The 144,179-nt window shown below is 37.5% G+C and overlaps 1 protein-coding gene across 3 annotated transcripts; it reads left to right on the top strand.

Annotated features, from left to right (window-relative positions):
* The first annotated feature begins 30,250 nt into the window (after positions 1 to 30,250).
* Positions 30,251 to 97,298, top strand: LOC131060224 (uncharacterized). Of its 3 annotated transcripts, none has more exons than XM_057993385.2 (4): positions 30,251 to 30,447; positions 79,349 to 79,509; positions 96,541 to 96,595; positions 96,827 to 97,298. In XM_057993385.2, the coding sequence occupies exons 1-4, from the start codon at positions 30,389 to 30,391 to the stop codon at positions 96,951 to 96,953; spliced, it is 402 nt and encodes a 133-aa protein (XP_057849368.2). In that variant the 5' UTR covers positions 30,251 to 30,388; the 3' UTR covers positions 96,954 to 97,298. The 3 variants fall into 3 exon arrangements, with proteins under 3 accessions (XP_057849368.2, XP_057849369.1, XP_057849370.1); XM_057993386.2 differs by having other exon boundaries at positions 30,257 to 30,447; positions 79,406 to 79,509; XM_057993387.2 differs by lacking the exon at positions 30,251 to 30,447 and adding an exon at positions 78,995 to 79,014 and having other exon boundaries at positions 79,406 to 79,509.
* Positions 97,299 to 144,179: the final 46,881 nt, after the last annotated feature.

The following is a 144,179-nucleotide window of genomic DNA, read 5'->3' as shown; positions in this document are numbered from 1 at the left end:
AATCTTCAATACCAAACAATTAAATTAATGCACTACGTACAATGTCAGGACTCGAAATTCATATAGTAGTTGCCCTCTGTATTTTGTCTTGCGACCTAAATTTATTCCATCCTTAATTGATCATCATGAAATTAATAAGTTTAACCTTGGTTAGCTATCATGGCTCTCAATGGATCATTCAATATCGGTCTGGTGTTAAGAAATGAGCAAAAGCAGAGAGAATAGATTTGCGGAGGAAAGTGCGTGGAAGAAAGGGGGGGAAATGTGAGAAGTGGAGGCACATAATTGTACAGGAAAGCGACGACGATGGAGACGAGAAATGACAAACAGAGAAAATCAGGTCTAGCCATTTCATACATTGCAGGTCGTACCAGCCAATGACAAACAGAGAAAATCTACGGTCAAGATGGCTTGCATCGTCTTGCATAGCCTCTTGAACAGTTTCCACCATGGATTTCAAAACTTAGCCGGTCCACTTCACATAAGGATACGCCGATAATATAATAAAAAATTTATAATGAAAATATATATTTTTCTTAAAAGCATAATCCTAATTTAATTTCAATTTTTTATATAATTCTAATTATAATAATTAAATTATATTTATGTAATATTAATTATAATTACTTTTAATAAAATTACTAATAATAATTATAAAAGTGAAAATAGACATTTTTAAACAACTTAATGAAAAATATTTAAATTTATAAGTAAAAGTTATTAAATTATTTTGTATATATTAAAATGATTAAAAAATGTATGATTTTCAAAAAGTATTAAAAAATAGAATGATTCCAAAAAATATATAAAATATAATTATAAAGAATACATATAATAATTAGGTTTATTTTTTAATAGAAATATTTGTATTTAATTTTTAATTTCATTTTGTTTAAAATAAATGAAATCCTTTTAATTGGTTTTATTATCTATATTTTGATATTAAAAATAATTATTAAAAATTATGTTTATTTAGAAAAAAAAATTATTTATAATATTATAAATGATAAAAAATGAAAAAAACTATTTAAAATAGACATTTCAGTTTTTAAAATACAAAGAAATCCAAAAAAAAACTAAAAAATCTATCATCCCTAAAAATTTGCTCTTATAACACCAATTTTTTAAAACCAATCATAGTGTACATAAATAATTTTTAAAATATCTTAAATTTAAAAATATAAATCTTAACTTTACAAAAACAAAGCTTTTTTTTAAGAAAAAATAATAATAGTCAGTTTTGATTAGTAAAAAACTAATTGAACAAGTACCACATAGTGGCGAGTACTTGCCATCATAGTATTGTAATAAAAATATTTGTTCTAATTTTTAATTATTATAATTTTAAATTGTAATTAAAATATTTGAATTTTTAATTATTATAATTTTTTTTCATTATTTTTGATTAGGGGTAAACAGGTTTTGAAGGGGCCCTAAAACCCTTTACATCAGAGAGCAGCTATCGAAAATGGACAATATAATTAGACTGCAAACAACAGGTTTTAGAAAGGACCTGAAACCTTCTGGACTTACGGGCATCCAATTCCCAAATATCAAAGGCTACAAAAAACATAGACATGAAAGTAGGACAACCACAACCGGCCAGACACCAACCATCACTAAAGATGCACATTACATAGCAGGCTAACACAAGCATGAGCTCAAAACCAACAAATAAGAGAGCTCAAAAAATAGAGAACGAGGGTTTTTCAGGCACCCTCAACCAATAAGAAGGGTTTTCCCAGGCTCCTTGAACCTGTAAAAGAAACTCAGGGCCATATAAAGCCACAAAACTCAATCCTAACCAAAAACCAACCTTGGCCAAACTGGGCCCTTGAAAATTGCTAGCATCCAGCCAGAGATTACTTTAGTGGCGAATATTCACCAATGGCGAATTTTTCACATCGACGACCTGGGAAATGGCGAATATTTTGTACCGACTGGGGGTGGCCATGTCGCCAGAACATTATCAATTTCCGTCAAATTCATGGCCTACTAGCCATATGTTTTATGCAATTAAATGTTTCTATGCGATGATTTCGCTAATACAATATACGGTGGACACACGGTAAATTTAATTTTTTCGCTTACACTCTCCAAGGTTGCCTTAATAAATGACCTTAATTCGCGTATAGGCATGTGAAGATTTGTTAGCCAAGAGGACCTAATTCGCCTGACATCTTGCCGACGTGTGTCTCCATTCACCCCAACTATCGCCAACTATATTGTATTCGCCAATTATTTGGACGACTTATAATCGCCTCAAAAATTACATAAGTTGTATTTGGATGACCTCTAATCGCCTCGAAAATTACATAAGTCGTGTTATATTTACGCGAGATTCGCCGAATACTTGTATACCATATAAAATTCCTGTGGAATTCGCCATATAAGGATTGGTATAAATACATGCAAAGATCAAATCTATCTCAACACAATCTGGTGGGTTCTAGGCTTTGAATTTTGATCAATAGCAAAGTTTCAAACCAAAGAAATTCATTGTTGTTGACTGCATTGGCGACTGCTAGTGACCTAAAGGTGAACGATCATATTTTTGAAGTGTTATAATATTATTCTAAATTTATCTATATTTGGTTGTATTGTTGAGTTCATTTTTATTCAGTGGCGACCTGTCAGTGCCAAGTAGTCAGGACTCAAGGGGGACATTCAAACCCCATACATCTAGATTGTAGGTCGTAGGGCCAATGAAACATATATTATACATTACAGTCTATTATTGCTTCTTCAACAAATTGATATTTATTTGGCAGCCTTTATTTCATTAGAGATGTCGAACAGGAAGAGGGGTAGGAAACCTGAATGTGGGGAAGGCCATGAGAGGCCAACAAAAAGCAGAACGTTGTCTTCGTACTTTGGCATTGGAAAAGATTATGGTGAAAATCAGGAAGGTACATCATCACAAGTACAAGTACAAAATTCGCCACCTACACCACATGTTGAAGATGACGACGAACCTGATATCTCAGATCAAGATGATCTTGAAGAAGATTATCTGGTAGATGCCCAAGTTAGCTAGAATGATATAATCGACTTGGGTGATAATGCCATTGATGATAACGCACAAAAGGGGAAAAGAAAGCCATATCAAAAAAGGATCGGGAGTGGGATATGCCAGTGAGGAATTTTTAAATTAATTGGGCATGAAAGTATTCATTCATTAAACCAGTGGAGAATCCAATTGAAGGCGAGCCTCCAATAGAATGCAGGTGTAAGATTTGCACTTGGAAACATAACAAGGAAATTAGGTTGCAGCTAAAATTTGACACCATAGAAAAGCATATGGGTAAAGTTTATGAAAAAAAAATGATAGATGGGGTTGAAAAATTAGTGATAAGATGGAAAACAAAGGAGGAATGTAAGCATGTGAGGAATGTCGAAGAGTATTATTTTCATGAGAAAATAGAGACAAAGCCTACTGAAGTTAAAGGTTCTATTGAAGCTAGTTTTGGAAAAGCAATGCAAATAGAACAATTGGGAAAAGTTGTTCAGTTAAGCGTTGTTTTTTATATTTTGAGCAGAGGGCGTGCTATGACATATTTCCCATCAATTAGTGGTTTATTACACTTTTTAAAAGTTTCTAACTATCCTAATAGACACTGGTCAGTAAATAGTGGATGGGAATGGGCAAGTTGTCTTGCTAAGGTTGAAAAAGAAGATGTAAAGGAAAAAATAAGAGAGTCAAACTTTATTGCATTTTCTTTAGACAAAGTTACGACAGTAGACAATATTTCATGGGTATGCATGCATGTTTATACTATAGAGAATCATACCCGCCAACCTCATCTACTATCTGTTGCTAAAATGAAGGAGAGTGTGACAATAAATTTTTTATTTCAACTAGTAAAGAGAAGTTTAATTGAATATGGAGGTATGGATGACATGACGGTAGCCAAAAAATTGGTTTGTGTTGGAGCAGATGGAGCTTCAGTAATGCAAGGTCACAGGAATGATCTTTGTACAAAGATTGAAACTTCATTTGCATCGTACATTACTGCAATTCACTGCATGGCTCACATAATGGATCTATCTTTCGGAATTGTGAGCAAGTTTGCTTCGGTTAAAAAAATTGAAATTTGGATCAGAGAGCTCTACTCACACTTCTATCAAAGTCCCAAGCGATTTATGGAATTTCAACACTTTGTTGATGGAATAACTGATGGGAACAATCTTCTCAAGGATAATGATACCAGATGGATCTCTTTGGATGGTCCAGCGCATCGAGTGTTTTCAGAATATCCATCCTTGAATGGACTATTTGACACAACTCGCGACGAATTAGATCAACCAAAATTTCTTGACATTTTTCGGAGGTTAAGTAATTTAGAGACACTCTTAACTTTAGCAACTCTTTTGCCCATGCTAGAGGAAATGAGGAATATTATGAAAGCTGCCCAAAAAAGAGCTCTGTATATTGCAAAATATGCTACGTTGCGTAAGATGACATGCATGACCCTCGACAATCTCTATCGAAATCAACCAACACTATCTGATGAGAAATTTGTTAAGTGGCAAACACTCACAGATTTGAACAATCCTAATAACTTTTTACAAATCAATGCAGATGGGGAGGTATGTGCCAATGTATGGGGAGTTGAGATACCAATGCACTTTTATGCCACGGTCGACCTCGAGGAACCAAGAAAGCGCCCCAGGAAGCAACTAGCAAGAGTTAGTGTCTGTCATACCATTGAAACTGTAACTACTTCTGTGAAGAAAATTGCGTATGATCTTTCCTCACAAATTAGAAGTAGATTCCCTCCTGACAACCTTCTCGAAGCCATGCCTATTGCGTTTCCTCATTATTGGAGCCTCAACATTGCATCTGATTTTCGAAGTAAGCTACTGATTTTGATAAAACAATTTTGCATATCCAGAGAATTGAATGGAGTAACTATAAATGGAATATTAAATGAAACTCATCTTCAAGAGAAATCATCTCATTTTGCATACACTATGAGAGAACAATATGGAAAAATGGAGAACCCCCGCGAAGAGGGATCAGTAACAAGGCTTTGGAAAATTATAGTTGAGAACACAGCTTTGCGTGATTTAATGCCAGAATATTTGAAGCTTATTGATTTATGTCTTACCATGATATTGGGTTCGGTGGAAGATGAGAGAGTTTTCATTGTTTTGAGGTTCCTAAAATCAAAGCTAAGAAATAAACTAGACAAAAATTTAGAAAATTGTTTGAGGCTCTATACGTCTAGGCATGATGTGCACACTTTTCCTTATGATAGGGCACTGCAAATCTAGAGGTCCAAATGTGAAAGAAGAGGTTTTGGAAACACTTCAAACCAAAGTGCCAGTGGGACTATTGACTCATGTACTGGACCTACTAGTAGCATTGAGATGCGATTCAGCAAAGGTATGCAGACTCAGAGTGAACCACAGACAAGAATCAAGAAAGCTCTGAATTTGATGAGGATGAATGACAACTGTAAGAGATTGGTATTTATTAATCTTATTACTGTATCTCATCATTCATATTATAAAAGCATAATACTTTTTGCAAGTAGAATTTAATATTGATTTGTAATTGTATTTTTCAACTTTCTATTTCCAGATTTAAAATAGCATAATAATAAAAAAGACCATAATAATAAAAAAAGACCATAATGTGTTTATTGATATAGAGATGTTTATTGTTTATTTAGACATGTTTGAGTCTCAAATCTGTGTGGTATGTTTCAAAACCATATGATATAATTCATTCAATAGTAATACACATGTCGAGAACTTAGATTTTCATTAATTCTTTCAAAATATAGCCATATGATACAATTCATTCAATAGCAATACACCAATCTGTACGATTCTCCATGCAAATTGCAAAAGTGAATACAACGTTTCAGAACCCTTTGCAAATGACCCTGAATTCTCTTTTATAGAAACAAGAGAGCAACACCAACTCCTGTGTGATTCTCCAATGTCCATGCAAAAGTGAATACAAAGTTTCAGAACCCTTTACAAATGACCCTAAATTCCCTTTTGTAGAAACAAGGGAGCAACAACAGCTTCAGGTCGAATTGCAAGTTTGCAACATGTGAAGACTCAACATCAAAATCACAAACTCAACACAGATTTATATAGCCATCATAGGCCGTATTAGCAATTTAATATCTACTACATGTCTGATCTCTCTTGTTCAAAAAACAGAGTTCAAAATTAAATATTAATTCACGCCATGACAAATTAAATAGAGATAATAGCAGTGCCTAAAACCTAGTAATTAGAAATAGAGAAATGCATAAATGTTAAAGCAAGGGAGAATTCGAGAATACAAATTTACTGGCTGAAGTTTTGCACTGTGCATCATAGATTCATAGGCTGGATTAGCAAAATAGCAATAGCGAGTGTTGGTTTTTTCCTATTCACAAAACAGAGTTATTTCAAGTGATGCCAAATTTCAAACAGAAAAAACATAAAACCTTGAAATTAAGAGTAAAAGAAGCAAATTGTGCAATACATACTACGATTCTTAAGATTTTTATGCCAGTTTTTGTAGGGTGCTCCACTCTTCGTCTGATGGAAGGTCAATATTCTGTAAACTATGGAAAGTCAACTGCAACTTCATCAACATTCCATATTTAGAAGATTTACTTGACATCACTGTTTCATCCAATACTGAATTTAGAGTTGTAAATGGTTGGATGAATTCCAGAAAGCTTTGGGGAGTTGTGTCCTTAGGAAGCAAGTCTAAATCAAACTTCATTTTTATCTCCATGCTTTTTTTGTAAGCTTCCTTTCTAATGAATTTATTTGATGGGTCAACGGTCTTAGGCAAACCAAGTTTAACCAAATTATTTTTCTTTTCTTGCAGCTTCAATATCTTTTTTCCACAATTTTCCATAACTTCTGATGTTTCCCTTAGTTTCTGGCATTTTTGAATGATAGATGATGTCTTAACTGTGGCATCAATGCTACTCTTAATTCCCTTGGATGCCAAGTAGCTGTCACTGGAATTGTAGACTACTTGCAGAATCTTTTTTTCCATATCCTCTTTTGAATAAACATGTATGCTCTTCTCAAAGTGCCCTTTGATTTTCTTCTAAATTACTCTCAGAATTTCATTCAATTCAAACCATTCTTGTCACTCTGCATTATTTGCCGCCAAATGTTTTCTTGTATATACTTCATTGTATTTTTCATATTATCTTTCAATCTATCCTCCAAAGTTTTTATTTTATCATTTACATTGTGCAGGTCTTCTTTCATTTGTGCACATTTTTTTCTTTCTTCCTCTACTTCCTCTTGCAAATGTTTTTCTTTTTCCTTCCCATGATCCAATAGGTCCTGTATTTTTCTTCTTTCGACAGCAATAGACTCATAACTTTTGTATAATTTTTGAAAACTGGCTCTTTCCTCATCAATTTTTTTACTGCTTTTAGCCAGTTTTTATGTCAGGTCCTTCAATTTTGCATCCATCTTCTCCTGCTCTGCAATTTCTACTGCAGAGCCCGAATTTTTTATCCTTTTCTGTAAATCATTGCACTTGTTATCTGTTGCTTTCCTCCTTGATTTTTTTGTTTGCTAGGTTTGCCTATAAATTTTCTATATATTTCTCCAGTTTATTTTTTTTCTCTCTCCACCTCTAGCAGTGAAGTGTAGACTACTTCATTAGTCCTTTTTGACACACTAATTTTGTCCACATTATGTACTTTGGAAAAATCCATTTGGAGGGTGCTAACTTGAAATTCAGAGGGATCTATCTGACTATGTGGTAGATTTTTATCTTTAGCTAGGGCTCAGGGCATAACGACCATGAACTCCATCATATCTTTCTGTCGGTCATATGTTGGAAATACCCTGTTCCTTGCAGGTTGTTCATCTAAAACTTCAGTCAGGGAAACCCTATGAAATGCTTTATTTTTTTTCTTTATTTGCTTTTGTTGTGTATTCATATTTTTTTATAGTAATCACGAAATTGAAAATATGGGCTTGTTGAAGCAATTGAATGTTTGAAAGGTAACATAGGAATACCAGAGGCTCTGGTTCCACTTATTCCTATGGTTTTAACTAATGCTTGACTAGGATTACCAACTACAATTCTTGATCCTGTCCCACTCCCACTGACACTTTCATGTGTAGTTTTCATAATCTTTTTAGGTGTGTGATATGAAGCTGCAAATGATTGTTTTGTAGTGTCAATGGCACTTGATATAGGATTCTGAATAGTATGAGTATCTACCACTAGTGGCCTCTTGCGAGAGATATTTTGTTGTAGCCCTTGTCCAACAAGAAGACAACTAGTATTAGTAGTAGTACCCATGCCAACCCCACCAATCACAACGTCACTTGACTGAACAATAATGGGAATACTATTTGCAGATTCCCCACCTGTGGTAGTGGCACTTGATTCACCACCAATGGGAATACCATGATGTGGTGGTGGTGGTTGTGGATTTGAACCTGAAACAAATTTAGGTGGACCCTGAGGGTAATGAGTAGTACCTATCCGTGAAGAATCTAAAGAATCAAGTCCAATGAATGGTTTAACAGGAGCTTTTGATTTTGACTCTGATGGAAGTTGTACCTGAAGTGGATACCAAATTCCCTCTCCTCTGGGACCTAGACCACCACCTTCAAAACCCATTTTTTCCACAATGCTTGCCCCTTTGCTATATTTTTCTTTCGTGGACTCATTGACTACACCTAATATTTTAGGGACTGTAGTAGTTGTTGGAGTGGGCTCAACCTCATACTCATCATCATCTTCACTCCTGTCATGTGCTGTTGTGGGATGCTCCATATTCCACAATTTGCTAAACTCTCCATCCTTGTCGATGGTCTCAAATTCTGCACTGGTCTTTGGTTCACCGAGATTCTTCCTCATAGTCCAAAAATCATTTATTTTGGTTTGAGTCCAAAAACTCTCTTTACATTCTTGTAGAATTGATTTGGGAATAGATTTCTTAGATGGATTAGTAGATTTTTGGTAGAAATTGTAGGACCTCCTATTTTGGATGCCCTGGCCCTCCTCTGTTGTCCTCTGTGTGTGCAATGCCATAATTTGTGATGAAATTTCTTGTGTTGAAATGTTCTTGGCAGCTACAATTTTCTCCATCTCTTTTTTAACCTCATCCCAGGAATCCATGTTTCTAAGCTTTTCTAGCAATGGTTTACTTTCATGTTGAAATAACGCTGAAGAGTTCCCATTTTTCTTAAGCCTTGCTTGAACTACACCGATTGGATCATACTGCAAGAGACCCTCATCACCAAAGTTAAAAACTGTCAAAAAATCATGTGCCACATTGAATGCTTTTCTCTCAAATGTGAACCCTCCACATGAGAAAGGCAAGGAAGGAAATATGCTCTTCTTTTGCTGACCATGGGAGTGCCTATCTGTGCTCTCTAATTGTCGTACATACTCCAATGCAAATACCCTCTCTGTCACATGTATTGGAAGTCTGTATGGTTTTACTGTCGATCCATAAAACCTTAACACAATGAATTCATCCATGAAGAACCAGTCAGCCAATTCTATTCGACTTCCGAGTTGAATGCAATCTCTATAAGACACAGGAAACCTAGGCATTGGAGTGCATGTAATTTCATTAAACATTGGTGCCAAAAAGAAGTCTACAAAATGGTTGTAGTTCTTTCTGTTATCATGCATCCTTATCTTTGGTGTCCATTCATATATTGGACACTCTGTTCTCTTCCCAGTCTTCTCATCAATCTTATAGTTCACAATTTGAAGCTTGTTGGGCTCGAATATTGCACGATACTTGGATAGAAGGAGATAGCACAAGTAGGATGAGAACCTAAATGTCTTACAAGAACCTTTTTTGATCATTAGTAATTTTTTTGCATGGATTGATCAATGTGCTCAATAAAATTATATCTTACTAGCTGACCTACACAATGGATATTATAAATCATTTCAAGAAGGCTTGTTACCACTTCCCTATCATTTGCCAATCCCAGGCAAAATGATAGCAAGGAAATAGTATCCCCAACCCATGGAACAAAAATGTTAGAATCATAAGGAGGCTTATGATTTTGATCCAACACAATACCAGTACCACTCTTTATTAGAGCTTTGATAAATGAATCTCTGCGATTTGGATCGAATCTCTCATAATTCTCTACCAGCTTTTTAAGGTCAATTTGGACGTTTGAGTTTTGGGCTTCAAATCCTAGGTTCAACAAACAAGCAAATTCTCCCTCGTTTATGGATATAATTTCCTCTTTTTGTATTTTTATTGACAATTGCTTTTTTATCTTCATCATAATTTTCGGTGCAAACCATGACAAAATCAGGGCAAGGGAATACTTCTAGTAACACCATGCTTCCCAATCTAGCATCCCACGATGCAATTTTATATGTTCTTTGTTTTAACATTGGGTTGAAAACAATAAATTTTGCCTTGCATGCATCTGCCGCCTTACTAGACAATGCATATCTAATATCTATGATACACTTTTCACCATGGATAGCAGGGTCATAAATATCGTGGTATTCATTAGTGAAACCTGGCGTTTTAACTAGTTCAGTTAGGTACATTTTGTTTTTCACTTGGCTTCCTGTTGAACTATTGCTTCCCATTTTCCCATCGTTGTTATTGTTAATAATTCAAAATAATGCTAGATAAAAACCTGAAAAAGCTAACCCTCAAATTGGACCATGAGATTAAAAAAAGCAAAAAAGGCGGGATGTAGGTGTTCTAGATTTTATGCAGAATTTCTATTTCACTAGTTTGGCGCAGACAGTCTTTGTTGCAACTTGCATTCCTCAATCTAGTAGCTATTTCTGAATCTTCCTCGATTTACAGGTTTGTCCATGAAATGAAATACGATTATGATTTATGAATCTCTTATTTTGAAAACTCTGAAAAGTACAAAAGTAATACCTAAAGGGCAAAATATCTAGAATCATGTTGTAATTTTATTAATTACTATTAATAACTATTCGATGTCGAAGGACAAAACATTCATTACTTTAGTATAAATTCCGAGGACATTAAGAATCATGTTGTAATTTTATTAATTATTCGATGCCAAAGGACAAAACATTCATTACTTCAGTATAAATTCTGAGGACATTAAATGTAAAACGTTCAATTCTGGGCGAAGTTCTCACAAATGTATTCACTTCCCACATTTTGGTCGAAATCCACCCTAAGTTGTTGATCTTTGCTCATCCAACGAACGAGGGTACGTGTTGTCAGATGTCATGGGTCCCATGACTTCTGTCATTTTTTGGGCATGTCACCATACTCGTGTGACTTTACGGGTCTGTTTTTTATGTCTGTTTAATAATTTTAAACTTATGCCCGAAAAAGAGCTTTATAGACTTAATTATATTTAATTAAATTTAAAACATTTCAATTCCAGGTGAAGTTCTCACAAATGTGTTCACTTCCCAAATTTGGGCCAAAATCCACCCTAAGCCATTGATCTTTTCTCATCCAACGGATGATGGTACCTGTTGTCAGTTGTCATGGGTCCCATGACTTCTGCTAGTTTTCGGGCACGTCACCATACTCGTGTCACTTTTTGGGTTTGTTTTTAAGTCTGTTTGATCATTTTAAATTTCCGCCTGAAAAAGAGCTTTATACTTATAGACTTAATTATATTTAATTAAATTTAAAATGTTCAATTCCGGGTGAAGTTCTCACAAATGTGTTCACTTCGCACATTCGAGCTGAAATCCACCCTAAGCTGTTGATCTTTGTTCATCCAACGGACGATGGTACCTGTTTTCAAATGTTGCGGGTCCCATGACTTGAGACTTCTGCCATTTTTCTGGCACGTCACCATACTCGTGTCACTTTTTAGGTTTGTTTTTAAAGTCTATTTAATCATTTTAAACTTCCGTCCGAAAAAGAGCTTTATAGACTTAATTATATTTAATTAAATTTAAAATATTCAATTACGGGCGAAGTTCTCACAAATGTGTTCACTTCCCACATTCGGGCCGAAATCCACCCTAAGTCATTGATCTTTGTTCATCCAACAGACGAGGGTACATGTTTTCAGATTTAGTGGGTCCCACGACTTCTGTCATTTTTCTGGCACGTCACCATACTTGTGTCACTTTTCGGGTCTTCTTTTTAAGTCCATTTAATCTTTTTAAACTTCTGCCCGAAAAAGAGATTTATAGACTTAATTATATTTAATTAAATTTAAAATGTTCAATTCCGGGCGAAGTTCTCACAAATGTGTTCACTTCCCACATTTGGGCCGAAATCCATCCTAAGTCGTTGATCTTTGCTCATTCAACGGACGATGATACCTATTGAGTGTTGTCAGATGTCGTCGGTCCCATAATAAGAGACATTTAAATTTTAAAGATGTGCAATAGTTTGAGATAATTATTAAATATAATGTTAATATTATTTGTAAAAAATTGAAATTCAAAAATAGTATAAAACATGAAACTTAGTTTCTAGAATTAAAAAAAATAACTAAATAAAAATATAAATTTTGATATACAATTTGAAAGGTAAAAGTTTAATATAAAAAAGAAAACATTCAATATTAAATCTAAAATATTAATTTAAAGTTTAACAAAATTCTTTAAAAACATGTTTACGATATATAATTTTAAAAAATAGTTTAAAATATATATATAAAAGTTCAACATAAATTTAGTGTATTAATTTAAAGCTTAACAAAATTCTTTAAAAATATGTTTACGATATATAATTTTAAAAAATAGTTTAAAAATATATATAAAAGTTCAACATAAATTTAGTGTAATATCAATTTTAATATAATAAATAAATAAAGACTAAAAATATATATAAAAGTTCAACATAAATTTAGTTTAATATAAATTTTAATTTAATATAAATAAAAAGTAAGTTTAATATTATTAAAATGAGTAAATTTAGTTTAATATAAGTAAGTTGGAGTTTTAGTTCAAATCTTAACTATATATTTATAAAATTATAATCAACCATAATCAATGTACAAATAATCAATGGAACGAACTGAATTTTTTTTTTTATATATTAAATATAGAGGAAGAAGCATTACATAAAAAAGATCACAATATTAAATTTATTTTCATTGTTTAACAAATAATTGAAATAACGTAGCTCATATACAAAAAACATTTGAAAAAAAAAATTAATAAATATGAAATAGAATTATAGAAAGCATTTTTATATCCATAAGACTCTAAGAGGCAAACTGAAACAAACTCGAATTTGAAAAATTATCATTAATATTTATGCTTTGGAAATTTATAATTTTTACGTCTAAAGTCTGAGACTTGAGTCCCTCAAAAACTTAAAAGCCAAAATGAGTAAGCCATTGAGCTTGTTAGGTTTCGAGGACATACGAAAAAAACTACTAGGGGCCCAGGGGCCGGGGCTAGGGCACAGGTAGTGGATGGTTTACAACTTTGCCTTAAGAATCTGGGCCACCTTGAATGTAGAATTCTTTAGACAACATAAGCTGAGAGAATTCTTCAAGCCAAGTGTAGTTTGGAAAGTCGCCTAGGAGCAACCATTTTCAGAGGAAGTCCCTGCCAATCCGCGCCCATTTCTTGTGACACATCAAGTGCTCCGCATTCAGGTTTAGGAGAAACGGTCGCCTGGCCACTGGCACTATTTGGTCAGGGAGGAGAAGCTTGGATAATTCACTCACCCAAGCGATCCCCACCTCTACTTCTGCAAGGACGACAATAGTAATGTCATCTCCAAAGAAGTCTTCCTTAAAAACCTTCAATAATTTTCAAGCGGTGGATAAAAATCGCCAATACATTTAAATAATTTTTCCTTCGGAGTAAAAGTTTTTGCCCATACAATTATATATTTGTTTCTTTTAACAAAAATTATTCGCCTCCTAAAATATATATTTTCCCCATAGAACAAGGTATAATTCGCCATAAATTTATGGAATTTTCGTACCCTAGAAAAAAATCGCCAATACAAAATAATTTTTTGCCCTATTTTGAAAAAAAAATTCGCCATCCATATGAAAATTTCCCCCCAAAAATAATGTCTGATTCACCAGGATTTTACATAGTTGTCCGGGGGGTGGTTTCTTAAAGTTATCCCTGCATCTAGCCTGTCCCTGCAAGAAACAAAAACATGGGGTTTTTCTGGGCTCCCCCAACCACCATGGGTTTTATCATGGCTCCCAAAACCATAAGAATGAGCAGAGAAGCAAACATAAAAACCTCCAAAATCCCCACCTCAATAGGGGATGGAGAAGGAGAACCAAATAGAAGACCATCCTCTACCATCCAGCAGTAAAAAAATAGGGCACCATCAGCCCCTCGTCGATCCTTGCCATCAACAACAACAACACCCAACTCCACCTCAATAAGAGAAGGGCAATCTCCAACACCATACCCAAACAAGATCTCCACCTCAAAAGGTAAATTTTCCTCAATTAACACAGCGGGAAAAGGCCTGGCAACAATAATCTTAATCAAGAGACTGAGCACTAGGTTACCACTCAGGATCTCCACCTCAATAGGAGAATAAAGAAAGAAATCAGCACAAAAGCTAGCAACAGCTCCCTTACATTCAAAAAATAGAGTTTCATTGGACTTCCAACAACACTTTCAGACAAATCTAAAAGCATCTAGCTCCACCTTAGAAGGAGAAAGGACAACTCTAGCCACATCCATCTCCCCCTCAATAGAAGACATGACCACCTTAATAGGAAAGACCAGGGAAGCCCACAGATGCATATCATGAATCATCAAAACCCATGAAGAAATTTGAAAGGGAACAACAAAACCCATATGATTTGGCCAGGAAGGGGACACAAGATAAAACAAGAAAAGAATAGACCCCATCCATCGGATCCAACCCAAAGATAGAGGGCACAAAATACTACTAGACAAAGCCCTACTAAAAAACCGGGGTACAAAAATAGCATATAGAAATGGAATTAACAGAGCCCCAAATGCTTCAGAAAAGGAGCTAGAAAAACCCTAGCACGAAGTCTCTAGGATGAGAGAAAGACCCAGCCAAAGGCATACCACCCATCTACCAAACTGAGAAGATGGGGACTTTCGCACCCGTCTGAGACAAAACCCAAAAGCCACAAAAATTAAGGGCAAGGACCATCGAACTAGTTAGCAGTAAAATCTCCACCAGGAATCGAAGAAAGACCTCCAACCCATCTACACACCCCACCACACTCTCCAAGATTCCCATGGCCAAGTGCCACATAGAAAGACAGCCGCAGGGGACATGATCACAACGCACAGACAGAGGGAAATAGATCCAAAAATGACCCCACCAACACCCACACAAGAAGATGCACATGGGAAAGAGCCACCGTCTGAGGAGAAGACTCCCGCACCCACACCATCTACATCACCAAATTCATCTCCCTCTCCAGAATCTTCGGCGGATGAAACCCTAGCTCGCTTGCTCCCACCTGTTCGCCCATTCCTGCTCATGATTTTTTTCATTGTTATTTTAAAATTAGATTAGAATAATTATATTTATGTAATATATCTACAACTCTTATTTTAATAAAATAATATAAACTAGTAATTGCACTTTGTTGTGCAATGGGTATGCCAAAGAGGTGTGGAAGGTCAATTGGGAAAAAATTGGTCAATTTTTTAGATAAATTTGTGTAGTGCATAAGGTCAATTTGTGGCCATGATGTTGTTTGTACAACAAAGGACTTAATTGAGAGGTGATAGCTTAAAATCAACTATGCATCCACTTCCAATGATTCAATCATAACTGAAATGAAACCTTTGAATTGGGAAGATAATCGAGTTTTATTAGCAATAGATTCATATTATCTTTGCGATAGGGTGAACGCAAGAGTGAGGTTGAGATATGGATAGAAAGAGGGATACATAGAGGGGTAGGAGTGAGGGAGAGATTAGTAAATAGATAGACATAGAGATAGAGAAGAAGATGAATATATATTTGGAGTCAAAGATAGAGATGGAGAATGGGGAGAGGAAGATGAAGAGAAGGAGAGAGATATGAGAGAGACAAAGAGAGAGAGGGGAGATGAATATATAGATATGGAAGAGAAAAATAAATAGGTGGAGAGAGATGAAGATATAGAAAGATAAAGATAGAGTTAGGAAGTGATATAGAGAGGGAGAGATATAGTGGTATAGAGAGATAGAGATAGAGTTATAGATGAAAGAAGTGATAGGGAGAGATAGATTAGAGAGGAAAAGAGATATGGGTATAGAGGTCCAAAAAGAGGGAGAATGAGAGAGAGATGGATGGATAGGAGGAGGCATGTCTAGAGATTAGGAGAGATGAAGATAGAGAAAAAGAGGAGGGAAAAAAAGATAGAGCAAGGGAGAGGGGAAGATAAAGATAGAAAGAGAGGACATAGAGAGGGAGAGACAAAGAGGATGAGATAAAGAAATATAACTAGAGAGTAAAATATATATAGAGAGGGAAAGATGGAGAGAGATAAATAAATGGACAAATCGAGCTAGAGAGACAGTGAGAGAGATAAGGGACATAGATATATATTGGAAGAGAAAGATAGATATATAGAGATATACAAGAAGAAAAAGGGAGAGAGGTAGAGATAAGGAGATAAATAGTGGGATAGGTAGGGAATGGGGGAGGGAATGATGGGGAGAAATAGAGAGTAGGGTAAGATAAAGAGAGGGATGGCCCAGAGAGAGAGAGAGTAGGGGGAAATTGATATAGATAGAGGAAAATATAGATAGATAGAGAGGGATAGAGAGAGATATAGAGATATATGTATAGAAAGTGATAGATATATGAGATGCAAAGAGATGGAGAGAAATATAGAAAAATGCATATTATGCAAGAGATATGGAGAAAATGAGAGAGAGGGGGGGCAAGAGTGAGAGAAAGGAGCTGGCAAAGACAAGTAATAGAGAGAGAACTTGGTGTATATATATATATATATATATATATATATAGAGAGAGAGAGAGAGAGAGAGAGAGAGAGAGAGAGAGAAAAGGGGGGAGAGGAAGAAATATAGATAGAAAAATGGTGAGAATTAGAGAGGGGGAGATAGAGATAGAGAAAGATAAAGATATAGGAAGTGATATATGGAGAGGTAGAGATGGATATGGAGAGAGTGAGAGAGATGAAGATGAGTGCATAATATCTAGAGATAGTGAGATATAATATAGATAGGGAGGGAGAAATAGGCTGGAGTGTGTGTTTGTATGAGAGAGAGATATAGATATAAAGATAAGGAGGGAGTAAGACAAAATGTGTGCGAGTAAAATATATATAGAGATATATATAAAGAGGAAGAAATATATACAAAAAATAGAGAAAGGGGGAGAGGGAGAGAGATGATATATAAGTAGAGAGATATAAAAAGAGGGAGTAAGAAGGAAAGAGAGAGATGGATAGAGAGAGGGAGAGATAGAGAGCAAGATAGAGTGGGAATGATAGACGGGGAAAAGAGAGAGATTGATCATAAATAAGTGAGAGTATTTAATATTTTAATCTTTAATTAATTTTTGTCCTTATATAAATGTAATAACTTTTCAATACTGGATTGTCTTTTCAACTTCCGATGATGACATAAATGTGGTGGTTGTTCAGCTTCTTTGAAAGCTTATAAATAAGCCCAATTCAAATTCAATTGCAAGGAGCTAGAGAGTTATGGAGTTATAGAGTTATAGGCATACACTCCTTCACAAGATTGCCTAAATTGTACAGGCTCAGGCATACAACTCTCTTTTACAGAGTTTGCCCAAATGAGATAAATTCAAGGGCACACAACTCTCTTTCACAGAGTTTGCCAAAAATTGTATGGTTCTTACATATTTTCAATGAAATGAAATTTTATATGATTTGTTATGTGTTTATAATACCACAAATTCTGCTTTGGGTATTGTCCTCTGAATTGACAAAATAATTCAGATCAGTGGTATCAAAGCCATTTTTCAATCGCTGTAGGTGCATCTACAACCAATGAGTCATTGCCCATACTACGCCAAACTCTTCCTTGTCTTCATCTTTAGCAGAAGGAAATGAGGAAGCTACTGCAGCATCTACCAAGGAACCAGTAGCTGCTATGCCTCAAGCTGCTGCTACAGTAGATCAAGAAGAAGCGATTATTCTCTCGAGAGTCTCACTAGCACTTTCAAGTTACATGGCAGAATTTTATTTGGAAGATGATCGAGCAATGGGGCCCATTGCCTTTCAAGAAGTGAGTAATGATCATAAATAAGTGAGAGTATTAAATATTTTAATCTTTAATTAATTTTTGTCTTGATATAAATGTAATAACCTTTCAATACTGGATTATATTTTTGACTTCCGATGAGGACATAAATGTGGTGGTTGTTTAGCTTCTTTGAAAGCTTATAAATAAGCTAAATTCGAATTCAATTGCAAGGAGTTGGAGAGTTGTGGAGTTATAGAGTTATAGGCATACACTCCTTCACAAGATTGCCTAAATTGTACAGGCTCAGGCATACAACTCTCTTTTACAGAGTTTGCCCAAATGAGATAAATTCAAGGGCACACAACTCTCTTTCACAGAGTTTGCCAAAAATTGTATGGTTCTTACATATTTTCAATGAAATGAAATTTTATATGATTTGTTATGTGTTTATAATACCACAAATTCTGCTTTGGGTATTGTCCTCTGAATTGACAAAATAATTCAGATCAGTGGTATCAAAGCCATTTTTCGATCGCTGTAGGTGCATCTACAACCAATGAGTCATTGCCCATACTACGCCAAACTCTTCCTTGTCTTCATATTTAGCAGAAGGAAATGAGGAAGCTACTGCAGCATCTACCAAGGAACCAGTAGCTGCTACGCCTCAAGCTGCTGCTACAGTAGATCAAGAAGAAGCGATTATTCTCTCGAGAGTCTCACTAGCACTTTCAAGTTACATGGCAGAATTTTATTTGGAAGATGATCGAGCAATGGGGCCCATTGCCTTTCAAGAAGTGAGTAATGATCATAAATAAGTGAGAGTATTAAATATTTTAATCTTTAATTAATTTTTGTCTTGATATAAATGTAATAACCTTTCAATACTGGATTATATTTTTGACTTCCGATGAGGACATAAATGTGGTGGTTGTTTAGCTTCTTTGAAAGCTTATAAATAAGCTAAATTCGAATTCAATTGCAAGGAGTTGGAGAGTTGTGGAGTTATAGAGTTATAGGCATACACTCCTTCACAAGATTGCCTAAATTGTACAGGCTCAGGCATACAACTCTCTTTTACAGATTTTGCCCAAATTGGTTACATTCCAGGCATACAACTCTCTTTTACAGAGTTTGCCCAAATGGGATAAATTCAAGGGCACACAACTCTCTTTCACAGAGTTGGCCAAAAATTGTATGGTTCTTACATATTTTCAATGAAATGAAATTTTATATGATTTGTTATGTGTTTACAATACCACAAATTCTGCTTTGGGTATTGTCCTCTGAATTGACAAAATAATTCAGATCAAAGATATATGGTGAGGTAAGGAGATATAGATAAAGAAGAGAAATGGAGATGGATTTAATAATCAAATGACATGCTACCATCAACATAACTCCCTAAAGACATATGATATCCTTAAATTATTGGCATGAAATGAGTAATCAAAAGTTAGTTACTCTTTCTTTCTCTTTTGCTCTAAATATTTAATTTAGGTGTTATGTTGAAATTTATTTTATTATATAAATTAGAGTAAAATTCAAATATAATTATTATATATTAAATAAAATTTAAATAAGGCAAAATGTATAAATTCTAACATCTTTTAATTATTATTTATAATTCTATTAAAAAACACAAATAAATAGAATACAATTTTAACTTAATTAAAAATTAACCCTTAAAAGAAGTGGAATAATTATAATAAATAAATAAATAATAGAATATCTAATAAAAAAAGATAATATTAAAATAAAATAGTAAGAAAAAAAAGATTTTAATTTAAAATATAATTATTCCATCATAGTTAAAATTTTAATAAGACAAATAATTGTAGATTAAATTATAATAATTTTTAATTATTATAAAAATGTCAGAGTATTCGGGTATTTACTTGATTAATTAAACAATATTTGTTTAATTATTTAAGTTCCCTTTATCTCTTTTACACTTAAGCGAACTTTAGGTGCATATAATTAATTATTTTAATTAATTATTATGTGCAAACCTAGGTTTTCCCTTTTAGAGTTTCTTGACCTATTAAAGGTTGAGTTCTTTCTTTTCATTAAAAGAATCATATTACATATTTTTGTGAATATTGAGCTCTCTCTTTTTGAGCATATTCTCTGTGTATTTGTTTTTCTGTATTTGCTTCCTTGCTTCTCCTTGTAACAGGTTTTTCAGCTTGCAGAGATCATTTGGGCTCCTGTGGTGTTGTATTTTCTCAACTCCTATATGGTATCAGAGCCGGATCTCATGGTGCTGGTAATTTTTTCCAATTTTGTTGTTTGACTGTGTTTTTTTCCAGTCAAAGTGAGGTCTAGTTTTTGCACTCCAGGAGACATAGAATGAGCACCCGACCTCCGTTTTTCGAAAACTTTATATTTTTGGAAAGCGTGTGCTGTGTACTTTCCAGCCATCTGAGTTTTATTTCCAGATTCTGCTCCATGCATATTTTATTCAGTTTTTTTGCTTTTCAGCACTCTGGTGGATATCGTGGTTGTTTCAGGTCCTGGGATCTCTTCTCTGAGTAGGATGTCTCTATTTTGATTCACGTTTCTATTTCCTGTCTTCTTATCATTGTAGCTTGTATTTCTGCAAATGCACTGAGATAAAGTGCCATCATGCATTATTTACTTGGAATTTTGCATATCTTGTGTCTTGTTGTACATGCACTATTGATCAAGTACCACGAGGGGGTTGATGTTTGCCTGTTGTTTGTCATCTTCCTTTGTCCAATGAGTGTTCCTTCTACGACATTCACCTCATGATGTGTGTCAAGTGAGTGTTCCTTCCACAACACCATGTACCTGTCTCTGTACCTTTGATGTTCCTGGTTCTTCGTCATGCAGTTCTTCTTGGCTGTCCTTTTCAGTGTTCCTGTCCCTCTCTCACTTCCACATTATGGGGAGGTTTATCCTATTGGTTCTAATGCTTCTGTGGTTCGATTGATTAGCTCTTTAGGTTTTGGTTTCTCATGCCATCTGCATCTTCGAGTGCAGTGTTTGCCTTGTTTGCCATCTGATTCGAGTAGTGTCATTTGAGGGCACTCATGCAGATTATAGTCTTCTCTACCTGGTCATGTTCTATTTCAGTGGAGGTTCTCCAGATCAGCAGTTATTCTTTGACAGAGTTTGCAGGTTCTTTATGCTTAAGTGATATTCTTTTCCATCTCTTTTTGGAGTAGAGTTTTGTTCTCACGTGGTTTTCTCTATTTCTCCAGTTCATAGAGATTTCATTGTATTTGGGTACCTGATCAGGCCTTGTTGCCGGGACCCATCTTTATTGCTTTCATTAGTTGTTATAGGTTTTAGCTTCTCCCTATGTCTAGCTTAAGGGGGGTGTTAGAGTATTCGGGTATTTACTTGATTAATTAAATAATATATGTTTAATTATTTAAGTTCCCTTTATCTCTTTTACACTTAAGCTAGCTTTAGGTGCATATAATTAATTATTATGTGCAAACCTAGGTTTTACCTTTTAGGGTTTCTTGACCTAATAAAGGTTGAGTTATTTCTTTTCATTAAAAGAATCACATTACATATTTTTGTGAATATTGAGCTCTCTCTTTTTGAGCATATTCTCTGTGTATTTGTTTTTCTGTATTTGCTTCCTTGCTTCTCCTTGTAACAGGTTTTTCAGCTTGCAGAGATCATTTGGGCTCCTGTGGTGTTGTATTTTCTCAACTCCTATAAAAAAGACATAAATAATTAAAAAAAAAAAACTTAATGAAAATTAACTCCTAATAAATAATATTAAAATGTATATTTTTTTATTTTTTATTATAAAAGATCTCTTTTTTAAAATTAATATAATTTAAGTGATTAATTCTATAGTCTTCACTCTTCTCCCCAATTTTAAACCATTGATTTCAATAAGTAGGTGGTTCACTTCATATAGGGAATGCTTCGACATAATAATTATAATATTGTTAGCGTAGGTTTTTTATTTTCCTTATGTTAGGGGGTATTTATTTTTCCTACACATATATTATTTAAGCTTGCTTAGGTTAATAGGAGTGGTTTATATGAGGACACATGGCGAAATACTTCAGCTACATGTGTAACTCTCCACCTCACATGGGTAGTTGGGTTTCACACCCTCTTTTGGCTTGTTGTGCCACCTCTCATAACCACTATTTTGTCATTTCCTATGTGGGTTATGGGGTAGTTGGGTTTCACACCCTCTTTTGGCCTTATGTGCCAACTTTCTCAACTCCTTTTTTGTCTTCATGTAAGGAGGTTATGCCACATGTTTTGACATTTACCAAGAAGGTAAAACCTCCCACTTTTTATGGGGAGTAGGAGTTAATGCACCCCTTGAATGTATATGTTATATTTTTCTATATAATAAGCACTATACTCTCACCTTCACAAGTCAAGTAAGTGGAGTGATAGCTCGGTGAGAGTCTTCTCCAAATTCTCCTCTTTGTCTCTATTTCTCTCTCATATTGAAATTATCTTCATTCAGCTATTTTGATCTTCGATCATCCGTTGTGTGAGGAGTTACATGTGATCTACGACCGACATCAGATCTTGGCTCGATTCTCACTTCTCGCAGAATCTCACATGGTATCAGAGCTTATTGTCTGGTATAGCTCATTGCTTTTTTTTAATTTATTTGAGGGATTTGAGACTTTTATATAGCTAATATTTTCCTTAAAAACTAAGTATGCTCTTCTCTTGCATTCTTGTGTGATCTAGAGAATCACAACAGTTTAAAGGAAAATAGCTTCTAGTTAAATCTGGTTTACATGTATGTGTTCTTGTAAGATCTGGGTGATTGCAGCTTTGTGGTAATATTGGAAGCTTAATAAGAATTTCTAGAGTGTCCATAAGACTTGACAAAGTCAAAAGTGACTTTTACTTCACCAAAATCAGAGTAAATGTTTTTTTACTGGAGTTGTTTTCATTTCAATTTTAGTGTTCCAACTTCTGTTCACTTTCACAAAAAATGATTTCTGGGTTTTCTTCCCAGCATTGAAAAACTTCTGGGTTTTAGATGATATTTCCAGAAAATTAATAAATTTTGCAGAAATAGATCTTGAATAGGGTCTAAGCCGTTTTTCTATCAGGGAAATTCAGCAACCTTTCTTAAAAGTTGCACAACTTTTGCCTCGGGTGTTAGATTTTTGCAAACAAATACTTGACGGAAAGCTAGAAATGAGCACTCTCCATTATTGTAGGTCTAATTGAAATTTTTTGCCTTTTTCTATCAGATATTAAAGGTTGTATCAGCTGCTTTGTTTTCTCTTCAACTGGTCATATCTTTCTCCTCACAACTCTGTTTTTCAAAAACTAATAGTTGTTGGAAAGGTATTGAGATAAATTAAGAAGTTATAAGGCTAATTTGTTTCAGATGTTGTCTCAAATTATTTGTATTTAAAATCTCTATTGGTTTCTTAAAATAATTGTAATCTGATAAAAAGCCTTGTAAATGCACTAATTATAAAGTGTCAACCTTGTAATGTTTTGGGGGGGGGTGGGATTTATGAGACTAGTGAAAAGGGGGGGTGTCTCTTGTGCCTTCTTTCTTGCAATTTTCCTGATTCTTTGCAATCTTATTTTCTACTATCATGGATGCATCTATAGTTCCACTTTTAACACCATATAATTATTTTGAATGGAAATCTAAGATGATAATATATATGAAAAGACATGGATATCATCGTGTTATTATAGGAATTGAAATTGAACCTCAAGATGCTGCAAAAAAGATTAAATGGTTTAATAAATGTGATGAATCTTTTGGTACTCTATGTATGTCAGTCTCTTTAGACCTTCTTTTTCACATTGAATCTGCCACTACACCAAATGCAGTGTGGACCACTTTGGAAAACCTCTTTGGTAAGCAGGATGAGCTAAGAGGTCATCAGTTAGAGAATGAACTCATAGGGTTGAATCCAACCAATTTGATACTATACAAGACTTCTTCACTAAACTCAAGTCTATAAGATTGCAGTTGGAATGGTGTGGAACTAAGAAAGATGATAAGCAACTGATCTTGAGTATTCTTTTTAAGCTTGGTCCTAACTATTTAGTGTTTGTTTCTACATTCTATGCTACAAAATGTGCCCTAGGTACCACATTCAAAATACCTTCTCTGGATGAATTTGCTGCATAACTCACTAGGGAGCAAGACAAATTGGTTCAAATGGGTACAATAAAACCCTCTAAGTCACATGCCTTAGTTGTAAATCAAGGCACAAAAGAACAAAAAGGGTCTAGTAAGCAAGATAAGAAACAAAAGAACCAAGGAGAGAAGAAAAAAGATTAGAAATCTGCTACTTCAAAAGCAGATAATCAGACCTCTTCATCAAGAGGTGAACAACCTAAGAAGGAGAAGGTCAAGTGTTCTTATTGTAAGATGCCTGGTCATGATGAACATAAGTGTTTAAAGAAAAAAATTGATCACCTTTCAAATCTTCTTGAAAAGAATAATATCAAGGTGCCTGATTCAGTCAAACAGAGTTCATCAGAAGGATCTTGTAAGGATACAGATAAGAGTAAAGGGAAAGGAAAGGGTAAGGCCCTAGTTGCTATTGCTTCACAACCCAATTCTTGGATAATTGACTCGGGTGCTTCGCACCACATGGCTTCTTCAAAAGATGATTTCACCTTTTTAGAGCCATGTTCTATGCCTTCATACTAATGGGTGATGACACTCCTGTTGAAGTGCATGGGAGAGGGTCTGTTGATGTGGGCGAAGGAACATTTAAGGATGTCCTTTGTGTTCCATCTTTATCAACTTATCTCCTTTCTGTTTATCAGATCACTCACACTGGTTCTAGCAAGCGAGTTGAGTTCACACCAGATACAGTGGTAATTAGTGAAATGCATAATGGGTCTACTATTGCTGTGGGAAAAGAAGATCATCAATCCAAATTATATCAGTTTTCTCACTTTGTTCCTGACTCTCCTTCGATAGTTTTACTCACTCATGCAGATGAGATTAGTTGTTTGTGGCATCAACGATTTGGCCACTTGAACTATTGTTACTTGCAACAACTCAGTAAACAGGACATGGTTTCAGGGTTGCCTTCTATTCGATTTTCTGATGGAGTTTGTCAATGATGTATTCTTGGTAAGCATCCTGAGGAGAAGTATGATAAAGGTAAAGCATGGAGAGCTCCACAGCTATTGGAGTTGGTACATAGTGACTTGGTAGGACCATTTCCACAACCATCTTTCAGTAGGGCTAGATATGTCTTAACATTTATTGATGACTTTTCCAAATTTACATGGGTTTACTTTCTCAAACAAAAGGCTGAGGTATTTGAGAATTTTCTATATTTCAAAGTTTTTTGCAGAGAAACAATCTGGGAAGTTCATCAAGATTCTGCGTACAGATAATGGGGGTGAATATGTTAATAATCAGTTTGAACAATTTTGCGCTTCAGAAGGTATCAACATGCAGCACACAGTTCCATACGACCCTCAGTAGAATGGTGTCGCAGAACGGAAGAATAGGTCCTTGAAGGAGATGGCAAATTGTATGATTCACTCCAAGTCTTTGGCACCTCAGTATTGGGCATAGGCCATCAATTGTGCATGTTACATCCAGAACCGAGTTCCTCATAAAGCTGTGAAGGGGGTAACTCCTTTTCAAGCTTGGACCGGTCGGAAACCTACAGTTAAGCATTTCAGAGTGTTTGGTTCTCTTGCATGGGCCCACATTCCAGCAAAGAAACGCAAGGCTATGGATCCGCAGAGCAAGCCTTGCATATTTGTTGGGTATCAAGATGATGTCAAAGGGTATAGACTTCTCCATCCCTCTACACATGAGTTGTTCATTGAGAGGAGTGTTCGTTTTGAGGATAGTTCTTCTATTTCTTCTCATACCACTTCTCCATCCACTATCACATTGGAGACATTGCATGATGATGACAGTTCTTCTGAGGATCTTAATCCTCCTAATCCTATTAAGGAGTCTTCTTCCTCCACTTTAGATGGTGACAGTGATGGTGAGGATTCACATTCTTCTCATAGTCATCCTTCAGAGGTTGATGATTCTCCCCCAGACTCTCCAGCTTCAGTGCCTCTTTGGGCTCGACAAAATTTTGAGTCAGCAGGAGATTGGCTTGGTGATCCATCAGATTCTAGAAGAACTAGGTCACAATTTCAGCAAGCTCCACATCTCTTCATTGCTTTAGCTTCTGATCCACAGTCTTTTCGAGAAGCTACAGGTGTTCCCGAATGGGATGCTGCAATGCAAGAAGAGTTTAATTCCTTGGAAAGGAATCACACATGGGATTTAGTTCCTCTTCCTAAGGGAAGGAAACTTGTTCGATGCAAGTGAATCTATCGAACAAAATTTGCAGCAGATGGGTCGGTTGATAAGTATAAGGCTCGCTTGGTAGCAAAAGGCTTTTCCCAAGTTCCAGGGGTTGATTACTCTGAGACTTTTGCTCCAGTTGCTAAGATGAATTCCATCCAGCTTGTCCTTGCTATTGCTGCAACCCATCGTTGGGATGTTCATCAGATGGATGTCAAGAGTGCATTTCTTCATGGCAACCTTCAGGAGGAAATCTACATGGAGTAGCCACAAGGGTTTGTTCAAGATCCTTCACTTGTGTGTCGACTTCGAAAGTCTCTCTATGGCCTCAAACAAGCTCCTCGAGCTTGGTATTCCAAGATGGACTCCTTCCTTCTGACAGTTGGTTTTACTCGATGCCATTCTGATCCAAACGTCTACATTCTACACCAGGATGATACTCTCACATTTCTAGTTCTCTATGTTGATGACTTGTTGATCACAGGGAGTCACTCATCCACCATCAAGGTAGTGAAAACTGCTCTACATGATAGATTTATGATGTCAGACTTGGGTCTTCTACATTACTTCTTGGGAATTGAGATTACTCAATCTTCTTCGGGCATCTTCCTTGGACAACCCAAGTATGCACTCGATATGCTCTCTAGATTTCGTATGGCTGACTATAAGCCTGCACCTACTCCTTTTTTATCTGAGGTCAAACTTGAGGCTAAGTGCTCTTCACCCTTGGTTGATAGCACTTTATATCGACAAATTGTTGGGAGCCTCGTCTACTTGACTCATACGAGACCTGACATTTCATATGCGGTGGGCATGGTCTCTAGATTCATGCAGGAGCCACATGAGTTGCGTTGGAAAGTAGCTAAATGGATTCTCCACTACATTCAGGGTATTCACAATTATGGAATTCAGTATGCAGCAGGCATGGATATTGACTTGGTGGGATATACGGATTCAGATTGGGCGGGTGATTCTCAAGATCGCAAATCCACTTCAGGGTATTGCTTCTCACTTGGTTCTGGTCCAGTTTGTTGGTCGAGTAAGAAGCAGTCTGCAATTGCTCTTTCATCAACAGAGGCTGAGTATCGAGGGGCAGTTAATGCCACCACTGAGGCTATTTGGCTTCAGAATATTCTCACTAAGTTTGGTATTCCAGTTAGGAAGCCTACTATCATCTTTTGTGATAATCAAAGTGCTATACAGATCTCAAGAAATCCAGTTCATCACCAGAGGACGAAACACATTGAGATACATATGCACTATATTTGGGAGCTCATTCAGGAAGGCATCATTGATCTTAAGTATTGTTCTACAACGGAGCAAACTGCGGACATCTTCACCAAACCCTTCATCGAAAGCAAGTTCCTTCATTTGCGATCACTGCTTGGGATACGACAGGTGTCTACTTCAGGAGGGACTTCTTAGTCCTCCTTTCTTTCTCTCCTTATTTAGGGGGGGGGTATTCCTCTTATGGGGGGCTTCTTCTTTTCGGGGGGCTATCTATGTACATGGGTACCTAACATGGTTGCATTTGCTGGGACCCATATTTTCACCCACCTAAGCTACGCTTAAGGGGGGGTGTTAGTGTAGGTTTTTTATTTTCCTTATGTTAGGGGGTATTTATTTTTCCTACACATATATTATTTAAGCTTTCTTAGGTTAATAGGAGTGGTTTATATGAGGACACATGGCGAAATACTTCAGCTACATGTGTAACTCTCCACCTCACATGGGTAGTTGGGTTTCACACCCTCTTTTGGCTTGTTGTGCCACCTCTCATAACCACTATTTTGTCATTTCCTAAGTGGGTTATGGGGTAGTTGGGTTTCACACCCTCTTTTGGCCTTATGTGCCAACTTTCTCAACTCCTTTTTTGTCTTCATGTAAGGAGGTTATGCCACATGTTTTGGCATTTACCAAGAAGGTAAAACCTCCCACTTTTTATGGGGAATATGAGTTAATGCACCCCTTGGATGTATATGCTTATATTTTTCTATATAATAAGCACCATACTCTCACCTTCACAAGTCAAGTAAGTGGAGTGATAGCTCGGTGAGAGTCTTCTCCAAATTCTCCTCTTTGTCTCTATTTCTCTCTCATATTGAAATTATCTTCATTCAGCTATTTTGATCTTCGATCATCTGTTGTGTGAGGAGTTGCATGTGATCTACGACCGACATCAGATCTTGGCTCGATTCTCATTTCTTGCAGAATCTCACAAATATAATAAAAATTTAACAGTGAAAATATATAATTTTCTTAAAAGCATAATCCTAATTTAATTTAAATTTTTTATAGGGGATGATCTTGTGGTGCAACGGTGTTGCACACTCCGTGTTAATACAAAGGTCTTGTGGTCGAGTCTTTGGACTTGCTTGCTGTTCGAACCCCTGCAGGTATTGACCATGGCATGGAGACTCTTATGGACGGTGTGGATGTAGTTGGTTGACTAGGGCAATTGGCGATTATGCGAGGTGTTAATGCCCCATTGTTTGTAGTCTCAGGTGTGCGGACGAGGCTTCTCGTTAGACGGTTAGACCAGTACGGTGATGGCAACAACTGGAGAGATAAGGTGGTATCAACATGGAGAGATAAGGAGATCTGACTTGAAGAGATAAGGTGGTGGCCCGAGCTTTGCAGGTGGAGAGATAAGGTTTATCGTGATCGATGGAGTGATAAGGGGTCTTGGCTCGTGGGCAACAATTTGAAGATGGCCGTTGTTGGAGAGATAAGGAGGATATGGCTGCTGATAATAGAACTAATGCTTAGAGGTGTTAATACCTTAGATATGTAATGCAAGATTGAGGCCCCCGTTTTGTGGCCTCACCTGGCGATTGGACCAGGCTAAAAATCCATGTCACCAATCAATTTTTTTTTTTTTATAATTATAATTATAAAAATTAATTTAATCTCAAATATAATTACTATTTTGTAGTATAATATTATATTAATTTTTTATAACTATTATAAAAGTGAAAATAGATATATTTTAAATAAGTTAATGAAAAATATTAAATTTATGACTAAAAGTTATTAAATTATTTATTATATATTAAAATGTTTAAAACATATATGATTTTCAAAAAGTATTAAAAAATAGAATGATTTCAAAAAAAATCTAAAATATAACTATAAAGAATACATATAATAATCAGGTTTATTTTTAAAAAGAAATATTTGTATTTAATTTCATTTAAACTAAATGAAATCCTTATAATTGTTTTATTATCTATATTTTGATATTAAAATAATTATTAAAATTTATATCTTTATTTAGAAAAAATATTTTATTTACAATATTATAAATGATAAAAAATGAAAAAAATATTTAAAATAAACATTTTAGTTTTTAAAATACAAAGAAATCCAAAAAAAACCTAAAAAATCTACCATCCCTAAAAATTATAGTGTAGATAAATAATTTTTTTAATATCTTAAATTTAAAAATATATATCTTAACTTTACAAAAACCAAAGAAAAATTAATAATCAGTTTTGATTGGTGCAAACTAATTGAATCAAGCAGCTTACCACAAGTACTAATAAAATGATTTCACTAAATTGCATAAAACAAATACTACTATTAAATATATTTTAAGCCTCTAATTCTTTTAAAAAAAGAATTGCATAACATATTATTATTTTTATTAAGACAATATTTTACTTTATTATGCTTGAAATGATAAAAAAATGAGACAATAATAAATGAAGAAATTTCAAAATATTGATTTGAAAAATCTTCAACAATATTTATAGGAAAAGGAAAAACATATCTCTTATCGTAATCGCATAGACATTTCAAATTATATTTATTATTATTAATTATTAATTTTTGTATTCCAGAGTAAAAAATCATTCCTTTAAATAAAATTTAATACGAACAACTCTTTTAAGTCTACAAATAGAAAGCAAATCAGTTGCCAGCCATAAACGACTCTCTTGCAATCGAACGAACGTTCGGGAAGTTGGGAAGAAATTTAACTATCCATCAGGCAATCGGGTGCAGCCTTCCAAAACAATTTAGCTAGTATGGGTACAGATGCTGCAAATGCTTCTCACCACTCCAAAAAGTATTCCAGACCCCACGAGTAAGCGGTTTCATCTTTACCATCTTTTTCTTGTTTACTTCATTAAATTGAACCATCTCATTTGCAATCAACTGTAGAAAAGAAAAAACCCGAGAAAATTTTGGTTTATATCGAGCACACTACTTTTACGTAATCGAACTGATTGATTCTTTTGTTTTGTTGAGCGTGTTTCCTTTTGACTCCTTTCCATCCAAACAGTTGTTTCACATTGTTCAGATAATGTATGGTTAGATTGTCTAGATTATAGCCTTGTTCAAAAGTCTTAATTATAACGTGCATTTGGCATGAATCAAATTTAGAGCGCCATCAGTGTTAGATATAATTTTTGTTCCATGCCCTTTTCCTCCAGATTTTGGTTATTCGAATCGGTAAACTCTCCCTTTTTTAGGGTAACCTTTAGCATAGCGTATCTCTTCCCCTAAAGTATCACAGAGCTTGTATCTGGTGTGGTCCGTTGCCGTGTGTCATATCCAGCATGTGTATTTTTTCCAGTTTCAACACTCCATTGAGTTATCTACACCCAGCATATTGTATGCTATATTTTATCCAATTTTAACACTCAGCATGTTGTTAGCACTATTTCTGTTTCACTTTATTTTTTGATATTTTATCATGCTTCCTTGGTATGATCCTGGTCCTTCGCTTTGAAACTCCATCTTATTTTTACAGCTCGAGTGTCCCATTTGACTAAAATGTTAGGCTAAACATTAGTGCAGAGCCTATGAAAACCACGGGTTTGTACTTGGATTCTTAATAGAATTACATTCCAGTATGCCTCTAGGTGTCCCCCCACGATGACCCATAGAAGTGGACTCTGGTCCATGCGTTGTCATCAGATCAACCCCTACCTTGAGGTGTTTCCATTGTGCTTCTGTGTTGTGAAAGTTACCATTGCCTATTATATTGCGCAAACCCTTGGACTTTTTTAATGAATATTTGTTTGTAGTTGTTTCTTAGAGTTTTGCAGTGTGTGTGAACATTTTGTTTATAGAAAATCTTGAGTATAACAGTGATGAACAAATCCAAGAGAAAACCAGAGCATTTTCGAGCTTGGTGTCCAGAAAATTTTGCAGGATGAAGTTCCCAAGCTTTGTAGTTGAAACCAATTGTCTCAACTTTGCATGTTCAGTAAGAGGGGTTTCCCATCCCAATTGTATTGTCGGCTTCGAAATTATATCTAGTGGAAATAACGTAGCAACAGGTAACCGTGGATAAATCTAATTGCATGTAGAATCTCCTCAGGTAAGCAGATGGTAAACATTCAATAGTCACTCACACCTTTGCATGCTTGGCATGAGGGTTTGCAGTAAGTGAGTGAGTTGTCGGCATAGAAAATATATCTTTAAGTAATAATATAATTTTGGGTAGAGAGATTGAGTTATATTTTATTTAATGGCGATTATAGTCATACTTAGGAAATAGGATATCATACTTAGGAAATAGGACCTTATATTATGCACATGGTTCCGTTGTCAGTTGGCTTTATCCACCTCTGCTCTATATATATTCATCTGTTCTATAGCCATTTTGATTTAATTGATAAGTCCTGTGTGAATATGTTGCACCTTAGTTGATGTCATTGTAGATCCTATGGTGGTGATGTGCTGGTCAGTCCTGCGGATAAGAAATTTGGTCTGTCCCAATTCTCATCTTCCACTATAAGGGCTATTTCCTATTTTAAATCTCAAAATTGTGACCTTGTACTATTAGATGCCTTGTTCCATTCATGATCTCTGCCTCACTGATGTTGCTCATCCCAGTACTTCTGTGGGTAGTAGTTTGAAAGCATTTCTGAATTTTACACATGCCAATGTGACACATGGATATTTTATCAGCCTAACCATGACTAGTATTTATGTGTTTGAGAAGCTAATTTTTTTCCTTTGTTAGGAAACCCCCTGAAAAACACTGATGCACTGGACTTACCTTTTTGCAATGGAACTTGCACAATTTCACCCTTCTTATTCATATGTCATTCAAGCGGTACAGACCATCATTAGAGGGGAACACTGGCAGGCAGTACGAAACTCTTTCCAACTCAGAAGTCATCAGCGTGCTGCAGCCCTATTAACAAAATACCATTTTTTAATAATTATTTTATGATTATGTTAATTTCCTATCCCAAATTTCCTTTTTATATTTCTTTATGCCAGGTTTTGCAATGCATGTCAATATTAATATCATCTTTTGGGTCTACCCACATTTTTTCAAAGGAGTTCATATATAGTAAATTAGGCTATTCTACATGTACTTTTCAGCACAATTTAGGGTGAGTATAATCTGATGTGGATCATCAGTGTCAATCAAGAACCCATTATATCTGTAGGTGCCATATTTTAGTGATAATTATCTTCTTGAAGTGGATACTTGGAGGAGACCACATAAAAACAAAAAATGGTTGCCACTGTAATAAAATGATTGTTTGGACATATTCAAGCTAATGAGCGTCCTCCATTCTCATTATTTAGATGTCATGCAAGTTTAAACATATCCTTCATTTGATTTGAACTTTTCCAAACATAGTGAAAGGGAGTATATATCACCTGGAATGTACCTTTGATTTTATGATAGGTTTTGGTATCAAAATTCTAACAGTAGCTCTAAGATCACTGTATACAAATTTTCTGAAGAAAAATTAGATGTATAGACACTGAATGATTTAGGAAAAATGCTTTAGCAATGAAGAACCCCAGTGAACATGCTCTAAACCAAGCAGTAAGTAGCCATCCAAGCTAGCGGAAGTCTTTCAAGAGCTTTAGATGATGATATTGTTTACTGACTGTTTGAACCTTCTTCCTAGCTCCGCAACCCTGGATTTTTTAAATTTTTTGCATTTGTCAGTCGCTTTCTAAGTGTACATTGTTCTTGCAATTTTGTACCTTATTACATCATTTGAATAGTGTTAATTGCCGAGATTAATAGTGCTCTGAAGAGTTTTGTGAAGATCAATGTGACAACCATGGCTCATCGTGTTATCACCATATCTTTACTTAAAGGAAAGAAGTAGATAATACATACAGTAGACACCATGGTGGAGAAATGAGAAAGTTACTCTCTGCACAGTCAATTGGGCTAAACATATTCTAAACTCAGAAAGTATGTGTTATTAATGCATGTGAGGAATAGGTCCCTTCACCATCCAAGAATCTAAAAGCCAGATATCACAAAAAGCCAAGTACAAGTGGCAGGACATTGGGCAAATGGTCTGTTTGGTCCATGCAAGATAGAGTCCAATAGGCTACCGCTAAACCAATCTAGAAAGAAGCCTTTCCAATAGCATGGGTAAGTTAGGAACTTCAAATATGTAATCAGCAACAAAGCTCAGCTGTTTCAACTACTGAAAAGTACTGACCATTAACTAAAAAAAGAATATTGGCAAATTCATGACATTTTTTGCAGGACAGTTGTGGCACGTTTGGACTTTTCAAATTAGAAGAGAAAATATCCTTTTGTTAAGTTATGGATATAATGAATCAAGATTCCGCTCACTTCCAAACCTCCTTAACCTAGGATTGAATGACAATGTTGGGGAAGAAGAGGAGATTCTCCTAACAAAGTAAGCAAGAATAAAGTCTTCTGTAAGCTTATGGCAAGTGGAGGGATGCAATTATGAAGCCTTTAAGAACATGAGGGACATACCTGGTAAAAATATTTTAGGATAATTTCTTAGATTTCATGGCTACCATTAGATTACAGATCTGACCTGGAAGGTCACATAATGGGTGAATCACCAATTTTTTCGGCAAAAGACCAGTCTTATGAGACATCAGTATCATAAGCAGATTTTAACTAAATTGCAATAGAAATAAAATATATCTATAGTGTAAAAGAGATCATCACCAGCTAGGAAAAGAAATATTTATCTGTCAATATGAAAATAAATTTCTGGGGAGGAAATATATTCTACAAGCAGGAAATAAAATTTAAAAACTTAAGAGGGTGGCTTATTCACGAGCATTCCCTTTAGAATGGTTTTGTTTTGCATGCTAGAGAATATTTTGTGGTTTGGTGCATGTGACAATTTTGGGAGCAATTGTATAGGATGAAAAAAAGAACTATGTTGGAGATTTCTTCTCTCATGGCGGCAGCACCATATCAAAGACCTAAGACCTGCTATTGTCATAACTGTCTCATACAAACTCAAAATTGGGTGCTGTTTATGTGATATTACATTATTTTTCAAGTGAAATAAAATGGTGTGATCCGAACTCCAAATTTTTAGGGTCTTGAGCTTGCAACACCACTTTGAAGCTGATCTTGTTGCCTTGGTACAACAATACCTTGCATTGACCATAGCTGTCATACATACTCGTTTGAATGCTGATTTTATTGAAATCACAACAGTGCCATCAAAATATGTAGCTTGTGCACTCTTGCCTATGACACGATGTGGAAATGATTTTGTGATCTCTTGCTCATGACATCATGTTGAAGCTGATTTTGTATACATTTACCTAAGAATCCATCTTGGGTGCCTATGTGGGACAAGATTTACATTCAACATGTATCTTTCCATGTTGGTGATTCTCAATTGATTTTTTATGCACACCTTGATGAGTTAATTTTGAATTGTTGGGAATTTAATCCTTGTTATAGTTGTCCAAGAAATTGGAAAAGAAAATAACAAAATCATACATTTATCTTCCTCCATCTTCACTCCAATGGATTGTAATTAGGTCATGATCATATTGAAAGCTTTTAGATGTTTGGCCATAGAACCGCCATTCTCCATCTTAAGGGTATACAAGTTTTTTCTCAGAAAAAAATGTTTACTTGGGATTTATCTTGATGAATCTCACCTAACTTCTTCCGAAGGTTCATTGTGGTAGTCTATTCATGCACATTCAACAATATTGAATCAACCAAATAGAGCCTAATGAGACCCTTAGCTTTTCGGTCTAACATGTTCCAGTCTTCTTGTCTCACTGTGGTAGGTTTGGATCTTGATATTGCAGCCCATACATCTCTATCTACAAGCATATCCAGTATCTTGAGCTTCCAAAGCTCAAAGTAATTGCACGATAACTTCTCCATCTTTATGCTTGAACTACTAAGCACAATGTCAAAATCATCAAGAAAAAGACATCTTCATCTTCATCTACTTCATTCGCATATTGTGAATTCAAATCATTTTGGGGTTTGCACTTTTTGGTTGATTTCTACACCTTTTTTTCAACCATTTTAGAGCTTATGGGTGAGGATGTTAATAGAATTTAAGACCAAGTCTCTTAACCATTTCATTGTGAACTAGTACCTACTAATGCATTAACCTTTGTCTTCTTTACTTGTACGTTCAAGTCTTCAAGATAAAAGTTTGTTTGTCTCTTCAATTTATTCTTAGTGTTGGTGGTATGTGTTGATGTGTTTTTTAGGCACATGCGAACACAGAATAAAATACCATAAGTATCTTATCCTCTCCTGAACAAAATCTCTCGGATGCTGAAGATTAGCTTAAGGATCATTCTAGAAGACTCCAAGGTTCATGAATGTAGGGTCACTACGTGTGGATAAGCTCATTGGTTTGATGTGATTATGCTGGAATCACAAGGGGACTTACATTCGAATGCCTGAATGCTTGATTCGCTGGAACTTAGATCATCTGATGTTACAACATGGTGATGCTCTTTGATCCTAATAATACAGATGCAAAAGCATATGGATTTCAAAGAATCGATTGATTAATCAGAATGAGCAAAACGCTCATAAATAATACAAGCTATTTACAAGAATAGCAAGTTTCTAAAAAGAAACTGCTGAGAAGATCGAAGACGATCTTTCTAAAATAGAATATACACTGAATGAGCATTAATACTAAAATTAACATATTTTAATATTCTATACAAGCTATTTACAAGAATAGCAAGTTTCTAAAAAGAAACTGCTGAGAAGATCGAAGACGATCTTTCTAAAATAGAATATACACTGAATGAGCATTAATACTAAAATTAACATATTTTAATATTCTATTACCCTCCCTTAATGCTCAATCTATTAACTACACCTATAGACCCCCTGAATTTTACAAATTTATCAGGACCAAGGGGCTTGGTGAATATGTCTGCTGGCTGCTCCGAGGTAGGAACATACAGCAACTGGATGGATCCGTCTTCAACCAGCTGTCGAATATAGTGACAATGCGTTTCCACATGCTTGGTTCTTTCATGGAAGACTGGATTCTTGGCGAGTTTGAGCACTCCCTGATTATCACAGAACAAGGGAGTAGGACCTGCCTGGGAGACATGCATATCCGCAAGCATTCGTCGAAGCCAAACCGCCTCACAAGATGCCTTAACTGCTCCCCGATACTCTGCTTCTGTCGAGGAGAGAGCCACTGCCTGCTGCTTCTTACTAGTCCATGTGACAGCACCAGATCCCAAACTAAACACATACCCTGCTGTAGACTTACGGTCATCAACCGAACCTGCCCAGTCAGAATCTGTGTAACCACTGAGTATAGGATCAGAACTCCGAGTGTACAGAAGTCCATAATCAGAAGTGCCACTCACATAACGCAGCACACGCTTCGCTGCTAACCAATGATCAGCCTTGGGAGTTGTCATGAAGCGTGAAATGTAGCTCACTGCAAAACTGATGTCAGGTCTAGTAGCAGTGAGATAGATGAGGCTGCCCACTAGTTGCCTGAACAGAGATTCATCCACAACTGGTGAGGATGACTGAGCTGAAAGTTTGAGCCCGGGTTCCATAGGAGTAGAGGCAGGTTTGCAATCCTGCATTCTGAACCTGTCCACAAGACTTCTGGCATACTTGGACTGAGAGAGAAAGATACTGGTCTCAGTCTGCCAGACTTCAACTCCTAAGCAGTAATGTAGAAGTCCCAAATCTGTCATATCAAAAGTGCGGCACAAATCCTGTTTGATCCCAGTGATCAAATGTGCTGAACTGCCAGTAATGATTAAGTCATCCACATAGACAACCACAAACAGAATATCATTACTAGTATGCTTGATATACAGGTTTGCATCAGATGGACTCCGCTGAAAGCCATGATCTGTCAGATACTTATCAATTTTCATGTACAAGCCCGAGGAGCTTGTTTCAGACCATAGAGTGCTTTGACTAGTCTACAGACCTTCTGTTCTTGACCAGCAACCTTGAATCCTGGGGGTTGCGTCATGTAGACTTCTTTCTGTAAGTCACCATTCAAAAAGGCACTCTTGACGTCCATCTGATGGACTTTCCAACTGAACTGGGCTGCCAAGGCAAGAACGAGCCGTATGGTACTCATTTTGGCTGTAGGAGCAAAAGTCTCCTCGTAGTCAATGCCTTCTTTCTGTGAGAACCACGAGCAACAAGACGAGCCTTATACTTGTCTAGGGTTCCATCAGCTTTGTATTTTACTTTGTACACCCATTTGCAGCTAATGGGCTTCTTCCCTGAAGGAAGATCAGAAAGGGCCCAAGTGTGATTCTTCTGAAGACTCTGGAACTCAGCTTCCATAGCCTGTTCCCACTCAGGTATACCTTTAGCCTCTGAATATGTCTGAGGTTCAAAAACACTGTGTATGTTAGCCATGAGAGCAAAATTGACTGTATGCTGCTGTTTGCTCTTATTACGGGAGGTTCTACCCTCAATGAGCTCAGTATCCCTGAGATCACCAATGGTCTTGGCCCACCATTTAGGCCGGAGAGTAGAAGTGCTAACATCTGGAGGAGCTGGAAGAGGCTCAGGATCAGGAACAGGAGCAGCAAGAGGAGGATTATTCTCCGGAGGGAACTCAGGTAGTGCATCATCGAAAATAGATTCTGCATCATCCCTCCCATCAGGCGAACCTAATGGAATAAGAACACTGTGAGGCTGATCCTCAGAGTTCTGCTCAGAAGAAGGGGACTGAAAGAATCCTCTGTCTTCATCAAATACAACATCACGACTGAAGATAAGACGTTCAGTGTCTATATCGATCAGTCTGTAGGCCTTATGGTGATCACTGTATCCTATCATCATGAGTTTTTGACTTTTGGAATCCAACTTGGAGCGCTTAGCATCTGGAATCCAAACATAGGCAACAGAGCCAAAAACCTTCAGGTGGCTGATCTGAGGCTTCCGACCAGACCAAACCTCTTCTGGAGTCTTCCCCTTAACAGCCTGAGTAGGAGAGCGGTTAAGAAGGTAGACAACAGTAAATACTGCTTCAGCCCAATACTTGTTCGGAACACTCCTGTGTTGTAACATAGAACGAGCCATCTCAACAACCGTACGATTGTGACGCTCGACAACACTGTTTTGCTGAGGAGTGTAGGGTGTAGTTGACTGGCGTTTGATGCCATGGGTATCACAGAAGTTGGAGAATGCAGAAGAACAAAATTCCCCCCCGTTATCTGTCCTAAGAGTAATGATACTATGTCCAGACTCTTTTTCAACAAAGGACTTAAACTTCTGAAAGATACTAAATACATCTGATTTATGTTTAAGAAAGTACACCCACATCTTTCTACTAAAATCATCTACAATAAGCAAAAAATATTTGCATCCAGTAACAGAAGATGTATTCATAGGACCACAAATATCAGCATGAAGTACTTGAAGTACCTTAGATGCGCGCCAAGACTTTCCATGTGGGAATGAAGTCCGATGCTGTTTGCCAGCTTGACAGGCGCCACATACTCCAAGATGCTGAGTCTGAATATCAGGTAACCCTGAAACAAGTCCCTCCCGAGACAGCTGAGAGAGATACTGAATGTTGAGATGTCCATATCTCTGATGCCACAAAGTGCTAAGAGGAGAAACACGAGCTGCCAGAGCCACTTCAGGAGAATCACCAGTGTCAAGGAGCCTATATAGACCATGATCCTCTAGACCAACAGCAACAGTAAGACGAGTCTCCCGATCAATGATGGAGCACTTGTGAGCACTGAACACCACATCTAGTTGAGGAGAATTCCTCATAATCTGGCTGACAAAGAGCAGATTAAGTTCCATTCCAGGAACATAATACACATTCAGAAAAAGGAGAGTCCTGCCACCAGACTGTATCTGAACAGTGCCTCTGCCAACAACTGTATACTCCTCACCTCCGCCATATACAACGGAATCACTGAAAGGTGAGAAGTCTGTAAACCAGTCACGCCGATGAGAAAAGTGACGTGATGCACCAGAGTCGATGTACCAAGCAGAAGACCTGGCATGATCTGAAGACCTCTTAGCCATAAAAGCATAAAAGGCGGACTCCTTCTGCTCGGAATGTTCCGCAACATGTGCCTTCTGGTGTGACCCTCCCTGCTTCTTTTGTTCAGAAGCTAGCCTCTGACGGCAATCTTTCTTCATATGGCCGTACTTGTGACAGTAATTGCACTGCACATTTTTCTTCTTAGCTCCATCCTGTGTCTGAGAAGAGCCTTTCTGCTGAGAAGACTGAGAGGATTGAAATTTGCCTTTATCCTTCTGAAAGGATTGAGCTGTGAAGGCATTTTCCGAGGAGGCTGATGTAGTACCACTACCAAATTGCTGTTTCCAGTGATCCTGCTGGAGAAGTTTGGTGCATAGTTCTGAAAACTTCAGATCAACATTAGTGGAAGTAATATTGAGGGTTTCAATGAAGTGTTCATACGATTTCGGAAGACTTTTTAAAGTGATTACAACCATGTCTTCTTCCTCCATAGTCCGACCAATAGCTTCGAGTTGATCTCGAATGTCCTTAATCCTCGTGAGGTGCTCCTATAAGGACATACGTTCGTCCATCATAATGGAGAACAACTGATTCTTCAGAAAGAATGCTCGGCTCTTGTCGGATGTCTCATGCAATTCCTTCAGATGCTTCCAGATGTCAGAAGTTGTCTTGCCGGAAGGAATCTGCGGTAACTGATCATCAGTTACTGAGAGTTTGAGAAGCATGACTGCCTCCCGATTTCGTTCATCAAACTTATCTTGAGCTGCACCAGGTGTACCAGGACTGAGTTCTTTGCCCAAAACAAGCTGGTCAAGACGCCTATATTAAAAAATGGTCAACATACGCTGTTTCCAGATGTTGTAGTTGTGACCATTAAAGCGTTGACTGCCTTCTAAAATTCCTGGCTGACCCAGAAAAATCCAATAACAACCCAGAAAAGTGTGCAAAAAACCCAGAAGGATTCTTCTGTCAGAATTTGGATTCGCGGGCTCGAAAATCGAGGCACGAAAATCGAGGCACCCAGAAAAAATGGACAACCCAGATTAGGGTTTGAAAAACCCACCACGAATCTGCAGGAAAAACTGAACTTCGATAAAAACTGGAGGTAAGAACTTCAATCGAAGATTGCAGAGGTCGGCGCCATTGTTTGCAGACAGAAAATGACGAGTTGTAGACAGAAAATGACGAGAGGCACCGGGTTCGTTTCCCCGCGATAGTGCAGAAAATGATGGGTTGCAGGTGGCGCCGCTGGAGGTGACGACGCCGAAGCCTGCAGACATGCACAGAGCCGAACAGGTCGCGACGCAAACAGATCGCGCGGGTTGCAGGTCACCGAACAGGTCACGGGGACAGGTCGCGGGTGGCGTTTGCAGGCGGAGGTCGCGACGCCGAGGTCAGAAACTAGCCCACGGTTTGCACAGAGCCGCGGACACCACCAGGGACAGACTGAACGCCGAAAAACGACGACCCTGCGCGAACACAAGTCGCGGTAAAACACGACGCCAAAAAAAAAACGACGATTCCGCCCAGAAGCCAGAAAAAAAACTTTGAAATTTTTTTTCCAAAAGAATAATTTCGAAAATTTCCACTAATTGGAAATTAGGATTAAAAAATTTCCGAAAAAATTCCTCCTGTAGCTCTGATACCATAATACAGATGCAAAAGCATATGGATTTCAAAGAATCGATTGATTAATCAGAATGAGCAAAACGCTCATAAATAATACAAGCTATTTACAAGAATAGCAAGTTTCTAAAAAGAAACTGTTGAGAAGATCGAAGACGATCTTTCTAAAATAGAATATACACTGAATGAGCATTAATACTAAAATTAACATATTTTAATATTCTATTACCTAAACTAGCTAGAGTTTGAAAAAATGGCAAAAGATGAAGGGTTAAGAGAGTCTATTCTAAAGCCTAGATTGTGAGAAGATGGATGAATGATTAGATGGAATCCTACCGAGCGAGGTCTCACCATCAACTTGAACAATTTGACACAAGCTTAGTGCAATCTTCTAAGGATGTTTCAAAGATGTTCGGATCATACCATCAAACATTGATCACCATTCAAGTTAATGCATAAGCAATGAGTGTAGAATGATTTGAAGTTAAGCTCATATCATTCCAGTTGACCATGCAAGACACACTTACAATCAGTAAGAGGCTAGTGGTATGGACTAGGCGGATTCCTCATGAATACATTCAACAAATTCCTCTATTCAATCTAATTTTTTTATCATTTAACATGAAGATCCAACAAGAAACCATGCACGTTGTAAAGAAACAATACACTTCACCATAATTGTAATGTCCTTGCTAGTTAGAGTTCACTTTCCTGCAAAACAGACTGTTAGAATGCAACAGAATATATATTACTAATCTAAATTGCAATTAAACTTCAATTTCTTATTTAAAACTAATCTCAATTCTTAGGTAATAAAAAGGATACGAATGAAGTATTGGGATATGTCCTTAGGCAGTTGTAATGCCCGCCTTCTTGGAACCCATCATGGTTCCAAGCCTTACCAGGGAAATCGATGGATAATTCGATTCCCGTCTTGGATGTAGCATCTTACCTCCAAGCCTACCAAGGAAGATCATCATATATGATCAATTCCTTGCTTTGTATGATACATCTTATCATCCAAGTCTACTAGAGAGGACCGGCAAGATCCGTCTCTTCTTGGGTGAGCTTTCGACACCCAAGCATTTAACATATATGCACATGAGTACTCGGTATATACTGCTTACCAAGGATTATCAAAATCCCGAATTAGGCTAAGGGGATTTTCTCCCAATAGCCTCCATCACATAGCCAAATCATTATTATTCATATAACATTTTATATTTCATTATCATTTTTAATCTATAATTTATGCCTGCCTCTACATATTTTTTAATTACTATTATTGATCCTACATACACACATATATCCTGCATACATACATATATATATACTGGTACGTATACATGAGACAATATTATTAAAAGACTACAACCCTGTCAAAGATATTCGTGATCTATCATATATGACAGATCTATTATCAACATATATGTGTGTGTGTGGCACACACGTCCACACACATATCAACTGTAGCTTACACTGACCGCTTACCTTTCCACAGTCTATTGGCGCAACTTTTTTTCCTTCCGTTTCCCCTCCTTCCGTGCCGTTAATATTTCATTTGGTTAGAGTTTAGCATAACTTACCTGGGCATTTTGTTTCAGAATCCGACTTACCTAGGCGTTCTATTTCAGAATCCGAATTACTTTTCACTCATATCTGTGATGACTGGAGTGTTGTTGTGCTTACAGGTGGATTGAGCCGATATATCATTGTAAATGCTGTGGATACTTATGAAATCAATTGAATTCCTATATAAATGTATTTGCACACGGTTCTGCTCCTAGTACTCATGTCTAATCGCTTTTCTGGAATACTGTGCTTATGACCATGCATTTGAGCAGTCATGTATTTGATTATAATGTCTGATCATTCTTCCAGTCTTATTTCCATATAACCATACGATGATTGAAGGAGAGGATATGCCTCAATATGCTTATGTGTCTGATCTTGATCTTTGTGCCCATGCGATATGGGTGGATGTTATTCATGCTTGCTTAATCGTTCTTAAAAGGCCTTGGAGAATGGTGGATACACCACCTTCGTTCCCTGTCTTAGCACCCCGCTGTGTATCAAATATATTAATCCCCATTCCCTTACATACCCATCGATGGGGGTGTGATACAAAGAGTTATGCCTTTATCATCGCATCTTTTGCAAATAATTAACCAAGCAATCTTAGCCTTAACTAATTACTAATGATCGGATTGCCTCCATAATCTTTAATCGCACCTTTTTTCCTCATTCCTTAGTCCAAGAATCGTATTCAACATGATATTGTGATAACATATCTTGCTTTAAGTATATATTTATATATTTATATTTAGTTTCTATGATTATATTATTAATTTATTTTTATTTGAATATTTTGGGAATATTATTAGTAATAATATTAATAGATGTTAATTAAATAATACATTCAATAAATAAATAAAATTCAAATAGTAATTCGTTGTTATTATTATATTAATTAATAATAATAATTACTTCATTTAGGATATATATAACGATCAAGGAGGGGACATGACAATAACTTCAATGAAAATGGAGTTAATTTACAACTTAGGCAACAATTTCTGCTTTCTCCTCCCAATCTAACTTCTATTCTAATTGCTATTCTATTCTCTCCTATTGCTAACTATTCGCTATTAGCTAACTATTTGCTGATTATTAACCTTTACAAATGAAGAGTTTGAGCTTTATATAGAGAGCTCATTTACAATGAACGGTCAGGATTGAATCTCCATCAATGGCCAAGATTTTACAATGAAACCCTAATTAGGGTTTGTTATAACAAACCCTCCTTAGCTAATGAGAAAATTACATTAAGAGAATGTGGACCAATAGATATTGAGAGTAGTTACATTGGAGTTTGTGCCTTCGTGTATAAGCTTGATTCGTTGAACTTGGACGTGTTGATGTGGACTTCATTGACTGGAGGAATGGTGATTGGGACGCCATCAGGGATGCCACTTCAACTTGCACTTTGTAGACTTGATTTGATTCATCATCATGAAGGGATGTTGAGAGATATCTCTTGATACTCAACATTATTCAGTTGCTCAATGTGACGATTGATGAGAAGCGGACTTTGATTAACTCTTTTGAAACTACCGGCTTCTTCAATCATGTTCAATGTAGGTCTTGTGATGACTTTGGTTGACTTTCTCTTGCTCGTGATGTACTTTGAGTGGATGATGCACTTGGTTGAATGTAACTCTTCAATGTACTGAATTTGATTCTTGGATTCCCAAAGGGAATTCAAGATTGTAAAACTTTCTTCCATCATATAGGTTATCCTTCCTTTATGCTCTCATGCCTTGAAGTAGCTGGATGATCTCTTTGCAACTTTTGATCTCCTCATGTCGTCAGGATGTAATGAGAGTCTTGAGATTCTTCCTTTCTAAATACCCTTGTGTTTGATGAAGCTTCTTCTTGAACTTCCATAGTGGTGATAGGAAGTATTTGTCATGGTCAAGTCGTTCCCTCGTCTTTTGATTGCTCATCTTGCCTCGAGGTAGTATCATCTTCCTTACATATCTGCAAAACAAAGCAAGTATAGTATCGAATACATAACATATGGTCTTCACACACATCCTATTTTAAATTGATCTCTCACTCTGATTTTATGTGATAGAAGGCTAATAATAATCAATGAATTCACTGTGTGGAAGACAGATTTAATGTCTAAGGGTAAATCTGGGCTGTCTTAATGATGAAATCTGCTGGTTGATATGTCTCCCAGCTGAGTACATTCGCTCCCTCTTGCTGTATGATGAATTCGCCTTCCTAAAACATCAGATCTGTATCTTTAATGTCTTATTTCGCCCCTGTGCTGCAGCAGCTCAGCTATGTTTTTGATGAAATTTGCTGCCTTGCTGAAGAAATTCGCTAAGTCTGCTCTCAAATTCACACTTAGAGAGAAGAATATGTTTGAGTCGGTGGCTAAAATGAATGTTTTGACCATTCCTTTATAGGCGTTTTAGGGTAAAAGAGGCGTCTCTTCCCATAAGGCCAACTTGATTTAAAATAACAAATCACCTTTCCCATGCTGGCCGACTTCACCTCTTGCCAAAATGCTTGAATTTGAGGAATTTGCTCAAAACAGGGGACAAGGTACATGATTTCAAGATTTCACTCCATGTCCTCTCCAAGGACAGGGTCAAGGTAAAAAGTTCGCTCTATGTCCTTTGGAAGGACAAGGTTGAGGTAAAAAGTTCGCTCTATGTCCTTAGCAAGGACAAGGTCAGGGTGAAAAAGTTTGCTCTATGTCCTTTGGAAGGGCAGGGTCAAGGTGAAAAAGTTCGCTCTATGACCTTAGCAAGGACATTCACTCTAGGACCTCTCCAAGGACATGACTTGATAAGAAATTTCGTTCTATGTCCTTTGGAAGGTACGCACATGATTCTAGACAAAACTCATTCTAAGACTTCTCCAAGGTGCACATATTCAAATTCGCTCTGGACCCTTAACAAGGACATGAAAATTTCACTCTAGATCCTTTGGAAGGACATGACTCAAAATTCACTCCAGAACCTTTCCAAGGACAAGACTTGAAAATCGCTCTTGGACCTCTAGAAGGACATGACCTTGATGAAAGAATTTCGCTCTAGGACCTCTCCAAGGACATCAATTCAACATTCGCCTTAGGACCTTTCCAAACAATTTCGCTCAATGTCCTTTGGAAGGACACGATCTTGATAAAAATTTCGCTCTATGTCCTTAGGAAGGGCATGCAACTTACTAGGAAAGTTTGATCTTAAATCTTAACAAGGCACATGCATAAATAAATTTGTTCTAAAACCTCTCCAAGACTACAAAATTCACTCTCGATCTTCGCTCGGGTACGCATCTTGGCTAAAATTCGCTTTGGACCCTTTGGAAGTACACATCCTTGTGAAGAAATTCACTCTTGTCCCTTTGGAAGGTACATCACTTGGTAAAGAATTTTGCTCTGGGACCTTAGCAAGGACATTACTTGGAAATTTTGCTCTAGGACCTTAGGAAGGACATGAAACAAGTTCGCTCTAGGACCTCAGCAAGATACGGGGTCAAGGTACTTAGGCAAATCTCGCTCTAGTGAGGGGGCAAGGTACATGATCTCTCCAAATTCATTCTAATCTTGAGGCAAAGGGCGGGGTCTAAGGCAAGTTTGCTCCAACAAGGTACATGACCCTATGTAAACACTTCGTTCAATCTCTTCTCTTGCCTATACTTTATTCATTCAAACTTCCAATTCTTAAGTGTAATGTTCCCAGTTGGGGATTGGATTATTTGGCGTTCAAGTCCTGCAAACAAATGTTAGTATACAAACAATATGAAAGATAATTAAACATATATATTTGTTTGGGCAATTATACAAGAAAGAATGTTATACGTTATTCTACATATTTAACAAATAATGTTAAGCTAATTTATTGTTATCTATAAAAAAGGATACAATACTCAGTTGGACCTTACCTGGATTGACCCAACCCTCTATTGAGAAATATTTCTCAGTTAGGGGCAACCCAGGATGTCGTCCTCCTAAGGTCTCTATTTGGGATCTCTATTAATGAGTGAAATCATTAATGCTCTCAAAGCTTGGCAGAGATCCCACCCCTGCTCAAGCCTCTCTAGCTCTAACATATGCATATGGTTAATCTCTACAATATATATATTGTCTCTAAGGGTTTCGTTATGAATCCCCCTCTGGATCACGCTCGTTATATTTGTCGGGTATACTAAACCCAATATAACACTAACTTTTGATCCCTCATATTGAATTTATCTTAAAATTAGGACTATAATCTCGCACTAGCCATTATTATAATAGTGCTAAGGGTTTTGTAAAAATTAATATTAAAAAATGTAGTGATAGATGTATTTAATTTGTTTTAACTTATCTATATATATATATATGTGTGTGTAGAACCAAGGCGTTAAAATTAAAAACATCTCAAAATATAATAATTTATTAATATTAAATTACCTGTGGATCCCGTAGACTGCGTATACCCTCTGCTCTGAGCGTCCGCACTGGGGTCTCTTTCTCTGCCGTTTATCGTGCAGGGGCAATGCGGGGCGATGGCGATCCTCTTCCTATTTGCCTGTGCGCGGGGTTACACAGGCATACGAACCCGAGGGCGGCAGCGTTGTTGATCTCTGCGTTCGTGCCTCTCTATACTCCTCTGCCCTTTTTCCTTTTCTTTCTTCCTCCCCCCCCGTGTTTTCCAGACGAACCATAGATATGCTTCGTGGGGTGCTTCAGCGTCGGCCATGACTCCTGGGCGTGTCTCTTGGTTTTACGTGCATGTTCCTTCTATACGCCTTTCGATTTTATTAATGTTTTATTTACCATTTGCTACTTTTTATTATTATTATTATTATTATTATTTTTCCCTATTTAACTTAATTTACATGTTAGTATTTAATTTTCTCTATTTATCCATTAGTTACTCTTATTTTAAGAGAAACTTTGATTAATCATTTATTTATTTTTTCCTTGATTTATACAATTATTATTTTATCATTTATTGGTACAAATAACGATTTATGATCAATGCTTTATTATTTATTTACTTAATAATTTATCATTTATCACTTATTATTATTTATAAATAACAATTTTATAATTAATGATTTATTATTTTTAATTGGTCAATTGATCCATGTGTTTTGACAATTTAAGTACCAGGGTCTATATATTCATTATTCGGGGGTTATTGCATTAAGTCACTTCAATGTCCATGCCAAATTAATCTTTAAAAGTGACCCTAGGGAAGACTCCTCATTCAATCCCTTTTCATCCGACTTGATGAACTCTCGCTAGTCAAGAAATTCTATCCCTTTAATGTAAGGATTAATAGCAAAGACTCTAAGACTGACCAACAAGTAAGCTAAGAGGACTAATCCTAGAAAGCGAAAAGTGGGGGTCCCCATTTGCAATGGGGCGATGTGTGAATACCTCACAATAGTATGTGTAATGTCCCTACTAGTTAGAGATCATTAACCTGCAAAATAGATTGTTAGAATACAACAAACATATATATATATATATATATATATATATATATATATATATAGAAGTAATCTAAATTGCAATCTAACTTTAAAATACTTACTTAACATAATCACAACTTTTATCTAATAAAAAGGATACGATTGCCATATGAAAGTATGTCCTTAGGTGGCCATGAAGCTCGCCTTCTTGGAAGCCATCTTGGTTCCAAGCCCTCCAGGAAGTCGAAGGTGAATTCGACTCCTATCTTGAATGTAATTTCTTACATCCAAGCCCTCCAAGAAATCAAAGGTTAATTCGACTCCTGTCTTGAATGTAATTTCTTACATCCAAGCCCTCCAGGAAATCGAAGGTTAATTCGACTCCCGTCTTGAATGTAATTTCTTACATCCAAGCCCTCTAGGAAATTGAAGGTTAATTCGATTCCTGTCTCTTACACCCAAGCCATCCAAGGAAGACCCTATGTCAATTCCTTGCCTTGAATGATGCATCCCATCATCCAAGTCCTCAGAGGGGACCGGCCAGATCCGTCTCTTCTTGGATGAACTAAGTCAACCAAGCCATATATATGCATATAGATATTCAGTATATACTGCCCTCCAGGGATTATCATAATCCCTCCATTAGGCTAAGGGAATTTCTTCCCGATAACCTTCATCATATAATCACATTAATATTACATTTTATAATTCATTACTGTTTTCCATTCCATAATTTACGTCTTCATTTACATATTCTTTAATCTTTCTAATGATCCTAAATATACATACATATTCTATGTAGATTCCTATCTTTATTGCTACATACATATAAGTAATCATTAGAGATATATGTATTCATAAAAATGCATATGTGTGTGTGTGGCACACACATCCACACACATACATACCTTAAGACTTCTTAACCCCTCTTACCTGTACGCAGATTGTAGCCTGCGGTTGGAGTTCGCACTGTAGATGTCGCCTGCAGATTGGGAGGCATACCATAAAGAACACAAATGTTACTTCCTGTAACTTGATAACAATTCTGATCTGATCTTATCAATGGTGATGTCAATAGATGCTTTTGATTCCTTCCCTTTATATCTCTCAATTTGAGGGAGAGGTCACACCTCTTCATCATGTATGCCCTTTGGCAAGAGACATACCCTTTCACCATTAGCACCCTTTGAAAGAGTGTAACTCTTCATTATGTCTACCCTTTGAAAGGGACACAACCTTTCATAATCAGATCTGCACTGATTATTTAAATCAAATCTGCACTTCTCATCACCAAATTATCCCCCCTCTCAAGTGAGGTTTTCTTCTCCCTTTTATATATCATTGTTGAGGGAGTCACAACTTTTCCTTTCATGTCTTTTGACTTTTCATTAACTTAATTAATTTTTATTAATCATATTTAATTATATCATTTTATATTTTAATTTTATTATTATCATTTATTATTAAATTCTATTTCAAAGTGGGGATATTATTATCATTTATTATTAAATTCTATTTCAAAGTGGGGATATTATTATCATTTATTATTAAATTCTATTTCAAAGTGGGGATATTACAGTATGCATCCCAACTTATCCTCTATATGAATTTCTTCTTGTATTGTTACCATGTTTTTAGTCTTCTTTAGAGACAACTTTAAGAAACCACCCCTGAAAAAAAGATATAAATTCTTCGTGAATCTTTCATCTTTATGGAAAAAAATACTAATTTCTATTGGCAAATCTGTTTTCTTTTTCGAAAAAAATATAAATTTTAATGGCAATTTGTTTTATACGACTAAAATATTTATAGAATTTTGGTGAATATTGGTAAATGATAGGAAAATACATTAATTAACCATGGAAATACTTTCATTTAAAAAAACTAAAATTCTTTGGAAGTAGGGGCCCAAGAGTGGAAATCATCGATGGGTTAAAGGGGCAAACTCTATAATATTGAGTTGCCACCATTGATTTAAAATGTAATCTAACAATCCTCATTGTATTTTGCGAGGTAAAATGCACCCATAGTTTTGAAATCTCCATCGAGATCAACAGTCCAAAAGCAATTTGGAGCCCAATGAGCATTTCAAATTGTGGGCACATTTTACCTCGCGGAATACGACAAAAGCCATTAGATTACGTTTTAAATCAATGGTGGCTACTAAAGATTGGCGATATGACCCTAAAGTAACTAATAATTATAATATATTATTGACGAATTAATTTAGATTTCTACAATAACTTATAAAATTTAGCTGAATCTGATCTAATCATGTATTACTATTAAATATCATGGCAAATTTTTAAGTTGAAAATCTAATAAAATAAATACTTTGGTAATTTAAATAAGACTAAAGTAAAATTTAATAAAAATGTGGCGATTCAGGTCACCTTACAGCTGGCACTATTAGCCAAATATTGATTCCCAAATTTCACTATTAGCTAATTGGCAAATATTCGTCACCAAAAGAAATCATTGTTCGCCTTTATCCTTATCCTTATTGTGATTGGATATAGTCTAGAATACAATTTTTGACACTTAGCATTTACATGACCATCTATTTTTTTTTTTTCGATTGGTAATTGATGATTTCTGTTAATTTCCAAAAAGATTACATAGAACAAAATATATCAGCAGTTCGAATAATGTATATATCCACCATATTTCCCCCAATACAAAAACCACCTATGTATACGAAAACTTCCTGTAACCCCCAAGACACAATAACATAGAATTACAAAAAAACTAACTAAAACCAGATTATGGACCGCTCGCTACGACTAACTCCTTGCCTTTACTGCCCCGTCTTTGGAGCTCGCTTGCATATCCTCCTCGTCCTCATGATCATCATGAGCTTCCGGTGGGAAACCAATCCATAGAGACCGACCACTCGGTTGTTTCTTTGACCCTCTGGGATGTCCACGCTTCCTTCTCATGGAAGAGCCTGAGCCAGAGTCATCCGCCGTCGCCTTTGCACTTGATGAGTCCCATTTTACAATTCCTTGCATATCTCCTTCCTCTCCCATGAGCGGATTTATTCTTGCACTCCATACATGCCAATTTGAGCCGAGGCCCTCCGAACTTCCTTACTACAGTCGGCACTCCATAAAAGGAATGGTCGCAATGGTGGACGAAATTTTTTGGAGTGAAGCCAAACACCATTCGGGCACACAAATCCTTCGCCATCCCTCGCCATTCTGATAAAATTCTCTAGACCACCCCTCTAATCTTCTCGCACACTATTGGTAACTACGCAATGAACTCTATCCACCCCCACAAGCTTGAAACACCACGCAGTAAACATTGAAGCAATCTCCACATTCTTACGGTATTTATACTTCGCTGGCATATATTCTTCTCCCAACACGATCTTCACCCAGGTTAGAAAATCTTGATCTTCAAAACGAAAAACATTTGACAAGCGTTCATCCGAAATGGCACCCCAAAAGGCCACCATAGGGCGCGACGCCCGCAACGAGAAGTTTGGTTCCATGGTTCCATAGAACTCTCTGCCACTTTCACCACAAAAACACCACCTCACAGATAAAGCAAATAAGAGTTTGCTCGATATTAGTCCCAGTCGGAAATCTTAACTAGGAAGCCAAGACGACCAAAGCATTAATATGATGATGCACGCCAGGGTGTAATTGTGCATAGAGAGCCGTGGAAATAAATGCCGGTACCATCCTCATCGACCATCACCAGTAAGAGCCAAACATTCTTGCCACCCTGCCCAAGAAAACATGTTGTGATAACCAAGGATATGGTAAGATATCCTCCCTGCCACCCTATACTGCTGCCAAAACCAAACCAACCACCTTCATTAGATCTCACCTTCCATCAACGCCAACGGGTAAAAGCAACAGTTGTTTTGATTTGAATCACAAGTTTCATTAATGCACCAATATCCTCATATCTCCAATACTTGAATCCAAAGCTTCATTTGCACACTTGTACGCTTCCATGTTGCCGCTTTGATAGACATGGGAGATCTTAAAGTCTATGAAGGAAGATATTTTCAACTTGATGTCCTCTATATCTGGATTAACCTTCCAGCATTGGGAGACACCATGAATAATTGCATTAATGATCTTTTGGGAATCCCCTTCCAAGTGTAATTTCTCAACACCAATGCTCTTCGCCAATTGTATTGCCAATAAGGCTGCCTTCACTTCAGCCTCATTGTTCGTCTTGGAAGGAAGGCATTGCCACCCTGCCGCCACTCGCTGCCCTTGGCTATTCTTAGCCACACATCCTGCACTCGAGGGTCCCAGGTTACCTTTAGATGCCCCATCAAAGTTAACTTTGATCCAACCAAGTTCGGGGGGCAACCACTCAACAACATGCGAACCTTCGTTACTCAGATCAACCCGAACAAGCCCCTTAACGAGTGGGAACTTTAAGAGAGGTCATTGAGATTGCATTCTACTGTCCCACGCAGTGTAAGGATACTTACTAGTGTTAACTCGACAAGCAACCGAATTAACTAACTTTGCAATCGACCGCTCTATGCGATGCCATAATCGTAGATAACATTCTTCAACTCCCTGAAAGATGCGTCCATTGCGCTCCTTCCAAACTTCCCATAGAACTGTAGATGGGATTATGTCCCAAATGCAAGAGTAAATCGATTTTGTCGTGCCTCTACTCCAACTTTGAAGCCAGAACTTGATATTGTATTGCAAAGGGGTATACCATTCCATTCTACTCAGAATTTTCTCCTAGTAGCCTCTCGCACCCACACAATGGAGAAAGAGGCGATCCACTGTCTCCTCCACCCTTTTACACACGACACACCTATGCGGACCCATAAAACCTAGTTTATTTAGTTTGTCTCTTGTTAAGATCCTTCCCCTCATAGCCAGCCACGTAAAGGATCCTGCCTTAGGCAAACACTTACTGTTCCAACAAAGTTTCGTTGGCCATTCTTCTCTAACCATATCATACTCCAATAGTTGATAACCCACTTTAATTGAATACTTCCCACTCTTAGCTCCACACCATATTATTGAGTCTTCCTTCCTTGAAGTATTAATTGGTCTACCTTCCAACATAGCTCTTAGTTTATCTTCTTGATCTCTATGGAGATTCAATTCCCCTATGTTACGCCATCTCCAACATTCAACTCCCCGTATGATCACTTTCTCCACATAATCAAACACTCTATTGCCCCATTTTAATTATGATATTCTCTTGATCTCCCGCCAATGCTCCTCATCTCCCAAAGCCGGGTGTCCATCCCATGAATTAGACCAAAATTGAGCTTTCTAACCATTCCTTATCTTCCATGAAATGTGCCCCTCTATGATTTTCTTGCATTTCAGTAGAAACTGCCAAATTGCCAAACCCTTGCATGGATTTTTGATTGTAATTTTCTATCCGGATACTTATCTGCTAATATTTTCACCCATTCCTAATTTGATTTGGAGAACATTTGCCATTCCAGCTTTGCCCCCATGGCTATATTCAAGTTGTTCCATTTTCTAAGACCTACACCACTATCCTTTTTCGCTTTACTAACCTTATCCCAAGCTAGAAGTGGAATTTTATCTTTCTCGCTTGTTCCATTCCAAAAAAATTTCCTCATTAATCTCTCTATACTTTTCACCACTTTGAGGGGGATTTTAAAGAACTACATTGCATATAATGGTATAGCCGAAATCACTGATTTCAACATAGTGATTCTCGCTGTTGAAGATAACCATTTCCCTCTCCAGCTCTCCAATTTGCTCATACATTTCGAAACCAGATTTTCCCATAAAGAGGCTTTATTGGCCCCCCAAACAAGGGTATGCCAAGAAATTTATTTGGCAAATTGCCCACATCGATGCCCAGAATCTTAGCAATATCCCTTCGTGTCCTCAAAGGAGTATTAAAACAATAAAGCTCAGATTTATGCCAATTAACTGCTTGCCCCGAAACCTTACGATATTTATCCAAGATTGATCTGATGGTTCTAGCTTCCCTCAATGATGCCTCCCGAAACAGTAATGTATCATCTGCAAATTGAGTATGTGTCACGGCCTCCACTCCATTTGCAATCTTGATTCCTTTCCAGCGTCCATCATCCCTGCATTTGTTGATCATACAACCCAGCGCCTTAGCCATGATAATAAAGAGGAACGAAGACAGAGGATCTCCCTGATGAATTCCTCTTGAGGTGGTTAAAAAATCTTTTGGCGAACCATTGACTAGAACCGAGCATCTCGGAGTTGAAATACAACTATGGACCCATTCAATCCATTGTGGTTGGAAACCAAACTTCTTCAACACTTGAATAAGAAACAATCTGTTTACATGGTCGTAGGCCTTCCTTACATCAATCTTAATCATCATTCCCTCCACCTTAGCTAGCCTTACAAAGTATATAGCTTTGTGTGCAATAATGATTCCATCGACAATACAACGATTAGGGGTAAAACCACTTTGCTCCTTAGAGATAATCACTGGTAAAATCTTTTTCAGCCTGTTAGCCATCACTTTTGTAATAATCTTATACACAGTATTGCAAAGTGATATCGGCCTAACATCGTCAAAAGAAAGGATCTCAGCCTTTTTTGGAATCATAGCAATGAAAGTGTTGTTCAACTCTTTGGACATGTATCTTTTCACTCTCGATTCTTGCACCATTGCCAGTAAATCTTCCTTGACAATCTCCCAAAATTTTTGAAAGAAGGGAGGGAAGCCATCCAGACCGGGTGCCTTGTCCACTCCCAAGGAGAAAACAACAATCTTGACCTCCTCCATAGAAATATTTTGCATCAACAAGGAGTTATGCTCTTCCGTTATGGATTTGGGGATGCATTCCACACCCCAGTCAACTGCCCTATGAAAATTCTGATTGGTATCTTTCAATAGCTTAGTAAAGAATGCAACCACCTCTATGTTGATCTGCTCAGGGGAATCTAGGATCCAACCATGTTTATCCGATATCCGATTAATACAATTATAGCTTCTCCTAACTTTGACCGATTTATGGAAGAAACTTGTATTATAGTCACCATCTTTAAGCCAGTTTTCTCTGGACTTCTGTCTCCAATAAATTTCTTCCCTAGCTAAGATCTCAGAAAGTTTCAAGTGAAGTTCCTTCTCATACTTATATTCAATGTCCGTCATACCATTGCACACTATCTTATTGTTCAACACCTCCAGAGCCGCCTCGATATTAACTTTTTTAGAGAAAATATTGCCAAAGTTTCTCCTATTCCATACTTTTAGTCTTTCTTTGATATATCGTAGCTTACGAACTCCAATGCAAGCCATAGAAGAGCCCAATAGATTTGGTTCCTTCCACCATCGGTCAATGATCTCATACAAAATTTCATCTCTGAGCCACATTTTCTGAAATTTGAACAGGCATCTTAGAGGGATCGAGTCACGCTGAAAAATCACTGAAATAGGAAAATGATCGGATCCAGTGATAGGGCATATAAAGGATTCCCATGTAACTGATGAGTTGCTCTAATTTTTCGATAGTAGGAATCTGTCTAATTTCTGAGCAATACCTTTGACCCCTCCCTAATGGTTTGACCATGTGAAGGATCCATTTTTGAACTCAATATCCATCAAACTATTATTAGAGATAAAATCATCAAAAGATTTTTGAACTTTGTTTGATCCATCGATCCCCCCAGTTTTCTCTGAAAGCCTTCTTATAGCATTAAAATCTCCCCCAACTACAACATAGCATTTATCGTGTTGAGATAAGAAAGAGGACATTTGAAACCACACCTCAAACTTTTTGTTGACATCTCAAGGCCCATATATTTTGATCAAAATGAATTCAATCCCGATCAGCAGAGAAGTAAACTTGGTTGCAGTCCACCATTTGCCTTCCACAAGCGGCACACCCTTAACAACACTGGGTCTCCATAGGGTGCAAAGGCCCCCTAACGCACCATCAACTGCCCTGTATACGCCCTCCCAATCTTTCCAAGTCAACTTAAACCTCTCCAAATCCACCTCTTTAATTTTAGTCTCTTGTAGCTTCAAAATTTCAGGTTTCGTTTGCCAAACTCCACATTTGATCAGACGTATTTTGTCAGGGGCGTTGCATCCCCGGACATTCCAAGAGATGATCTTCATTGTTTCCCAGGAAGGGTGATCCCCTTCCTGGTACTTAGCTTGCTCTGTTCCTTTGCACTTCCCACCTTAATGATAAGCTCCTTGTTAGATTTTTTCCCCCTCTTTTTCTTCTCTCCTTTCAGAGGTTTCAAAATCCGAGAGTCAGACTGAGATATGGTCCTCATCTCCAAGATGTCTTCTTCATCCTCTTCGCCAAAAGGGTCCTCTTCTTCTGAGTCTGAGTCTGTGTGACCAACAAAGAAGGAACGTTTAGGAGTTTCCCTTTTGTCCACCTCCTCGGATTTCCCATTCCTTGGGGAGGCCAGGTTTCCCTCCACATTATTCTTCCCATCCAATTCACCTCTGAGCCTCTTCGTCGGTGTCCTTCTCTCATAGAGCTTATGCGGGGATTCACTTACCAACTTACCTTCTGTGAGCCTGGAAGCCCCTACAACAATGTCAGGAGTAGCACCCACTCTCGAGCTATCCAGATGTAAGGCCATGTTATTGGTATCTTCAAGGTAGAGGATATCCTCCTCTATCATTGTAGTGATAAGCTCATGTTGTTTATACACTATCCCGGGGGTCCCTTCTTTTCTATTTTCCATCCTAGCTGTATGATCATCCTCCAATCTCCCTTTATCTATGTCACTAGAGGCAGGGAGCTCATTTACCCTGTTATAAAACTTTTGACTCTCCTGAAAGAACTGAGGTACATTCTTTGGAAAATCATTGGTGCCTTGAGCCAAGCATTGGTTCTCCCTTTCCGGATCTTCAATGGATGGTTTTGGTTCTGAGATACCAACTTTCTGTTTGCCTTTACCCATCTTAGTGCAGTCCTCCTGTAAGTGTCCATTACAATTACAGATTCTACACTTGCCAATGGTGTTATCCACCTCTATCTTTTGAATCCAGATTCCTTCACTAGAGATGAGTTCTATCTCTTTTGGGAGTGGAGGGACTGGTCTCCACGTAATGCAGATTCTCCTATAAATGCTGGAGTCTATTGCATCTCTAACTTCATCTGATTTGATATATCGCCCAAGCTTATTGCCCATCACTTGGAGAGTGTCTTCCTCCCAATATTCCCTTGGAAGATTATACAACTTAATCCATAAGGAACTTCTTCGATCTTGGCTGATAACGGATCAAAGCTGGGTCCCCAGTTTTTGATATATGCTCCCCTTCCTCCCAATTAAATAAGGCCCTCCATTCAGGATCCTTTCTTTGGCTACCAAATCTTTGCATATGATCAAGAAAAAAGCTTTCCGCAATGATTTCACAGTGCAACCTCCGCCCCAAACCTCCTCGCACCACCTTATAACCTTTGGAAGGGCTGGCCAGTCGTCCACCCACCTTACAAAAAATCCTCTTTCTCTGAGTGTATTGACTGCTAGTTTCCACTCCTTATCTTCAATATGCAACGATACATGTCTCCCTTGAATAGGAATGATTTCTCGCTCCTTATCCAAAGGTCGCCAGACTTTCTTCGTTGATGGGTTTGTCTGGCTTGCTTGTTTCTGACCAAAGTCCAGGGATTTCCTTCTTGTTGCCGGACTTTTCCGGTCGCCTCCATCTATGCTCATTGAAGACTAAGCGTGGAGGATGATCCTCCCAAATCCTCTGGGGTGGGCGCTGTTGTCATTTTATGACACCTTTGGTCCATCAGTAAGAACCGATTAGAGATATGTTCCATGAACTAGCGCTGCCCCAGTTGATCAAGTATAAAAGCAGTGGAATCATAGTTTGAAGTGTTGCCTTGTCGGAAGTTCCTAGGCCCTCTTTTTCTCTTCCCCCGGAACTCCGGAGCCCCGAGGTTCCGAAGTTCTTTGCCTTAGCCTCTTTCTTTCCTGCTCAGGAACTTCGGAACCTCCAGATTCCGAAGTTCCCTTCCTTCCCGTTGACGTGTATTTTGTACACTATCAAACACAGAATAAAATACCCAAGGGTACCTTATCCTCTCTTGAATAAAGCCTCTAATTGCTGAAGATGTCGCGAAAAAGGATCAATCAGGATGACTCCAAGGTTCTTCGATGTAGGGTCTCTACGTGTGGATAAGCACCAGTGGTCGTTGTGAATGCTGTTTCATCAAGGGGCCTTACGTATCCGAATTGTAGGAACATAAATTTCCTAAAACTAACAAGTTCTCAAAAAAGATCAAAAGATAGGGTTTGCAAGAGATGAATTCTAATCTAATCCTAAGAATGACTCAATGTAGGCTAGACTTGGTAAGATTCTACCAATTTCAGTATTGCCAAGGGATTACAACTTTACTGGAATTGATGCGATCTTCTAAGGTGATTAATGATTTTCAAATCATCAAGAATTATAGACACTACCATGAAGGTACATATAAATAGTTCAATAATGATTGAAGGTTTAAGCAATCCAAATATTTCCAGTTGACCACACAAGGCGTTCTTACAATCAGTAAGAAGCTAGTGGTTTGGAATGTGAATCTCACCAAAGATCAAGCTCAACACTTAGTCCTTCAAACTTAAATACTATTTCGATTGAGAGTGATTCAAGAAAGTAAACAACCTTGAAGATAGCCACAAGAATTGCAATAAAACACCATAACTTCAATATTTTATTGATCTCAAAGCCAAAATAGGCAACAATTGCTTGAAATTCCTTCTTCAATGCTCAATCTTGCTACAAAATAACTTTCTTCTCTCTAAAATCTGATTTCTAATCTCTCATCTAATATCTAATATCTCATTTCTAATGACAAAATGAAAATGAGTGAGGGTATATATAGCATCCTCAATTACAATGAACGGCCCAGATCAAAAGAAGATCAACGGCTGAGATTTTGACACCTAAACCCTAATTAGGGTTTATTACAAAAAGTTCCCCTTTTATTGAACAATATTAAATGCATAGCCAAATATTTAATTGGCACAAAAATCTAGGAAACATAGACCAATGATAATTAAGGTGCCACATCATCTACAACAACCTCTCTTCTAGAACCTTATTTCCTTTCCAATGCTCTTTCTTAGCATATGCAATGAATCTGGACACAATTCCTTCAATCTCAGCAATAGGAATTTTGGGAAGATTCCTCATTCGTTCCTCCAAGTGGATAACTTGATCAAAGGCCTTGAGAAGAGCCGCATCCCATCCAGGTTCGAGTTCTTTGATCTTCTCAATCAGGAGCATAATAGCGAACATTTGATCCCGTTGCCCATCTGTGATGACATTCTCATCCTTGCAAAAGATGACCTTGACCCTTTCTTCCAACTCTTGAAGGTCCACATCTGTCTCAACTTCGATCCTTCTGCCCAGAATGGTACATAACACCTCAAACACCTTGTCCTGAATTGGATGGATGATGCCTTCAACTTGATTGCATTTGGTGCTGATGTCCTCGAAAAGAACCTCCTTCATCTGGAGTAGAGTTGACCACTGAAGTAAACTATGAGCTCCTCCATCCATTATCTTTTCTTGTGCTAGGATCTTCCTTGGTGTTTGCCTGATTACTTGTAGAACAGGAATGATAACATCTCTAGTGTGAGCGAAAGCGGCTACTGTTATCATCAGGTTGTGGACGATCTCAAGGACCTGGATAGCTCGATGGATTGTCTGCATCATTCTTGTTGCAAATTCAACGGCAACTGTGTGGGATTTGTCAATCCAAGAGCTCATAAGCTGAACCAAGCTCTTGACTCTCTCTGCCTCGCCAACTGATTCAAGGGGAAGTGCTTTCACAGGAGACACTGCTGGATCTTGACGTCCCAAGGGCTGATTGAGATGGCTAAAGTAGCCTCTCCAAGCACCGACCTCTCGCTCAAGCTTTCTATTCTTTTCCATTTCTTCCTTAAGCTTGTCTTTAAGTGCCTCAAATGAATCGGTTGCCTCATCCAGTGCCTGCTCAGCAGTGTCTGCTCAGCAGTGAGTGGACCAAGCTCAAATGTTTCTACATCGTACTCTTCTGCAAGGATTTCTCCTTCATACTTGTCCACTGCCGGTGTAGCTACCTGCAACTTCCTGGATCCTGTCTCATCTCTGATCATCTTGGACATCTTGGTGGCCTTCTTCTTCTCTGTTACTTCCCGAGAATTTCCTACAAGACTCTCTAAGTCAATTACATTATCTTCATCCTCAATCACAATCACCCTTGTCAATCTCTCCTTCAACCAATCTGGAATGGCGGATCTTGTCTCTCTGACTTGTATTTCTTTAGGCAAAGGTTCTTCTTCTCGGAGGGGAGATGTCACTTCATCATCATTCTTGTCTTCATGTAGCTCATTGACTTGGGGAGATCGACTTGATGAATGCTGAGATGCCTTCCCCTTTTCAGGTCTATCATTCTGTACTATTGACTCCATAGATTCATCCACCTCAGGCATCGCCATCTCTTGTCGTTCAACTTGACTTGTCCTTTTCTCATGTCGAGATGATGTACCTGATGAGCGATCTCGATTAGCTTCTTGCTTCTTCTTGGAGGGTTCCCTTTTCTCCGGTCTTTCTTTCCTTTTCGCGCCTCTAGGATGAGAATTGTCCTCACTTGCACTTGCTCCTCCTTCTTCTGGTCTTTCCTCCAAAGTATAAGTCATTGGTACGTTCTGTTCTCTTAACTTTTGATGTTGTACATCCACCCATCTGCGAGTACATGACAAAACTGGAGCCATCAAAGCTCTCAAGTCTGTAATCTCAGGCTCGTTCCAATCTATCTTCACTACTTTGTCTTCTTTATCATAGGATGACTGGAGATGTCTGCCACTGTCCTGAGCTTGATCGGCCACTCTGTAAACTTTGCATTTCCTGATGAAATCTAAAGGTAACCTGGAATGCATCTTTCTTTTCACTTCTAAATCACTTGAGAGATTCATCCAAAAGTCTTCTACCTGAAATTCGTGCTTGTACTTTCTACCATATGTCTCCTCTATATACCCATAAGGGTCAAAATTCTCCCTCAAGGCAAAGAACGTGAATGAATATGAGGCCAACTCCCTCTCTGCATCATCTAAGGCTAGAGCATTAGGACATACCTCAACTGAATTCCCCAATATGATGGGCACGGGAGCTCCATTTCTATGCCTGTGTCTGAATGTCTTCGCATAGTCTGCCAACTGCCTAGCCACCTCAAGTAGCACTATCTTGTCTGTTGGATACCTCGGCAACATGTAGGGGGGTGAAGGACATCCATGGACTCTGATATATGTAAACTTTTGAAACTGGATGAACCAAGCACCGTACCTCTTTATAAGTTCTTGTGCATCTTGAGATAGTCGATTGTGAATCCCGCCCTGCAATATCCTAGTGATGTTCATCGTGAAGGTATCATTGACTAACTTGTAGTCACTTCCTGGTGGATGATGCAAATGAACATAAGACTCACAAACTCTGACTTCTCCGGGTCCTCTTCCGATGACTCCTCTGTGAGGTAGTCCTGCATATTCGAAACTCCTGATCAAGGCATATATGACGTATGAGCTCATGTGGAATGACTTGGTAGCCTTTAGTCTTCTCAACTGCACGTCCAAGCAATGGCTAATAATTCTAGCCCAATGAATCGTTCCTTTTCCTTGAACTATCACTTGGATGAAGTAGAACATCCACTTCTCAAAATAGAAGGCTTGAGGAGCCCCTATAACTCGATTAAGCAAAGTTATCAAATCTCTGTACGCCTCCTGGAAGTCGATCCTATGTGGTGTGTTGGGAATCTTGCTCAGGCGAGGACGACTTTTGAGTAACCAACTCTTATTGATGACGCTCAAGCAAGAGTCGGGATCATCTTCATACATGGACCTGGCTCCTTCTAAGCTTTTGTAAATCATATCTTTATGCTCTAGAAGATGGAGAGCCTCACTTATAGCCTCCTTTGAAAGGTAAGCCAAAGTGTTCCCTTCCTTGGACACGATTGATCTTGATTGTGGGTCATAATGGCGAGCACACTCGATCATTAGCTCATGGTTGGCATTGGACTGCTGGAGGGAAACCGGCCGCCTTGATGATGCCACTTTCAATTATTCTCTTTGCGATAGGTGATGGCTTGCCAATGTAAGGGACCTCCCGAAACTTCTTGACACTGAAGTTTCCCAAGTTGGTATCTCCAATGTTGCTCCACTTGGACACGATCTTAGTCTCCAATTCTTCATTCCTCTGATCTTCCTTCATGAGGGTTGGACGACTAGTGGATGCTCCTGCCTTTGGGGTCGCCATCTTGACACCTACACAACATTTCATAATGAGTAATATATTTTGCAACGTAGAAATATAGAGTAGAAAGGAAGATTTAAGATTTTAATTAGGAAACTTCATGATAAATCTTTGAGTTATCATTTCCTAATTAACTACGCAATTTTCAAAAACTTGAAGTTCAAAATTCAAAATCTCAACATTGGGACTAGGATGATCTCGCCATACCTCCACTTGAGAATTAATTCTAAAAAATGATGCAAAAATAGGGTGAATTTTGGCTAGGCGAAATATAGATCAAAGTCCTTCCCTTAGCAAAATGCGCCTCCTTTAATCTTCTCAAGCATCAATTCCACCACCTTTAGTCTTCAACACTTAAGATAATTCGCTCCAACTAAACCAGATTTCGCACCTCCTTCCTTGCTCCTCAAATCGCACTTGAAGTAATGAATGAATGATGATTAAAATTGTTTAAAACACCCCTATTATATAGGGTGCTCACCATTTCACCTCCCCATAGGCCAACTTGGCAAAATAGGCCAAAAAATAAATAAATTTGCAAAAACAAGAGGCCGACCTAATAAAATGGATAAAAATAATACTTCAAGCGCTCCTTTTTCAATTTTAATTTAATAAAAATTAATTTTAAATGCCTTTCTAATAAAAAATCGATTTTCTGAGGCTAAGAATTAATTTATTAAATGCCATGCGCCTTTATTAAATGCCAATTTAATTTACTTTTTTCCAAATATTTCGAAGTTGATGATTTTGGCGTTTCATGCGATTTGGAGGATGTCAACGTTGGGGTATGGCAAAAATAAAGAATGCACATGTTAATCGCTCTGGTCCCTTGGAGAGGGACGAGCACTTTTTCATTTTTAGGCTAGGATTCTCAATTTTTGAAGTCAAACCTTCGTTCACCATGCTTTAGAAGTTCTTTCCTATCTCACACAACTTTGCCTTAGCATAATCTCGGAGGGAATTAGTTGTTTTCATAAAAAGTGCTCTGGTCCTTCAGTGAGGGACGGGAGCACTTTTGAGTCCATTGCATGAATTCTTGATCATATTAATCTTCAATTTACCCTCAAGGCGTAGAATATCATATTTCACTCCATCTTGAGCCTTGGTAATAAAAATATCCTTTCAAAATGCAAGGTAAATGGTCATGTTTGAAAAAAGCGCTTTGGTCCCTTGGTGAGGGATGGGAGCACTTTTGCCAGTTGTCGTCAAAATTTGCAACTCTCGCATCTCAATTCCACTTCAAGGTATTTTAAACACTTTTTCAAACTTGCGCCTTGGCCTCAATTTGTCCAAAATTGGCGAGAAAGGCGAGATAACATGTTAAGTGCTCTGGTCCTTCAGTGAGGGACGGGAGCACTTCGCCTTGGTCCCTTGGTGAGGGACGGGAGCACTTTTTCAATTTCAAGCTTATCCGTCCTTTGCTAGCTTCCCAAATTATCTTCAATGGGCTAATCATGTCCTCTTCCATTCATTTCAATCACAAACTTGCCTTGGCCTTGCAGGAAATTCACACCTTTTGGAAAATTGCTCTGGTCCCTTGGAGAGGGACGGGAGCACTTTTTGTAAAATCGCTTTGGTCCCTTGGAGAGGGACGGGAGCACTTTTTGCATCTTGGTGTATTTCTTTGTTCTTTTAAAAGTTCAATCGCATCCAAGGCATAAAACATCCTTCGTCCTTCCCATCCAAGTCAAGTTTTGCCATAAAATATCAAACAAAGAAGAGAAACTTGAAAAAGTGGCATGGTCCTTCAGTGAGGGACGGGAGCACTTTTTGTCATTTTGGCATACTTCTTTGTCCTTTAAACCTCTCGATTGCGTCCAAGGCATAAAACATCATTCGTCCTTCCCATCCAAATCAAGTTTTGCCATAAAATACCAAACAAAGAAGAGAAACTTGAAAAAGTGGCATGGTCCTTCAGTGAGGGACGGGAGCACTTTTTGTCATTTAGGTTGATTTACTCCTTTGTAGATCGCTTAAATTATATTCAATGGACAAAACATGCTTCCCTTAACCTCTTCAAATCATAAAATCACTTTGACCTTGCAAAGATAGTGCAAATTTGAAATTCAGTGCTCCGGTCCTTCAGTGAGGGACGGGAGCACTTTTTGCTCTCTAAGCCAAATTGTCTCACTTTTCATCTCGAAATTACTTTGCTAGGGAAGATTTTATCTTACTTCATGCTATGAATAGAAGTTAATGTCCAATAAAGGTCTAAAATTGTGCATATAAAGAAAAGTGCTCTGGTCCTTCAGTGAGGGACGGGAGCACTTTTTACCTTCTAGGCAAAAACTTCATCATTTCATTGTTTTCAATCAAGTCTGGATGTTTTATCATGTTCATTTCGCCCTTCACTATGCCTTTGATGTTTCAATTTGACCAAACAAGGCCAGGAATGGCTCCAATAAGTCTTTTCGCCTTTGTCCTTCAGTGAGGGACGGGAGCACTTTGCCTTGGTCCCTTGGAGAGGGACGGGGCCACTTTTTCCTTTAACCTTCAAAATTCACCATTTTTGTGCCTTCAAAATCTTCAAAAGTATCAAGTCATTTCCAATTATCATTCCGGAAGACCCTGCACAAAACAAAATAGAAAAGTCAGTGACAAATATGCATAAAATAACATTTGTGCTCTGGTCCCTTGGAGAGGGACGGGAGCACAAATGTCCTTTCTGGCTAAAATATTCAAATTTTAGGTCTCCAATCATTTCACAAGGCAGAGTTAGGTCATCTTCAAGGCCCGGAATCAGTTAGCAGGCTCTCGCAAAATCAGAAATTGCACTTAGAATGAAATTCGCCTTGGGCCTCCAGTAAGGACAGGAGCACTTTCTCTGTTTTAGGCATCATCTTGCCTCCGAAATTTGATCAAAATTTACCTAGGCAAGAATATACAATTTCATCTTCAAAATACCAACACTTAAACAAAATTTGAATTTTCCCTCAAAAAAACCCTAACTAGACCTAACCTGAGACATATCTGACCTTCCTGACAGACCTACCTTATTTCAAAAAATCTCAATCCTCGGGAGGATACGCTTAATAACTTTCAAAATTTGACTGGACTCAGCCTGAAAAACATTCGGAAGAAACCCTTAAGGTTTAGCCCTAGCCCAGACAACTCACTCACTCACTCAAAACCCTAAAAACAGAGAGAAGAACAGGCAAAACAAAAGCAAAACAGAGGGGGTCCCCATTTTAATGGGGCAATGTGTGAAATGGTCACAACACTTCCCTTAGCTTTTCTCCAAGTTTCTCCAGAACTCCGAAACCCTGAGGTTCTGAAGTTCTTCTCCCTTCCCCTTCCCTTCTCCGGAACTCCAAAAACCCCGAGGTTCCAGAGTTCCTTCCCTAGCTTGGCCCTTCCTCTCCTTAGCCCTTCTCCCTCCTCCGGAACTTCGGAACCCCGAGGTTTCGAAGTTCTTTTGCGCAATTCCCTGGAACTCCGAAACCCTGAGGTTTCGAAGTTCTCTTCCTCGCTTCCCCTTCTCCTCTCCGGAACTCCGGAACCCCGAGGTTCCGAAGTTCCTTTCCCCTTTGCCTTCTCTCTCTAGTTCCTTTTCTTCTCTTTCTCTCTCTATCCTGAAACTCCGGAACCCCGAGGTTTCGAAGTTCTTTCCTTAGCCCTTTGAAGTTCTCCAGAACTCCAGAACCCTGAGGTTTCGAAGTTCCCTGCTCCTTCCCTTGTCTTCCTCTCTTCGGGAGTCTGAGCTTCCGAAGTCTCCGGGCTTCCTTCTGACTGGTGACACTTCTGGATGGCGTGATTGACACTCAAGGCTTTAAATGCTTGGACAGTTCTGGTGACTTGTGCATTTTCTTTGTGGAGCCACAAGGGTGCGTTAAATGTTTTTGGCAGGATTTCCATCAAGGGAGGTACGGGGCCATGCTTGGTGACTTATGTCATGTCTGCCTTGGGAAGGTTGTCTTCCTCTCTTCGGGAGTCCAAGCTTCCGAAGTCTCCGGGCTTCCTTCTGACTGGTGACACTTCTGGATGGCGTGATTGACACTCAAGGCTTTAAATGCTTGGACAGTTTTGGTGACTTGTGCATTTTCTTTGTGGAGCCACAAGGGTGTGTTAAATGTTTTTGGTAGGATTTCCATCGAGGGAGGTACGGGGCCATGCTTGGTGACTTATGTCATGTCTGCCTTGGGAAGGTTAGTCAATCCACCTTCTCAGGATTGCCCTTTGTGGGTATGGCTAGGTTGCTTGCATGTACAAGTCAAGTGCATGCACTTCCAGACTAACATGCAGGGGTTATGATCACCCTTGTAACCATTTTTTCTATATAAAGGCTGTTAAGCCTCATTGTAAAGGGTTCCCTCTCTGTTGGCTTGAGCTATTCCATGCTCTCCCACTTCTCTTGTATTTATCTTGCATTTATGCAACTGTAAGTTTGGCCATTGGCTTTATAATTAATTGAAAATCACCATTCTTGCCTTCTTTCAACCTATGTATGCTATGTATGTTTTCTTACCTTCATTATAGATGTATGTTTTGTGGCTTTTCTCTCCATATATGCTGTGTTAACTTGTTTTCTAAGTGTGACTTGTGGGAATCCTTCTCCCCTCTTGACACTTAGCGAATTCTAACCTTCATACATGCATTGGAGTCATTCATGCAACTGAATTTTGTGCATCTCCTGGGTGTTTCAGTTAATTCCTTGTGTCATCTCGGTGGGGAGAGGAACAATCTCTTCTTGGTGCATCACCTCCTTCTATTTCCAACATTCTCTCTTCCCTTTACCTCTGCAAGTTGTTTAGGTAGGCTTAGGAATTAGTTTTAAAGTGTTGATTGGTTCAACACCTGCACCTAATTGAAGAAGGAAGCCGGCCTTCTCCGGAGATTCAACCCCTTGTGCAAGGTCCCACACTTCGGGGTTGTTTCCATGTTTCACAAGGTTGTTGAGTTGATAGCTTAGCAAGGGTGCAAGCTTTTGTGATAACAGGCGCCATGGGAGGAATCAGCCCCTCTGACGACCTCAACCACGCGCCTAGAAATGTATCCGTTGCAGAGCTCGGCTCTCCATTTGTTGGGTAGATAGTTTACATGACCATCTATTTTGCAATGATTACAACGTGTCCTATTTTTCTGCACAATATGATTAGCCTTTTTTATCTTCCAATTACCTGTGAAATATTTGTTCTTTTGCTTGGGAGACTCTCCTTCAACTTTCTCTTCCTCCTCCACATAATATGCTTTGACACATGTCAAGTCCTTTGGATTGATTGTAAATATTCTACTTCAAGTGTGGGTGTGGAGCCCTTCAAGATACTTTGTGAGAATTTCCTCATCCAAATCCAGGCCATGCAACACGTCTTGCCTCTTAAACTCTGTGGTGTAATTTTGCACTCTCTGCCCGTGTGTTTTTCTATAATACATCTTTTTAATCTTTTGGTCAGTTTTGTGTGCAATGGAATAGAATTTCTTTGAATTAAAATATTAAATTCTTCCCAATTACTTATAGTAGGCTTATTCCTCTTTTAACAATTCACCATATAATTTTTCTACCATACAAGAGCATGACCTTCTGTTTTGAGGAATGCAAAAGAGATACTTTGTGCCTCATAAGTTTATGTACACAAAAATTCAAAATACACCTCCAATTGTTTAATCTATGGATCCAACATTTCCACATTAATTGCCCATAATTTTTTTTTAATCTCTATTTTAGTTTCTGGTTTAAATGAGGTTTGTTCTTTTCCTTTCTATCTTCGAATGGCTCTTTCATGAAATCTTCCACTTTTATTCCTTCTTCTTCCCCTTTGACAAATTTATTGGCAAGAGCTGTTTTACCAAGTTATCCATGGAAGATTGTTCTTATGCCATCTACTTTGCTGTCTTGACACATGATCTTGGCTCTTTGTCACACCTTTCATGTGTCTTTCTAATGCAGTAACTTATGCTTTCAATTCCTCCACTTGGGCTTTATGTGCTTTAGTAACTGTTATAAAAAATATAATTCCACAATCTACAAAGATCAAAATGCTCAGATAGCAAAATGATTCATAAATTCTTAAATAATAGAATTTAAGAATCACAAATATTAAGTTTACTGCTTTACTTGCTCCAACAAATGATGATATTAAAGATGCATGAACATTGGAGAAAAATCAGAAATAAACATCCTGGAAGATAAATGTATCAACACAAATAACTCAAAAATTTATCTTGGAAATCCCATGAGGGGAAAAATCAGCTCGGTAGTGGCACATGGTTGTGTTGTGACGTTTTCACACATTGTCCCATTGCAAACGGGGACCCCCACTTTTTGCTCGTAGGTTAGTTGTCTTAGTTTAGTCGTCTAGCTTGGCAGTAGTTTCTTTAGCTATCAACCTCTTGCTTGAGTAGGGATGCAGTGCAACTTCTAGGACAAATCAAGGTATGAGTCTTAAGTGTGATGAGTAGTCAAGCAGACAAGTGGGCATCTTTAGGTTGGAGCATGGAGGTGAGGAGCGATCAAGAAGTAATGAGCAATTGACTTTGAAGAAGTGTTTTATGAGTAGCAACCAAGGTCTTGATGGTGATGTTGAATGGAGGTGGCAATGAGTGAGTTACCCCTTGACTTCCACTTCCTTCCACTTCCCCTACCTTGCTGATTTCCATTTGCACTCTAAATCCACGGACTTACTTGGCTACATTTCCACTTGCTACCAAAATCCACAGTGGATCTCTAAGGCAATTCCACTTCATGCTCAAGACCTCAGCTAAGATGCACATACCTCTCTACTTGCTGAGATCCACGCTTGGTAGAGGTTGAATACTTGAAGATTTTTGAAAGACAATGCTGAGTGATGCTGAGGAAGTCTACTTAGCAAGGGAAGATAAAGATGCCTTGAAAAGATTAATTGAACAAAAAATATTAATGTGGAAGGAGAAGTCACTACTTCCACTCGGGGACAAAAAGCCTGACCAGCTTGAGTCACTTCTAGTGACCCTCCAAAAGCCCAGCCAGCTTGCTTGACTTCCAGTGACCCTCCAAATCCACGGACTTCTAGTCCCCCCCACAAAAGCCCAGCCTACCTTATCAACTGCCACTTACCCCTCAAGAGCCTGGACTCCTTTTGCTCACTTCTAGTTTGCATCAAAAAGTCTGGCGAGCTCTAAGGCACTTCCAGTGAGTGGTCAAAAGACCGACCACCTTGAGCATCATTTCCAATGAGTGGTCAAAAGCCCAACCTTCCTTAGCACATTTCTAGTGGCCTCCCAAATCCACGGCCTAGGTGGGTAATGAACTTCAGCAATTTGTCCACCACTTGGTGAAATCCACGAATCAGACCTCAAAGAGTGAAGTCTCAGACTGAAAGCATGAGCAATCAGACTTCAAAATATCAGTGGATCAGACCTTGAAATGTGAAAATCAGAACTCAAACAAAGGGAATTCATTTCCAGATTTAAAGAATGACATTGTTCTCTTCTATAACTTGATCAAGGTGTGTTTTCTTTTCAAGTTATGGAAGTGAGGGTGGAAGGCCTCACCAGCGGGTAGAAGTATACAAGGAAGCTGCTCAAAGGAAAATATTTCACAAGATTAGACAAGGTGGTGGATTGAAAATTCATCAACCTTACAAAAAGGAAGAATAAGACAAAACCAGACCTAAAGGCTTCATTCTCCAACTCTGATGTAGAGGTAATGCATGGAATGGTGGTGGATGCAAGAGAAGGATTTCAGCATCTTCAAGGCAAGAGGGAGGGTGAAATGATCTAGCAATGAGAAGAATTCCAAGGATGAAGGTCATTGTAAACTTGTAAGAGAGAGGCATCATGACCTTAAGAAGTGCATATGCAATGATCAACACCTTCAAGGATGTCGTTGAACGAAAGATGAAGAAGACGACAAAGAGCAAGCATGAGAGCGAAGGTGCTATAGGATGGAATTTTACAAATATCTTGAATTTCCTTTGGAAATCCAAGAATCATTGCTAGTATAGCAAGAGAGTAATCCAAGATGGAGGCTTCAAATGAAGGTAACCAGGTCAGAGAGGATGATGCAATTTGGGAATATCTCTCTCCATCATCACTGCAAGCACTTTGAAATGTTGAGTATCAAGAGATATTGCCTGTCACAAACACTTGTGATGAGTTACAAGGTGTGAGTAAGCTGAGGTGGCGCCTAGTCATCACCAACCCAATCACATCATTCCAAGTCAGGCCAGGTTCAATGCACTTGACTCATCCATCAAGGAGGATAACTACCACATGTGGAGGCACAAAGTTCGATGTACCTAACCTCATCATTCATTGGTCAAACATTCAAGGAAGGACATGTGTCCTTAAAAATGTAATTTTATCATTGGTCAAGCATTAAATGTTATGTAATGTGTGTAACAAACCCTAATTAGGGATTCTATCTTTCAATCTTGGCCATTGATTTGAACTTGATCTTGGCCACCCATATGTATTGAGAGCACTATATAAGGCTCCATTCTCTCATTTGTAAAGGTTAATAACAGGTTAATAAACAATAGATTAACATCTAGCAGTTAGAAGTAGAATAGGAGAAGGGAGAAATTGTTGTCAAGCTATGTAAATGAACATGCTTTTTCATTGAAGTTATGGTGGAATGTCTTTTTTGTTCTACATAATTGCATGGTTTCTTGTTGGATTCTCATGTTAGATGAAATTCTTTGATTGTGATGGAGTCATGTGTGGATGTTGATAATTTCTTAGTTCATACTATTTGCAGTTGGATGATTTTCAGTTACAGTGTGTAGTTAGCCTAAACATTATAATGCGCTAAGTTCAATTGTGGATAAGTTTATTCAAGTTGTGCCAGTGTATTGGGTATTTGGGTGAATGATTCATGATATGAAAACCTTTTGTTTCCCTTGGAAGATCACATCGGTTTTGTGTAGCTATTGGTAGCATGGTGAAGCAAAGCTCAATTGAAGGAATGTGTCCATTCAAGCATTATCCATTAGTGCCATTGATCTTAGGAGTAGATTAGACCTCTCTAAACCCTCAATTCTTTTTATCCTTTTTCTTTCGAATCAAGTAATTCCCACATTCCAGCCATATTTGAGCAAGAGTTCATGCAATGCGTAAGTCCCCCTTGGATTACCAGCAATCTCATCAACCATTGAGCTTATCCACACGTCAAGACTTGACTATTTGGAGTCACTTCGTATGATCACGAAGTTTAGCATATGAGGAGATTTTATTCAAGAGAGAATAAGATACCTTGGTATTTTATTTTGTGTATGAAGTGCATAAAAAATACATCAACAGGTTGACTATGTTTGGTGGAATTGAAAGATCAAGTATAACAAGTGGGTATAACAATAGTTAGTCATCTAATTTCCATAGTCCATAAAGTTAGTTTTTTTTCCACTTCTGGTTTAAACTGTGTGTGATACTTTTCTCCACACACAGTTTAAACCAGAAGTGGAAAAAAATATAACAATAGTTGTTCCTCTACTACTATTGTCAAGCCTTTACAAAATATGAACAGTTGAATTTCTCTAATTCTCCTCAGTACATTACTCAATTGATTCTCCCATGCTAAAACACATACTTGGGCTTCTATTTGTAATTGTTGGTGATGTTGGAGCATTCCCGCTGTTTTATTTCAGTTGAATTTTCAGTATTTGAGGGTCATTTCTGAGGCGGCGGTTTGACCCTGTTGGCATGGATCCATGCCAGCCATTGTTGCAGGCACTGATTTGACCCAAAAAATGTTGAATGTACCTATTCATTCAACAAGTTTCTTTTTGGTGTCATTTTGTTCCCTTGTTTATTTCCTAGATTCAAATTACTGTTCAAGTTTAATTATTATAATCCTTATGGATTAGTTGATTAAGAAAGTATGTACATTCCTTTTCCAGAGTTGACAACCTTGGTAATTTGTTTCCATGGACTTCTTATTTGGTTATCCCACCATTAAAAGGGCTAATGGCTATGGATACATTATGGTGGTTACATTCTCTAAGATAGCGATTCTCATGCCTCGTAAGAAGTCAATTTCATCTTTGGAAACAGTTCAGTCGTACTTTCACAACGTAGGGATGCACCTTGGATTATCATCCAATATCACCTTTGATTGGGACAAAAAGTACCTGATGGAAAACACCACAAAAGTTGGAAATGTCTACTTCCATTTGTAGAGTGATGGATAGGCAGAAGTACTCAACAAGAAGATAGTGCATCTCCTTCAGATGTACAATTCCAATAAGCAATGTACATGAGATGAAAACCCTTCCATTCAACCCAACTACAATAGAGATTTTCATGACTTTATAGCACACCAATAACCCTTTCTGTATTGCATGGGTTTCCAGCCATTGGCATCCATTGACATATTGTTCCCATGCCACCATACTTTGTGGCAGCTCCTACCTATGTTACTGGATTTGTAGCCTGTAGCCTTGGATCCAGGCACAGTTTGAAACGGGTTCATGATTTGGGTTGATCCAATCGTGGAACTTGTCAGAAGTGAATAGTCTACTGATGAACCCGGGTGAACACAATATGGAATTTTTCAAGTTCTGACAATTTTTAAGAAAATTTAAATGTTTTTATGTTTGTTTTTGGCAAATCTAGTTTTCTTCAGGCTCAAATCTGAAAGTTTAATGCCATCCAATAATGTGTACGTTGGGTTAATCTTCACGTGGAAAGTTAAAAACTCTGCATGGATGTTTGTGAAAATGAGTATTTACATGAAAATGAGAACCAATGAATCTGTTCTATGATGAGTCTGTGCATAAAAATGAGAGAGTTTTGGAGGCTCTTATCATCTGAATAAAGTGCCACCATTTCAATCTCTAAATCTTCTCTTAATATTCACAATAAAATCAAACTCCTTCATTTTATTGGATGCTGCCCTCCATGACTTGTAGACAGAGCACGGAAAAAAAGACAAAAAGAGGAGCCAAATGTGTACTGCTCTTCCCATGTGCACATGTATTTGCTTTTGTTATGAAAATAGAAATTAGGTATCTTCTCTTCATTCATATATTGTTGCTGGTTTAAATTTGTTGTCTTGTTTATGAAATATTAATAGCATAGATTTATGAAATTTTAATAGGTGTTTTGTTTATTAAATATCAGCCACATGAATTGATGAAATTGTTATAGTTTTATTTATTAAATGTATATTATGTGGTTGACCCTTTTTTTAGGCTAAATATTTATGATTTTTATGGGTTTTTGGTATGGATGAACCCAAAACAAACCCAACCTCAAAAAAGAATTTGCTGGATCCATGAAATGATTTATTGTATGCAAGCCAGAATTGGCAACATAAACTCCTATATAGCAAAGGGAAGTTGACAAAGTCATCTAATTTATAAGAGTACATTAATAACTACAATAAGTGCGGAACATCCTTCAAAGAACAAATGCTAGTAAAAGCAACACCATGAAAAGCACTACACACCTTATACATTTCAAGTTGGTGATTGGGTCTAGTTATATTGCAGAATGAATGAATCACGATACCTTATTGCAAGCTTTGTCCAATTTGTTATGGGGCCTACAACATCACCAAGCAAGTAGAAGTTAATGTCTCTGAGCGCAATCTTCCTCCCTGCCTTGGTTTGCATGCTGTTTTCAACAGAAAGCTTGTGCACCATGACTATCCATTTTTGTTGGACTATCTTGACAACTGTCAGACACTAAGTGAACTAAACTAAATACTAATTGTGCCACACTAGTAGAGATTGATCCGATCATTGATGCGAAAGTCAAACAGGCACATCAACAGAGATTTCTAGATTGTGAATGTAGGTCAAGTTTTGTCCAAATGACAATGGTATACCAAAGTGCAAGTTGCTCATATTTTTCCACATCTTATTTGGCAATTGCATGCATTGGGGCCCATTGCTTGTCAAGGAGGGGTGACTGGTCTTGGAGGATCAAAGATACTCAAGAACACATGACTCTGTTGCACACACTTTAGGACTGAGAGGGGGGGGGGGGGGGTGGTGAATCAGTCTGGATCTTAAAACACTTTACTTAAAACTTTTAACCTCCAAAATACAATCAACTTATCTTTAACTTTATCATTAGCAATGGAATCACAAAACACAATACACAAGAGCACCAGATTTATGTGGAAAACCCTAAACAAGGAAAAACCACGGTGAGATTCAACTCACAATATATATGAAATCATTGCAAATTTGTTTTAGGCAACCACCACCAAGGACCTAGAAGACTTGCAAGCTGAGATGCACCATCCCAGGGCAAGATACAAAAGGACTTACAGGCTGAAGCTCACTGCTCAAGAGCAAGATACAGAGGAATTGCAAGTTGAAGCTCACTGCTCCAGGGCAAGATACGAAGGACTTGCAGGCTGATGCTCACTGCTCCAGGACAAGACGCATAATCAACAAATCTCCGAATCAGTAAAACAAAGTCTTTCTCCAACTGTGAAGCTGTCTTTGAACCTCTGTTACAAGCAACAAACTCCAACAACAATCACCATCACATTCACTGTCTTTGGATCACAACACCAGGCAAATGATATGATCACGAAAGCATTTGCACATGAAACACTTCACTCATCACTTCATTATCTTCGCCACTTCTCAATACTCCTATGAAGGCGAACCATTACATTGATTTGATCTTCTATATGTACCATATTCTTCATTACAAACATCAATTAGGTTGGCCAGAACAAGGGACAAGTATAGGTCCTATGAAGTTGGCCACCAAGCACAATTGTGGAGAATGCGGTCCAATCCAGGAGATAGAGAGGACCTAAATACATCATATTACACTTCTTTAAGCAGCTCCAAACCATATACACGCTGGTACACATCATCAAAGGCTGGCAATAAGGTAACGTGTCGATAAGCAATGCAGCACACAAGTAGTTGGCCAAAAATACATCATCCAAATGAAATAACTCAATGTGGATCCCCACACACCATAGGTAGGACCCAAACACAACTCAACAAACTCTCCAACGTCGACAGATATCATTAGGACTTAGCACTAGCCAAAAAACAAACTTTTGTTAGCTAGATAACCTTAGTCACTCAAACACAACATCAGACACAATGCGGCACCAAACTGAATATCCAACACCATGCGGAGCACATACGGACATTCATAGAACATCCAACAATACTTTCAAACACTTCTTTCTCACTGTCACACCGATACATGCTGGCGCAATACAAACAGATACAAAATACCCCATTACCAGACTGCTAGGAAACACATTCCCAAACAGATCATCAACTACTTGCAGAACACATCAATACTTGACAACACTTGAGCTTTAGAAACATGTCCTCCAAGTCGCAGCACCTGAAACATTAATGCGGAGCATTTCCTGAACCAGTCAAACCCTATCTAATAGGTACCCAAACTGTTAGCAAACAACCATCACAAACCACTTAAGTTGCAACACCAGAAACTCGAAAAGATAGTAGTGCAATGTTTACAAAACACAAACAGCGGAGGGTAGACATTAAATACTCTTTCCTGTGTTTCGTAACTCATCATACTACAAAACCTTTTGGAAACATCATTGGCTAGACAAAGAATGTCAAGACCAATGAGAACACATTCTCAACCATCATCACCAGTCTTCATCCAAAAGATATCTTCATTATACCAACACAATAACTTTATCAACAGCAGTACAATATCTCAGATAGAGTGTAGACATTGGACACCAAAGAAGGTGGACATCCACAACCCAAAGCAACTACAACCATCAATCTTCAGTACTGCGTACAAACTCTACATATACCCACCTATCAACAACGCCAACAAAATCAGTGACCATACAATCAAGTGCCCAGACATTATCAGGGACAACACATATTGTCAGACATCAGGTTGACAACAATGACAACACATATTGCAAATAGACTCCATGTGTGCCAACATGTGGCATAAGTGGCTTTGTTAGCAGCTATATTATCACCTGCAGAACACATGGCAGTTGCCATACACATTTGATGGTTTCCATTCTGATCACTCGTTCTGAACTATTAGTGGCAGCACCATTCTGGGTAATGATGATACAAGGGAATCTCATCATTGGTACCAGCATTCATTAGAGCAGGTGTCGTGTAACTACCAAATTACTCTGTCACTCTTATGTACATTATTGTAAACTACCCTTCTTTGTACAATTAGCAAGTGAAAAGTTAGTGATAAGACAAGAGGATAGCTTAGGAATTTAATATGTCTCATCTCTCAGATCAAGTATAGGACATTACATGATAAAAATTTGCCTTACGGTATTCGTTGAAGTGCCTAGCTTGTTATGTTAATCCTTCTTCCCCTCATTTGCACCCTGATGTAGTTCTCAGCTACTGTCATTCATATTTACTCTTCCACCCTAGCACATTTCATCCATTGAATTTGTCTATCCACTAAGCACCGTCTTGTGCTCCATATCAATATAGGATTGGATATGCAGTCCAATTCATCCATCTGCAGTTGGATAGCTTGGATTACAGCTCAACAATAAGGGTCTTGTAATAGTTGGAAGGTGAATTGTTATATGATTTATCTTTGTCTGTTAGTTATTCACATATCTAATCTCATCTATCTGCAGTTGTATAGCTTGGATGACATCTCAACACTAGGGGTCTTGTAATAGTTGGAAGGTGAATTGTTTTATCTTTGTCTGTTAGTTATTCACATATCCAATCTCATCCATCTGCAGTTGTATAGCTTGGATTACAGCTCAACACTAGGGGTCTTGTAATAGTTGGAAGGTGAATTGTTTCATGATCATCTTTGTTCGTTAGTTATTCTATGATTTGTCTTTGTCTGTTAGTTATTCACATATCTAATCTCATCTATCTGCAGTTGTATAGCTTGGATGACATCTCAACACTAGGGGACTTGAATTAGTTGGAAGGTGAATTGTTTTATCTTTGTCCGTTAGTTATTCACATATCCAATCTCATCCATCTGCAGTTGTATAGCTTGGATTACAGCTCAACACTAGGGGTCTTGTAATAGTTGGAAGGTGAATTGTTTCATGATCATCTTCGTCCGTTAGTTATTCTTCCTTCTAGCAAAGTATAAGAAAGGTGAAGACAAATATTCAATCTGAATTTAAGATAGATTCTTTTGGAATTAAGAAGAGTAATGGTGTCAAAGTGAGGTAAGAATGTGAGGAAGTGAATGAGCACACCTTGCAAGAGAGATCGCCGGAAATTCTAAAAGCCAAGATTGGTGCATAAACTACAATTGAGTTGAAAGTAGAAAGTGTGGTTTCTTGATGTATTTTTTCCACATTGTTAATACAGTGAAAATTTGAGTAGTAATCAAATTATAAAATGTGTTTTTGTTAAAATTCGTGGCAAATCAATAAAGATGAAAAACCTATCAATTTAAATTTTTACTTCTGTATCGTGTTTTTTCCCTCTACTGAGTGTTCAATGGTTGTTCATTTGACCCTTGATCTCAGCTCATTGATGGCAGAATTCTCTTTGTGCTGGCAAGGGCTGCTCTAAGAAAACCAATTGGATGTCTTCCCTCTGACTTATATTAGGAAGAAGACGTGCTTCTTCCATTGATTGAATCCATAGAGTTGTACAATTGTAAATCTGATGCCTCTGGCCAGTGAGCCAACCCCCATCCTCCCTATATTGAGATGTTTATATCATGAGAGAAGGCAACGGTAGTTAGGTGATCTAATATTTCATTAACCAGATTCTTCATGACCATTTGTGACATTCTGTACAGCATCTTATTGAGCACATTATATTTGCTGGATATCCTAAGTGTGGAATTTAAACTTCACATTATGGATATAGGATGCATACAACATAAGAGCAAAAGCCTTTCTTGTTAACAGCCCAACAAATCAAAAGATAGGGATTTTTCAAATAATCAGGAAAAAGTTAGGGTTATTGCGTACAATTTTTAATTTTTTTTAAAAATTTTTTTTAACGAAAACTTCTGTTGAAAAGTAAAGGTCTAAAAATGAGAAGGAAATGCAGATTTTGTAGACAAAGCTAAAAATGAGCAGGAAATGCAGATTTTGTAGACAAAGTTAAAAATATATATTTTTTCGAAAATTGTAAAAAAATGGCAATTTTTTGGTTAAATCATGCTTCTTGTTTTTAAAAAAAGTGACAATCTGAACCAACTTGGATCACTACCCAGTCCAATCCATGATTAGTTTGTGATTTCTGCTACAATGGCATACAACATCATGCTAGACTGGAGGAGGTTGATTACATTAGATTCAAGCACATAAAGATTCACTCCATCAGATTCATTGTGTTAGCATAAATACATGAAAATAAAATATAATCAAAATCATAGAAAGAGAGAATATCTGAGTATGCAATATATTGTATAAGGAGTTCATAAATATTTTTGAAAATATGCTTTAGAAGGGATTTTAGTCTTTACAACATGAAGAAACCAAAGTTCCTAGCAAAACAAGAGTATCTGGTTACCTAATAAAGTTAACCACCAGAGAGTCAGTAATTCACTGTATGTAGCGAAATATATAACTTTGATGTCAGTATAAGTGGAAACAAGTATAAGAAATGATGGATATATGGTCTCCAAAATTGATTTATCACATGCTATTGTATGGGACTCTGAAGGGTGGGTAGATTGGTTAAAGACTGAAGTATGTATGATTGCTGCATAATGCATATACAATGGGAGCTAATAATGAGGTATGATTTTACTCGTAAATTTAATTTCTATTCTTCATCTCTATTTTGTTTATTGTTATGCAATCAAAATACACAAAAGGTTAAAATATTTTTAAGCCTATGCATTTTTTCTTTTCTTGTTTTTTTTCTCAATTCGGTCATAAAAGATGCAGTTTAAATTAAAAATTCAGATCACAAAAATGTTTTTTTTTTCAAAGTGTTGCCATGATTATTTGACCTCTAATTGATCAGTAGACCAAGGCTACTATGGCTCCAAATACTTTCTTGCATAGAAACAATACATGTCTGAGTCACTTGGAATATTATTTTAATTCACTCTTTTTTCGCTTTACAGTGATGGAAATTCTCGACTTGGAATATTATTTTATTTCACACACTTTGTGCTTTGCAGTGATACAGATGCTGCTGAATATAAAGAAAAGTACAATAGATATGAGGCTGATTATGTGCGTCGAGTGAATGCCAAATACTTCTCAAAAAATACTCTAAATGGGGGTAATAATCAAACATTCTATATTATGATTGTGGCTAAGGCCTACTATTGTTTTTTGTATTTGAGGTTATTATTTGCATCTGGCAGAGCTGTTCCTACAAGAGGGTGGTTACTTGGGTGGTTGAAATATGGTTGCACTACCTCTTTGGATTTATATATGCTATTGTACGTTGATTCGGTATCTTGGAGAACCATAATGTTTGCTGCAAATCTATTTTTATTCTTCTTCTTTTCTCAAGTGTAAATCTTATAATATAATTCTCTTTCAAATCAGAAGATCAGAGCCCTTGATTTAGATGAATGCTGACAATGATCTTATAATTTATTATGCTCTCTTTCCAAATTAAATTGTTTATATGATTCCAAACTATCTCAGCTTTAATCCTTGGATAAGATTCTTAGTCACGTTTTGCTCTCATAAAGTGAAAAAATTTATTGTTCCGTGGGTGTGCATCCCCTGTATGGGGATGTTTCCGAGACTTGGGGACTTGGGGGAAACGCCCCCCCCAGCACCAGCACCTCCACCGGGTATGCTGCCAGGTCACTTGCTATATGGCACATGCTGTTACATGCTGATTACAACCTTTAACTTTGTGAAAACTAGTTTGCCTTTCATGGGGCAGTTGCAGAGATGTTATATTGCAGATTTTGCCTTGAAGATTTCGATTCACCTCAATATCTATATAAGCTCTATGCTCCCACTGCTGTGGCCTCCACCACCGTCTCTCCTCCGTCTCCTCGTTGTCTCCAAAACCTGTCCCTGCATCCCTGTGTCCCCTCATCAGGAATCTCCGTGGAACTATGGGAAAAAAACATTGTTGAGAATAACAGTTTGTCAAAGTCTTGTCTCCAGCCTTTGAGATAAAAAATTGGTAGGTCATTTTTGCTTATTTATATTAATAATCTTGCAAAACCCCAAAGAATAAATTGTACAATTTTCATATTAGCAGTTCTGTTTTTGTTTGGATTTTATAATAGATTAAATCAGGGAGCTTCTCCTATGCATTTCAGAAAGGATTTCCTCATTCACTGTTCTGTTTTGTGATGTCACAAAAGTGACAAATTTAAACATCAATAATATGGAGGGTTTCTCGCTAAAACTATAGTCTTACATTATCAAAACAATTAGTCTTGGTTATTTGAGTTTGTGTTTTTATTTCTTTGTTTTTTGTTGTCTGAAGTGTGGCTTAAATCCTTCCTGCTAGAAAACAAAACAATTTATGTATTCTTTTGTTTTCAGTTCACCTGTTTTAAGCATTGTTTGACATCAGTTTGGATTAGGATAATACAAAAATTAAAAAACGTTTATTGACTTGTGAGGGAGCGAGCATGTGCTTCTGTCTGTTCCAACAGTATTTTGTGTTTAGTGTGGAATGAGGCAAGTCTTAGAGGTTGTGATTCATGAACAGCGCAGGTTTGAGTGATAGTCAGGAAGAATTGAATAGAACCCTTCTCTAAGGAGTGGGATGCAGCATATGTTGCAGTAAACTCCTAGAGGGGGAACCATGTATACCATTTCAAATTCAGAAACGAACCACTAGAAACTGAAACTCCTTGAAAATGCCTGATAACTTTCATCCGTAGTTACTGTGTTTATGTTTGCTTTTAGCATTTGTCCATTTTTAGGTCGAAATAAGTCCTGATTTGGGTTTTTTTGGAAGCTGTGCCCAAAATATCAATTTATGTATGGAAAGAGGCTCTAAGAAGTGACCAAAAAAAAAGAAAAAGAAAAGAAAAAGAACAAGAACAAGAAAAAGAAAAAAAAGAAATAATAAAAATGATAGTTTGGAATCAAAGAACATGGATCTTAAATAATAAAAATGATAGTTTGGAATCAAAGAACATGGATCTTTTTTTGTTTGGAAGAAGAATATATTAATAATATTGTAATATTGCTATAATGGCCATCTTAGTTGTTTAGTTAGTATTTAGAAACTTCCTTGTTTGTCTTTTGTCTTTAGTTAGATTTAGGAAGTTTCCTTTTTGTCTTTTGTGTTTCTATTTTCGATCATTTCCATTATGGAAAGTTCATGTTGTATGCTGTATATAAAGAGCGTTTGTCTCCTTTGTAATTGATATATAATGAATTATCATTTCATGGTATTAGCGCCGAATCAAGTTTTTGGTAATTTAAAAAAATAAAAATTCGTAGGCTATCCTAAATTTTTTTTTTCAGAATTTTTTTTTTAGTTTTATTTTTTTTCAAAATAAAATCGAAGGAAAAATTATTGAAGTTTTTTGCAAATTTTCGAAGGGTTTTTGATTGCTTTTTTCTGGAAAAATCAAGGGTTCCTTTTTGAGGTGCTTTTTCATGGAAAATTGTGGGCTGGAGTCGATCTGAAAATCGCAGTTTCTTTCATCAAGAAAAATCGCGATTTATTTTCACTCACAACTGCTCTTCTTTTGCGACATTGGCTTCTGATAATCGCAAGTGTCGTGGGCTTGATCACGCAAGGGTTTTGAGTCATGCAAAAATTGTGCCGTTTTTTGCAAAACCCTGACCTCCAAGCATTCTTTTTTTGATGTTTTGTTGTATTAGAGCTTATGTTCTCTTCTTGCAAATTTCTTGCGTTTTGCTTGATTTTTTCCACAAAAATCGGGAGTTTTTATTTCTGTTTAGTACTCGTAATGGCCACGAGTAAAGTTTTTGAACAGATTGGGGGGTTTTGTACGATTTTCTCCTCAAAAGTCATGGATGGGTTTTTTGATTTTTGTACACAAAAAATCATGGAGGGTCTTGCACGACTTTCTCTTCAAAAATCGTGGTTTCTCTGTTTGTTTTTTGCACGAATTTTTTACACAATTCATGGGTTCTTTCTCTGCTAGAGGGTTTTCTGATTTTTTCCACAAAAAATCATGAAGGGTGTCGCTGTTTTTTGGGTTTTCTGATTTTTTTTCCAAACAAAGTGATGATGGTTTTTTTGCGTGAGTTTTGAGAAGCTGGTCTCGATGTCTTTGGATGAAGGGAGGGATGGCTTTGTTACCCAACATTATGTTGGAAGGATAGTGGTAGAAGGAATATGGTAAGCTTGGTCAAATCCAAAAGTTATGTAGAACCAGGGAGAGTCTCAGCAACAGGTTCATGTCGCAGAGCGTTTTGAGGAGAAGGGGGCAGCCTTCTATGCATTTGTGGCCAAATGACTTGTAGATTATGTCAAGTTTTTTGTAGGGTAGTTAGTAGAATGGCCATTAAGGGAGGGTATTAAAGGAATACTGTAATATTGCTATAAAGGTCACCTTAGTCATTTAGTTAGTATTTAGAAACTCCCTTTTATGTCTTTCATCTTCAGTTAGTTTCCTTTTTGTCTTTTGTGTTTCTATTCTCAATTGTTTTTGTTATGGAAATATCCTATTGTATTCTCTATATAAGGAGCCTTTGTCTCCTTTGTAATTAATATGTAATGAATTATCATTTTAGAATACCTAAAAACACAAATTAAAAATGTGGAACCTAAAAATCTGTGCTTGGACATTCTGTTGGCTGCTCTTCGTCTTGGGTTGATGGACACCCTCATGCACCCCTCGGTTGGAGCTACTAGGATTTGTCCTCTTCTAGTTGTGTTTGGTGCTTTGACTATAGTTATGTGAATGATATATTCTATGTTAATGATGTAGAAAGAAAGAAAGAAATTATTTTAATGTCCACGAGGCTAAATATAGCCTATGGGACAGACCCCTTCACAAACCAATTTCTGCATTTCAACTCTTTTCTTGTGTAGCGCGATGATGAGTGCTCCTAACTTCTCCACAAACCTCTTGCTGAATAAATTATCCCATGAGCTGGCTGCCAAGAAGTTTTCATAGCTGTCCTGCTGGCTTTGAAAGTGCTAGACTCAAGAATGAAGTGTTTTTCAGTTTCAACTTTACTTGAAGTGCAAAACATGCACACCCTTTCCTCCCAAGCTTCTTTTGGTCTTTTCCAATGCTCGGTTTCGCAGTGGAGTTGATGGGAATTAGTTCTTAATTGAGCAATGAGGATTTTGACTTTCCACGGTGTATTGGCATATTGGCCTCTATTTACGCTTTTTGATGATGGTTGCAAGAGGGGTTAAACTCTTCAATATAGTATTTCTTTTTTCTCCCTAGCTCTTTATCCCAAGTACGCTTGTGGAATTTATCCATAACATATGCTTCGATCCCCTTATTATCCATGGGGCACATGTTCAAGTATATATCTCATTTTCTAAACAATTTGCTATTTTGTTGCATCCAAGACTTCTTTCTTATGCATAATGTGTCATTGAAGACGACCTTAGGCCATCAACCCTCTACCATTTACCTAATTATTTTCAAATAACTTATGAGTCTTGCCAAAGCAATTGCTTCTATAGGCGCAATCCCCACTTCACTCAACATGATATCATAGGGGTTTGAACTTGCTTGAAATCAAGCGTTTTTGAATTTGCTCGATTTGTTTCCATTGCACGTCAGAGGTGCTGCTAGCCCACACTTCGCAACCATAAAGAACAACTGGAAGCACTTAAAGCCCAAAGAGAGTTTGGGTAGTCTTCCAGTCCCATAATTCTGCCTCTCTACACCTATTTTGAAAAGCATAAAATGCTTTCCAACCTCGCAGCATTCTCTTCTTTCTGCAGCCTTCCCAACTTAGTTTTTTGTTGAAGTCAATACCGAGGTACTTGTAATCGGGCACTTCTTCAAGAACACTACCTTCAAAAAAGAACTTATGCTGGTTATGCTTTCTTTTGAGGGAGAAAACCATCACTTTCGTCTTGCTAATGTTGACTTGCATCCCCATTGTTCTACAAAACTGCTCAAGATATTGTAAGCCAAGAGAAGACCTAGCAATCAAAATAAGGTCATCCGCATACAAAAGGGGCCTTATAACAAACTCACCCAAACGAACACCATCACCTTCTTGCAGATTTAACCATTCTTCAAATTTGTCAATATATAAACCAAAAAGTGTAGGGGACAAAGGGCACCCTTGCTTGACCCCAATATCACTCCTAAAACTTTCGAAGATGCCAGCCGAAGTTCTGATTTTGACTTTAACCTCACACATCCTATGAACAATTGCTCTAAGATGTATAGGAACTTGTTGAAATGTGGCGACTGATCAGCAAAGTACTGTACACTCAGCACGTATGCTGCCGCCCCCGAGAAATTTTTTTTTGCCGTTTTTCGTTGATGAAAACCGACATTATAATAAAACCCTAAAAAGGCCGACTTTGTTTGTTGCCCTAAAAATGCATGTTATAAGCGGCTGGGATGCTTAAGGCATTGTAAGGGTGATGTACTGTTTTTGCTGGATAATAAGAAAGATTGGACGGCTGTGTATGGTGGACGTAACCCATTCTGGGTGAACCACGTTAAATCTCTGTGTTATCCGTGTCCTGTTTTATTTCTTTATCTTTCGTATTTAAATCTGCATATAATTGTTAGTTCATATTTGCTTCAGATCTGCTTGAAACCCTAACAGAACTCCTATTTCCTCCATTCTTTGCCAAAGCTTATCTCTAGGGACTGTGTCAAAAGCCTTTTTGAAATCCACAAAGCAACAAAAAACTTCCTCTTTTTGTTCCTAAACTTTTTCAATAATGTGCCTTAGAGTGATGCCATGATCAACCGTGGAATGCTTCGGTCTGAAACCTGCCTGTCCTTTAGCTAGTTGTCCAATCAGTAGGGAACGCTTGTTGAATAATGTTATTGAAAATTCTTGTGATGTGTGGTGCAAGAATTTCCATGCCCCACTTTAAATACTCTACCTAAAGTTCAACTAAGTCTTTTGCTTTACTAGCAGCCATCTTCTTAATACCATTTTGACTTCTTGAATGGTGAAAAGCTTAGTGGTAGTATTGACCAAAGGGGGGGAGGCAACTTGAGAATCCTGCTCATAAAGTTGCTTTGCATAATCGAACCAATGAGATGCTGTAATAGTGTTTTCAGTTTGCTTCTTTCTTGACTGAAGTTCCCTCCAAAATAGCTTGGGGTTCTTTTTTCCAGTGAGGATTAACTCTTCCCTCCTTATGACCATGAATTCAACTTTTTTCTTTCTTAAAATCTGTTTGTAAACTTTGAGATTGATTTGTTTATTATTTGTCTCTTTCAAAGTTCTCCTTGCCTTCTTGCATTCTTCGTCAGACCAAGCATTGACTGGAAAAGAATTTGTTTCAGCTTTTATGTTTTTGGCTCTTTTACATTTAGTAAGTGCCTTGTGAATTATATTAATAAGCTCAAGACGACAAGGCCCATGGATAGGAATTCTCTCCTTAAAGAGCCTTTCAAGTGCTATTTGTAAAATTGCTAGACTTTGGCCATCTAGCCAAACCATTGCAGATGACTAAGTTTAAAGACCCACATAAAGTAAGCATATGCTCCCCAAAAGCACTCCAACCTTTGTCTTCAGAGACCCTAGCCCACTGATGAATACTTTCCTCTGTAAGCCAAATAGGATTGCAATCTTCTTTACAACACAAAATGCTGGCTTGTTCACTTGCTATCCTAGCTTTAAAATCCCCCACCAAAAATACTTCACTGAGCTGAGAATACATTGCAATATCCTTTTTTAAAGCTACAAAAGGATCTTTGTGTTTACCCTCTCGGGTGAATAACTTAAAGTACACAAATAAAACACGTAATGCAGAATAATAATGCCATAGATATCAGATAATGTAATGGACACCCCGAAATGCCCAAAAAACCATACCAATTGCTGCTAGGAATTTTATCAAACAGTTTGCATCCAACTCCTTATTTCTCCGTTTAATGTTTTAAATTCCCTTATGGCTCCGGAAATGAAATGTTGGTTTGTTTTACATGGAATTGAAATCATAGAATATGGACAAGAATGAAACTACAATAATATGCAAACTGAAAATTGAACTACTATTGATAAGATGTTATTTTCAGATTTTAAATAAAATCAAATACATGGCAGATTATCAACTCACTAATTATTCCAGCATTATTGACATAATACTCCAGCAATCATTTTCAATCTTGCTGCTACAGTGACATGAATAGTACCCGCGTGAATAGTACCCGCGTGAATAGTAACCACGTGAATAGTACCCGCGTGAATAGTAACTGTGTGAATAGTACCCACGTGAATAGTGTTGCAGCAATATTAATTTGTCTTCAACAGGTCCAATATCTTCATAAAATCATCTCCTCAAAATGGCATAAGCATCGGACAAGTAGGGAAGAAGATATGAACAAACATTAAATCTGCCTGTAGCTGGAAATGCACCCAATCTGCCTGATAATGAAGCTGATAGCAATGGATTCCAAAGGCCAAACCCCAGGGGAATGACGTCTAGAATGTCACAAGAGAGGATAGACGTCCTCTAATGCCAAGAACGGATCTGCAACTCACACATACCAATTCTTCTCATATTCAACCTCTCTAATGAAGCCACAAACGTTTTCTTTTATTCTTTTTCCAAGGGTCCACTCAACTCTCATGGGCAATGTGGGATAAAAGATGAGCAATACAAAACATATATTAAAATATTCAGTTATGTCTCCCTTGGGTACAGATCCCCATAAAATAAATATTAGAGTAACACTTTAATATTTTACAATTAAATTAAATGTTACTTTAATAAAACTTCAGGCATTAAAATGTATTAGCAATCGGACTCCGAATAATGCGAGTGATAGCTCGTCGGAAATCTCTCACCAAGGAGTATCAAATCCAAACACCAAAACTGGCCTCCACTATGTCCTGCTGACTTACTAAAAATAGTAAGTATGCCTGAAACTGATTAAATCAACTTCGTTTTGGCCCAAACTAGAAATGACTAGGCCAAAACACTCCAGGATCCCCTTAAACCCTTCGTTAGCCCTCGAGACCATGTAGAACAAGGCTAACACACACACACTTGGTCAACTGCTAAAGTGGGAACATTACAGATAAGTATAAGTGATGTTATTCCATTCCTCATTGCCGTCTGTCACAAGTTACATTTGGAAGTATATAAAGATACTGAGGGGGTGTGAGCGCCAACCGTCACACTGCAACTGCCACCCCTCGGTTGCCAACTAACCAAGACAATTACAACTTAATTAACTAGTTTTATTTTCATGTACAATATTGCCGCCAACATCATCCTCCCCAAAAGAAAAGAAGTCGTCTCCAGACAACTTAATACAAAATAGAGATGACATTAAATAGAACTGCTGACGCCAGTCGAGCCCGAAACTTATACACCTGCTGCGTCCTCGCCTGAAAACCCTTTTCTGCTACCATCCGATGGTCAAGTGCGGATGTCACCATTATTGCTTCCGCAAGGAGTTTTTTTTTTCCTTGACATCACAATCCTTCGGTGCCTAAACCAAACTTGTCTGCAAAACATGCTTTTCAGTCTTAGCCTCCACCAACTGCTACTCAAATGATACTGTCTCCCTAGCCAATTTGTCCTCGATAGCCACCCGCGCTGCCCTCTCGGCATCCAACTCTTGGGTACGTTGAGCGAAGTTTCACGCTAGTACTGCCTCCAACCTGGTGGTTAGCTCCTCTCGAGCCCTCTGTGCATCCACCAAGGCAACCTCTCGTCCAACCGAGACATACTCCGAGTTCCTCAAAGCATACCATTCATGCCTGGAAGTGACCACAACCTTCTGGCACAAAGGCTAGGAGACATCTCAAATCCTCCATCACACTCCCCAAAGGCTGATAACTGAACTGAATAACTCCCTGGTGCCGTATGACTTTGCGTGCCTACAATGCCCTTCCCTCAGATTCTGTTTGAATGGCTTCTTTCTCACAGTTCGGGACAACCCAACACTTACTGTGCCTTCTTTGATGCCTTCGCCCAACTCAAAAAGTGTATTGTAGCTCAAAAATTAACTAGGGGTTTGGGGGTAGTACCCCCAGCAGGTTCGAGGGGCACCGCCCCTCGCGGGGTCACGACCACACGAACCTTCAGAACCACACGAAAGTCCATGGCGCGCATCATTTCTGTGATATTTTAAGATGTCAAAACCCTTCTTCTCCACTCTAATATTTTCAGCGTCCTAGCTCCAGATGTCATCGAATGATTTTTCAATCTGGTCGTCGTTGTTTTTTTTTAATCCACTGTAATGTCCCTGATGGCACCCCGGCCATACAACCTCCCCATATGGTCAACAACAACACTGACACCTCCAATCGTACGACCACCTTCCCGTGCGGTCAACACCCCTCCACCGTATGGCTATGTGTTTGTTTGTGCGGGGCTGCGTTTATGTTTGCGTTTTATGTCTCCACGCTCCGCGCTCCACGCCTTTATTCCTTGTGCCAGCGATGGTTTCCACTGCACGGTGGTCCACCATCGGTGTTGTCACCGTACGATGGTTCCACCGCCGGTGTTGCCACTGCACAGTGGTGCTACCGTATGGTGGTTCCACCGTCGGTGTTGCCACCGCTCGGTGCTCCCACCGCCGGTGTTGCCACCGCACGGTGGTTCCACTGTGGCTTTCTTTTTTTTTTTTAATTTTTTCTTCCTAGCCGTACGATCAACTGCCGTACAGACCCGTACGACCGTACGTTTTTAATTTTTTTTTTTTTTCCTAATGTAGTTGTCTAGAGAGTCTTCGGCTCGGGTCCCCTGTCTCTGGGATCGCCCTTCATCCATCTTGGTTTTCCTCGCCCAAGAGTCTCCCGCGTTGGTCCCGTGCCTCTCAAGTCACTTGCCCAGCCTCTCGAGTCCCCTTCCGGCATCTCGGGTCCCCCTCCGGCCTCTCGGGTGTCCTTCTGGCCTCTCAGGTTCCCTGCGCGCTTCGCGTGGTAGGGTTTCAATTTGGATCCGTTGGTGGCGAGTCTATTTTCAATGGCCATCCGAAGACCTGGAACCATAAATTCTACGGCAACCACGGTCTCCTTCCCGTAAATTAGAAGAAGAAGAATAATAAAGATTTTGAAGGCTGCGGCCTTCCACACAGGGTTCCAATCGTTGCTGACATGAATGATCTTCGGATTATCTATGTCACCAAGGTTTGGGGCGTCTCCCTTCCAATATTCTCTGCATTCCGGCAGGTACACCTCCTCTGTTGCTTGCTCTGGTTCCTCTACTTCGAGCGTGTAGCTCTGGAACATTTCGTAATCCTCCATCTGCCAGTGGAAGAGCCCGTTCAATGACCCTGTCTCATCCTCAGAGCACTCTCCTAGTTTGAGAATCCCTTCGTCGTTGGGCTCCCTGCAGCCCCGTCCTTCGTCCCTCAGGCCGCCTTTTCCTTCACCCTCCGATTCCGAAGATGATGCCAGTTCCTCGTCGACAACCTGGGTACTTAGATCAATGGTGTACTTTTGCCCCCCTTTCTCCATAGAAAGGGTGTTCTTTTTCCAGTCGTGGTTCACCTTTGCTGTAACCAGCCACCCTCTGCCCAAGATGGCGTCATACCCCTTCTTCTTGAGTGGGATTACCACAAAATCTAGTATGAAGGGTTACGTGCCAATGGTGACCGGTTGGGCCATTAGGGTGCCGAGTGGCTTGATGCCGTGCTGGTCTGCACCTACCAAGTTGAACTTGGGTGGCCATAGTGTTGGCTTCCCCAGCTTCTTCCACGTATCCTCTGGCAGTACATTCACCCCCGAACCTCCGTCCACGATGGTGTCCTTGAGGATAGCCCCGAGAATTCCCATCTCTACTATAGCAGGATGCTGACCACTATTTAAGGCCAACAACATTGGGTCAGCCGAGGGGCTGATCGAAACTTCCGCCTGTGTGGCACGCAAAGGTGCCTGCGCAGTGGTTTGTATAAAACTAAAAATGGCGGTTCTTAATTGTGGCATTGTTTCTAGAAGGTCCTTTACCCTTATAGGTACTTCCATCTGCAGTACTTGCCCAATGATGTTATTTTCAGCTTCCGTACGGGATGATGTACTCGCCACCTCGTTGTCCCATCGTTCGATCGTCATCTCACGTTCAATATTGGCCTTTGCGTCCCGTAATCTCTTGTTCTCCGTACGGGGGTCGGGATAAGTGGCCTTTTTCGTCTGGGCGCGGGTGATCGCTAGTACTTCTTTCTCACCAGTCTTCTCAGCCTTCTCAATGTTGAGGAGATTAACCCCTGCCTTTGGGCAATTTGCGTCCTCATGGTCGCCTGGCCCACACCATCGGCAGAGGTGCTGAGGGGTGGCTTCCTTCGTGCAATCACGTGCGAAGTCCCCCCATTGATTACAGGTCCTACATTGGATCATTGGCCGACCCTTGGCGTCATACTGGATACGGCTTCCGTTATTGTTATTGTTTCTATTCCTTCTGCCGCCACGTCTGTTGTCCCGGTTACCTCCAGATGGTGCCGTTGTGTTGGTTTGTTGGGCCGTACCCGCTGGTGCGGATGTTGTGGCCTGCTCCGTGAACAACACTTGGCTTATTTGCGTACTTCGGGTTTTCATGTTGTATGGGCATTCCTTGATGGAGTGTCCCATCACTTGGCAAATCTCACAAAAGGCCTTCTTCGGGCAAGTGCCTTTTGTGTGGCCTTCTTCCTTACAATCAGTGCACCACAGGTCTTCGTTTTTGCTCGTGCTTCCTTTCATGTTCTTAAATTCCTTCAACATACGGTGCATATCCTTTTGAAGAGCTTGCACCTTCTTTCTTGATGATTTGTCACTACTGCTTTCTCCAGAGGACTTGTCCTTTTTCTTTCGCGATGTTTTGTCTTCGCTTTCCAAATCCATCGCACGATTGTATGGGTCATCGTATGAAGTGGGCAGTACGATTTTCATCTTCCTCCGCAGGGATGACCGAAACCCTTCCACAAACCATCTCTTCTTTAGTCCGTCAGCCGGCTGGTTCTCCATCTTCCCCAGTAATTCCTTTAATCGTCGACTGTATGTTCGCATTGTTTCGTGCTTTCCCTGCTTTGTGCTTAGTATCTCTGCCATGATCTCATTATCATCTCGAAGGAGTCAAAACTCCTTCTCAAAAGCTTTCTATAGGTCATCCCATGTTTCCACCTTTGTTTTGTCCACATCAGAGTACTAATCAATGGCTACTCTTCTCAGGGTGGCAGGGAACTGCACCACCCAATCCGCTTTGTCAACTACCCCGTTGGCTGACCATATTGTCTCACATGTACGACAGTGCCGTATGGGGTCATTGTTACCATCTCCATTGAATTTAGGCAACTTCTGTTTGCCCGCCATCGAGGGGGGTCGTCTTCCTGGAGGTGGCTGTGGTTGCGTCTGTGTGCCACTCCCTCCGGTGCCGGTGGTGCGTCCTACGTGGGTGGAGGTACGGTGCTTTGCCTGCTGTGTGTGGCACCTGCAACCTTATGGTTGTCCTCCCCTCCGTTGTCGCCCGCACCCACTCCTGGCTCCCTCTCGTGATCCTTACTTCGTGGCGTAAGGGATACGTTTCTAAATTGATCCCGAGTCTCTTCGACTAGATTCCGCCGTAACCTTGTTTCCTCCAGAAACTCTTCGTGGCTCTGCACCCTACGGTGTTCCGGCGATGCGTAGAAATTTCCCTCGGCTTCTGCACCCTCCGTGACACCTCCTTGGTTCCCTTCGGGCCACCCTTCGGCAGGTCGTCCTTCGGCAAGTTGCCTCAGCCTTCGTCTACGTTCTACTTGCTGTTCCAAAATTAAGGCCCTCTGCGCTGCCTCTCACTCGTCCATTTCTGCTTTTTTTTATTTCTATCTTTATTTAATAGGTTGGGCCTTAATTCCCATACATTTCTATAATTCACAAGACATAAACCAGAACACGCCTTTTTTAATTCATTTCGTCAATACAACTCGTGTCAATATTATGACACTTTTATTTAAATATAGGATAGTCCTTTATCTCGATGGGATTCAGGGTTCAATTCCCTCCCGGCCTTGTGCCATCCAACTCCGCTTTCCGACGACTGCTTTCTTCGTACTGTTGGAAAATTCCCTCGTCGTAGTGTCTTCTCCGCTGCAAAGCTCTGTTTATGCGTCGTCGGCCTCTGGGTTTATCTCACCAATGGGTAGGCCCATCGTGTCCGTGCGCCATCCGCGTCTTCCGTTCCCGAGTACGTCTAGGCAACGACGCCAAATGTTTACCCTCTCGGGTGAATAACTTAAAGTACACAGATAAAACACGTAATGCAAAATAATAATGCCATAGATATCAGATAAGTATAAGTGATGTTATACCATTCCTCATTGCCGTCTGTCACAAGTTACATTCAGAAGTATATAAAGATACCGAGGGGGTGCGAGCGCCAACCGTCGCACCGCGACTGCCACCCCTCAGTTGCCAACTAACCAAGACAATTACAACTTAATTAACTAGTTTTATTTTCATGTACAATATTGCCGCCAACACTTTGTAGTCAAGGCCTCTATTCTTGTAATTTTTTGAAACTTGCGGAGCAAAGTAACATGCTGCAATTCGAATGAGATTACCATTTTCTGCGATTTTGAACCAAATGAATTGTTTATTCGAATCTTCTCTTTCTAGTTGAATCGAACGCCCTTGTTTTTCCTTCACTAAGATCATAATGCCCCCGTGACCTTTGCCATTCCTAGCTGCCTTGTTCCACACTGCCAACTTCAAATACCCTTCAAACAAAGGTGTCTTGCACCCTTCATGCTCATGAGTTTCTATGAGACAAATAATGTCTCTATCCTTTGCAATAGGCCCTAACCTAGGTCCACGTCTCCATGGATAACCTCTACAATTCCAACAAACTAGGCTTAGAGAGCCCTGGGTAGGTCATGATTGCTATTTTTGTTGGCATGTAAGACTCAAAGTTGAGTCTACTGCCCCGTTAGCCCATACCGACTTCGTTGGTATACTTTCTACCAAAGAATTTGCTGCCACTTCTTTGCTACAAACTTGCTGTTCTGTTTTCTAATGAGGCGCACAAGAGGCAATAACCGCTTTGCCTTTGTACAACCATGCTCTTTTTCCTTCATCCCTAGCTGCTCTAACTATTGACAATGCCTCCCTCCTTTCCTCTTGTTGCTTGATAGTTAAATATTCATCTAGAGAAAAGCAAGAGCCTCTTAGGAGTTGCTTTTTACCTAGAAGAACTTGCTTGTCCCGTATGTTTGACATGATGATTTTAACGGGCCTTGCTCTTTCATCGCTAAGCTTACCCACCCTCCATGCTTGGCAAATCCGCCCTTGCCAACTCAATTTGTCTTTTAAAAAGTCACTAACCAGATTGAGAGTACGTTCATTTACTCCCATAATCCTTCACACCTTTGATGACTATGTTTGCTGCTCTTGCTTGCCTTTCTTTGGCTTCTTTGTCTTGCATACTGTCAACCCGTGTGTTTGCTTCTCCTACTTTATTAGAAGAATTGCTGATAACTTGTGCCCAAGACTTGGGAATTTTAGAAGAACCTTCTTCCTTACCTTCTCTTTCTGCCCTACCTTCTCTTTCAGCCGCTCCATGATTGTTTGTTTGGTCAAATTCTTTGCCTACCTCCTGAGGTGATTCAAAATTCAACACCTCTTTACTTTCCATTGCAGATTCTTTCATGGCTTGCCAGGCAGTCTTCATGTCTTGCCATTCACTCTTCCCAACCAAAAGAGCTTCCTGCAGCAGTGCTAATTGCTCTTTTAAGAACAGTGCTAATTGCTCTTTTAGAAATTTGTTATTTTCTGCCAAAGTTTGATTTGCCACTGTTAAATCATGGATTTTGAGATCCCTTTCTTGTCCTTGGCATTCTAAAACCTCCAACCTCCTCTTGGCACGTAATAATTCTTGCACATACAAATCAGATGACCAAGTGAGATATGTGGAGGAGGGAGGGGCTGTAAAAGGCAGTGTTATCAATGTCCTTGCTGCCTTTGGGTCTGTTGAAATGACCTCTTTGTCCAGGAGACTGACTTGAACATTGTTTATTACGAAGAGCCAATCTTTGCTTTTTCTTTGACTGCTGCCATTTTAAACGGGCATGCCTATGTTTTAAAATACCCCGGAACTGCTTGGCATTGACGCAAACCCACTTTCTTGGCTTGACCGAAGACGCAATTTTCACCTGACCTAAAAGGTTTGTTTCAAAACAGCTGGAAAGATTTTGTCCGTTTATCATGGGTGAAGGTGAATGTGCTTCCATTGCCATGAGTAAAGAAACAATATATAAAAAATTAAGATCAAGGCTAAATACCTGTCTGTCTATTAGAGACAGCCTAAATATTCTGAAAACTTCTGAAAAATGATGGAGCCCACTACAAGATAAATATCCGACTCCCTGACTATTCAAAAACCCTGTTTCCTGTTTCCTGCCGGGGATAAGTATCTCATCTATTAATGCTAACATTTTAGCACTGTGTAATGTGATTTTATTTTGGATTCAGTAATTAGTGTGATTATGATTTAATAAATACATTTTTTTAATGGGAACTAATAAATAAAGGTGTCCCATATCTGTCATTTTTTTACTTTAATTTTTAAGTTAGTTGTTTCCTTTACCATTAATCCTTTTCCCACAGGTTTAGAAAATAAATAGAATTCTTTATTAGCAATTAACAAATAAAGGTTTCCCAAATTTGTTATTTTTTAGTTTTTACCTAACTTCTTATGTTAGTTGTTTCATCTACCGTTACTCTGTTTTCACAGGTTTAGAAAATTGCATTTTGAAGGTGTTGAAATGCATTTCCAGGTTTTGTGGAATATAGCATTCATCATGTCCAAGCTTAAAATGATTATCATCTTCTCTCATCCGAGCTTCACTTGTATAAATATGCATGAAGACTTAATATCATAGAACTTAGCTTGTAGTAGTGTAATCATTTTTTCTGATTGTCATCCATCAGAGGGGGTGTTTTTTCATTCTATTTTATGCATGGCACCCTACTTTCTGAGTTTCTTGTGGTGAAAGTATGTTTGAGAGTAGACTTTTAGCTGCTTCTCTTTTTTAATATTTAATACTAATTTTTGTTTTTTTTCCACAGGTTTTCTTATTGTAATTTCTCAATCTCTTTTCTTTTATTCTTTAAAGTTTCCTTTAGTTATTTTCTTCCTTAGATTCGATTGGAATTAATCCATCCATCTCATTAAGCAAAACCAAGGTGCTACACCTTTGTTTTGGACAGCTGATCAAAAGGACTTGTTGGACTGGGCTAGCACGGCTTGCAACATTTCCGTTCAACGGTAAACATGGGGTGACCTCTGGATTTACTGTTTAAAGGAATTTTATAGAGACACTCCCAAGTTTTTCTGCAGCTGATCTAAATATTTCTGATGAAATTTTTAGGCAATGCACATATAAAAGATTTTTTTGTCTAATACTGGCAAAAAATGTTTTGAACAATTTTACCTGGGGAGTAAGACAGAACCTGTTGTCATAATTTACATCTTCAATTTCAACTTATGCTTCTGGCTTCTGCTGTATCACAGTGCTGCCTCATTTTTTCCCACAATTGGGGGGTGAGGGGGTGCCCACAGGGTTTGAAATGGAGACCACACCTTTATTATTTGCAGTGTGTTACCACAGCACCCCGACCTGGACCCATATGAAGGAAAATATTATGATCAATTCCTTTACTATTGTTTTTCAAGTTCTTTGATTTTACATAAAAGCTCAGGATAATGTATAACACTAACAGTATTTTTTATGTATGTCACTGGTGTATGTAAAAATCCATGAGCATATATTTGGGGACAGATCATTTTATAATGGGGTTCAACTTTCAAGCCTTGGAAATTGACTGTTTTGAGATCAGGTTAATCTTTTGTATAAACATGAATTTGTTCTTTTATAAAGATGTTTTAATGGAACTGAAAGATGAATACATTCATATGACAAACATTATGATACCTTATTTTTGTGTTGTACCATTCTCCATTTGCTAGGGATTTTCTGCAAATGGTATTCTCTCACAGCAGGAAACTGAGTATTTAGAAATGAAATAGGATGGACAGAACCCAACTCCAAAACAAAATGCCAATACATTGGCTTGATTCAAAATCAATTCTACTTATTATTAAGATTCTTCGTATGGTTGTTGTTTGTTATTTTGAAGCATAGTCTGTAGAATGCATTTCAGCCTTTCGGAATATGCTTTACAAATTGAAAATAAAAGGAAGTTTAAATATGTATGTTAATATTTCTTAAATTTTATTTGGATGGGATATTTACGATCAGCTCTAATTGTATAGGTATTATATTTGATAAAGAGACAGTTGTGGATAATGAGGTTATACGGGCAAGCAGGTATGTACTCCTGACATATGTAACCTCTGCCAATTGCTACTCATTTTCGTTTCTTAAGAAGCAAAAAATATGTTACACATCTTAAAAATCCTACTGGTCACTCTGAAATGTAAATTTACCAACATTGAATACATTTACAGTATGTCTCCATGAAACAAGTTTTTTTGTGCTAAGATTTAATTTGATGCTTTCACTATGAATTTAACTGAAAACACTTTTGTATCTACCTAGGGTTCCTCCTACGAAGTCATTCCTTGATGCACCATGCTTAGGAGAGGAGAATAAGTCATCAACATCTGCTGCTGATCCTTCTTCCAATGCGTCAAATAGAAAGTCACAATCCAGAAAAAATATTTAATGAATTTCATCATCAACATTTGCATACATTTGCACCAAAATGATGATAGAGGAAACCGACTGGACAAAACATCAAATGTAAACATGTAAGATTTTGCCAGGGAAGTGAGGTGCTAACCTATTACCTTGTTAGCATTTTCTTTTGAGTTATTAATTTTATGTAATGACTTGGATATCTGAAATGACACTTGCTAGCAGCAATGTCTTTCATAGATTGGCTATCTGATGTTATCTCTTTTGAAGGAAAGTTGAACAAATTTGAGATATCTCTAAACCATACCATTCAAAGTTTTTTATTTTTTATTTGATTACTAAATTAAGGGTTTGATCAGACCATTGGCCTCAATTTGGGAATTAACTGGGCCCAGGCAGTGGGACAACAAATGGGGTTTCCAACTCTAATTAAGATAATATCCAATCCCATTGTTGCAGAGCCTCAAGAGAGGCTTCTCTATACCCGTTGGTCCCCCATCTGAGTCATTTGTCTCACTACTCATAGCTTCTTCTGCTTGCTCTTGTTCACCATCTGAAACCACCTTTATATAGTGAACCTTCCCCTTTCCCAAACACCCGTCACTCAATTCCCAAGGTTCCTCGCAAGAAAGCAAATCTTTTTCCTACATAACTCGTTTCTAGCCTCATTATCCAAATTGTTCCTCTTTGGCGGCTTCTTTTGGAAAGGTTTCTTATCCTTCTTAGGAGGAAATGGTTTGGGCTGGAATTTGTGTTTAGGAGCTGAACTCTCCATGTTACAAGCCCTTTTAATGGCATCCTGTAAAGTGATTGGATCAAATGCTTTTAACCAACCTTGAAGAGGGTTTGTGAATCCAATGTCTTTCAGCCATAAGTTAGAGTTTTCTGAACCCTGATATGTATGAATCAATTGCTCCCACCTATCTCAACATAGCCAACTCTCTGAAATGCAACTCAAGGTCCTTTTTATCAAATTTGTCAATCAACCTTCATGTAAAATCAACAGTAATGCTAGTATGTCCTGTTGTGACCTAATCACACATCACCCCATCCCAAATGGGGACCCCCTACTTTTTAGGCCCTCTCGATCGTTTGGTTTTGGTTGCTTTGCAAGTGCCTGGGGGTCTTTTTGGTCAAGTTTGCTTTTCGTTTTGAGCGAATTTGGTGGAGTCTAGGGCTCGTTTTGTCAGTTTTAGGGTTTCTGCCTTTAGTCCTAGATTTTAGGGGTTTTGTTAGGGTTTTAAAAAAATTGAATGCAGAATTGGAATCAGGACCCTTTGAGGAACCTCCCAGTAAAATTTGAGTGAAATCGGAGAAACTTTCTATTTTTAGAAAGTTCCTATTTTTTAGGGATTTTACTGTCCTAGAATGTCTTTATTTCGCCAAAAATCAAACTTACTATTTTTAATGATTTCTATTTTTAGTAAGTTTCTGTTTATGGTAAGTCATTCTGATGTCCTGTTTGGGGGTCTAACACTGACATTTTGAAAAGTTTCTATTTTTGAAAAGTTTGTTTTTGACAGGACCATTCAGGCAGGCAACAAAGATTGAACATTCATGACTATTTCTAAATCCAGAAGGTTTGAAAAGCAAACAGAATAAGCAAAATTTGGCTAAGTGTTGGCATCCATCCCCAAAGTGGAAAGTTTGAAAATCAACTAAGTCTGGAAAGCTCCCTTTCATGAATAACATCTTGAATTTGAGGGCAACCAAGATTGATCAAGTTTGAAAGATGAAGTTTTGCCAAAATCCATGGCATAGGGTATTTAGCGCCCTAGAAGGGGATATGGCGCTGGAATGGGGCACTCAAGGAAATCCTAGGTTTCAAATTCCATGACAAATGCAAAATAGCGCCCAGGTGCAAAATAGGGCGCTAAAATGAGTGCCTCTTGGAATGGTGGCAAAAGGTTGAAATTCCTGTGCATATTGAAAATTGCGCACATGCCAAGCTCAAAGCGCCAAAGATGGGATATCTTGGAAAAATCAAGGAAATGGTGAAATTCCTTTACACATGGAGAATTCCGTCCTAAAAGTTAGAAGGGCGCTAAAAAAGAAAGGTCATGGAATTCATCCAAAAAGTGAAATTCCATCACTTTGGTAAAATTGCGCCCTAGACCAAGGGAGGGCGCTAATGTAGTGTGCTCAAGGAGAATGGGAAAAGTTCAAAATTCCTCCTTCAATGATGAATTGCGCCCTAGATCAAGGTAGGGCGCCAAAGTGCCTAAGACAAGGAAAGCATGCAAATTGAAGATTTCCTTGCCTAGTGAAAATTGCGCCCCAGGAGTTAGGAAGGTGCCAAAGTAGAGTCGCCATGAAAAAGATTGAAAAGTGAAATTCCTTGAACAATGTGAAATAGCACCCAAGGAGTACACAAGGCGCCAAACAGGATGTGGCATGGAAAACTCCAAAAATATGAAAATCCATGCCTTAGGCAAAATCCCGCCCAAGAAGGTCAAAGGGCACCAAAACCAAGCTGTCATGGAAAACGAAGGAAAACCAAAATTCCATGACAAAGTAAGAAATTCGCCCAAGTCATGGTGAGGGCGCCAAGTAGAGGTATTCAAGGAAAATAAAATAAATGAAGAAATTCCCTTACAAAGTGAATTCCACGCCTAGGATTGAAAATTCAAAAAATCTTCTAAGGCATGGAAATCCGAGGGGTCAGGAATGGAAGGAAAAGCAAGAAATCTCCTCAGGAAAAATTTAAAAATTTCTATTTTTAGGCACCAAATCTTGTCAGAATTGAATTTTTTTTACAGATTTGGACTCGTGAGAGATTTCGCTCCCTCCTGGACCCAGGTACTAAATTTTAGGAAGATCCCTAGAAAATAGGAGATGGTGGGAAAGCGTGGAAAATTCCTTTCGGAGCAAGAAAAGTCAAGCCAAGGAGATGAATAAGGTGAATCTTGAAGAATATTCCAATTTTCCTCCAAAATTTGAAAAAATGGAAAGAAATGAGTTGGCGAGAGAATATTCTAGGAAAGACATGCAACTCAATGCCATAAAGGAAGGTTCCATTTGCTTGGCGTAGTGATTGGGAAAGTATGACACGCAATTAATGAAAGTACCAAATTGGATCCCTCCCAACTTAGCAATATGATTGGAGAAATTCTATATAAGCGTGAAGATGCATTTCATTTCTCACGTGCAGGATTTAAGAAAGAAGAGTTGGAGAAGTGAAGAAAATCATACTTAGAGAGTTTTTCATCATTTTCAAGGAGCTTTTCTAGGATGACAGAATCAAGCAAGGTGGCTACTATCACCAGGCAAGCACAGATAAAAGCAGAAATGAAGGGCTTTCTTCCAGATTCCAAGATTGCTTCCAGGTGGAAGGAGATTAGTGATACAAATTTAGGCACGTTCAACTTGGCTGCCTTCAAGATCAGGATGTTTGGAACAACAGGGCATAATCCATCTCCTACAGCTGTCAAGTTTGTCAAATGCGGAATCGTTTTAGCAATTGGTTTTCCTCCTGCAATCCAGTGTCCAGACTTGATCCTTGAATGTGCAAAACACTACAATCCGGAGAGGAAGACAATTTCAACGTCAGATGGCAGGTTGCTGGCAACTTTGACTCCGGAATCGATTGGCGAAGCCTTCGGAATTCCTTCAAACCGTTCCATGACATATCGACCATAAATGGAGCTAAGGCAGTTTATGAAGCGGGTCCTGGCAGATGTGCGGATATGATCAATAAACAGTGGTTGCTAAAGCCTAGGCCGCATGTTTCTAAAATGCCTAAGGTTCTCACTATCTTCGAATTCAAATAGGAATATGTGGACTTGATAAAGATGCTAAGTAGGATAGTGGGATGTTCACATACTGTGAGTGTGAATTTTGAACCATGGATGTTCTTTTACATCGGCGAAATCATGAATTCTAATGGGTTAGTGGATTGGGCTAGGTTGATCAGTCACTACTTGCACAAGCAGTTGAAAGATTTGAAAGAAAGGAAGTCCCAATCCTTCTTCATGAGCTCTTACGTGATTTATATGCTTGCAAGAAGGGGATGCTTTGATGGTTTGTTGGCAAAATGAATCATGGGTTGCGGACCGACACAACTGAAGTGTGTGATTGTTATCCTCAGTTGCATCTTCATAATACTAATTCTTACAAGCTGGCGAATGACACCCTCACTATGTACTTGACAAGACTTATGCAAAATGAATTGCACACAAGGGTGTCACCACAGGCTACGGCCCTGGTTCAGAAATATGGAGCCACGTTCCTGCAATTTCCGAAATTCACCTACATCAGGACGTAGGGATTCTCATTCTTGTCATACAAATTGCCAAGGTACTGCTTGAACTCACGAGGCAGTTGACAGCCTATGATCAATTACAAAAGAAGAAGAAGAAGAAGTCTTTTAAAATTCTTGGTTGTCTTAGGTGATTACGTGGAGGTGTGCCCGAGTTTGGAGGTAGCTGAGAAAGCAACAGAGGAGTTGGCATTCTATCGCCTGACATTTTACACATCCAGAGCTCAATATGATCCTTATCGCCAAATCAGAAAGGTTGTTGGAGTGAAATTTATACATAAGTTTCACCTAGAAGACTACTAGGCAAGTGCCAAGGATGACCTTGAAGTCTGGAAGAAAATGTATTCCAGACTGCCCCTTGACACCATCAGGATAGGTGAGATAATGCAGGTGCCGGATCAAGTGAAGGAAGATTTGGACTTGGTGCAACTAGAATTCGAAAAAGTGAAAGATCAACCTATACGGCTTCCAGGCTGGTTGGAACCTGAATTGACGATCTAGACATCTTGGCTAGACCTGTTTTAAAGTTTACCAGACACTGGGTTGGCAGGCATATTAAAAGGTGGAAGGAAGGAAATGTTCACTTGACTTTTTCAGTTGATGGGAAGTCTAGATTCCCATAGCGAGGCTACGGAAGGATCTTCACAAGCTTAGGAAGAAGGAGAAGTCCGGCTTGATAGAGGGAAAAGTGCTCCAAAAAGGCCAGAATGACAAGGAAGCAGGATGTCCAACAGGAAGCCCAACAGAAAGCCCAACAGGAAGTCCATCAAGAAATTCATCAGGAAGTTCAGCAGGAAATGCAACAGGAAGAACCCCTGCAAAAGAGAGCAAGGGTGGAAGGAATGCACTACCAACAAATTCTTCCAATGTGCAGGAGGTAGAAATGTTTCTGCAGGATAATCTAGTAAATCCACCTCCAGGCGACATCCTCGATAGTGCTCTAGCACAAGATATTCTCAACGTCAGTGCTTCACATAGACCCAATCAGCCAGGAGGTCAGAGGTAGGAAATTCCTCTTCATCAGGAAGAAGCTCGCCAGGATAGTTTCATGGAGGCCATCCTTGGGGAAATGGTGGAAGTATCCCAGGAGCAAGAGCGGATGGAAATTCATAGTCACTCCATTCTCGCTCCTGATTGGCTGATGGAAAGATTAAGAAGGGAGTTGGAAAAATAAATTGATTCAGCGCAGGAGTTAGAAGAATTGTTAAAAAGAATGGATTAGCCGACAGAGAAGGCTCCCCGGGAATTCTCCAAGGTTGTGAGGGATGAATATGGATCCCGTATCTTGCATATAGCTGAGCCTGCAATAGATAAATACAGGAATAAAATTAGGTTGGAAGATTATGTAATTAGACAAGTTGACCTTGGGCCCGCTTCCACCAGACAGGTAATTGAAGACTTCGAAGGATCTTCCTTGGCCATGAGGGAAAAGGTGCAGAAAACAAAAGCAAAATGTAAAAGGTTGAAGGAAGAAAATAGGGCATTATGCGAATATATCAGAACTCTCAAGAAGCCACTTAGGGAAGCAGATCCATCTTTTGTTCCTCCTTCCTCTCTCCCTAAGGAAGTCGTTGATGACACACAAGTAGTCAGAGTGATGGCCCAAAGTTCCAGGGAACACGTGGAAGATGTATTTACTGTAGTTGGAAAGTTCATTGAAGATTTGGCTCAGCTTCATACCAGATTTGTGGCCCTTCTAAACAGATTGGAGATAGCAGAAGGTTTGTGGGAATATGTCCACATTTATTAGGACTTAACCATTCCGCAACTCAAGGCTCTAATGAAGATTTTGAAGCAAACATTGATTGATGGAAAAGTAATCCAAGAGAATGAAATTTATGACTTTTCCCAATGGTTATGCACCGTTTGCTCAGAAAAGAATACCTTTGAAAAGTTCAGCATGGAGTCTTTAACTTTGAAAGAATCAATTAGAAGGGTGCAGGAGAAAGTCATCAATGTGATTGAAGTACTGTTCGCAAAGAGGCTCAATGAGGATGGAGTAACGGTGAACTCCTTGAAATCTCAGTTACATGAATTCTTCTTCGTAGGTTCCTTTTCTAAGGAACATTTTCAGAATGTTTCCTCATTTTGCAACACAATGAAGAAGGCGCAGGAAATGATTGTGGAATGGGAAAACTTTTTCTCCAGGGGTGAGGAAGAAATCACTTCGATGGATTTTGACATTGAAAGTGTGTCAAGTGTCTCCGTAGGAGAGCTGGAAGTCGTCATCGGTAAACTTATTGCGTATGCAATTAATGAATGGGATAATGGTCGTCCTTTCTTGGATGAGAATCTTTTGACTGAGTAGTGGCGGTGCATTTACTGCTGGAATATTTTGACTTAGTGGTGGCCCGGTCAATGCATGTTGAATGCATGAGGAATCTTTTTGCATGTAGTCGTCATCTTAATGATTTTATGACAGATTCCTTTTGCATGCCGTTGTCGCATGAAGAATGATGGGCATTTATGTTTGCATGGGGAATATTTATGGTATTTTGGGTGAATTTGATGTAATGGGGTGCATTTAATGCACAAATGGATGCCATTTTTGGGTTTATTGAATTAATTGTATATGGGCATGATGGTTATTAATTGCTGATTCCCACCTTGTTGCATCTTGAGTGGAGAATCTTTTAGGGTGAAACCCTAATTAGGGTTTGCATGTTTTCATGGCCCAAGGCCTATATAAAGGGGTGACCCCCCTCATTTGTAAGAGAGGAGAGATTGTTGGTAGGACTTTTTGAAGCAAACACTGAATACATTGTTCTATTGTTGGTGTGTTATTGTGTTGTTTTGAAGCTCGCATGTTCTGACTCTCTTCGTATAGATTAGATTTGCTTTCATGTTGTTAGATGAATTGGATTTGATAGGGTTGCTTGTTGCAAAATCCGTGCTCATACTTTTGCTGTGCAGCTGATTGTTGCATACTGTGCAAAGCTACCCTGAGCCTTCGTTATATGTGTATGCTTAACTTCGATTATTAGTGGAGATTTTTCGATTTGATGGTTTCCATTGGTGATATTGAAAAACCTTCACACACCCTCTGAAGATTGCACCGCCTTTGTGTAGTTGTGCTCTGCTGGAAAAGCGAAGTGTGGTTGGAATTCGCATAAGTAATCTCGTCTTCTTGTTCGTAGGATTAAATTAGTCTTAGCCTAGTTTTCTAAACTCTTCACTCATTTACTTTCCGCATATTTTAAACCCAAAAATCCAAAAAAATAGAGCTTTCATTGCAAATCATTCGCGTAGAAATCCTTGAACCTGCAAGTTTGCTAAGATCTTCTGTGAGCATACGTAAGGCCCCTTGGGTTAACAACAAACCCATCAACTAACTGAGTTGCGTCCACACACAAAAGGAACCTTGAGATTAGCCGTTTGATCTTTCTTTGCAATCTTAGCATATGGTCTGATTTTAAACAAGAGAGAGTGAAGTGACTGTTGGAAACTTTATTCCGTGTTTTGCGTAGTCCTAAAAAACACGTCAACATGTCCCAAGATGACTAGCTCATGGTACCACCACTCATGAGCTTCACCATCCAAACGAAGAGCAACATACTTTATTGCCTCTATTTCTAACATGGCTTAAGCTGAAAATAAGTATCCAACTTCTGCACCCATGAACGTGTAAGGCATTTACTAGAACCTTCATAGCTGGGAACAATTAATTTGCCCACCTTTCACTGCAAATCTTGATTACTCCTTTTTCCTCTCACATTTCTAGGCATATTCCCATACTTGACTTGACAAAAATCAACTAAGGCCATAACTGCATGAAATTCATCCCCCAAGGTTTGATACTACCTCAAATAATTTGCTTATCCTTCACCACTTTCTTGTTGCCCCACTTATCTCTTGGTGGTGTCTCTAAGAACTCAGGCATTAAAGGTCTAGGAGTAGTTCTGCTGGCTGTCTTGGAGTTGTTTATCAGAACAGTAGTGTTACTTCCTTCCCCATGGTTGCCATTCTTTCCGTTATTGCCATTATTACCATTGTTTCTATTTTTCTCACGATCATCCTGATTCTTGTTGTTTGTATTCAAGGTTTCCATCATCCGGGTTGTTGAATGAATCAATTGCTTTTGTCCTCTAGTTAGACCATTTAATATTTCCATGATATTGGGGTTTTGTTCTTCATGTCTATGACCCATACTTCCTCTTTTGAGTATGAACTAAGATTATGTGATACATTCTGTATCTTCGGGATTCATTAAAAAAATTTAGTCATCAAATTTTTCTCAAAATCCCACCAGGCTGGCGAGATTGCTTGCTTTCATACCACTATAAAGACATGTTCCAAATCTCTACCATTTTTTTCTGTTTTTGTTGTGTCTTTTATATTTTCCCTAGGAACATTCTAGAGGACTTTTCGAGTTCTCACTTAAAATATTTCATTTAAGCTCATTAATAAAGTGTCTTTTAATTTTCACTTAAGTCACTTTATTGAATTATTTAAATAAAGTAATCTGTAAAATTTACTTTACTGGACAACTTTAATTTCTTACTTTTATTTATTTTTAAATATCTTGAAACTAGCATATAAGAATTAAATAGGATAAATCAGTTATTTCTGCTACTTTGTGGAAGGGGACATTACAATCCTCCCCGTGAGATTGCTTGTCGAAGATTAGGATGCTACACAATCTGCTCACCTTCCGATGTAGCATCCTCCCTAGGTAAATGGTTCCATTTGATGAGATACTCCGTAAGCACCCTGCTCCTCAAACTACTCTCTTTGACATCCAAGATACCATCAAGAATCAAAACCAATCTGCCCTCCTTATCCAATGGATCGTTGTTGAAATTTTCAGTGTGGTGTGGTTTTTCAGTGTTGCTGGTTTGGTGTGGCTGAAGCGAAGATTTGATCATATCTCCCTGCCTGTGCAACCCATCGTTCTGGGTATTGGCTCGTTGGAAGCGTGTAATGTCCCCATTTTTTGGAGAGAAATTAATTAAGTTGTCCAAATTATTGATATATTTTATGGATAGCTTGATTAATTATTTTAATTAATAATATTAAGTTAATTATTTATAAAGTTATCAAATAAATTAAAAATTAAAAGATGACTTTATATTTAATTAATTTAATAAAGTGACTAATTAAATATTATTTCATAAAGTTACTTCTAGAAGCTTCTGGATGTGGGAGTTAAAAAGTATTTAAGGAGATCAAGATGAAGCTTCATGGCAGATTGGATTTGGGATTTTGACTTTGATTGGGTTTTGTAGAACCGAGAGGTGTCTGCAGACTTTGGTCTTTGGAAACGAAAACTCCCATAGATTGCATAACTGAGGGAGTGGAAGACCTTCCGAGGGGTTGCAGATGAGAGTGGAAGATACCCAGTCTTCCATTTTAGAGCTAATTGAGATTGCTACATTGCCATGGAGGTTGGAATTCATAGTATTTTCAGACTATCATATTGGAGGCTCTAATTATTACGGTTTTCATTGGAGATCATTTGGAGACCAAATTTGGGAGAGTGCAGATCAGAATTGCAGGCCTAAAGCAAAAATCGGGTTTCATCCCCATTTCCACGACTTGGTTCACTTCTCTTTATTTGGGCCTCGAATCATACAAGGAAGGCAGCTATAATTTTGGGAGAAGATAGTCGATCTTCTTGAGAGACCCTGAAGGTGTAATCATGAAGAAATCAGTGCAAAATCAGTCTGAGTTAACTTCGTAGCAGTCAGCCATTGCCCTCGGTTTTGGTTCACTACTAGTTTTGTTGGCTTCAATCATCACTAAGAAGGGTGGCGCTGCATTGAAGAAACCAAGGCGATCATTTTGAGTGAAAAGTTTGTGAGTACGCTGCTGTCCCTCCATTGTTATCAGACCATCAACATGGCAGCAGGGGTGATTTTGGGATCAGGTTGATTTAGCAGATTGAAGGCATCAAATGGCAGGGTATTGCTTGCTTCTTCACATATCAGGATAGGCGATTTATGCAGGTTCTATTTGCTTCATCATTTCATTGTAATTTCAGACTTAGTGTTTAGGTTAGTTGCAGACATTTGTCCTCAGAAAGTCTGAAAGGTGGTCTTAATAGCAATCCATGAATATGATCTAATTGCTGCCAATGTAATGTCCTTTTGATGGCCAAATGAAATAAATAAAAAGGGAGTTTTGATCTGCATCTACATTCATGTTATCTAAGGGTGTATGACAATTGTTCGTCATAATGTCAGTTGCTGTTAGTTATGATTCTTGGGTCTAATTTCATAGATATCATCAATAGATAGTTGCTTTTGCTTCCCTAGTTAACTATTGATCAAGACTCATCAATTAGAAGTTGATTATTCATAAGATATTCTTGTTTGATGACCTTCACTACAAATTGAAAACTCTGTCAGCATAACACAAACTTCAGAACAGCATAACATGCAGTTTTGGGCAGCAAAATATTCCTTGTTTCAGTCATCATAGGATAGGGGATATTACAAAGCGTATCGGGAAGACGATCATTCTCCTGTTTTGGCGCGTGTTTTGGTGTTCAATCTGTTTTTTGGTTGCAAATCGATTTTTTGATGCTGACCGTACCATTCCTTGGCTGCCTCGGGTTGCGTGCCGGTTGTTGGTGGTGTTCGCGGTGCAGGTTTGAGGTTCTTGTTGCATCGCCTCAGTCTTAGCTTTCATTTGCTTCGGTTCTTGTGTCATTCAGTGAAGTTTCAAGCGAGTTATGAAACATAACAGTGATTTTGGTAGTGGCTATTTTTTTGCATGTTATGCATATAGCAGATTGCTTTTTCAGTTTAGTGATCAATGGTGTGTTATTTCTCTATGGGTGTGTTTGAGTTTGGTAAGTGTGTTAAGCTTGGAAGTATTTATTAGTATTGGACAGTATAATCTCTCTATTCTATGCATTGTAGCTCTTTATTGTAAGGCTGGATGGTAGTACTAACAGCCATTTCTGGATTGTAAAGCAAACTCCCGCTGAAAAGTGGAAGAGGCTGGCTTGCCACCTACATTTGCCTCTGTAATACTGTCCTCCCGCTCAATAAGCGGTATAGTTGATTTTGTAATTTCTTTATTGTCCTCTCGTTGAATAAGCGGTGGAGTTGATAGTGAATTTCATTTCTAGTCCTCCTGCTACATAAGCGGTCGAGTGATTGTTCTTCAGTTTCTTGCATCATCCTTGGCTGGTTTACCGCCAAGAGATTTTAATATTCTCCATATCCCACTGAAAAGTGGAAGGGGCTAGCTTGTCGCCCATTATTGTAATAAGCATTTTCATAAGTTTGCATCCAATGATCCCCTGCCACTGTATGCTCTCACCCTCCCATCTTGGGCGCTCGTTGATCAAAAGGTGTAGGGTTCCTTTCAGCTGGTTTAGATTTTATTATTCTAACCCTAACGGGTGTTGGTGTGCTTGTAAATCTGTAAAAATTAAAAAAATAAATTTGTTAGGGATATTACGGATACCATCAAGAATCAAAACCAATATGCCCTCCTTATCCAATGGTGGAAGCTCTGGTGATGAAATTATATGCTGCCCAAGTGCCTTTTTGAGGCAACTGATGTGGAACACATTATGAATTTTACTGTTCTTAGACAATTCCAACTCATAAGCCACTTCTTCAACATTCCATGCAATCTTGTAATGTAATGTCCCCATTTGGGATTCACCTTGATTTAGAGCTGAAACAACAGTTTTAACTAAAAGTGAGATTTGTAATACATTTATAAATATAATTTCATTGATTCTAAAGACATTTTTCTATGATATTTAAATCATAATGCTAAGAATAATTTTGGAAGATGGACTTATCTTGATCACTTTCTCTGACTTATGCGGATCTTAAACCTGCCATAAACTGATTACCATCTCCTTACAAACTGCTCTGATACCCCTTCCTATTCTCCTTTTGTATGATATTATATTCAGGAATATCCTCCAGGTCTCTTTATCGTGGTACGCATATTTTACACTACCGAAAGATATACTGCTGGCAATACAGTGATTGTGATGAGCCACAAAATCACGGATTACTTATATCCACGATAAACGATTTAGAACCTCCGATTGTGTTTTGATGCCAAGTGTGAGTTGACATTGATTTGTTAATCATACCGATCATATCAGGTGTGTTTTCTTGTCCTACAGCCAGTTCCCATCATACCATGTGACTTTGTTTGACCATTCCGTTATTCTCCTGAGATCTGCTTTCAGGGTCTATAATTACGTCATCACCTCTTCTCACGATTCTTCCTCTTAACAATGATTTATGTTCTAAATAAATGGTTTGGTAGTTAATATGAAAGTCCAAAAACTTATTAGTGAAGTCGATTGCCGATTAAGGAAGTCTCCAATTAAAGACGGCACTGCTTTCTATCTTCTTACAATCGTGGCTCTAAGTATTCGTCCAAGGTGAATTGTCTCTGCTGATAATCTCAATCGATTAATAATATTAATACAGATGTTATATCTTGGGATGTAATCGTGTCCATCAGCAGTGATACGTGCCATAGGTATTGCTTCAGATGTTATATCTTGGGATGTAATCGTGTCCATCAGCAGTGATACATGCCATAGGTATTGCTTCAGATGAAGTATCCAAAATTTCCTAGAAGAGAATTATTCCCCCTATTGATCGCCGCTTTTGCTTAATGCTGCACACCATCTCTATTTCTCCTCCTTTCGCCACACCACACTCTTTCAGATACGAGATAAAAACGTATTGCCATTATTAGTTGCACCACATAGAGCGACTCATTTAAGAATCGCAGTAGCATATAGATTGCATCCTCTGTAAGGATAATCACATGATTTGACATACAATCCATTTCATTGAGTCTTCTTGGTTTAATTCAGGTATCCGTCAATTGGCAGATTCTATCAAGTCTGCTCAACAGTATGTATTCATGTTGGTGGTAATAATGGGCCAATGTCTTCTATGGTGCTATATTTATATCTGCTGTGATGACATGCCTTGGTCTGAATTCTACTATTTTTATTCAATTCAATTGCTGCTTACTTCTAATACTCATATCACCGTAGTATGCATCTCAGTCGCTGCCTCTTGCCCTCTCTTATTTCTTACCTTTCTTTACTGATTTGCTTGACCATGAAATATTAATGTTGAGTATGCATATTACAAGGTTGGCAGCATAGATAGTTTTCCCGTCAATATGATGGAGGTTGGCTTTAATTCAATCATAATAACCATATCTTGGTTGGCTTGCATATTTACATATGTTCTTGTTTTAATTGGATAAAATCACTACCTTTGTTATTCTTCATGAAATAGCTTGCCTATAGCACTCATTGTTGCCTAATGAATTGTAAGCTATCCTTAAAGATAATACAAGGAGCTTTCTTAATATTAACAATATTGGATGGGATCTTGTTTGAGGACATCACATGTATAATGGCCTTAAAAGCGAGGCTTCAATTTCTCAACACCACTCTTCTTCAAAGAGGACAGGTTGTAAGGTCGTGGGTGCAAGAAGACTAAAACTCTCACCTCAAAGCTTCTCTCAACTTGGGGCCTATTTGCATACATCTTCTACTGATTCTAGGCACTTTGAAGATTGTTCTTAAGTGACTTAAGGATGTCTTGACTCTTTTGAATTCAGTTCTTTGCTTTGGGAGCTTTGTTGTCCCCAAAAGCTAAATCCATGAAGGACAATGTCATATCCAAGAAAGGAGTCATACTAGTCGACATATAATGGGTAGTAGTCCATAGAAGAAATAGTTAGGAATAAATCGCGACTGGACGCGATTAATCGTGAATCATTGTGTTGGTAAACAGATTTGTCACTGTGAATTCTCGTTCAAAATTGACCCTGTTCGCCCGAAGAGAAGTGACAACCATTCCAACAGTTGGAGAGATTATGGTAAAGCCACAATCGTCCTCTGCGTTTGAGAGGGGCAGCTCCCTCGTATGATGGGGTTTTTTAGGATTTTTATGTACTTTTTACCTGAAAGTACAAAAAGGAGACAAAACTAGACTAAAGAAAGGTGAATAACAGAAACTCTAATGACGAACATATGAATACCATTTGAGATTCACAATGAATAACAACTACAAAAGGGTTTTAAGCATGAGATATGTTTTAGATATGCGATGTTGATGAAAGAAAGACAACAAACCTCAACATACGAAGAAATAAGCTGTACTAGCACACATTTCGGTATACCAGGAAATGATGCGTTTCATCAAAATGCATATATCTTGGAATGGAAAACCAATGGATTGCACCAATACAAAAAATGGATTACTAATTTAACATACGAGAAATTAGTAATAATAAATTATGAATACATTTAAGACATACAAACTCAATGCATTCTTCATTATTCTCTTGAAAAAATACAAGTTCAAAAGCATTGTGTGCGAAAATGTAAAAACCAAAAGTTCTCCAGCATCTTCCCTTCTGTTAGAGTCCCCCCTTACAAATGAATTGGCCTTGTATTTATAGGCATCTTGCAATAACTACCTTAATAACCAACTCATAACTACTTTTGTAACCACTTAGTCTAACCATTTTGTGTAACTACTTTGTGTAACTACTAAGAATAACTTCCTAAATAGCCACTTAGGATAACTACCATAAGCAAACACTTAGAGTAACTACCCCTTTCAAGACAAGTTAGGATTTATCTAACTTTTACAAACCTCAAGCCCAAAAGCTAACTTTAGTTACAATAAGTGACAATCACTTTCGCCAAGAACAACTTGAAACATTGTATCTTTAAAGCTATGGATCTTGTTGAAGTACACTTCTCCTTCTTTGTCTGCTTTCAAGTATAATAATTTCTGAAGATGTTCCCAACATTGAGTACCACCTATCTTGATTGCGAGATCTTGGCACCAAGCAATATCTATCTTGCTGTTGTCAAAGGAGTGATGTATTTCTTACACTTGTGAAAAACTTGGTCTTTGAGGAAACCTACTCTGTCTGCATCTTTATGAAATTCCATTCTATTCTTGAAAGATGATAAATCATGACCTTTTTTCAACCCGTGATCCTTCACACCATTGGAAATCTCTAGCACAACATAGAAATTGCAGATCCCACAATTAAAGGACAAATTCAAGATGTCTAGCAACTTCCAACATCCTGTCATTCTGGAGAAATTGTATATGGAAATGATAGACCTTTCCGATAGCAATGGAAGTCCCTATTACCTGCCCATTGAGTACTCCAACTTCTCCTTGTTACTGTTATTTATATTGATTTCCATTCATTGAGACTTGAAATTGAGTTCATCTTGTTTCTACTCATATTCATACATGATTTACATGCATCAAGAAAACATGTCTGCATGACCACCATAGGTTTTATCCAACATCACAATAATAAAACTGGGGTGTTCTCATGATAGCGGCCATGGGCATGAAGGTCAATTACGCATACATAATGATCAAACTGCATATGTAATGTACTCCATGTGATTAGAGCATGTGCATATTTTCTTCATTAACGTAACACAAACAAAGCTTATGCTGTTAGGAGTCCTTCATTCTACAATCATCATTTCATGGTATTGCATGCTAATGAGGTGCTCTATCAACCATCTTTCTTGTGCCTGTGAATGCGATCCACATTCGGAATGAACGCCAACTAGAGTGAACCACAATAGTAACTACATCTGACAAAAAATATGTCTTTCGCATTTTGATGGCTGCCAATGAGAGTTTATCTCTTTGAGACTCACTGTCAAACGATTCAGGTGCATTGTGAATGGTTCCATATTTTACATGCGTGTCTAGCAAACTTCACGACCTCTTAAAATCTTTCCAACAATTTGGTGTCGCTATCATCTCATGACCACGACCTTTAATGAGATAATATCTATTTGAAGAATTCTTCTAAAAATTTGTGTACCCACTATGATTTGATGGGCATCCATACCTATTGCAGTTGCTTCGGAGAATCTTCTCAACAAATCTAACTACCAAGCTCATGGAAGGAATGCAAACAGTGAGTGTAAGGACATGTTCCACAATGATATTCAACGTTATCACCTCGCGCAGAATGGAAGCTTTCGAATAGGTTATATGGGCATCCATCAAAGCGCCTCTTCAAAATTTCTAAATCATTTTCATCGAATTCATAATCTACAAAGGCATACCATCAACCAGTTCGTTATGCATGCGTATCGAGTTGATTGCTTAGGTAGTTATAATAACTAACTACTTCATAAGCTTCTTTGGAAACGAATTTGCCGGAAGGAATCTTTCACTCTCTTTTGGTGACTTGGCCAAATAATACAACCCACCGATGAGAAAGAACAAGCTGAATTGCGCGATAATTGTGGATGATGGAGTGACCGGGCTTCTCAATATAATCTTTATCTCATCAAAAACATTTGAAAGTTCCACAAGTTGCCAAAATTTGAATGGATAATGAACCAAAGTGCATCTTCACTTCATCGGTGATTTAGGAAAACGCCACAACTTGCCGATAAGAAAGTAAAAATCGAACAAGCTGCCGATAAGAATGGATGGTGGAGTAATTTGCAAAAGTGCCTCAAGTTGCCAACATTCGGATCCTTTGAGATGAAAAAATAAACCCAAGTGCAACGGCTTTTTTGTTAACTTGGCCAACTTAGCAAAACTGGTCGATGGAGATAGCATTTGCCATTTCAGTAAGTTATGAGTCTTGTGCGAAACACCGATTTGTATTGGCTTCAAATGCTTTAAGATATTCATCGGCAAATCGGTAACTTAGGTCACTTTTCCAAATTGTTGAGGGACAAAATAACCAATTCTTGCACCGTTGAGAATACTTTTGGCCAACGATTCAACCTTTTTTTTGTCAATGCAATTGGTGAAATGAAGATCGGTTGGCAAGTTTTGAATGGCTTCAAAAGTGTCGACAAGACATTATTTTCATTTCTCCATTGGCCTTTATCATTGGCATGTTTCTCACCATCGGTAGCCTTCTCGTTTTGAACACATATAATCATTTATGTTTTGCTATTAAAATGTGGTCATTAATTCAACATTAGCAAAAGTGAGAAAATTTACAAGTGAAGTCATCAACCCTTAGTCTTCGACCAATATGAGAAGGTTATAGAATTCATTTTATCAATGCTTTTGAACCATTATAGTTGGTTTCCTTGGAGATTGTGAATTTTCTTGATAGATCCGTTGATTTGAAAATAGAGAACAACACATAACTTTCAAGTGAGACAATATTAGGCCATGAAAGTTATTATTTTGAAGAGTTTGACATGAAAATTTTGAAATTTTTACTTATTTGAAAATGGGGCTAACACATTGTAGTGGCCAAAATTTTCCCCAAAAAATCATGGAAAAATCAGTCAACGATTTTCCACGATTTTTTGGGTTTAAATCGCATGATTAAACGGCGGAAAATTACGAAAAATAACGGAACCCTAAAAACGACAGTGTAGAAAATCACAGAAAAAAAACAAAACCCCTAAAACGACAGTTAAACCCTAAAACGACTGTGAAACAATGAAAAAATGCTGCGAAACTTCTCTAAATCATGTCGTCGGGATGTATTCATAGTATCATTGGTCGCGTAAGAAGAAAAATTGCGGAAATAAGTAGGGTTTTAATGCTGTAGTCGCCATTCTAGGTATTTAGCAGACTCTTTTGCTTTGTCTTATTTTTCAACTTTATTTTCACGTAATATTTTCAGCACTACGAAAGGCTTCACTTTCTTGTTTTCTTGTTATCGAGTTTGTAATTCCAATTTACATGGGCTTTTTTCTGATTGAACATAGCAACATTATTTAAAAAAAATATTATATATTATCAAAGAAAAAGAATCGTTATCAGATTTCATAAATGTTATCATTTTTAATTTTAAGATTATTTGCTTATTTTTTAATTTATTATCTTACCCCATATTTTCCATACACTTTGAAAACATTCCTACGTTAAAATTGTATTACAAATTATAGTTTTGTACAATTTGCGGACTTAATTAATGGTATATCAAAATGTGATTAGAATTCCTTACTTTCATGAGATAAACTTGTTATTTGAGATGTAAATGAATAGTTACCCGACCCCATAGTGTATTTATAAGTCTAAAGTTATAAATACAGTATGGGGCCAGTAGACTTATAAATACATTGTGGGGCTGGTGCATTCTATCATCCCCTTAGACGACGCCCAAATTTTATAGGATCACCGAGTCTGACCAATGAAAGATGTGTAAGGCGGTCCTCGTTTTAAAAATAGTACACATTGTAAAAGTATACTCTCACATATCGTATCTTGAGTAGAAAAATATAGTTACTCATTTGATTTTACGATGTAATCAAGGATATGAATATAAACAACGATAATTCATGTGTTGAAGTCTCTATTATATTTGCTTATAATATCTCTATGCTATGGAGATGCCCTGAAATATTTTTAAAAAGTAGTTTTTGACTATTCTTTTGCAATCTTTTACTTGTTTTGCCGTTTAATTTCCCGAACGATTAATGCTTCTATGGGTAGTACTATAGCAATGCTCCTCCAAATGTAACCACTTGATCCAAGCCCTTTGTCACCTTGCAACATAATTAATGCAAATATCTTTCAACCCATTTGTTGACAATCTTCATTTGTCCATTTGTTTAGGGGTGGTAATTGGTGCTCAAGGTTAATTTTGTGCCAACCAACCTGAATAGCTCCTGTCGGAGAACACTAAGAAATCTGCTACCTTGATCATTGACAATATTCTTCAATAAGCATGGAGTGCAAATGCCTCCCTAAAGAATAACTTTGGAATTTGAGGTGCCTTGTACTCAAAAGAAATGACAAAGAAATGCACATATTTGGTCAAGCTGTCCACCACCACATAAATACAATCTTTGTCATGCACTCGAGGAAGACCCATATTAAAAATCCGTGGATTGACTTTCTACTTTTGCTCAGGGTAGGTAATGGCTATAAATAAACTATTGATACATGATAGCCTCGGTAAGATAAATGATTGAATGAGAGATAAATGAAGTCTCTCATTCAATCATCTATCTCATCGATAGACTATGATAAGACTTCAGTTATCATTCCTTTATTTGATGATTATTCTTCGATATGTTGTGTTCGGTTTTTCTTATATCTATAATCATATAGATATTCACATATATATGATTTTGCTGTGATCGTATTCTTCGATTTATATATATATAACCTTGCATGCAAATTCCGATCCAACTCGGGTTCTTAACCAATGCCTAACTACCGATTAATATCGGTTGCAAATCGTAAAGCACAGAATACCGATTGGTATCGGTTTCACTTGTTAATTATATGCACACCGATTGGTATCGGTTAAACGCGATTATGGTTGAAGAGGTGCGATCAAGTAATATCTTGATCGGTCATGTCTAATAGACATGACTGGTCAAGGTATTGCTTGATCCTCCTTATTGGCATATATATATATATATATATATATATATATATATATATATATCAATCGGTGATTGTGAGAAGAACATTGAAATTTATAAATGCTCCTTCTCCATCTGCAACATACCAGATAATAATCAGATTTATTATATTGTGAATTAACATATACTTGAAAAGAAAAATAACCTTGAATATAACTTGCAAGTTGAATTGAAAATTGAAATACATTTACATGGTATCAGAGCCAAGTTAATTCGAACCTGAGGCTATTCAATTTTGTGGAAAATTCAAGACAAGCATATATTCAACATCACATTTTTCAAATGGTTAGCACTATCAGATTCGAAGATAGACTTGGAGGAGGCGATGACTTCTCAGCATGGAAGTTCAGAATTAAGATGATTCTAAGAGAAAATAAAGTTGAATCATTTGTAAAAACTGATACTACAGAACCTGAGACTGAACCTGACAAAGCAACTTGGATAGAGGGAAATGAAAAGGCCATCAAAATCATAGTTGATGGGGTGAGGAATAATATTATGCCCATCATAAAGAAACATGAAACGGCCTACAACATGTTCAAAGCACTTGAAGATGCATTTGAGATATCCAATGCAAGTAGAACCTTGGCTTTAAAGAGAGAAATAAATCATATAGCTATGATCAAAGGGGAGTCAGTCAATGCCTACTTCATGCGGATATCAGCCCTAAGGGATGAGCTAACAACCCTTGGATATGAGATCCAAAGCAAAGAATTAACACTCATTGCTCTAGATGGGTTGCCTAGTATATGAGAAACATTCGTCCAAGGCATCAGTGCAAGGGATAAATTTTTGAAGTTTGAAAGGCTAAAGGCAGACTCTCTCCAAGAAGAATCAAGGTTAAATAAGAAAGGGATCAAACAAAAGAATATAGATGAAGATCTTCAAGTCCTAAATACAAACTCCAATAAGAAAAGCAAGTAGAAACAATTTAGGAAGAGGAAAGGTCGTCATGGCAAGAACATCTTCAAGGAGGATCTTTCACAGATTCATTGTTACAGATGTGACAAATTCGGACACTATGTTGCCAAATGTCCGGAAGGAGCTAAACAACAAGCCACATTTGCCAAAGCAGGAAAATCTAAAGGGGAAGATGACTCCGAGAAGTATGTACTCTACTCAGCACTTACAAACCAAGCATCAAACAAGGTTAACTCCTGGGTGATCGACAGTGGCTCATCCAGACACAGTACAAGGTCTAGAGAAGTGCTAGACTCCATGATAGAGGAGAATGGTGAGGAAGTGACTATCGGAGATGACTCCACACATCCGGTTAGAGGAGTTGGAACCTGCACCATCAAATTGAAGTCAGGCGTATCATTGCAACCTAAAGGAGTACTATATGTCCCAGGCATCAAGAGAAATCTAGTCTCCATATCAGCACTAGAGGATAATGGGTACAGAGTGACCTTCATGGACAACAGAGTGTTGGCTTGGCCAAAGAATTCATCTATCAAGAAAGCTAAAACCATTGGTCAAAGACAGGGCTACTTGTATGAGTTGTGCACAAAGCCCAACATAGCCCTAATACATGAAACTACAGATGCTAATGAAGTTTGGCATAGAAGACTAGGTCATCTGAATTTTAGAGCTTTATCATCAATGGGAAACCTTGTCATAGGCCTACCTAAGTTAAAGCAATATCATTCAGGGGCATGGGGATGTGCTCTAGGTAAAAATTCTAAGGGTGTTTTTCAAAATAGTACTAGGAAAACAAGCAAAGTTTCAGAGTTAGTTCATTCTGATGCATGTGGACCTATGTCCGTACCTTCTTTAGGGGGATTTTTGTATTATGTAATATTTGTTGATGACTATAGGAAAACTTGGATCTACTTTCTGAAATGTAAAGAATCAGAAGAGATCCTTAATAGGTTTAAGGAATTTAAATCACTAACAGAAAACTACTCAAGAAATAAAATTAAAACCTTAAGAACTGACAATGGGGGGGAATACACCTCAGATTTGTTTAAAGATGTTTGTAAAAATGCTGGGATTAAGAGGGAGCTTACTATACCTTATAATCCTCAACAAAATGGGGTAGCTGAGAGGAAAAATAGGACAATTGTAGAAGCTGCCAAAGCCATGATTCTTGATCAGAATCTAAATACCAATCTTTGGGCAGAAGCAACAAGCACTGCTGTATATATACAAAATAGATGTCCTCACTCCCATCTTGAAGATAAAACCTTTGAGGAAGTCTTTACTAAAACAAAGCCAGATATCAGCCACCTTAGAATATTTGGGTGTGCTGTCTATATTCATGTACCTAAAGAGAAAAGATTAAAATTAGAACCTTCTGGAAAAAGGGGAATACTTGTAGGATATAGTGAAACCTCCAAGGCCTACAGAATCTATATACCCGGTCAGAGGAATATTGAACTGAGTAGGGATGTAATCTTTGAAGAAGACTTATTCTTCAAAAGAGCCCAAAGCTCAATAGAACCTGAAGTCTATGTCCCTACCCCTAGCATAGATGAAAACCCTGCTCCTGAGCTTCAGAGGGAGAGTCTTGAGGAAAATGAAGTTGAAACTCAAAACCCACCTAGAGAAAATTTCAAGAAAAGACCACTATGGGCCACCAAAACTGTAGAAGAAGCTCAAAGTATGCTGCCCCTTCAAGAACGTCCAGAGAAAGCAAAAGGCCTAACAAACTTACCAACTACGTTGCTCTCATGAATAATCTTTCAAAAGATGAACCTACTAATGTATCAGATGCACTTAAACATCAAGTATGGAAGAATGCCATGTCTGAGGAATACCAGTCCATTATGAAAAATGATGTCTGGGAGATTGTTGTTAGGCCAGCTGGAAAATCTTTTGTCACCTCCAAATGGCTCTTCAAAATCAAACATGTTGCAGATGGCAGGATTGAGAAACACAAGGCTAGATTTGTAGCCATAGATCTGGAATGCTAAACTGCAGATCCATGACCTCTCCAATGGAAACAAACCTTCATAAACTTAAGGAAGCAGCAACAGAATCACAACCCTCAGATCCTACTCTATACAGGCAAATGATTGGGTCCCTGATGTATCTTGTAAATACGAGACCAGATATCTATTATGCAGTTAATGCCTTGAGTCAGTTTATGTGTGAACCAAAGGAGATACACCTGGTAGCAGTAAAACATATCATGAGATATCTACAAGGTACCCTAAAACTTGGTCTCAAATATGAGAGAGTTGAACTAGATTTACACGGATTCACAGATTCAGATTGGACTGGAAGTGTAACTGACAGGAAAAGCACCTCAGGATGCTGTTTCAGTTTAGGTTCAGCCATGATATCCTGGATTAGTAGAAAACAGTCATCAGTAGCACAGAGTTCCACTGAGGCCGAATACATTGCAGCCTCCATGGCTGCTCGAGAGGCAGTATGGCTTAGGAAGCTGCTTGTGGGGTTGTTCGGTGAACCAATGAAGCTTACAATTATTCATTGCGACAACCAAAGTTGTATAAAACTTTCAGTGAATCCGGTGTTTCATGACAGATCCAACCATATTGAGATTCCATATCATTATGTACGAGACATGGTAGATAGGAATGTGATCCAGTTGGAATACATTTGTACAGGAGATCAGACAACAGATATTCTTACCAAACCACTTTCAAGGGTGAAAGTTGATCACTTCAGAAAAGGTCTTGGTATGATTGAAATTTAACTTACTTTGTACTCTTATACTTATTAAGATGTTTTATGTGTAAACTTCTTTGTCATGTTAGGACTTTTATGGGTTTAACCCCCTGTGTTCATGTCTAAGAGGTGACGATCTCTCAGATAATGAACACTTGTATGTAGACATTATAAGGTGATGATCTTATGATGTTCAAACCAGTTATCATGTTGGATCTTTGGTATGCCATGGATGTGCCATGATTGTGTTGTGGTAAAACATTTGGATAAAATGTTAGTGCACATACCACAACTTGGATAAGTTGAGAATTTAACTATTCTCATGTGCTTATTCTTAAAGTATTGCGTGTTTAGGCAATATTGATATCATGTGCTTAGGTGATATCTTGTCATCACAAGTTGATGTGATGAACGTTTGTATCACGTGTTTAGGTGACACTTCATGTCACATGCTTAGGTGATGTGATTTCTTGTATCAAATGATTGATGATACTTCATGTCACATGTCTAGGTGATATGATCCCCTATAGAGTAAGATTACGTAAGGAATACTGACCATCATGAGAAATGTGATGCTAGATATGTTGTCTTTCATTTATCTTCGCTAGCTAAGAGGGAGTGTTGATACATGATAGCCTCGGTAAGATAAATGATTGAATGAGAGATAAATGAAGTCTCTCATTCAGTCATCTATCTCATCGATAGACTATGATAAGACTTCAGTTATCATTCCTTTATTTGATGATTATTCTTCGATATGTTATGTTCAGTTTTTCTTATATCAATAATCATATGGATATTCACATATACACGATCTTGCTGTGATCGTATTCTTCGATTTATATATATATATATATAACCTTGCATGCAAATTCCGATCAAACTTGGGTTCTTAACCAATGCATAACTACCGATTAATATCGGTTGCAAATCGTAAAGCACATAATACCGATTGGTATCAACTTGTTAATTATATGCACACCGATTGGTATCGGTTAAACGTGATTATGGTTGAAGAGGTGTGATCAAGTAATATCTTGATCGGTCATGTCTAATAGACATGACTGGTCAAGGTGTTGCTTGATCCTCCTTATTGGCATATATATATATATCGATCGGTGATTGTGAGAAGAACATCGAAATTTATAAATGCTCCTTCTCCATCTGCAACATACTAGATAATAATCAGATTTATTATATTGTGAATTAACATATACTTGAAAAGAAAAATAACCTTGAACTTAACTTGCACCTTGAATTGAAAATTGAAATACATTTACATAAACCTTCTGGAAAAGTATGTTATGACTTGTTCCGTTGACAAGTCATAAATTCACAAACATGCCACAAGGCATCGTCTTTGAGACCCTTCCTAGAGAATATCTCTCTAATCTGCCTATAAGTTATGAAGTCTCATGATGTCTTGCAAGAGGTGTATCATGAATGGCGCTTAAGATTTCCTCCAATTTCGATTTAGGCACCAAATAAATCTTGTCCTTGTGTAAATGACATCATCCACCAATTTGTACTTTCCATCCATCAACTTGCATGCAAAATTATACTTGGAACACTCAACTAAAAGATGAGCCTTCCAATCAGCTGCAACAATATTCTTCTTTCCCTTCACATACTTTGTCAAAATCATATGCCTAAATTTTACTTACCCACTTCTATTATTGTTCATTCACATCCTTTTGTTAAGGATACAGCTTCATTCGGATTGAAGCAGGTAATATATAACGACATTGAATGAAGGGTCATGTCGCCGTAGTGTCATGACTCTACGTGGCAGAAGCCACGTAGAAGTCATGCCCCTACGTGGACATGAATCTTCATCGTTTTATTTATAGGCATCGACACTTGCTGTGAACCGAAACCAATAACTGTGGCAGTTTCATGAACCAGCAAGCTGTCGATATTATCATAGAAGATTAGTAGTTAGAGTTATATATGTATATACACATCGGAGGTAAAACATATTCATTGCAGTGATCTTATTAAAGTCTATCCTCACTACATATTACTCGACTATTGTATTCTCTATCTCTGATCTAAATTCCTTAACGCCTTTTGCTCCAAGAAGTATTTCAAATTGTTGTGATCTGTTTTGACAACAAATTTTCCACCTACCAAATACTGCTTGAACTTTGCCAATGCATGCATGATGGCAAGCATCTCGTTATCGTAGATGGATTACAATCTCTATGTCATAGAACTTTCTACTCTCATAGGTAATGACATGTTTATTTTGCACATGTACTACTACCCTAATTCCCTCACTTGAAGCATCGCACTCCGAAACAGGACAAGTGCTAATTACCTCTTTAAGTCTGTCAAAAGTATGTTGAGTGTCATTTGACCATTTGAAAGCTTCCGCCTTACTATGATTTGTAAGAGGTGCATTGAGCTATGAGAATCCCTTCACAAACCCCTTGTAATAGCTGTATAGGCCATAGAATCCCCTAAACTTTGTTAGTGTCTTTGGTGGGGGGGGGTAATCCAAAATGGCTTGTATCTTCTCCCGATGGACCTTAACTCTATTTGCACCAATCAAATGCCCTAGATAAAAGATTTCTGTCATGCCAAACTCTCACTTAGAAACTTTGCAAATAGGGGTTGTACTTCCATGATGCCCAACACCTCATCATGGTGCCTAACATGATCTTCCCATGTCTTGCTGTAAATAAGAATATTATAAAAAAACACCAAAATAAATTCACGAGCACTAGTCAACCCAAAGGGCATGACTAGAATAATATAAAAAAACACCAAAATAATTAAGGTTGCATGAGTACTAGTCAACCCAAAGGGCATGACTAGAAATTCATATACTGACACTTGAATATTGTCTTGTGTATATCTCGATCCCTAGCTCTAATCTTGTGGTATCCTGAATGAAGATCAATCTTTGGAAAATAAATTGCACAATGTAGCTCACCCAAAAGCTCATTGATCCTGGGGATATGATACATGTTTTTGACTGTCTTTTTATTAAGAGCACAATGGTCAATGCACGTACTCATAGTTCCATCATTCTGCTTCACCAAGACAACTGAAGAAGCAAAGGAACTCGAGCCAGGCTTGATTTGTCGCCTATCTAGCAACTTCTTAATTGCTTTTCAATCTCCTCTTTGAACTTCTTAGGATGCCGATAAGGAGTAGTAATCACAGGCTAGAGCCCTCTTGTAGCTTGAGGAGGTTTCCTTGGAGGAATGCCATTGAAACCACACTGTGTTTGTTCAAAGACAGAATGGATATCCACATGATACTATCTATCAACATTCAAAGGTTATTTAGAGGAAATCAAACACTGGGTTGTCCAAGCAACATTACTGTGCATGAAAATACTCTCCATCGTCTTAGCAGTTATGATCGTGAGTGCACCATTCGACATACCTGTAAAGACCATTGTTCTTCCATCAACTCTAAATTTCAGCTCCATTGTCTGGAAGTTCTGAGAGTACTCCCATAATGAGTGCAAACATTGGATTACTAGAATACCATTATTATTTCCAAGATCAATTACATAGAAATGATTTATGACATCATAATTGTCTAGGGTAATTTTCAATTTTGGGACCTGTTTGGTACACGTCATCAGAAAACCATCTGCCACTACCACATTGAAAACCTAAAAAGTCTTATGCATTTAGTCCCCTCTTTACCACTATTGCAGAATCATGGGTTGCTCCACTATCCACCAAGACGGTGACATGCTGACCTTGTAAAACCCTGCATACTCTGAAGGAGTTGTATCTAGGAGTGCTTGAAAGAGTAGCAATAGTTCCTCCTTTCATTTCTTTTGATGAATGCTCCTATATACTTGCTGGCTCCCCATCTGAGTTTTCTGGCTCACTACTTGTAGTTCCTTCTACTTGCTCTTCTTCACCATTTGAAACCAATTCTATGTAGTGCGCCTTCCCCTTTCCCAAACACCTATGACGTGGTTCCAAAGGCTCCATTCAAATGAAGTAAAGCTTTTTTCTGCGTAACTCGTTTCTAGCCTCATCATCCGAATTGTTCCTCTTTGGCCATTTGTTTTGGAAATGTTTCTTGTCCTTCGTAGAAGGAAATGGTTTGGGCTGGAATCTGTGTTAAGTTGATCTCTCTATGTTACAAGACCTTTTGTTGAGTTGATCTCTGTTGTTACAAGTTCGTTTGATGGCATCTTGTTAATTGTTTGGATCAAATCTTTGACCCAAACTTAAAGAAGTTTTGTCAATCCCTCCATAAACTGAACAATCAATCTATGCTCAGAAATGTTTGTCACCATAATTGAGAGTTTTTGTAACTCTGATATGTATGAATCAACTCATCCCACCTATCTCAACTGAGCCACTCTCTAAAATGCAACCCAAGGTCCTTTTTATCAAATTTGTAAATCAGCCTCTTGTGTAAACTCAACATACACTGTAATGCTAGCATGCCCAGAGGTTTTAAACCCATGGTATCACCACTCATGAGCTTGTCCATCCAGATGAAGCATGACATACTTTATTGGCTTTGTTTCTAACATGGGGTTAAGCTGAAAATAAGTATCCAAGTTCTGCATCCATGAATGTGTAGAGCATTTACTAACCATCATAGTTGGGAATAGTTAATTTCCCACGTTTCTCTGCAAATCATGATCACCCCTCTGTCCTCTCTCATTTCTAGGCCTATTCTTGTACTTGACAAAATCAGCTAGGGACATAGCTGCATGAAATTCATTCTACATGATCACCCTTAATCTTCTTGTTTGTATTCATGGTTTCTACCACCCAGGTTGTTGACTGAATCAACTTTTGTTGTCCTCTTGCTAGATCATTTAATATTTCCATGATATTGAGATTTTATTGTTTATGTCTATTACCCATACTTGCTCTTTTGAGGCTGAACTAAGAACACCTCTTTCTCTCCTATAAGTGATAAATTTTTATATTTGGGATTAATTAAGTAATTCCAGTTATCAAATTTGTCTCAAAACCCGCCAAGATCACTTGCTTTGATACCATTTTAAAGAGCTGTGCCAAATCTCTACCTTTTTTTTTCTGTTATTGTTTTCTTCTTTTCCTCAATGTTTAGTCATGCAATTTGTCAAACAGTTAATGTGCAGATGTGATAGGTTTTCAGTTTTGCAAGTTTGCTGCTTGTAGAATATAAAGATAGCAAACTAATGGTAAATTTGATATATGCAACTTCATAGTGTTTACAAACTTCAATGTTCAGCCATGCATGCACTTGCATAGTCATAAATTGCAATCAACAATTGATTTCTATTTAAGAATAGACAGATTACAAGGAACAATTGTTGACCTTTCAGGATACAATACAATCATAATTTTTTGCGAATATATTGGATCCCATTGACTCTAGTATTTGATGTTGTTTGCCTCTATTTGCCCTTGGAAGATCTACGCCCTGGACAACTAACCTCCCTGGTCATGGACAATTAGTTTAAACTGTGTTTTGTAGCCTTCAACACTCGGAAATGGGTCGATATGTGATTCTTTTGGGATGCAACCAGTAGGACACAAGGTCACGCCAACAAGGAAACTCACAACTGTTTCTTAATAATTGCCTCTCCAGTATTCATGCCAAATTGTTGGTCACTATTGATGCCTACTAGGATAGTGTTTGGGATGGCTAGCAAATGTAGACAAATGCATTTAAATTAGCTGAATAATACTCTTCGACCTGTTCTTGGTTCACACACTAACTCCTTATTGCTCACATCAAAATGATAATAGCTAACAATCAGGAAAATGGAAACAAATCGTCTAGGATGGCATAGAATCCAGCTCCTCACTCCATAGGATAGACTTATGCTATCATAACCAACAAATAAAATTTCAGTCAACCCACATCATCCTCAGATTGCAAGTATAGCAATTTGGTTTGCCTGCAAGACTTCACAAATTGTAGAAATCTATAATTGATTTATCCAAGTGTGAAATCTGTGTGATTCCATCTACAATCAGCTAGGGAAGATATTGCACCATTGAAACCGATTTCTCTTTGGGTTTTTGTCCTAGGGTTTTGCTTGAAGAAAAAGTTCCAAGTCCACAAAAAAATTAAACAAGCATATGTAAATGAGCCTCCAATTCCACTGTTATGTTTTCACATTCTCGGAGGACTTTTGAAAAGTTTCACTTCAAATGTTTCTTTTAAGCTCATTAATAAAGTGTCTTTTTAATATTTCCTTTTGATTTTCACTTAAATTACTTTATGGAATCAATTAAATAAAGTTGTCCATAAAATTTACTTTATTAAGCAGCTTTAATTAATTGATTTTATTTATTTCTTGATATCTCGAAATTAGCCCACGTGAATTAAATAAGTGGAATGAGCCATTTCCAACACTCCACGTAAGGGGACATTAGATTAATAATGCTCATTTAAGAATATCAAATATGAGTAAACCATTAGAAGTGACTTCTAACTATTGTTTTCTAAATTGATTATGGATGTTTATTTGTTTGCAATTGTGCTTTTTCCAAGATAAATTAATTCAACAAATTACACAATTCGGTGATAACATAGTGAGAGAAAGTAAGAAACAAGTTATGAATCATGAGTATATTTATAGACGTATATATTGACATTAAATTAATGCAAATGGAAAATCTTAACTTGTAAACCATGCATCTTTTATTGACAAGCTCCCTAAGTAATGTAGGAGATTTGGCGCCATGCCAAGACTATTCTCATGCCTTCTTCCTAAAAGATGGGGATTAGTCTGATGATCAATGTCTCACACATCAAATACTATTAAAGTGGAGATTACTTGTAAGGATTGTACCTTCTTCTAGTAATATATTAAGGTTACCCCAAAATGGTTTTCACCCTTAGACTTGAGCATCTTGGTTAAAGTTACAATAGAGTGTCCTATCATCAAAATCTATTATATAAGATAGAACATTACTAGTAGGTGAACTTGATATTTTGAATATTTTGCAGAGGTGTATGCAATGATCTTGCTAGACCTAAAATTGGGCCAAGGGTACTAGCAATAGTAAGGACTATATATGTGTGTGTGTGTGTGTGTGTGTGTGAATCTTAGTTAAGTTGATTTGACATATAATTTTTTTATCATAATGTAATTATTAGAGTGTTGATTTGTGCAAGACAGAAAATTACATAGGTTTTATGAAATTTAAAGTTTAAGCTTTTATGTGATAAGTTAGTTTGAATGGTTGTGTGGTAAAAATATATACAAAAAACATTTCTCGAGTTCTAATGGATGGTAAGATGTCTATACCACGTTGCTTCATGGATTAAGTATATGCTATGGTGCTTATTTGTCTGTAGTGTGGTTGTTAGCCAAATGCTATCATATTACTAAAACCATAATGATGCCTCTCTTTCAGAGTTTATTTTGTATGTTATGGTGCTTATTTGTTTGCAATGCAATTGTTAACCAAATGCTATCATTTTACTAGAACCATGATGAAGCCTTTCTTGTTGAGCTTATTTTGCGAAGAATTTAGCTTGCATGGATTGAATTGGTTTTTTGTTGATGTACCTTGGGGACAAGTGTCTTGTATATTTTGACACCATCCGCTACAAGGGATATTTTGGGGATATAGGGCTCTAGGTTGGTCATGGGATGGTTAGTCATCCCGTACAACCCCATCAACAAAAAATGCAATTTAAAAACAAAGATAAAAAAAAGGGGTGGTGGGCCACAAATGACTCCTATACTTGTCCACATAACTCCCCCTAAATGCAAAAAATCACACTACTAACAAAAAACAACAAAAAATCATTTTCCATTTTCCATATTTTGAAGAAGACAAAGGAGAAAAGTGGTGAGAAGAGAAGATAATGATAGTGATAAGGTAATAGAGCATCAAAACTATTTCAATGACTTACAAGGATTACAATTACGAAAAATCACGAATTGCCATACACCTTGAAAGTTTGTGTGGTCTCAAATTTTTTAATTTGGGTTTGGTGGTAGGGGCTTTGTCCCTTTACCTTGCCTTGTATTGTGTTGGAGCTCGCTAGGGGCACTGCTTACAGACCTTGTGAGAGGCGTGGTGGTGAGGGATGCTGCCCCAAGACCCTATTTGAGTTGCTATCCCATTACTCTCTGTGAGGGGCATTGCCCCTTGACTACACTTACAACCTCATATAGTCAATCAAGAGGAATAGGCTTACCTCTGGACTTAGAATCAGTAGAGTCTCGAGTATTGTTGGATTCCAACCGCATGTTCAAAATTTGATCCTAAAGATGCCACATAGGTTGATAAGGAGGCACAAGAGGGATTGGTTAGGGTTCCACTAAACGAGGTAGTCTCTGATACTGACAACGACTAACACTTAAGAGTCTTATTTTGATATAATTTTAGCAAATGTTGATTAGGACCAGCAACATATTTTTATTTTGTAGTTGAAACTTACAGCCTTCAAGCATTCTATTGTAATATTTATATAATATGTATGCAAGTTGACAATGAAGGCAATTAAATTTGTTAGTTCATTTGTTGGGTCTGATGTGTAATCTTAATTTAGGGCATGTAATGTTTATGATGAATGCTGTATCAATATAATCATATGAATATTTGATATTTTCTCATATTTTATTTTATTTTTTCTATTTTTTAGTAGTCATCCATTGTCTCATAAAAAATGGCCTACCAAAAATTTATTGTAGAAACAAGTCTCTCCATGCCTTGCCATTCCCATTTGGAAACTTGGTGGAACATAGGTTTTTGGTGAGGCGTTTGGTCACTAGGGAAATGATTATCATTTGTCCATGGTTTGCTATTGGATATTGGAACAAACTTTTAGATTGTGCTGAAAATATTCATAATAGATATTGTTGTATTTCTTGAGTGCTTCTTTTTCTTTTTTCTTAATTTTATTCAACCATCTTGTTAGTGATTATATAATATATATTTCAAGTATGTCTACAAAAAAGACAAAAATAAAAAATACATACATATTTTAGCTAAAAAATAGGATGTAAGTTGAGGTAACCACATTTGGTATTGCAACTTTTTTGAGTAGGGCTGTGTATATTTTGGGCATGTCTATAAAAAATACACTCAAATCATAAATATATACATATTCTAGATTTAAAATAATATTTAAGTTAAGATAACCACATAACATGCATATCATAAGCAAATTAATTTTAAAAATCTATCTCATGGTTGAAAAGGGTAGAGATGGCCTTTTAGGAAAGTTCAAACATATTGGATTTTAAAGACTAAGAACAAAAGCTCTAAGAAGTATTATCCTAATAATTCTTAGGAAGAAATAAAAGCTTTGTAGGTTTGTAAAGATTGTTGCCTAGTTCATGAGGCATGACTTCTATAGTAAACTTCAATGAGTCTTAGAATTTTAAAAAATTGAATGTCAATTCTAATTCATATGAACTGAAATAAAGTTTGAAACCAAATGTTGTCACAAGTATTTTAATGCCTACCATCCATGTAATTTAAAGACACAAGGAAGTTTGATATAGTTATAGAGGGCATTTGCTCTGATAGAAACCAAGAAGAGTTCTATTGAGATCTACAAAAAATAGGGCAAAATGCCTATTGTTAGTCATTAGGCTAGAATAATTATCATATTTATCACTTGGAATTCATGAATGTGAAAAGACATCTTGAAATGGAAGATGTAGTTGCTATCTTTATTATGGAAAAATCTATGGAGTTTCTAGGAGTGTTTTGGGTTTTGCATTTGTAGTTTGAATTTTCTATAACCACATTTTGAGTTTTGCATTTGCAAAATTGATTGGTTTGGGTAATTAAAAATAGTACTTTCTAATCAATCAAACACAACGAACTAAAATACAGATAGATCAACACACATGCACGAAAAAAGCATACACATATAACACCAGGTATAGGAGGAAAACCCACGGTGGGAAATACCCCGATGAAAAATGCTGCTAGATTCTACAGCTCTAATCCAGCCTCACAATATAAACACTTTGGTTACAACTTTTATGGACACTAACCCAAAGGAGCACCAATGCCTTAAATTTATGGGCACCAACCCAAAGGAGCCCCACCAACCCCTGATCTGAGCACCCACTCAAATGATATACAATAAGAATACAATTTCTTTACAATTAGAGTACCTTGTTACAAATGATATTTTGTAACTCTCTGTATTTCTGCATCTTTGCCTCTATTGCTCTCTCTATTTTGCTCTTCTCTCTCTCTGTCTCTGTCTCTGTGTGTGTGTGTGTGTGTGTGTGTGTGTGCTCTCCTCCCTTTGTTATGCACACACACATACTATTCTGCACTTTCTCTCAGATATATGTCCAAAGCTTTGTGCAATCTCTACACTACTACCTCTTGTTAGATACACTTGCAACACTCTGTGCTATCTCATATATTTTGCACCGTCAATCAATCTATATGAATGATGGTCTTCTACAACCTCAAGAAATCTCCTGCCATCTATCTGAACTAACTCTTCTCAAGCTACAAAATGATTTGATCTTCCATTTACCTTGCAGACTATTTGCCACCAACATTAAATGCACCCTTTCCATCTTCAGATCCAAATCCCTGCATTCATATTACTATTTTTAGTAGTTTCACTTGCTCACATTTGGATTTCCTATCGAATGAAGATTACTAATCTTCTCGAGCCACTAACACATTGATCTTATCTCTCTTATACAATCATCGACATTAAATGCATCCTTTTGTTTCTTAATTCTGAAATAAGATTTGATCTTTCATCTGCAAGATAGTCTGGCAACTGTCAACATTAAATGCATCCTTTGCTTCTTTAGTTTCAAATCTCTGCGCTCAGATTCGGTTAGACATTCATCTACCATCTTTGGTTGTTTAACCTATAATTGTGGTCATTCATTCAATACTGCATCTCACGGGAAAGACAATTGACTAAGATATATAAAAAATTCCTTTGTGCAAAACAAAGCCACACCACCGAATGCTTGTATAAATGACAATTGAACATTATGTTAGACACGTTTGCACGTTAGCTTTGTCAACCATGCAATCGGACCATCATGAGGACTTTAAAGCTTCTTCCTGGACACGTGGAGTTGGGTCACAACATTGTGACTTGCTATTTGCTTACGTCTCCAAACCTTGCGAGGTTGCACTTTTCTTCATTAATTATGGCTCTGTGGGCCTTGACATGACACATGGCAGTGTGTCGCAATATCACGACTCTAACTTGATGTCATTACCTCTCCATGCGAGGGTGCGATTTGAGTGACACATGGCAGTCGGTCTCATTGTCGCAAGCTATTCTTCCAATATTATCTCCAGGCCGCGAGGTTGTGGCGTAGCATCAACTGCAACCGTTTATGGTTAGATCGCAAAGTTGCGGGTCACATTGATAGTAAACCCTAACCGCTGTGAATATTCACCCATACATTTTAAGGTCACTTTTTATAGGTCCATCACAACATTGCAGTTTCTTCTGACAGTTAGTTATTGAGGGTTGTGATCTTGCACCTAACGGTTTATTTTACCTTTGACGGTTCCATCACCACTTTGCAATCTTCCCTTATGGTTTGACTTAACTGTTGCGATCTTGTGTCGAACAAGTCATGTCACCTCAACGCATGCTCCAAGTCGGATGGCAAAAGCATGTGAGCTTTTGCTCACTTAAACTACATTCACCAAACTATTTAAGTACTTGTTAGTGCCACCATACTGCCATTGTGGGATATATGGTTAAAACCATTTCACGCACAGGTTTGTCTGTTTAAGCGCTCGATTTGTTTATTCTGCCAACCCGATTGCTTGCATCCTCTAATTGGGATGCTCCTTTGTTCTTTGTCTTCTCTATCCAACCTTAATACACGTTGTGTTGTTTGCAGAGACTATTAACCTAATTGAGACCGACACTGTTGTCTTCTCTGTCCAAATGCAAACTCCAAGCAATGGCCAAATGCTAAATGTCTTCTTTGCTTAATACAACCTGCAAGCTTTGTCCATTCTGCTCAAACCCTTCTCATCTGCTCAAAGCATTGACTTCTCTATGATAATCAGGTTTGCACCAAGTTGACATCAATGACTGTCCAATGCCAACAGAACCATAAAATGAATTATACGCAAATCCAAGTCTATAGGGTAATGAACTAGTAACAAAGGTTTGGTGGTGAGGTTGGAACCTAGGGGTAGAAATTATTAAAAAACTCTACTAGAAAGAAATCTCCTTTTGGGATTCCACATGTGATCTCATGTTCTAAATTGGATTTACTTAATTGTGGCATTAAAATAACCCTAACCTTGACCATTTTATTTTACTAAAAATAATTATACTCTTTTTTATTAAGTGGGTTAAATAATAGGGTTTGACAACACATTAGAAACCCCATAAAATAGGGGAAATGTTAGCAAAAACACAATTGACCCATATTAAAACTCTAGACGAGTAAGCTTTGGAAGGACTTAAACTCAATACAGCAATGTAACCAATCTACCAATTCGAATATGGTATTTAAGGGATTATAAATCCTATACAATGAGGTTGCAACATGACTACCAAACAAAATAGATCTAGAAGGGCACCCTTGAATTGGGTGTGGGAAACAGAAGTATGAGGCTCCTCCTTTAGACACTAAATATAGTTGTCTTATTTTATTGTTGTGGGGTATTTGTGATTGAGTTATGGACCATCTTATATCATGTTGTGGACAATATGGGGAAATGTGTATACCTCATGTCACTATGCTCGTTATCTGGTGATACTCTTATAGTGATCTTATGATTAGCTTTATGATACCATATTATGGGTAGTATTTGACATGGACATTTCTTTGTGACACGTATTGATGTGAGATGCAATTCTATCATATCATGTTTGATGTTATTTCCAATGAATGCTCTTAATGATGATTAGTTATAATGTGATGAAATTAGATAATTAGATAATTAGAATATATGTGATGTTACATGTTTTTTGTATTTAATGCCCATGCTTCAGCTATATGTACCTATGATGTACTAACACTTTTCTAAGTAAACATATTAATGGCAATGGGCATTCGGGGACAAGGTGTAACCTTAATCATGTATACCCCTATGAAGCTGGTTCTAACCTATATTGAGAGCTTAGGATCTTTGTATTGTGTTGTGAACACATTTTTCGTTGTAAATGTGTGGTGTGATTTGTTTGTTGAATGTAAATTAAACATTGTGTTCACTTATGCGACCATTTAAAAGTGTTTTTATGAAGCAAATCACCCCTTTAGTGATAGAACATGATCCCTAGGACACATGGGTGGGGGTTAGGAGTGTTTTGGGTGGGTTTTTATTTAATTTTTGAGACTAGAGATCCTTTTTATTTTATATTTTTGGTTTCCTACGGGTTAAGAGGTGGTTGGGATGGATAGAATTCCATCCCAACCCTCTCCCTCTCCCAAGAGATGGGACAAAATAGGATCTTATTCTTAGGGATGAGTTGGAAAACACTTGTTGGGTTAGAGTGGTTAGTTTTAGCTAGGTGGAGGAATTGAGAGGTAGAGAGGTGGCTACATCTCTATCTCTCCCATTTTGGAGATGGATGGGAGGAAGAGGTGACAAGTGTCACCTTGTCATCCCATGAGAGCTTTCCTTCCATATTCTATTTAGGGCGTTTAGAAGAAGTGGATATAACTTTTTGCTTTAAAAAAAAACTAGAAATATAAGAGAGAGGAAGAGGAAGGAGGAAGGATAGATGAAGGTGAAAGAGCTTGTCCAATTTGAAGAATATTTCTATGTAGATATCCTTAATCTCTTGGTATTTTTGTGTTTAATTTTCTATGATAACATGTTCATGTGTAAATATTTGTTTTTATATGTTGTTGTAAAAGGGTTGGGAGTTTATGAAGTTGTGATTGCAATCAAGCTTTTGTGTATATAGGATTATATGATCCTTGTGTTGTTGTTGTGATGTAATTTGGGAATTCTGGGTGTGACATTTTTGTTTGAGGATAGGGTATGAGTACCCAAGATTTATATATTATTGGGATATGAGTATCCCTTGCTTGGTGTTGGGGAATGAGATAGTTGAGCATGATCTGGGATCTATTTGATTATTGATGTTGGGAGAATTTATACTCAACAAGATGTGCTCCCATTACTTCCCATTTTGTGAAAACTCTCTAAGGATTTTCAATCGTGGATACCTTTGGGAGTACTATGAGAACCATGTGTTGTGAAATTTGTGTGAAATTAAATGTTGAATGTTAATTTTATGTGGAAACTTTGTGAAATGTATGTGTAGTATGCTTAATCCTAGGTTAGACCTTGCCCCCTAGCTCAGGGGTGGGGTGTTTTCATTCTTATGGTTGGGAGATGAGCTCTCATTGGCTACTATCTTCCACCTTTTTGCCTTGTGTTTCAGATTTGAAACTTTGTAGATCACTAAGAGAATTGGAAGAAATCCTATTGTGTACTTCAAGTTTTATATGATATTTTGATGTAAAAGTTTTGTGTTAGTTATGTGAACAAGGTGCAACATTAGTTGAATGATAGTAAAGCGAGTTGAAGAATTTTATTGTATCATTCTTAGAATTATGTTTCAGATTTCTCTTTTATTTTCACATAAAGTTAGATTGCCATTTTACATTATTTTCCAACTTCAAATATCTTGGTCACAATTGCTTTAAATTTAAGGGATGTATCATTATTACGGAGCCATTTATTCTGCATACAAAACATGTGATAAAAAACATAAAATCTGCAAATCACAATGGATTTTTATGCAATTTTTACTAGTTCGATCCTCTTAATCTACCTTTTCAATGTTGTTTTATACCAAAAAATCAGCTGAAAAACAATTGTGTTATGCAAATTTGTGTTTTTACAATTGTAATGTTTTGTATGGAAAATAGACATTACCAATTATTACCATTATGTTTTCAGATTTCCTTTGATCATAGAATTATGTTGCTGATTCACATTAAAATAAATGTTTATGTATTGTAGCTTCGATCTTCCTATCGATGAAATCGAAAGCATAAGTGGCCTACCGGTCTTGAGCATTTGATCTCTATCCTTCTTCTGTATTCAACTATGATTATTGGTTATCATATACATGATTGAAATATAACTATTATTAATTATGCTAATGATATTAATCATGCTGTTATATTTGTTCATATCATTAATGTTAATCATGCTGTTAATACTAATCACATTGTTGATATTAATTTAGACATACCTCGATATTGAGTATCGATATCCACATTGCTGATATCGATATCATACTATGTTATCAATGATAGCATACTATGATACTGAAATCATATATATTAATGTTGCATTGATGTCATTACAATTCGATAATGAATATCGACCTTGGTTAAAATTACAATATGAATCGATATTAGTATCAATGATAATTAATAGCCAACACAGGTTGATTAACATTAGTTTGTGTTCAGTGGACAAACATGTGTACATAGAGACATGTCTCTACCTGGACTATGTCCGCGTAGAGACATGTCCCTAGGGAGACATGTCTCCACTCATTAATATTTATATTCGATCCAATGACTTGGGAGGTACCGAAAATCGATAAGTGCTAAACAAGTCTCAACAATATATATATTTTGGAATCGTTGGATCAAGGATATATCGGCAACATTATATATACAGTTCTAATCTGCATTGGAATCTCATTGTATTGAAGCATCTCCTTATTAATATTGATATTAAGAATTCTGCAGATTGATATATATTCATATTACATTGATATTAATATATATCCAAGAAGAAATTATAGAGACATTGTGATCAACATATTATATAGAAAGAAATTTAAAAATACTATAACCTCTAAATCTGATCAAACTTTAACATGGTATCAGAGCTAGCATAAGGAAGATCCGATCAGATTGATAAAGATAGGCAAACTAACCACCATTAAATTCTCTAGAATTTTATATTAAGCAAAATGGTGAATGGTGTTAGAGTTGAGGACCGACTTGAAGGAGCTGCAAATTTTGTATCTTGGAAATTTAGAATCATGCTTGCACTAAGAGAACATGATTTGAACGCATTTGTGGAGAAGGCAATACCTATACCTGATGAAGATGATGAGAAACTTCCATGGACGAAGAACAAGAAGGCTATGAAGATACTAGTGGATGTAGTGAAGGATCACATAGTTCCAATCATATCCAAACTGGATACAACATATCAAATGTTCACAATTCTAAAGCACATGTATGAAATAAATAGTACTCTTGCTCTAAAAGAGTAACTCCACCATGTCAAGATGAACAAGGGAGTAACCACCACGTCTTACTTCATGAGGATAACAGAGTTAAGAGATCGACTACCCACCATTGGACATAATTGATAGCAAGGAGTTAACAATGCTGGCTCTCAATGGATTCCCTACATCTTCGGAAGCATACATACAAGCGATAAGTGCTCGATCTAAACTTCCTAAGTTTGATCATTTAAAAACCAACTGCATTCAACAAGAGTCAAGGCTGATAACTAGAGGAATTGGATAAAACATCTCAAATGAAGAGATTCAAGTCTTAAATTCTAATTCTCATAAGAAAGGGAAGAAAGGCAACTTCAAATGGAAAAAAGGCAAGGACTCCCATGAAAAACGCTCATTCAAGAGAAAAAGGGACATGTCTAAAGTGCAATGCTTTAGGTGTGATAGATATGGTCACCTTGCAATGAAGTGTCTGGATAGGCCTAAGCCTCAAACCTCCCTAGCAGAAGTTAGTAAAACAAGCTTAGATAAGGACTCTGAAAGACTTGTAATCTATTTAGCCCTATCAAGCCAAGTATCTACCAACCTTAATACTTGGGTCATAGATAGTGGAGCATCCCGACATATAATAGGATTCAGAGAACATCTTGATAGCCTAGTGGAAAATTCAGATGAAGAAGTCACCATTGGAGATGATTCCAACTACCCTGTGAAAGGAATCAGAACTTGCACTTTTCAACTAAAATCATGCATCTCTCTTCAACTGACATGCGTATTGTTTGTGTCGGGTATCAAGCGAAATTTGGTTTCCATTTCAGCCCTTGAAGACAAAGGATACCGAATTACTTTCATGGATGGTAAAGTTCTAGCATGGCCTAAGAACTCAAATATAAATAAAGCTCACACCATAGGAATTCGACATGGATGCCTATACAAACTTTGCACTCTTCCTTCTCAAGCCTTAATTCATGAATCTTCTACTACAATGAGATATGACATAGAAGATTAGGGCATCTTCACTTTCGGGCTTTGCCTTAAATAGAGAAAATTGTGACAGGCTTACCTAAACTAAAACAAGATCATGAAGGAACTTGCAAAGGATGTCCCTTAGGAAAGAACACAAAGGGCACCTTTCATAGTAGTGAAAGTAAATTTAAAAATGTATTAGAACTCATTCATAGAGATTTATGTGGACCTATGACAGTAACCTCTTTAGGAGGATTTTTGTATTATGTTATTTTTGTAGATGACTACTCTAGGAAAACATGGATGTATTTTCCGAGTCTAATGAAGTCCTTATAAGATTTAAGGAATTCAAGGCTCTAGTAGAGAATATGTCAGGGAAAAGAATCAAAACCCTAAGGTTAGATAATGGGGGGGGGGAATACATTTCTAATAACTTCAAAGACTTTTGTAATAATGCTGGGATTAAGAGGGAGTTCACTGTTCCTTACAACCCTCAACAAAATGGCGTAGCAGAAAGGAAAAATAGAACTATTGTAGAAGCAGCCAAAGTTATGATGCATAACCAAACCTTCATACCTCCTTTTGGGCTGAAGCCTCTAGTACTCCTGTTTACATTTTTAATAGATGTCCTCACTCCCTTCTAGATAACAAAACCCCTGAAGAAGCATTTATAGGGATAAAACCTGGCATAAGTCATTTTAGAATCTTTGGTTGTCCTGTTTACATCCACATACCCAAAGAGAAAAGATCTAAGCTAGAACCCTCAAGGAAAAAGGGAATATTTGTTGGCTACAACGAATCATCTAAACCCTATAGAATTTATATCCTTGGACAAAAATTAATTGAGCTAAGCAGGGATGTAATATTTGAAGAAGATGTTGCATTCAAAAGATCTAAATACATTAATGAAATTGATGATGAGTCTCCTCTAAATATGGAAGAGGATCATGCTTCTGAGATTAAGAGGGATACACATGAACCTATAGAAGATAATAATCACAATGAACCTATGGATTCTGCTGACAAGCCTATAGACCCTACTGTGAATAGTAAAAGACCTCTATTGGCGAGGAAAATGATTCAAGAAGCTGAAAATTATGCAGCTCCAAAAGGAACCTTCAGGGAAAGGAAGAGACCTAATAGGTATTCCAGCTATGTTGCACTTATGAGTGAAATCATCAAATCAAAACCTTCTAGTGTTGAGGAAGCCTTCAAACATCAAGTGTGGGAAGATGACATGACAAAAGAATACCAATCTATACTTAAGAACGATGTCTGGACATTGTGCCTAGACCAAAAGACAAATCAATAGTTTCATCCAAATGGCTCTTCAAAATAAAACATGTTGTAGATGGGAGCATTGAAAAATATAAAGCAAGGTTTGTTGCTAGAGGTTTTTCACAAAAGGAGGGAATTGATTATGAAGAAGCATTTGCTTTAGTTGCTCGATATACCTTTGTCAGGGCTATGATTGCTATTGCCGCATCAAAGGGATGTAAGGTTCACCAAATGGATGTGAAGACTGCTTTTCTTAATGGCATAATAGAAGAGGAAGTGTACCTAGAGCAATTTGAGGGATTTGTGGTACATGGAAATGGTTTTCATGTTTGCAAATTAAAGAAGGCTCTATATGGTCTTAAACAAGGAAATGGTTTTCATGTTTGCAAATGAAAGATAGACAACTATCTTTCAGGATTAGGTTTCTCCAAGAATTATACAGATCCGGACCTTTACTTCAATGTAATAAATGGTGACATGTTGATTCTCATTCTTTATGTTGATGACTTGTTGATTATCAGAGAAGACCATCTCATCACAAAGTGTAAACAAGACCTAGCATCTGAATTTGACATGAAGGACTTGGGTCTTCTACACTATTTTCTTGGTTTAGAAGTATGGCAGCAGGTTGATGGTATTATCCTAAATCAAGGAAAATACACTATTGACATTTTGAAAAGGTTCGAAATGATGGATTGTAAACCAATGTCTACACCCATGGAGACAAATCTACATAAGTTAAAAGAAGCGACATCAAACTCTGAATTAGCAGATTCCAGTCTCTACTGATAGATGATTGGGTCCTTGATGTACTTGGTCAACAACAAACCAGATAATTGTTATGCAGCAAATGCACTTAGTCAGTTTATGTGTGAACCAAGACAATTACACTTAGTTGCAACAAAACATATTTTGAGATACCTGCGTGGCACAATTGAATATGGATTAAGATATAATAATGTAGATCTAAATCTGCATGGATATACTGACTCAGATTGGGCTGGAAGTGTAGTTGATCGTAAGAGTACTTCGGGGTGTTGCTTTAGCTTAGGATCAACCATGATTTCCTGGTTTAGCAGGAAACAATCTTCAGTTGCACAGAGTTCCATCGAAGCCGAGTACATTGCAGCATCTATGGGAGCTCGAGAAGCTGTGTGGTTAAGAAAACTTCTTGTAGGATTGTTTGGACAATCCTTGGATCCCATGATCGTCCACTGTGATAACCAGAGTTGTATAAATATTTTAGTGAATCCAGTGTTCCATGACAGATCAAAGCACATTGAGATCCCTTACCATTATGTTAGAGACATGGTGGAGAGAAATGTTATTCAGTTGATATATATTAGTACAAATGAACAAACATCAAACATTCTCACCAAATCTCTCTCCAAAACTAAGGTGGAATACTTTAGAGGTAAGCTTGGTATTGTATAAATGTAAACTTATCTGAGATTGAGTCTCAACAATATAAATTTATTGCACTAATATATTTGAAAGATGTTTAATGTTTAAACTCTTTTGTCATGTGTTTGATTACACGACTTCATGGGCCCCTGTGAACATCTTGAAAGGCGATGATTTTTCAATGATGTACACTTGTTCTTATGGTTACTGTTGTAAGGTGACGACTTTACAATAGTTAAACCTTACTATCATGATGGATAACATGTGACTTGATATCCATGGACATGTCATGATAGTTCATATCTCTTAAGTGATATTAACTAAGTGGTGAGTAACCACAATGACTTATATTACTGAGATATTTCATGGTGGATATTATGTGACGTAATATCTGTGGATATGCCATGAGCAGATATTCTTTTGGTAGGCATCATGTGACTTGATTCTAGTGCACATACCAGAAAGGATATTGTGAGTATGGTGAATATCATGTGACTTGATATTCGTGGACATGCCATTACTCCTGATGTCACCATGAGGCATTTATGGTGGATATCGTTAGACTTTGTATTCGTGGAGATGCTATAACTCCTGATATCACATCGAGGGGATATCCCTCCCACACTATATATGGATCTATTGTGTTTACATGAGGATAGTAATCATCCTCCCTAGCTAAGAGGGAGTGTTAATGAATTGTAGCTTCGCTTGGATTATTCCTATCGATGAAATCAAATGCATAAGTGGCCTATCGGTCTTGAGCATTTGATCTCTATCCCTCTTCTGTATTTTGCTATGATTATTGGTTATTCTGCTATGATCTGATCAAGGATATATTGGCAACATTATATATACAGTTCTGATCTGCATTGCAATCTCATTGTATTGAAGCATCTCCTTATTAATATTGATATTAAGAATTCTGTAGATTGATATATATTCATATTACATTGATATTAATATATATCCAAGAAGAAATTATAGAGACATTGTGATGAACTTATTATATAGAAAAAAAATTTAAAAATACTATAACCTCTAAATCTGATTAAAGTTTAACAAAAAAATATATATATAAAAAAGGAATACACTTTTTATTTATTATATTGTATTAAATTTAGGAAGTATCATAATAAAGGTTATTGTTGTTGTATATGCCTTCATTGGTTTTCTTGATAAATTAGAAATAAATTGGTTGTGGAGTGTAAGTAGGATTTACACATGTTTTTATGTTTTTGCAAGTTTAAAATCAGAATAATGGTTGTGCAGAAATTAGATAAATGTAAAATTTAATTGTTTATGTTAGTCACATGTCATACATTAGTTAAATATTCAAGTCAATATGAGTGTGTGCGTGCACTTATATTCATAAAAATATATATATACGAAAAGATTAAACTCTCATTATAAGCATTTAGAACCCACAATCTTTTTATATAACATGAAACCAGATTTTTTTTCAAATATTCATAAGAAAACTAGATCTGGGGTTTTCTTTTCAATTGAACACGTTGCAATATTACATACAATAAAAAATTTGATTACAAAACATACTACCTTGAAGAACTTGATGAAAGACTCCATGGTAGCCATGGATGAGCTTGATGAAACCCTCTTTTTCAATCTTGTATGTAATAAAAGAAAGAAAACAAAACAAAAGAGTAAGCGTGTAAGCAAATCCTAACAAAATCTAAGGGATGAGATTAAATGGTCACCCTGTGTGATTTTAAGTGGGTAATTTAAAATTTAAGTTATAGATTTATTTATTTAATTTGAGAAAGTGGGTCCTTGTGTCTTAGGTAGGAAATAGTTTAGTTGGTAAGGAATGTTAAATATAAATTAAAGTTTAATAAAATATTGATAAAATCTTAGCTTAAGTTTATTCGATTATTTTATTATAATTTAGATACCTGGGTTATGTCTTTACCAAATGGTATCCACTTTACTTATACTATTAGATAATTAATAATATTTTTTTAATATTCAATAAGTTTTTAGAATAATACCCCAATGAATTATAAAATTTATTATGATTCATATTAGATATATTTAAAATTTTTAAATTAAATTGTTATCGTTATCAATCTAATTAAATTTTTTATGAAGTAAAGATTAATTAGATTTGATATCATCTTTAACTTTAGAAAAGAGTGATTGTTGATTGAAATGACGAATCATAAGATAAATAAATCGTATGAATTCAAATTAAGGATTTGACTTATTTAATTATAATTATGCGTGTTGGCTTAACTAATTTAAATAATCAAATTAGTATTATTACTATATATACTTCTTAGGGAAATATTTATTTTAATGCCATTATGGAGATCAAATTATCGTAGGTATGTAACCATGGGGAAATTATCTTTATAAATATTGCCCTAAAATAATTATATTTTTATCTAATTTTTAGGGATCCTACCTCAGTTAGGGTATGAGATGAGAGACCCTCATTCATGTATGATCAAATTTCCTTCCTAGTCTTGGGGGCAACGTGTTAATCAGGGTGGGTGGCAATGGTGATGTAAAAAGTGCATCACTATTAGGAAAATGGAGTCTCAACCGTGCAATAATAAAAATGTAATGTTAATTAAAGGTTACTGTTCATTAATTAACATGAGAGTTTACTAGGGCAGGGGTGGGGAGGAAGGGGATAACCCCCTTGCATGCTCTAGTCCCCTGACCGGTTGGGGGTAACATGCTTCAACATGGGTTTTTAGATCATAGATCTAACATTCGGTGGATAATTTGCAGACTTGTCTTACCTTAAAAGGAAACCCTATTTTATGAAGGCGTTGTAGTACAATTGTGTGTTGTGATGTATTTTGAGAGTTTGATAGTTGTTGAGTTGCATCAGGATCTCCGTTGGTGACACTCTTGTGAGGGGCTTTCACTACAAGTATATTGCAATTTGTTGATTTTTGAATAATATATTGGGTGTCTTTGGAGTGTGGGGTATTTCTTCCAAAAGGATTTTCCCCACGTAAATCACTGTGTTGTTCTATTATGCTATTTGTGTTTATTTCTGTTAAGTTTTTGTAATTGTTGTAAAGATGTTTAGAAGTTTTGCATTACCCTCCTCTCAAGTTTAGCGTAGGAAGTTGTTCCACTCCTTTAAATTCCTTACAAGTGGTACTAGAGTCTAATCACCTTTGGTTTTAGCTGTGGGTTGTTGGGTTTTCTAAACTAGTCCAAATTTAAGTGAGAGCTCGTTCAAAAGATACTTTGCAATCTTGTTGCAGGAATTTTGAGATGACAAGTTCGTCAAGGAGAATAGAGATGAGAAAATTTTCTAGAAATAATTTTGATATGTGGAAGTTGAAGATAGAGGATTTTTTAATTGGATTTTTTAATAGATTAAGATTTGTGAGAAGTTGTTGATGAGAAAGTCTTCAGATTTGTAGATCCTACTACAGATACTCAATATGATGTTATGGACTGTAAAGCCAAGGGTCTAATCAAATTGTGTTTGGCACTCTTTTTTTATCAATGTCCATGAAGAGATCTGTGTAAAGAAGCTATAAAAAAATCTTGGTGATATGTATCAAGCCAAATATTTAGTGAATAAGATTTGCTTGAGGAAGAATTTGTATTATTTGAGAATGGAAGAGGGTGGACAAATTATAGACCACCTCGAAGCATTCAATATGTTGGTGGCTCAATTAACATCTGTTGCTATCAAAATGGAGGAGGAGAAATGCCATATCTTTCTTTGTTCTTTACCTGATTTGTGGGTTTCTCTTGTCATGGCTATTGGTAGTACTTCTATTGTTTTGAAGATTGTAAATGTGGTAGGTTCCTTTCTTCTTGAAGAGATGAGGAGGAAGGTATTCATCAATTCCAATAAGGCCTTAACTGTTTGTGGGAGAGATAAAGAAAAAGACAAGAAGAATGAGAAGGGTGATGAGTTCAAGAGCAAGGGGAGATTCAAATATTTTGGAAAGTTCAAAGTCATTTGTTGGAATTGTAATAAATCTGAACATTTTTGTAAGGATTGCAAAGAAGAGAAAAAGAATAAAAAGATGAAAGTTGATTCTTATTATGAATTCGATAATCAAGATGATGATGCATTCATTGCAGTTTTGACCATTCATGCAGATGATTATGCATGGTTAATTGACTCAAGTGCATCTTTTCATATGATCTCTAATAGAGATTTGTTTTTTTGAACATGAAAAATTTAATGCAGGTAATGTGTACTT

Source organism: Cryptomeria japonica, chromosome 9, assembly GCF_030272615.1.
Source record: "Cryptomeria japonica chromosome 9, Sugi_1.0, whole genome shotgun sequence".
NCBI classification, from domain to species: domain Eukaryota; kingdom Viridiplantae; phylum Streptophyta; class Pinopsida; order Cupressales; family Cupressaceae; genus Cryptomeria; species Cryptomeria japonica.
The sequence above is the reverse complement of the archived record's forward strand: the minus strand, read 5'-3'. Positions and strand labels throughout refer to the sequence as shown.

Coding starts and splice junctions, on each gene's coding strand:
- LOC131060224 (XM_057993385.2), top strand. CDS start 30,389: ATGGGTACAGATGCTGCAAATGCTTCTCACCACTCCAAAAAGTATTCC. Junction 79,510..96,540: donor AAAAAATACTCTAAATGGGG/GTAATAATCAAA, acceptor CTAATTGTATAG/GTATTATATTTGATAAAGAG. Junction 96,596..96,826: donor GAGGTTATACGGGCAAGCAG/GTATGTACTCCT, acceptor GTATCTACCTAG/GGTTCCTCCTACGAAGTCAT.